This window comes from Mytilus edulis, chromosome 8, assembly GCF_963676685.1.
Source record: "Mytilus edulis chromosome 8, xbMytEdul2.2, whole genome shotgun sequence".
Taxonomy (NCBI): Eukaryota; Metazoa; Mollusca; class Bivalvia; order Mytilida; family Mytilidae; genus Mytilus; species Mytilus edulis.
This window is the reverse complement of record NC_092351.1, coordinates 10,063,687-10,207,865: the sequence shown is the minus strand read 5'-3', so window position 1 is coordinate 10,207,865 and position 144,179 is coordinate 10,063,687. Positions and strand designations below refer to the sequence as shown.

General features: G+C 32.3%; 2 protein-coding genes and 1 long non-coding RNA gene across 4 annotated transcripts; 2 read left to right on the top strand and 1 right to left on the bottom strand.

Moving 5' to 3' along the window:
- The first annotated feature begins 3,118 nt into the window (after window positions 1–3,118).
- Window positions 3,119–15,702, top strand: LOC139484765 (guanylate cyclase soluble subunit beta-1-like). Its single transcript, XM_071268690.1, has 8 exons — window positions 3,119–3,344; window positions 4,675–4,748; window positions 6,659–6,759; window positions 8,527–9,529; window positions 10,030–10,261; window positions 10,498–10,641; window positions 10,931–11,085; window positions 15,434–15,702. Exons 1-8 carry the CDS (start codon window positions 3,342–3,344, stop codon window positions 15,591–15,593), a joined length of 1,872 nt encoding a protein of 623 aa, XP_071124791.1. The 5' UTR covers window positions 3,119–3,341; the 3' UTR covers window positions 15,594–15,702.
- Window positions 15,703–50,291: 34,589 nt separating this feature from the next.
- LOC139484763 (guanylate cyclase soluble subunit alpha-1-like) lies at window positions 50,292–128,081 on the bottom strand. Its single transcript, XM_071268689.1, has 10 exons — window positions 127,214–128,081; window positions 82,519–82,589; window positions 81,151–81,272; window positions 66,204–66,898; window positions 63,715–63,894; window positions 59,911–60,049; window positions 58,795–58,961; window positions 56,069–56,212; window positions 55,506–55,660; window positions 50,292–52,208 (listed from the first exon to the last, which is right to left on the bottom strand). The coding sequence occupies exons 1-10, from the start codon at window positions 127,514–127,516 to the stop codon at window positions 52,010–52,012; spliced, it is 2,175 nt and encodes a 724-aa protein (XP_071124790.1). The 5' UTR covers window positions 127,517–128,081; the 3' UTR covers window positions 50,292–52,009.
- On the top strand, window positions 99,177–101,500 carry LOC139484764 (uncharacterized). Of its 2 annotated transcripts, none has more exons than XR_011655146.1 (3): window positions 99,177–99,249; window positions 100,401–100,469; window positions 101,195–101,500. It is a non-coding gene; the product is annotated as an uncharacterized lncRNA (long non-coding RNA). The 2 variants fall into 2 exon arrangements; XR_011655147.1 differs by lacking the exon at window positions 99,177–99,249 and adding an exon at window positions 99,825–99,920.
- Window positions 128,082–144,179: the final 16,098 nt, after the last annotated feature.

The window sequence follows — 144,179 nt, the reverse complement described above, 5'->3', positions numbered from 1 at the left end:
CCCCACATCCTTCCTTTTGTCTATATTATTATGATATTCTCCTGGAAAGAGCTCTTTTTGAATAAAAGGGAACAACGAACCCATTACCTTACCTTTAAGATAGATCAGTAAACATGGGCATAATTATGGGTGATTATTCAGACTAGTGCACACATTTTACAGTTCAAACAAGGTAATGCCGAGCGTGACATCCCCTCGTGTGTAACATATTGGGGACAAATATAGACACTATATTTGTATATGACACATGCAGAAAATGGTAAATTGAATATGCATATTTGATACATAAACTATTTTTTTTAGAAAACAACCAAAACATTCAGTAACTGGAAATACTTTTAATATTGTCTTTAGAACCAGCAGGTAAAAAAATGAGCAACCAATTTCCTGTGTATTATGCTATTTCAAGGAGAAAAAACAAGTCCATCTGCATGACCTTGAATTTTGGCCGTGAACGTAAAAAATGTAAGATCATTACAAGGAGGAACAATATACCAAATGTGGTTAAAATCTTTTGAAGCATATTTGTTTTAGAGTGTCCACAAGGGTGATATTGCCTTGTATTACAACTGCCACTGTGACCTTGACCTTTGAACTTTAAAGTCAATAGCCTTAAGATATTCTTAACGAGTAACACCATACCAAGTTTTGAGCATTTTGGTTCTAGAGTGTCCATAACAATTTTATCTACACGCAACTTACATGTAGTAGGCGAGGGGATAATAAACTAAGTTTTATAAGAATAAGACAAAAAGATCGATTTCCCGCCATGCATGGCAGACTTGTACAGAAACGATATGTTGTCGAAATTCTGTTCGTATCTTTTAGACATCGTATGGCCATCGTGCCATCATCGTAATCCATCGTGTAGCCTTCGTAATCCATCGTGTAGCCTTCGTGCTCCATCGTGTAGGCTTTGGCTGAGATATGAAGCTAAATACCCGTCTTCGGTTAACCTTCGTATGTCCATCTTTTGCTATCGTATATAATTTCGGCACCATCGTATAGACTTCGTTATTCATCGTACTTGCTTCGGTCACTTTTTGGTATTTTAACGAGATCGGGACCAACTTCGTACGAACTTACAATTTTCGCATTCGGGTGTCCATCGTATATAAAAATCGGGACAGTGTGACGCGGGCATTAAAGAGAGCAACTGGGAACATAACTATATTTTAAATAAGTTGTATGTCTGTCAGAGTAGTAAAAAAATGCTAAATATCAAGACAGATGGTAATCTGAAAAAAAAGAATTCTTTCATTACCTAATACGTTGTACTGAAGGAACTTACATGAGCCGCCAACACTCTGTATTGTACTACATTTGAAAACTAGTAGTGCGCCATAACACTGTGTTATAACAATAACCAACAGCTTAGTAGTGCCTTTATATATAATGCATATATCTCAGTTCGTACTCAAGGTCGCGATTTCCTTGATGGAGGGAAAGCTATTGAATAGAGGGAGTTTAATGGTAAACTATTTTAGCAATCATTTCTGAAGTTAACAGGCACCGTTTTGACTTTGTTGGCCGTTACTGAAAATCTGATACAAAAACGACCACAGATATACATGTACACTCCTTAGTCGAAACTTCCCTATTTAAATGTTTATCATTATAAAGATGAATATGAATCATGATGAAGTATCGCGTAAGTTTAACTGTGTACACTTCCACAAGTCATTTAGGAACAGTTACGGTTCAGCCTTCCAGAGTTCACCGTAGCTTCTGATATTGTTTATTTTCAATCTTTGAAAAGCTTTTAATAAACGTTTTCATTTGGTCATGCCATTGACTTTCCTCTTTCAACTTTATTTGTATTCCAACTTGGTATATGCTTATTACTTTTATAAATACATGTATACATGTACGTAGTAAGGCATACATTATTTGCCGATTCTATTCTAGGCCAATGTTTGCTTTACAGTGAAGAATTGTTCACTGTTGACTAACAATATTTAATGAAGAATCGCTGTTCATCCGGTCACTGTTGACAATAGTGAAGAATTATTAGACTGTTCGTTACGTGTTGTGGGAAACATTTGGTTGTAAAAAAAACATGAGTTTTTATAAAGTAATGTATTATATTTCTGATAACGATAAGAATGTCATTAAATTTAAATAAAACTTTCATAGTTGCTCTCAAACGTAGTTTGACAATCAAAACACGGAAATGGGTAGAAAATTTAGTAAACTTCAATACATGTTCTTCCTTCTTCATTTAAAAAATTTGCGGGGTCGAATTTGATTCACTCTTAAAGATAAATATTTGTGTATCTTCAATTGGTACATGTATGTATGGCAAAAATATGAACTAATAAGACTTCTTGTCAGTTTATACTTAGTTTGTATGACCTACCATGTTCATCTTGGTCGCATTATGTTTCAATTATAAAGAAGACAAAGTAAGGATTAAAGAAATTATAACTGACGTTAAATGATTAAAAAATATTTATTACTTTATTATGGTTACATGCCATTATTCCGACAGCCCATTTGTCCGACAACCATTACTGCAGTTTTCTCCGTAAACACCAAAAATTTTCAATTATTCAATTTTGAATGCAAATATATTTTCGCAGTCTTAGAACTTCTGACTCAGATTAAATGTTCATTTGTGGCCAGTTGTAATTCTTTTTACGCAGCCATTTACTTTCCCTGATTGCTTTTTTGGATTCTAAAATTGTCGCTTATTCTCTGTCAGGTGCGGATCCAGGAATATAAAAAGGGCGGAGGAGGTTGGGGACCAATACGTTAACGTCAGGGGCTCGACTTGTAAAAATACTATGTAATAACCATACATGGACCTCCATAAGGTCCATCGCTCCATGCCCATGGATCCGCCTCGTTGTGTTCTTTTTATTGTCTGAGCTGTTATCTCCAGATGTATGTGTGAAATCTGTGAACAGCTCCCTGACACATAAAAAGCAGCTAAGCCACGCACGGCATTTCAGTTTCTTGTACTATATTTATAAAACCATTCATCCACAAGCGACGAAAGATGTATACAAACCCCTGGTTATCATCCAAAGAGAAATTCTTGTCCGATGTAATTACATTCCGCTTTAAGTTAAGCTTTGTATATATAATTGGTTTTAAATCCCTAGCTTTCATCCCCTCACACCTTAACCAGTGTTTACAATATCGTCAGCGTTTAGTTTACACAGAGATTTTCTACTGCAGAATTTGACCTCCATAGTTAAACAAGAAGTAGTATTTACATTTTATTGGGAGATTTTATATCCCTGAGAGTACTTGTGTATATTTATGGTGAATACCTGTATTATGTTTATAGCCTAGACCAGTGATCGATACACGGCGTGTGATCAAGAAACCAAATCATGGTAAGCTCTCAAATCATTTCTCTGCTATATTTATATAGCTTTTTAAGTTAAGCATTTAAGTTTTATTCTAATTTCTTTACTAATGCATGCAACTCTTTGTTAAGATTATATTAATACGTAATTAGTGATCGTTTTATAGACATCAAATCGTTTATCTAACATCGATATAAAAATGCTGCGGAAAAACATATTAGCCTCGTTCTTCTGTGATAGTGTTTTGTTTTGTATTTATCATGACGGAAAACCAATTAGTTTGTTTGTCTTAATTAAAGATTCGGTTTGTAGTTTTATCAATAGATTTAATATTTTCCTGGTTATTAAAGATCGCGATGTATGACTGTGCAATAATTATGTAGTATAATATTCATATCATATCTGAGTATATAAAATGTAACATGCATTCATATTGTAAAAGATTTTCTAATGTTATTGAACGATATTTCAAAGGTGTTACTTTAAGCAAAGAAAATTTAAACATCAAGCTTTATTAAAGATTTAATTCCATCACTGGGTACATATTAAAATAAATTGAACCCGCATTTAAATTGTTATTGATGTCATCAAAGTCATTTAAATTCTTTAAGAAAGTACTCTGTCACTTTTGTCAATCGAGTCACGGATAAGTTGTAAAAATTTGATTAAATTTAAAAATTAAAAGCCTGTGATTTATTTTATTTGGTCAGATTATTGCTATGAGTATGTGTTATGAGGAGGCTTACAACTTTACATTAAGATCACAGGATTGTATTAAATCATGTCAGAACTAGAAATCAGATGATTATTTAAATCAAAGATGTAAAGTAAAGCTCAATCTAAGTTAAAATGATCGTCAATTTGACTTTATTGAATATTTATAACATTGAAAAATCCCATATAACTAAACTGTTTTACAGAACACAAAAGATCGTATATGTAAATTACTATTCGATTTAAAATTGATTTGAGGACAATGTATACCCCCACATCACATTTTATTCACATCGAATAAATCAGTATTATAACTATTGTATCTAGTTGGCTGCCAAAAGGACAAATATAAAGTACAATACAGAGAGGCAACAGAAGTCCGAGACAGTTGGAGAAGGTCAGAGAGATGCATTAACTATACCAGACGAATCGGGATACAAGCAATACAGCATTGATTTTTTTGGGCAAAATATTCTACAAATGCAAACCGTATTAGCTCCTCTTATTGCGAACTTACTATAAGCGGCCTAGTAGTTGATTATGTATTAAAAGCATCCCGTTCATTGATAACAATAAGAAACTCGCAGTAATGTTAAACTTCATACCTACAGCTATTTATTTTATAATATTTGATTTTTTTCAGTATGGTTTCGTCAATTATGCTTTGGAGTTGTTGGTTCTCCGGAAGTTTGGTGAAGAGGCATGGGAAGCCATCAAGTACGTACACGAATAAAAATCATGAACTAGTCCGGCTTCATTTTGTAAACCTGGAGGGAGTTTTTGAACATTTTCAATTATATGTAATTTTTATTATATTGATTTATGCCTTCAACCCATATGGGTAAAAATGTGCATTCATATATATTCAATGTAATTTTTATTTTAAATTAATTTATTGTTATGACTTGAAGGGTGAATATTCATGTTGAGTGAGAAAATAATCATTTGCAAATTCTTATTGAAAAAAAAAACATAAACTATTGCAATAGAAAATATTAACAAGCTATATATACATATCAATGCAGAAGATATGTCTAGTACAAAGTCATGTATAATGCAGATGATAAAGGAACTGATCAGTGGATGACAGATAGTTTGACATTAACAAAGTTGTATCTAATCTCACATTGAATAATTTGTTTAAAAACTTAATCACATACATAAATCAGTAACATCAACAGCTGTAGCATTCAATTTATAACGATGTTCAATGATAGAAAGACAAATTAGTGTAATTTATTACATTTTTGGTATATTTTTCTTACTGTAAAAATGTGATGCATTTTGCTTTTTCAATGTTTTTGTCCACTCCAATCTGCTTGTTTCAGCAAATGATCAAATTAGTTCGTTTGCTGATTAATGGAAAAGAAATACCAACCGAATAAAACAAATTGTTAAAATTGAAAGATGTACATTTTATGTATGTACATATGTACAATGGTTGTTCATCACCATTACTTATACTTGTTAAATTTATGCAGGAAATCTCTATTTTATATCATTCACGAATGGATAGATTTAATTGATAAAAAGACTCCAAAATTGTAATCATTTTATGCTTGTAAACTAAGCGCATGACATTTAGGAGGGTAAGAGCAAGGAATGGTCTTCTAAGAAGTTAACACAGAGTGTTTTTAAGAGATGAAATATATCATACCACCTCCAGGGTGCGGGATTTTCTTGCTGCATTGAATACCTATTGGTGGCTTTCGGTTGTTAACTGCTCTTTGGTCGGGTTGTTGTCTTTTTGATATATTCCCCATTTCCATTCTTAATTTCATGTATATCATTTCTTACACCGTAAATCGTCAATAAAATAAACATACTTATATTTGTATTTAATATTATGAAGAAATCTCATTCAAACATTTTAAAACATAATTTTTTAGAGTCAATACACATGTCAATATTTAAAAAAAACCGCAGTATGCACCCGAGACAGTAAACACATATTATAAGTATGCGTGGTGGTCAATATTATAGAATGATCCTTTCAATTCTGAAGGAGTAATGACCAATGGCTCCTGAATTTGATTAATTTTTCATTCACGTGGTGAAAGTCCGAGACTGGATAAAAAGGAGTTAAATCTAAATACCAAAGTGTATGCAAATTTTACTTGTTTTTATTAAATTGTGTATTAAACGACATCAATAACCGATATGATTTAATTTGTATCTTAAAGACAATACACAACTTTACTTCGAAAAGAATTTTGATTTAGGATATAAAACAATTATCCTTGATGTTTTTTGGTAAATTAATGCTCGAAATTTTCCCAATCTTTCAAGGTTGCAATTTGAGCCATCCTGATCGACAAAGTTAATCAACAACAATCCGCTCTAAGATTTGCCTTCTCCTTTATTTCAAGCTATATTTCACCAAAGTCACCTGTTTATATTATAATTTTACATCATTCAGCTTTCTAAACGTAATAAATTGTTTAAATTATTCTTCTACTAGTCACACCAAAGTACAAAACTAAACGATACAGTATTTTTTTTAAATGTTTTCTTTTGAATTTTCAAATTGAAAGAAAACTTTTTCCGCGGGACATTTCATTAAACCTCAAGACTAAACCCATGAGCACTAGCTATGTTTATGTCAAATGTTTCTTCTTTGTTTTCAGAAAAGAAGCCGAGTTGGAGATGGAAGGCCATTTCCTCGTCCGTATGGTATATGAGGATTCTTTGTCCTATGATCTGGTTGGAGCAGCTTCTAAAGTGTTAAGTAAGAGGCATTATTTCATTCAATTTCCCAGGGAATTAGATCGACCAATGATCGCACATATCAAAGTAAAAATGTTAGATGAAAAAAAATTAAACTTAATCAACACGACAGGTGTCACAAGTGGAGCAGGATCTGCTTATACTTCTGAAGCACATGAGATCAAAACACCGGATTTTGGTTGGGTTCGTGTTTTTCAGTCTTTAGTTTTGTGTGTTGTGTTCTATTTCATCTACTGTTCTTTGGCTTTTGGTCTTTTCCCCTTTTTTGCCATTGTGTTGTTAGTTTATTTTTGACATAAGAGTTTGAATGATCCTTTGTTTGGTAACTTTCGCATCTCTTTTCCGAAATTCGAGGAGGACAGCAATCTCTTAGATGCCTTGCTTCCAATATGTATTGTAAGGTTTACTATTTTGGAAAATCTTTAGATCATTATGTAAGGCGAAAATCAATAAAAATAATTCCTTCATTTGTTTTATTTGCAAAAATATAGCCTAGCCGAATCTGTTACAACTACATGACAAGTTAGATTAAGTTTGACACGTTAAGACTCCTGGGGATTGTCTCAGATATACCCTTTAATCAGAAAAAGAGATAACCGTTTAACTTTTACTTACAGATAATGATGACTGCTGCACTTTATATTACTTTTCAAAGATCGGAAGTATATTTTTCTTAGTGATATGAATATGATAAATTATCTAGTTAAGATTAAAAGGAGAAAAGTAACGATTTAAGTCAGATTATGTCTTCATGACACGGCGAATCTGGATTTTAACAGCGGGGGTAAAGTGTTCGAATGGTACTCAACAAACTATATAGATAGTGAATGGAATAAAAAGTTTGATAATTGGCAGGATGACACATACTTTCACAAAAGGTCACATAAAAATACTTAACATCTATAAATTCATCAAAGATATCAGGCTTATAAGCATCTAAGCTTTAAATAACTGACTTCAATGAGTAAAATAAGACACTTGTGGTAAATATAAGTTTTCACATAAATTTACCTGCTGTTAAAATTCAAAATAGCAACATTTTCATCAAAAATTTTATTTTCAACAGATTTATAAAACTTTTGAATTATGGGAAAATAATCAAAGGTTCGTGTGTTTGTTTTGTTATGTAAACATTCTCGAAAACAAGAATTTTAGGCGGGAAATCGTTGTTTATCGGTTTCTTCTATAAGATGAATGGAACGCAATTTATGTATGACCAGAAACGTGTTATTTCTTTGATCATGAGTGTACATGTATGTTAGCCTGATGGTCTCAAATACATTTCTTGTTAAACATACGGATAACCTGAAAAACACATTCAAAACATTGTAAAAAAAAACCTGAGTAATCAAGGTAACAAATTTTTTTTGAAATTTTGAAAATATGAGCATCAAAATCCTTCCATTTTTTTGTATAATACGGAGAAACGTTAACATTAAAGTCTGAAATGTTTTTTCAAATTACTATGGCCAACAAATGTTCGATATTTGGTTAATTTTAGTATCATGTATTCAAAATGTCATTGACCATGATTTACTTAAAACTTTAAACACATCTCCATGAATTGACAAGAACTTGGTTCCAATGTTGCAATGTAGATCTTATGTAGGTTTAACATTACAATGTATATAGCGCATTTTTGAATGAACCACTTCTCTTGTAATTATTTTGTGTAAATAAAAGGAGATTTGACAAGTCTCTCAAGAGGTGTATTTTAGAAAAACATGCATAACACGATAGTTACATATATATCTTGATTTTATTGCAGACGTTCCCGCAGGACAAATCCTGGAACTATTTGGCAAAATGTTTTTCGATTTCTGTCAAGAATCAGGATACGATACCATTTTACAAGTTCTTGGAGGAACCACGAAGGATTTCTTGCAAAATCTCGATGCCCTTCACGACCATCTAGCTACGATCTATCCAGGTATGCGAGCTCCGTCATTCCGTTGTACAACACGGGAATCAGATGGAGCAACTGTCCTGCACTACTATTCAGAACGTGACGGTCTAGAACCAATCGTAATTGGAATTGTTAAAGAAGTAGCTTTAAAACTACACAACGGTGAGGTTAATGTAGATATTATTCAGACAAAAGGAGAAGAATGCGACCATGTGCAGTTTGCTATAACAGACAAAAGTACAGACGCTAGATCAAGCGTTTCCGAAATAGAAGGATACGAACAAAATCTATCTATGGACCCAAAAATTAGTCCAGCTACATTCTGTCGAGCGTTTCCATTTCACGTTCTCTTCGATGAAAATATGATCATTCAGCAAGCTGGAACATCTCTGATGAGAGTCATACCAAAACTCAGAATAGGGCACTCTAAAATTGACATGATTTTTGACATGGTTAGACCCCACATGGATTTCTACTTTAATCATTTACTCTCCCATATTAATACTGTTTACGTTTTAAAAACAAAGTCTGCCATTGGTGGTGACTCCAGTGGCTTGTACATAGACCATGATAACGTAGAACAAAACGAACACTCTCACCTTAGACTCAAAGGACAAATGATCCACGTGACTGAATCTAACTGTATGTTATTCTTGTGCTCGCCCAGTGTCGCTAACTTAGATGAATTGTCTCGGCGTAACTTATATCTGAGCGACATTCCACTTCATGATGCTACCCGAGATCTCGTGTTGTTATCTGAGAAGTTTGAAGCAGAATATAAATTGGCGCGAAAACTAGAAATTTTGAACGACCAACTGCAACAAACTCACAGAGAACTTGAGGATGAGAAAGCGAAAACAGATAAGTATGTGAAATATTTTAAATGTTACTGTATTCTTTTCACAAATGTTTGAATGATTTTGGTTTTATTGACTCCATTTTTTTTGAATTTATAAAAGGAAGATGTGGTATGATTTACAATGAGACAACTCTCAACACGTGATCAAAATGACAAAGAAATTAACAGTTATAGGTCACCGTACGGCCTTTGTCAGAGTTAGTTCGGTATGTTTGCTAATACTGAATTGCTAGGAAATGTATATAATTAAGGAACAAAACTAAACAGAAGTGATAGAAAGTAAGTTTACTACCAGAATGTAAGTACAAAAATGTAGTAAAGAAGAACATATTTTAAATGGCGTGCAGCAAAATTGCAATATGGCAGAAAATGATGCATTTAAAGAGAAAACGCACTGTATTTAAAACTCATTTTCGTATATTTGATTTTGATTTTTTTTTGTATTGATATTTAACTTGCTCATGTATGTACAGTAAGCCATGTCATTTTGCATAATCTATTTACAGGTTAATGTATTCCATTCTTCCAGCCTCCGTTGCAAATGAATTACGTCATCAAAGACGAGTTCCTGCAAATAAATTCGAAAGTGTCACAATTCTCTTTAGTGGGATCGTTGGATTCAGCGAATTTTGTCAGAATCACTCGGACGCCCATGGAGCTATGAAAATTGTTAAATATCTTAATGACGTTTATACAAAATTTGATGATTTGTTAAAGAATAATCCAAATGTATACAAGGTAATATATAAATTGTTATTTCTTCTATAAAAGATTTATAATCTACCAATCTTTCGGTATTTTTTTTATAGGATTTCTAATGTCGAAAATTCGTTACTTTCAAATTAGTTAAACAAAAGTTTATACATGGTAAGACATCGGAAAGATATACCCAGTAGAGGCTTCATATTATTAAACTTTATTTTTGCTACCATTTAGCAAAATACATAATTTTATATAATTAATTTCTAATTTAGGTTGAAACTGTTGGTGATAAATATATGGCAGTAAGTGGACTTCCGGAAGCATGTAAAGATCATGCGCGAAGTATAGCGAGACTTGCTTTGGATATGATGGCGATATCTAAACACATTATAGATCCAACTGGTGATAGGGTGATGGTAGGTTAATATTTAAAAATGTAGAAGTAAAGTTTTATTTTTTTCTAAGAAAATATTATGAAAAAATCTACAGAAGTTAAATTGCCGATCAGGGCTAACAATATACCTGCTTTTGATACTTCTAGGTTCCCGTATGTTCTGTATCACCTTAGTCTGAAATTTTTCATTACCATATTAGTAAAACAACTTAGAGATTGTTACTTCTACTTATACATTTCGGAGAGGGAAGGGGTCATCTTTCTAACTGTATAATGTTGGATGTTTGATCATTGTTAACAATTTTCAACAGATAACCATCGGTATTCATTCGGGTGAAGTAATGACTGGAGTTATTGGGAAGCGCATGCCCAGATATTGCTTGTTTGGAAACACTGTAAATATTACCAGCAGGACTGAAACAACGGGAGTCAAAGGACGGATAAACGTTTCAGAGTCGGCTTACAAGTGAGCATAATATTTTATTGTTACAATTTATATGTTTAAAATTCTAAATGTGCGCGTAAGACGGCATTTCATCACTATTTAATGTCTTTTGAAACATCTACCATATTGTTGTAAAATTCCCTTATTATCAAAATGATGTTTGTCTTTGACACATATGAATAAAGAGAGCTCGAGACATTGGGTATACATAAAAACAAATCTATATCAAATGACAGTGTGTTGCTTGTTAATATCAAACCACACACCTTACTTCATACATTGTACATAGGTCTGTTGAATTCTTTCTTAATGGAATATTTCAAACAACAAAGTCATCATCAGGAACAACTTATGTAGATCCAGAACTTTTGTAGAGAAAAACAGAAGCCTTTTAATCTTCCTTTAAACTATAAATCAGCGATTTTCATCCCAAAAGTAGGCTTTCCATCAGATAGGCTCGGATAAAACGTTTTAAAAGACAGCATCATTAAATGTGTGAGGCCATAAAAGTTCAGAGTTAAGAAAATAAGAACCCATCTAAATTCGACATTGACAGACGTAGTTTTTCATGATCTACTATTCAAAAGTTTTGTCTCATTAAACGAGAGAGGTTACTTAATACAATGACACAAACTTATGATACAGTCAAATAAGGAGGTGTGGTATGATTACTATAAATGAGACAACTTTCAACAAGTAACCGCATGACGAAGTTTCTTTATTTGTTTAAATAGTATTTACACTAACTGTCAGTAGCTGCGAGAACTAGAAGATTGCTTCTTTATGTCTTTTGCCATTTTGTTAGTTGTTTATTATAGGATTAAACACATTTTTTCTACAGGTTATTGATGTGTAAACCGGGGCGATTAACTCACAAACTGAATAGAAGTCCGAAGGTCTTTTATGTTAAGTTTGTGAGTAAGAGACCCGGATTACACATCAATAACCTCTAGAAAAAATGTGTTTAATCCTTATAATTCTTCAGCCAAACATACGCTATTATTAATATACATTATTTGTTTGACGGCTACTATATTTACCATCAAAAGCACAATGGCATGTCGTAACTAAGGAGTACGCCACCATCTTGGCTTTCTAAAAACCATAAATGTCCGATAAATGCAACAGAATCTAAAATGAAATAGCACCTACCTCAAAAACTCATTTTAATTAGATATTATCCGAATTTGAAGCGTACATGTAACGAAATAAGCTTTCCCTTGAAAATTTTCATTCATGTGACGTCGTGTTTTGCCATGACGTAAATTCGCCGAATCCTTCATGAAATTTCGCGAAATTTTATTAACATTTTATTTTAATACATTTATGAAGCTTTAGGGCATTTATTTTATTCCTTTTTTTTGTTATATATGCATTAGAATAGAAACAACTGTTATGCAATTATTTTATATTATCAATTTGCTAAAAATCCCAGTAACCTTGCAAGAATGTGTATCGCGCATGAATAGATTACGAAAGTAGTTTTGGAAACATGGTTTATCGAGTTGTAAACCAAGAGAAAAATTCTAATTGACCAATCCAATTCAAGTATTTATAGATATGCAAATGATATAAGAATTATTAAGCTAAATACCAGTCTGATGTCTGATTTTTACAGTTGTTCGATTATTAATTTTTGGCAACACCATTCGATGATGGGGAAGGTTAATTGTTTATGTTTCTTTACTAATCCACGGATCTGTACTCCATTTTCTGCCTGCAACACTCGTTTCTTGTTTGTTGTTTTAGCATAGATCATGCTGTTGGGTCTCTATATATTGTTTAATTTCACATTTTATTATACTGGTCCAATGTCGCTAACTTCAGAGAATGGGATTTGCTTATTGTGACATCATTGTGGTTTAGTTTAGTTTTTAGTAGATGTTTGTGTCATTGGCATTCATACCACATCTGCTGGCATTCATACCACATCTACTGGGATTCATACAACATCTACCGGCATTCATACCACATCTATTGGCATTCATACCACATCTACCGGCATTCCTACCACATCTAACGGCATTCATACCACATCTACTGGCAAACATATCACATCTACTGGCAGTCATACCACATCTACTGACACTCATACTACATCTACTGGCATACATACCACATCTCCTGGCATTCATACCACATCTACTGGCATTCATACCACATCTACTGTCATTCATACCACATCTCCTGGCATTCATACCACATCTACTGGCATACATATCACATCTACTGGCATTAATATCACATCTACTGGCATTCATACCACATCTACTGGCATTAATACCACAACTTCTGGCATTCATATCACATCTACTGGCATTCATACCACATCTACTGGCATACTTACACATCTACTGGCATTTATACCACATCTACTGGCATTCATACCACAACTTCTGGCATTAGTATCACATCTACTGAAATTCATACCACATCTCCTGGCATTCATACCACATCTACTGGCATTCATATCACATCTACTGGCATTCATACCACATCTACTGGCATTCATATCACATCTACTGGCATGCATACCACATCTACTGGCATTCATACCACATCTACTGGCATTCATACCACATCTACTGGCATTCATACAACATCTACTGGCATACATATCACATCTACTGGCATTCATACCACATCTACTGGCATTCATACCACCTCTACTGGCATTCATACCACATCTACTGGCATACATACCACATCTACTGGCATTCATACCACATCTACTGGCATTCATGCCAAATCTACTGGTATTCATACCACATCTACTGGCATAATACCACATCTACTGGCATTCATACCACATCTACTGGCATTAATATCACATCTTCTGGTATTCATACCACATCTACTGGCATTCATATCAAATCTACTTTTATTAACGTTGTCTTCTATGAACTCATCGATACAACACAATGTGTTTGCAAAGAAACAATTGTATTCAAGCATTATGTCAATAAGTTAATTCATTTGTCAAATGTATTATTTAGTTGTAAATGAAACTATTCAATCGTGTCACAGTAGAGCAGATACAAGGGTTAATCAGCAGTAAATAAATTTCCTACAAACCAGACGACCTTTACCATTGCATGTCGTGTGGGATGAACGATCACAGTTTTAATATCAGTTTGATATCAAAGGAATGCAATAACACGGTACAGTTAGCAATTTGTTATAACATGCATCATAACTGCTTCCCTGTCGCTCTGGTAATTTCTCACATCAGGGAACAGGCGATGAAAGTTCCAATATTTTGTGCTATTTAAGCGTTTTTCTATCGATTGCATGCTGTAATGAAAAGGAATATTATACATGATTTACTGTTAACTTCTGTAGTATACAATTATACAGTGGGTAATCGACGGTTTCATAGTAATAAAATTGTATTCAACTATTATGTTGTAATTGTGTGAAACCTTCCTTGATAGAAGAGTTATATGTAAATGAAACTATGTTAAATACATTTGATGGTATCTACCACTCGTTCAGAATTCATAATAGTAATTTCTTTTAAACAGGAAGTCACTTCATTTCCTGTTCAAAACTTTGACCCAAATGAATACAAACGACTATGAGAATCGTTCTTCTTTTTAATGTTTATATAGTTTAGTAATGACCCAGATGAACAAACAACAAACGTCTATACCAACAGTTATAATAAACGCTTTTTCTTTCTTAATGTTAATTTTCCTTTTCAAAATTGTGATGTTTCGGTTAGATTTGTAGATCCCTCTTATAACGTGTATATTCTGAGTTTGTTCTATATGCGCGTATGCAGACTCAATTAAATGTGTTGAATATTGCGCAGCTACCCTTTATACTGTGATTATTAAAACAAGATGTGGAATTATTGTCAAAATGAAAAATGTCGAAATAATGAAGAATTTAGCAACTTTCATCAAGAAAACTAACGGCCTAATTTATGTACAAAATGATATTAAATGAAAAACAAAAATGATATACCGCAACAAACGATCAGTGACAACTACTGAATTTCTGCAGAATGTTGCGAAAAAACAATTTTATGATCACCAAACCCTCCTCTAAACCTTTCAATTGTGTTTATTAGTGATTGATCATTGGCATTGTTGGATATGGTATAAAAATTAAAAACCAAAAGTTGTCAAATTTGATTTCTTAGGTGGTTTCAGTACAAAGACGATTTTTTGATAGAAGAATGATAAACGTTATCATTCGAATAATTCAGTAGTTATATTTCGCTGATCTACAATAACCTTATTACGGATAGGGACTGAATTATTCGGGTTAGCGTACGCTAAGTAAATAGTACAAATGCATTAAAGAAAGGTTAATTTTAATGTACCGAGTACGAAATATACATGACTTTGTTTCTTCTCTGTAGGTTTCTGCAAACTGAAGAATGCTTTGATCCGGAGTTTGATTTGCAGTATAGAGGATCAATTCAAATGAAAGGGAAACCAGAACCAATGAGATGCTACTTCCTGTCGCGGAAACCTATTTTTAGACCAGGGAATCTTGTTAAGAGGGCTACTATTAAGTAGCCGTCGCTGTTTTTACAGTTTTATTTATACATTTATCGTTTAAGTTATTTATTTAGAGATATATTGTTTATTGTTGATGTCAATAAGATAATAAAGTTAGAAACATAAAGTTTTTTATATTGATTTATAATGCATGCTTTCATTTCGGAGCCTTTTTATAGCTGATTATGCGGTATATGGACTTTGCTAAGGCTTTTATAAATTGTTATTTGGATGGAGAGCTATCTCATTGGCACTCATACCACATCTTCCTATATCTATTTGCTAATTGGTGAAGGCCGTACGGTGACCTATAGTTGTTAATTTCTGTGTCATATGTCTTTGGTGAAGAGTTGTCTCATTAACAATAATACTACATATTCTTTTTTATCTTTACGATTGTAGGCTTAAAAAATGCATGTAATTACCGCAAATTGATTGATATAGTTTTGATTTTCTACAAATTTGGTAAACTCGTTATTGAAAAAAAGTATGTTATACTAATAATTTGAATTAAAAAATGAACTATAAAAAGTACAACTGTGACATCGTACAACTGCAAAAAAAGTATATCTTTGCACAGTTAAAATATTGAGAGATATTTCACTCTTATGAAAAGTCGCCATGCAACAACATATATATCACAGAAAAGCGATTGCTCTTTTGGGGAATACAATGTAACTGGTCAGCACATAGCGATTCCAACCCAGTGGTAGGCTAATGATCAAGTAGCATTTAACTTGTTTTAAATCAGGACATCAAGTGAATCCAGATACAAAAAGTCAGTGATAGTTCGTGCTATACATGTACAATGCTACTGTCTAAATTTGTATTAAGTCATTCAAAAACGTTTATAAGAACACGGTTGGATAACTTGGACATCACACCAATTGTAAATTAATCTGATAATTTTCCTTAAACGCCACATTATTCTAGATTATAATGTTTATTATCTAAGAGACACCAGTTGTTAACTGCAGCTTTCATCTCCAAATTCATCATTTGTTTGATAGAATTATACGTATGCAAGGTATAGTTAATCATGCTTTTGTTTAATTTAGCGTCGCTATTGTGAATTTGTTTCTCTTTCTATCGTCTACTTTTGTACAGAACCGCTAAATTGTGCCTTGTCAGCATAGGACATAAGAAAGTAGTGCACATGCTAGACATAGTTCCTACATGTAGCTTTAATGACTTGGTATCACTATAAAAACCTTGTTGAATCATAAAAAATGTATTACATTGAAATAGGAGGGAATATTTTGCCTGTCGCTCGGTTCAGAAGAATCTATTTTAAACTACCGTACATCCCTGAAACAATGCGGTCGTCTATGCGATTCAAGGTAAAACTATGTTAAATTGTTCAGCACATGTCAGAATATTAATTGTATAAAGGAATTCACAATCGCATTCAAACTTAAAACAATATGCATGTACATGTAGCTAATGTATGAATGCTTCACATGACAACATTTAACAGCAATTAGACTATGTGTATAAGTGGTTTTAGTCCTAAAGGGAAATGTGGCATATACTGCATACACTAAATCAACATATACTAATAAACAAAAATATTCAGTTTTACACAATACATCGTTGTATATATAGTATATATTTATCACTTAATTCCACCAAGTCTAAGCGAATAAGTAATAAGTCAGTTCTGTTGTCCCTAAATGAGTAGATACCGTAAAAGATCATTTCATTGAAAGAAATGTTCTGCTTATAAGTAAATCCATTCAAACAATGGTACTTAATTGTAAAGGTCATGTGTTTCTCAGATGCCATCATAATACATGGTTGTTTACAGAACCTCTGTGCTAGAGAAATTCAATTTGTCACAATCCTTCTTTCCCTTTAACTAAATCCCCGAATCACACATAAAACATATCATAGATTGTATTTGAATGTCACCAGCAACATGATGGGCACCAATTGTATAAATGGAACAGATTTCTCTTCCGGGACACCAAATTTCACTTCCGAATTGTACACAAATTCGAGTCGCTTTAACTCTTGTGGACTGTTGTGTGTCAGTTCATTTTGTTTTCTCTTGGTCAAAACTCTCTCTGCTTTCTTCGAGTTATGGTTGTGATACCCAATTGGTATCTTCTTATTCCCCTTTAAATACGTTATCTTATTTTCAAGATAACTTTCAGAACTATATTATTATGATTGATCTATATAAGAATCATAAAGAGTTTAACTTTATCTAGAGAAAATATAAATCTTGCACAAACATGTTCAATTCAATAAGAGATAATTAAAGTTTGTGTTACTACCTGTAAATCATCATACGCTAGCAAAACAACAAAAAGAAGGAAGGTCCAATATTTTTTTTTATGTATTTAAAGCGGTAAATCTGAATAGAGTCCCAACAAAACAGTACAAGTTTATAGATAACCAACATTATCAAGTCATAAAGAATGATTTCCTCGTTTATAACCTATTTAAAACTGATATATTTAGAATACATATTCTATTATCCATGTTCTCACTTTCGGGAACATTTTCGGATAATGTATATCGCATAGAAATTAATGTGTCTGATAAGCTTTTATTTTATTAAGGCAGCTGACGTCTATGTATATAACTATGACTTTTGTAAACCTAATCAAATAAACTGTTGAAATATTCAAATCTGCAGTTATGTTTACTGTAAATAGTTTCATTGCATGTGTGACACAAGGTATGCCGAAGAAAGGAGTTGTTCAGTATATGTAGTAGACGAGACAGCACAGTAGCAATACTAGCAAAACAAAATATACTTTTAAAGAACACCACACGACGTTGACCATAATTATTGTAGTCTAGTTAAAAACAATATCTTCATTTGAATTTCTCGATTGTACAAGTATAGCATACAAGTAAATAATACTACTATTTGATTGGTGTATTGCTGCTTATTTTCGTTCTTACCAACAAGTTTATACTAACCCCATTAAATTTACCTCAAGAAACTATACCAACCACGTTGAGTCAAAAACAAACAATTATATTCCTTGTTCTGACAATATCAATTCGTTTAACAGCATTATTGATTGCCTTTATCGCAGTAGCCATATGTCAGTTTTACGACATTCTAAATAAATTTGATTCAATTTATGTCCTTTTACCCTGTGTCATCTGGTGTAAAAATTGGATTACAGCGGTGGAAACATTTATCGCCAATTTCAAACTATTAGGCTTTAGTGCTTAAACAAGAAGATTTAATCATGCAGTAAACAAGCTAATAGCATTTTGTTGTCACAAAGTAAATTCCTTTACAGTCCGAGTTATTCCGTAGAAAAGATGTTATTATACTTTTAAAAAAATTAACGTTGTCAACTAGAATTGGAATTAATTTTACAGTTTTAATTAACAAACGTTGAATTCAATTATGAAAGATTGTATAACTCCGTTTATTAGTAATAAATTTGATTACTTTTAAACATTTACCTGACCAAAAAATCAAATTCCTCACCAATAAGGCAATAAGAAAGACCCTTTTCAATCAGTCGTCCATCTCTTCGCATATGATCTTAACGGTTGTATTACCTTTGTAAATATACCGCTTTTAAAGGTTTACATTTCTATATCTTATCATTTAATATTGAAGGAGTACAAACGTCCTTCGTTATTTTACATTAAAGTACAATATTACATATGATTCAAAATTTTACTTGTGAAAATGAAAGGGATATTGCAAAAAATATTTAAAACTCTACAGCATCTTCCAGATTATAGGAAAAAGAAACACAGTTCACTCTTGCAGTGCACAAACAACACTCGCTCGAAAACAAAACGAAAGATTTTGTCTAAAAATTGCTTTTCTCATCGATGAATTGTCATGTTATCATTTGCTTATACTATTTCATTTCAAACCATTAAAGCTGAAAATGACGTATTTTTCCAACCAAGACGCAGACATTCATCATGACCGTTTTGCACGCCATGAAGTTTGCTTTAATGAGGAACGTAATGGTGTAAAGCCAATGACAGTCAGTTAGGGTCATCGCACCATGAACAGTTTTAACCAAATTGAAATTAAGTGTTCAGTTTAAGCTGTCAGTTTGTAAGATTATATAATATGGAGAACTTCAATCGATCTAAATACTGTAGACATATGTAGCATCTGGATCAACAACGAAAGGGAAAAAATGATTAATTTGATTCCTATCATCAAACTTAGTCATTAATTTAGAATTTAGCTTTTGAGTTTTCAAACTAAATGATATATGTTCTGTTAATGAGGAGGAAAGATTTATTTGTAAAAAAGAAAATGTGGTATGATTGCCAATGAGACAACTCTCCACAAAAGACCAAAATGACACAGACAATAACAACTATAGGTCACCGTACGGCCTTCAACAATAAGCAAAGCCCATAACACATAGTCAGCTATAAAAGGCCCCGATAACACAATGTAAAACAATTCAAACGAGAAAACTAACGGCCTTATTTATGTAAAAAAAAAATGTACGAAAATCAAATATGTAACACATAAACAAACGACAACCACTGAATTACAGGTTCCTGACTTGGGACAGGCACATACATAAATAATGTGGCGGGGTTAAACATGTTAGCGGGATCCCAACCCTCCCCCTAACCTGGGACAGTGGTATAACAGTACAACATAAGAACGAACTATACAAATCAGTTGAAAAAGGCTTTAAGTCATCAGATGGACAAACATACAAGTGGACGTGGCCCGGTACTTATACATCCCGACACAAAAAGACACAATGAACAGATCTGAGAGTACTCGCAGTTATCTGACAGCTAGTTCAAAGCCATTAACAACTAATAAAAAAATCATGCATCTAAGACTTTAAGTTAGTTTCCTTTGTTTCGTACTTTTATAGTTTATTACCTGCAGTCCTATGTTACTGTGTTTTCGTTATTGGTACATTTCGCTCAGAATATTTTTCCTTCTAACTGCTCTTTAAAAACATTAACAGTGCATATGTAGTTTGCTTTTTAAATGGTTATGCATGTGTATTACGAGTTAGCCACCGTTTCCGGAATCACAATGTCTTTTTGGTTGCAGTACGTTTGAACTAATAGTTTCGTAAAAGCAGATTGTTTTAATCTTTGTAACGAGTCGATCATATGAGACGTTATAATATATCGTATGCTTTTTAAACTCGTTCTGTTTGTTATTATAGCTAATTATCAGCAACATTGTATAAGATTTAACGAGAACGGCTAGTCGTTAATTCTATATAAAATTATGTCGATATTTCCTGCAACGAAAGTAATGACGGCAAAATCTTGCGGAACAAACGGCAGTTTAAGAATTATACAATTCCAAATTGGCTGTTAGACCTGCTGATAATTTTTCGTGGCCGTACAATAGCTACATACATTTTATAACCGAATTAGTACCCCATTTTTTCGATGTACTTTTTATCTTAAGAAATACTACATTATTATTTTAAACTAACTGAAAAAGTAACATGATTTATCTGACGTTCGAAATACACGAGGATCGAATATGTGAGATATACATCACTGAGACAGCATTCTAACGACAGAAAAAGTCGAGAGGTAAACAAGTGGTCTTCATCCATAGACAATTTCTATACAAAAGGTAAAAGTCTGATGCTGCTGAAGTTTAGAAAATGGTCTATGTTAAAGCACATTAATCCTAACATGCATTCATCATTAAAATGAACTAGAACACTTGCAAGGCCTGGTGCCCTCTCCCACTTGCACCTTTAATAATGAACTTTCACGAAGGTGACAATTGAGACCAAATTCAACTAAATAGTTCTTAGACCGTCCACATTTAACCACTTAAGTATAAATGACAGCAGAAATATAAAAGAGTATTTGTTGGATAAAGGCAGAAATGATGCCGTGTAACAGTCCACATACGGACAATTAAAAGTAGTTGAAGAGTTTTTATAAGATGCAGGTGGCATGGCATTTCCCCTACATTGATTATGTTCGGATTCAACGCCTCCCTTTTAAATAGACATTTTCATGTCCATTCTCCCACACATCCAAACGGAAGCTCATGTGCTCTTTCCCTTCCGAACAGGAAAAAGTCTAATTTACCTTATATCGTCACCCCAGTCAACCGTAGACCCTTGGTTCATACCCATGAAAGACTGATGTATAACTTTCACCAATTTACTCTCTAAAATAAATAGTAAATATAAAAATAAGAAGGTGCGGTTTGAATGCTAAAATGAGACAACTCTACATCAGAGACTAAATGACTCAGGAGTTAGCAACTATAAGTCACCGTACGGACTTCACAATGAGCCAGTCTGATACTGCATAGAAGCCTGTAAAAGGCCCGAAATGTCAAAGCTTACGTAATTTAACAAGACTAACGAGATAACTAAAGGTCTGAGTTATGTACAAAAACAATTATTGAAAAAACAAATATGATATATTAATATATATATACATCAACAAACGACAACCACTTAATTGCAGACTTCAGAGTAAGTTTTGAAATATGTTTTATATCCGACTAGACAATTTCACATTTTATCTCGTGCACATCTGTATACATGCAAGATGACCGATATAGACGATTTTAGCGGCGAAATTAGAAAATTGATACAAAAAGTAACAAAAGCCTGTAAGCTTCCGAACTCTTTAAGAGGTTTAAAATATTTAACGTTATCAATGTCATTTTCATACCACGAATGATTGATGCGTAGATTTATGATTGTGTATATTTAACTTCATTTTTCATCAAGCTTTTTATAAGAACTCAAAATGGTCTCGTTACTGATGATTGATATATCCAAATTCTAGTCTGTGTCCGACATTTGTTCAGATATTAGCTTTATTAATGTCTTCATTTGGTCAAAGTAATGGATTCCTGTGTCTCCTACTAGTTTGACAAATGTTTATTGTTAAATTTCCCACGCATGTTGACATGTAAATTGTGTTACAGAATTGACTAATGTATATTTTATAAGTCATCCAACAGCAGTTAGATAGCGAATAGTACATCCATGGAAACAGATAAGATGCACGCGGCCATCCTACAACCAAAATCTGATGTCATTTGTCAAAATGTGTTTTGTCCTTCTGTAGATAGTGTTTCGAGTGTTTTCTTCTTAATCGATTCCAAAATCATTGGTAAACTACTGCCAGCGTTATTTTCTATAACAAAATCCTGTCAGAAAGGTTATTTAGATAGAGACAGTAGTATTTTAGTTGGCCTTTTAAACTTTTTGTGATTCTAGCGTCACTGATGAGTATTTTGCAGACAAAACGCGCGTCTAGTGCAAATCTAAAATTTCAATCCTGGTACCTATGATAAGTTTATTTACTAATTTTCAAATCTTATAATAAGAAGATGTGGCATGAGTGCAATGATACAACTATCTATCCAAGTTACAATGTATAACAGTTAAGAATCATAGGTTAAAGTACGGGCTTCAACACGAAGCCTTTAAATTGGCTCACACCGAATAGCAAGCTATCAAGGGACCCAAAATGACAAGTGCAAAACTAGTAATAAACTAATAAAAAAGGTACAACTAAATGTAAAAAGACAGTACACAGAGAGAATCATATGAACTCCACGGGGATCTTGACCGGGTACGTCTCCTTCTATACACACAGTTCCCGCCATAGACACCGAGTCAAAGTGGTGCAATCTGGAAGGGGGCATGGAAAATTGATAGATTTATAGATTAGACGACTATTATGGTAAGAACTCCAAAAAGTGTGGCTTACCAATTTATGTTTGAGAACCGTAAAACTTGAGGAGTATCGATTACAGTCGTTCTTCCTCATAACACTGGTTGAGCATTTTTGTTTAAGGAGCATCCCCTGCTAATTAAAAGACTTAAAAGTCCTTATAAAATGAGCATGTACGACCGTATACTATCGTAGTAAATAAGTTGTTTATATCGTTATTTTTATTAAAACATTTGTTAAGAACTTGAATCAAATTAAAATAACAAATTGTTATGAAATAAATTCAGCATAATACACATTATTTATTCACTTAAATGTAAGTAGGAGTTTTGCATAATTGATAACGGGATGATTCTAAAACGTATTAATTGTATCTGCACCTAACTATTTTTGTTCGTTCATTTAACCTTGTTCAATAAAATTTACATATTTTTAGGAGAAAAATGCATATTGACACGAACACTAAATAAACATTACGATGCATGTAAATACAGTTTATATTTGCTCAGTTGTAAATGTTTTAATCCTTAAATTTTGCTTAAATGTTTTCTAGTTTTGTGAATTGTCACGTTGTTGTATGTGAGCCTTCATTTGGTGTGATAATGATATTGAAGTATTTAGTTCGTCAATACACAGTAAGCATACATTTCATCGATGTTAATTTGGGGTTTTTTTTCTATATTTTTTAAATACTTTTTATGTTGCTTAAATTTGTATAAAGGGTCAGACAAGTTCTTTTTCAATACAATTAATTGTTATTAAAGTCAACAGAAGCGTTTAACGACAAATAAACAGATATAACTGTCGTAGTTAGAGAGATTGTATTTGCCATGGATAGAACCGAGCTGTATAAATGTAATTTTAAGAGTGCTTTGTAAAGTGCCAGGAAAGATGGGTTATGTTAACAATAAATTATAAGATTCTATCAAGAAACATGGTTATTGGATTTTAGAGAGTTTCACAACAAAAAGTCTATATCAAGCACATGAAATGAATGATATGAATTAACATGAAACTGGGATGGGACACCAACGGAGCATATTGTTTTATTACAATAAGATTTATATGAAGAGTATGGTATGATTGAAAATCTGAAAATCGAAAATCTCGCAACTTATACGACATAACACATTCACATGTCCATATAAAACATAGCGTATAACATAAAACATTCAAATACAAATGCCATTTGTGGTATTGTATACACGTGCTCAATATGAGAAAACTGTCCCGTTTCGTCTTTACACCGGATTATCATTTGGGCGAGGAACACGGTAGATGGACCACTAATATAAGATTCGTTTGCATTTGACGAAAAATATAATTGCATTATTGAATTTAGGTTTAAAATTTAGAAATCCGAAGTGTTATTTCAAAACTCCTAATGTGACGAACAAAAATTCATCATAAAATTGTGTTTCTGTTATTTCCAACATGAAAGCATTTTTCAAAGCGACGTTCTTTGCAGAAAAGACGTCGAAATGTAACGAAAAGGCAATCAGAAACTATTAGTTGACGAAACTTTAATATGACAATGGCTGAACAGAAACAAATGAAAGATACAGCTCACAAGAAAACAACATTTTGAGCAAAATGAAAATGGCAGAGAACAGAAAACAGGAAACACACCAATACACAACTAGGTCATACAAGGGCTACAAAGAAAACCAAAAGATGAGTTATCTGAAACCCCCAATAATTTCTACCTATCTATCACCCACCACTATACATATATGTATAGTGCCATCTTATGAACAAATGGAACATTTTTGACGAATGCACAACAATGAGGTTAGAAAACCTTTAATTGCTTGTAAAGCAAGACTCTTGAAATCTGATTGGTTATTTAAGCAGTTTCAAAAAGCAGCCAATCCCAGCTTAGATATTTACACCAAGGCATTTAAAAGTTTTGCTAGAATAACACACACCAAAAAATGCAAACATTTAAAACAAGTCGCAAAAAGTTTTAAAACCAACATTGCAAAAGAACCCCTCAAAAAGTAATAAAGGCCAACATATGCAAATATATATCTGGTGTACTACCTAGATTACACCAGGGTGACTTTATCTATTTTATTTTATATTTTTAGTTTTTGCACTACTGTTTTCTACCGCCGTGTTGAATAAATCGTTCCGTCTTATTGTACCTTTCCCTTGATTACACAAACATATGGAGGTCAAAACTCTAAATTAGAATCAATAAATATTTCCCTAGATAATAAATTATTATTTTATTTTGATATAAAATATTTTAAAATTTATAGTGTACTAAAATTATAGTGTACTAACATTTCAACACTCTTTGCCTTGAGATATTTCTTAAGATTTACCGAAATAACAACCAGTTTTTGTATAGATAACACAGAGTAATAGCATATGGCATTTCATTAGTGCATTGTTTATTTTTCTAACCAATTACACGGTGTATAATGTTTATAGATAGAAAGAAGATGTAAAATATAGATGCCAGAGCATGATAGATCATTCTTTAAAACGATCATAATATGGATAATGCATGCTAAGAAGCACATATAACAAAAGAAAAAATTAATGTCTCTGCTTTAAATGTTGATTGATTGTATATTTTGATAGTCGATATACCTTGCCAGGGAAAGAGCCTTGGTCGTTTGTTTCTGTATAAATAGAAAATTGCAACGATGCTGTTTTAACACCATGATGCAATTGTTATCTATATTTATTTAAACTTTTTAATTTCATATGTTCTGGTCAAAGCGGTCAGGCTCTGAAATAAGAAATTTCGTAGAGGTTATAAGTTTAAAAAAAATTACAAGCCATTCCAACATTTTTCAGATAAAACTTTCTTCAGATTTTCGAATCTTCATTTACTCTATTCACGACATTTGTTCGTTTGTTAGACAATCAATTTACGTTAGTTTGTTGAGCTAAGTGGTGAAAATCTTGATTTGTATGATTTCGATATCGCTGCTTAGGTAACTATCATTTATGATAAAATCAACATATTTCTGAATAGAGGGGTTATAATGATGTACTCAAGTACAAATGTACAAATTTTTAAATCCGTTCGATAAAATAGGCATCCAGTTTGCTCATAAAACGATCTAAATGACGTCATAAAACAGCGTAAAGTTAACTTTTTTTTAAAGGAAATGATATGACCCCGTGTATACTGCAAACACCAAACTAAACATAAAGTGAGTTGTCAGTTATCAATGTTTATTGTAATTATAAGATTTTTGTATAAACATTCATGTGTAACACCAAGCTTGTTGCAATGTTAGATATTGGTATGAATAAAATACATATGCTTTGCTTGACAAATAACTTGTTATTTGATGACACACATCAAGTCAACGCATGTTTACCTGTTTCTGACGTTTTGTCAAGAACTTTGTTATTAATATTTGAAATTCCCTTAGGTTAACCATGTCTTTTCCTTAATTCTGTATGAATTTTCCAAAATAGTTGATGGAAAAGTACTGAAGTAGAGGTTCCAATTTCCAACATCTTACAAGATTGTGTGAATAATGGGCCAATTTCCTGTCCTTCTTAGTAGGAAACGAACGTTTCCTGTATCTATTGAATTATATATAGATTTCTGAAGGCAGCAATTTAATCTTCGGATGTTTAGTATCGTATAACATTTTTTCGATTCTGCATGAAAATATCATGATCCGCATCTAATCTACGTGGTATTTGAGACTACATACAGATTGGCATATACATTTCAAGTTAGTCATAAATATCGGAGAGCAAAAACAGAACATCATGGTCTATCAAATTCATTCCAAACTTGCAGAAACTCCTTGCGTATTTAAACTTGACATACACATCGTATATTGATCTCCAGGTGGCTTTTGGGGATACTTTCGAGAAGTCCTAGCTATATTAGTTACCCATTTTATTTTATTGAAATAGCTTGTATAAGCCGGCCGTGAAGCCGATTTGAGAAATTCCAGATTTTTTGCCATTTTGCAAATTAGTAGCTGATATTGAAAAACTTTCGTAAACGATAAAAAAAAAAAAAAAAAAAAAAAAAAAATAAGATTGCCACAAAAGCCGTGAATATTGCCTCCATATCTCATTTTAAATACTTTCTCTTTTCAATTTTGTATCTTTTGTCAGATGGGGTTTGTGTGAACGGAAGCCCTATTTATTGTGTCATAGAATGAAATATGACTATGTTAGTTGTGAAAAAATATTCAAACTTTTTTGTATCTTGTGCCAAAAATCTCTTACGTTGTGGATTTTTGGTGAAATATGTTAATTACAAACTCATATGTAATCAAATAAAAACAATAACAAATTTGATCCGTCATAAGAATATTATGAATCAACTCTGATGCTTGAGAAGAAACTAATTATAGACTGTTTTGATATCAACAACTTTTTATTATTTTCATCAGTATATGTCATAATTCTATTGTTTTATCTGTGTCTGACAGTCTGAGTGATACATTTTCTGATAGATAATTTCTGTACTTTAACATAGTAATAAGTTGTAACTTTCTGACAAATTATTGCTTTACATTTACATATGAATGGACTGATATAATGTAATTGCTGTAACTTTTATAAAGCAACAACACACAGACAGTTTTCCATGGGATATATGTGTACAATTATTTTGTTCAAATAAATATGACTGTTCTTGACATTTGCAAAGCAAGTCGTCACTTTCTTATGAAAAAAAGACGCTGGTTGTTCGTCAACAATCAACAACACAAAAACCCTTTGACACCATCCTACAATCTGCAACTATCCATATAAAATGATTTTTAACTTTAGTTTCTGTTATATATCGTAGTTGAGTACGACGTCTATTATTAATGAACAAGTTCACATTTTTGCTAAGGGCCCAGCTGTAGAACGCCTCCAGGTGCGGGATGTACTCGCTGTATTGAAGACCAGTTGATAGCCTTCGGCTGTTTTCCGCTCTTTAGTCGTTTTGATGTTTCTTTTAAACATTCCCCATTTCCATTCTCAATTTTACCATTATGTGTGTAATGTAAAGTTCGAAATCGACAAGTCTGGACCAGGAGTATAGTTATGGATACATTTAACATTTCGATGTGCATATATGCATGTATGTCTTATAAATATTTTTAAATTCGTATGCAAGAATTAAGTCATTGTCAAAGCATTAACTTGTATTTATCTCGATCCATTTGTTGTTAGTTTTATATGCACATCTTTGTCTCATTGAGTTTAGCATTCAATTCGGTTACACAATTCATGACTTATCAATCCTTTGTTTTTGGTTCAGGTACATTTACAATCAATACTTGAACAATTAACCCAAAGCTAACTCTCGCATTCGGTTGAAGACATCGACAGTATAAACTTATGATATAGATTTAAGTTCTACATAAGAAAATGCCTGTACCAAGTCAGGTATATGACAGTTGTTGGCCGTTCGTTTGAAGCATTTGATTAGGGACTTTCCGTTTTGAATTTTTTCGTTGGATTGCTATCTCATATTCCATTTCTCATTTCATTCATTTAGACGGAAGTTATGTAACACATTTAGATTAACATTCCAGAACGACATGCAGCCTTGAAGATGATTGATATAATAATATGTGACTTACATTCTAAAAACAAAACCATAGCCAAAGATTATTACAACAATTGTTGACATACATTCAGTAACAATTATATAACAGCCATTTCTCTTTTATTTTTAGACATTACTTTATGGTATAAATTGTAAAATTGAAAGTAGAATATATAAATGTATGACTCTGTATAGGAATTTTCATGGCAGGAGCAGAACCATGAAGATGAGGTTCACATAGCGTTAACATGCACGAGCGTAACGTAACCCGGATTTGTTTTTTTTTCTCAATCATTTTATGAAATTTGAACAGCGGTATACTACTGTTGCCTTTATTGATTAAGAAACCTATAAAGTTGAAATCATCACGCTTATCATCGACAGTGTATGTAAAGTGCGGATCCTAAAATACCATTTTCACTGTATATGCCATGCATTTCTGATGTAGAATGGTAAATAAACAGAAGAAAAAATTATGATTTTTGAAGAAAACAAGCGTTAGCCTTTCAAAAAGGGATATTCGACTCTTAGCTGATGAAAATGGAAAGTGCTCTCGCTTTGAAGATTAATTCATTTACTAGAATAGCCACGTGCATCAATGAACAAATTTTACCACACACGTGAGAGCCTGTCTCCACTTATGAAAATTTCTGGATCTGCCACTCACTTTCCGATTATGACAATAAACATTAACAAGTAAAACTAACTAATAATCCTGACAATATGTATTGCATGAAATGTTTGCCATTAGAAATGAAAATATAAATATTCAATATCACAAAAGCTTGATAACACGTGCAACCAAATATAAAGCACTATAAAAGGCTAATACTAATATGAAGCTCTCATTTTCAGGTCTCGGGGCAGATTCAGCCATTTTAAAAAGGGGAGGTTCCAACCCAGGACAAAAGGGGGAGGGCTTCCAATTATATGCCCCATTTCAAATTGATTGATCCGCCGAAAAAAGGGGAACTTCCAACCCGGACCCTCCCCCCTGAATCCGCCACTGGAACTTCAAAAAATAATTGTCAAGATTACAAATCACAAAGTGATATATTAAAACATATATGAAGGCAGGTGACAACATGTTGAAGAAAATTATTTGCAATTAACATTTCATTCCAAATCCCATTGCCATAAAAACATCTTTTTCAAGTATTATTACATCTGAAAAGTAGTAATAACAACACTTAACTTGTACAGTCAAAACTAATTGCATTTTCTAAGACAAAAGTCAGATAAGATATCAATCACTTCTATACATGAAGATATAAGATGTAACATTCTCAAATTTGAAAGACCTTCTGTAGAAGTCCATTTTGTCAAGTTGTAATCCTCAAAAGTACATGTATTTTATAATGCTTTTTTTTTATCAAGTTGATTATAGACACAGTATGCATTTTATTATAATATCATTCCCAATTTCCATTCTCAATTATTATTAAGTCTCCTTCCATTATAACTCTGGTCCACCAATAATACAACTAAAATCACAAATTAGTAGAAAAAAGCGCTATGCATTCATATTACTTGGAGTGCAATATTCAAAAAAAAAAAAATAACCTAAAATACTTCTAAACCCTCAATATAATCAGCTAAAATACGGCAAGCTTTTTAGAAAAGCTATTAATTGTTGTTTACTCCAGAAGATTCGACTATTTATAGATAAAGGTTACCTGTGTAAAATCTAATTGCTAAATTAGAGAGGACAAATCCGATACTCTACGGGATTGAAGGACATTTACTTGGTTTGGATTGTCCTAACCAATCAATAAATTTTGATTATTCACGTCTCGTAATATCTTCCAATCAGGTAGCAAGAAAAATTCACGCCCTAACTGTCCATCGTTCAATTCTTTATCTTATCTCGACTGAAGAAAATTGTTCACATGTACTATATTTAGTAATAAATAATACAAGTTATACAAAATATGAGATGGGAACGGGTTTTTAACGCGCTGAGAGCCATTCATACGTGAAATATATACCAAAATAGGTGAATATTTAGGACATTTTACGAACAAATCGTGCAGGTGATTAAAAACTAGCAGGAAAGATGTAGTTGCAAAAAAATATTCATTACAACACAATTATTAATGTTGTATAACTTAGAATAGCTTTTGTTATTCAGTTTGCCCATAGTGTATTGAATTTCACTATGATGCTATCTTTATGCGAGTCATGTTTACTGTTGAATAATGATACTTTACCATATCCAACTATCTCCGTCATCACGTGACTTTTACACTTCTGTTGTATATCATTAATGGCCGATAGATTATCAATGAAAGTGAACGGGGTACATAGATAAAACGGTCATAACATTTTTGTTATAAAGTATATTTTTCCTTCCAACCCCGCATTTTACAGTTTATAAATTTTTACAATTAAATATGTTTTAAGTTTCAGTTCAGAAATATGATTTCGTGCTTCGAAATAAGTTTGAAAATTGAGGTGACATAGCCACACAGCCTCCGTTGACATCTTCGTTAAAACTCGACAAAATTGCAATGGGACCTTTTTGTAAAATCAATTTTCTCAATGAATTTATTGTTACTTATATCCTTCCAACCTCTAAAAAGATCGACAACATATTTATTTAAAGTAAATGGCAAACCATATCAGTTCAGGTATTAAACTTTTTGCTTCGAAATTTGTTTGAAAAGTTCATATTTTGGCAGTCTTCAGCAATATTTTCAAAATGGCGGACACTGTTGAAGGTTCATAACGACACGACATGCCGGTATTCATTTAGTTATAAATCAAAAAGTAATATTTCAAATATTTATCAAAGTGTGTCTTTTTGTACTTAAGAAATTTCTTTTTTCACATGTTCTTCAATATATTTATTAGAAACAGTCTCTCACACTAAAAATAAAGATTTACATGCACCGACCATGCAGTTTAGGAATTCTAGACAGTTCGGCACCCAGACAAATCGGTACCCGGACAAATCGGCACCTACCATAGACAAATCGGCACCCGTGAAAGACAAATCGGCAACCAGACAAATCGGCACCTAGACAAATCGGCACCTTATAAATTATTTATCTTTGATCAGTATATAGTGAACCAAAAAATAAAATTTCCTGGCACTGTTTATGTATGAGGGCATGAACTCAATTTGGTGTTCAGTGTTAATAGACAGCAATTATGTTTGAGTGTTATTTATTTGTCTCCTGCACTATTTATAACATTATTAATTTGTCAATATTGGACATTGTTTCTTCGAAATATGTATCTTATTAAGATGTAGCAGAGTGACACCCATCACATTGCAAAGCTTCTTGTCTAGGGCGCACAACATTTTGGCACTGTATACAACTGTCGTCTGACATTGTGTTAGAAAGAGCATCCTAGAAGTGTTGACCTTTATATACGTTTCTAGGTATATATTATATATTTATCCGATAAGGCCTTAAAAGCCATGTACGAAGTCTTGAAAATAGGAAGGATGTATCAGCTTTCTGTTAAATGTTAGCTTGACCTTTTTGACAAAATGATCAAGCCCATTCTATTGTATGGGTGCGAAGTATGGGGCTTTGGTAATAATGATATCCTGGAAAAGATTCATTTAAAATTTTGTAAAATTCTTTTGAACTTGAAATCCTCAACGCCAAATTATATGGTTTACGGGGAACTAGGTCGTCATCCGATCGAAATAGATATTAAAGTTCGAACAGTACTATTCTGGGCAAATTTGATATCCGGTAAACAAGCAAAGTTTTCCTTCATATTATATCAACTTTCTCGTCATATGAACGATCACCATAATAACCAGATAAAATGGATCCTGTTTATACAAAAAATATTTCAAGATTGTGGTTTCTCATACATATGGGAGTCACAAAATTTTGTTAATAAAGAATGGTTAAAAACTGTTATAAAGCAGAGATTGCTAGATCAATATATTCAGAACTGGAATTCCCTCATTCAAAATTCACCAAAAGGTATAAACTACAAAAATTTTAAGAAAAACTTGGAATTCGAAGAATATTTTAATATTTTGGACTTCAAAGACGCTATTGTTTTTTGTCGATTTACTTTGTCTAATACTATTAAAGCTGCCGATTGAAACAGGAAGATGGCAAAACGTGATCAGAGAAAACCGCTTTTGCAGTCTATGTCACAATCGACAAATAGGTGACGAATATCATTTTATATTTGAATGCAATTTTTTCCATCAAAAACGAAAAGAGTTTTTAACTGCATATTTTACAAAACGGCAAAATACAGTTAAATTCTCTGAACTTATGTCAAGTACAAGAAAACCAGTTCTGAAGAAGCTTTGTTCTTTTATAAAAAAATATAAATACTAGTGTTTGTACTCCTGGCTTGTAACTTTTGTAACCTCTCTCGCTTGTTTTGTACATATTGTAAATATTTATTGTTGTATTTGTTATCTCTGTACCGATGTAATGCATTGACTTTATTAGAATAAAGATATATAGGTATTTACTCATTATGGCTTACACACGCTGTTATGTTTAAGGCTTTTAATATTAAAACAATAAAATATTGTTTTCAAGTATTGTGTTGTCTTAACAGATGTAAGGATCAAACGAGAACACAAGCTGCAAACACAAGCTATACACTTTTGATCTCTATTGAGGAATTGTTAGATTTAAACATAAAATACTGATTGATGCATAACTACAATTAATTATGATTTAATTATGATTCAATTTAATAATGTTTATTCAAACAACAACTATCAACAACATATCTAACAATCAATTATGATTTAATTAGATTATGTTTATTCATACATACTCTTTAAGAGCTTAATTAAATGATGATTATTCTTTTTGTGATGCATATTTTATATACAAATTATAATATCTATGCAACAATTCTTTAATTTTTGATAATAAATTTATTTTTAAAAACAAGGTGCCGGATTGTCTTGGTGCCGATTTGTGCGGATACCGAAATGTCCAAATTGGATGCCGAAATGTCTTCGGACTTGGGTGCCGATTTGTCTGGGTGCCGATATGTCTTGTTACCGCAGTTTAGAACATTGATAGCGTGGGGCGACATGGACATATATATTTTTGAAGATTTGTACGATGAAAATCGTAAAATTGTTAGATGCATGTCTTTTCAATAATTGTCTTACCTTAATGCAGCATATATTTAAACACTATTTCCCTCTGTGAAAGTGGATACATGCTATTTGTTTTGATAAAATTTCGAACTTACATATAACAAAATGGCGACCAAATAATTTCAAACATAGAGGATGTTCGACACTTAGTTTACACATGCAAATAATTCAATAAGATTTAACTGTTTGTATTGCAATTAAATATGACACGTTATTGTAACTCGTATGATAATTAAGGATAAAGCAAGATTGTCGAGATATTAATTAAGTCATCAACGTGATCAAACAAAACAAACATGGCAACGTGACCTAATCACGATGTAAATTTTGACAAGACTTAATATATATATTAGTATTATACGATTGTTTATGAAATCATTTTATGATAATATTTTATATCAACGAAAGGAAACCACGGATGGGTTGAAACAAAGATGGCATGCAATATCTATATATATATATTTTGAAATCATTACTTGGGTACATTTTACATAACCATAATTAAACCAGTCAAATACAGAGTTATCGAACCTAATTATGACTGGAATAGTTGCATATGTTTCATTTTCACTGTAGAGCGATTCATTAGTATTGTATATGCGGTACATTTTCACTGTATGAATTTTATTAATTTTTATGCATTAAATTCCAAATTCAGCCGACTTGCACAAACAATAATTAAAGTAAGAAAAGGATTTGATAGTGCTGACTTTGAGATGAAAAGTTTGATTGAACACTCCAATAAATTCAATAGAATTGATATTTATTTCAAATAAACTACATCGTTGTCATAATATAACAACATGTGGATCATTTCAGAGTTGAAAGTGTTTTTAGATTAATGCAAAATATTTTCAAATGCATGCCAATTTGATAAAATTCATGTTTCTGCAGTAGTCATTATACGCATGTGCAAACAAATTTTATCATTGGATTTCGAGTATGGGTCTATTTACCAATCAGAAGAAGCATGTCATAGAATTTTTTATAATTCATCAGAATCTTTATTTAAAGTGTAGATATATTTATCTAATGCATTGAAACTTCATCACTGAATACGTACATCTCGCATGTCTATCGAAATAGAATGGGATAAAAAGGGATAAAAAACAATACTTTCTAATATTTTTTTATAAGTCACTTCTTGACCAATTTCAATGAGGTTTTGGAGTAAGATTTTTGATTTTGGGTCTGGTTTTAAATTGGCCCACAGGGTCCAAAATAAAATTTGAGGTTCTTTCTTAGGCTGAATCCATACATGATTGTGTTTATTAATTGTTTTTTAATTTTTGGCCCATTTAACAAGTTTGTGGGGTCCAAACTGTCAAGAAATAAATTCTTTTGGATTTCAACAACAGTTGAATATTTGGGGTACTTTGAAATGCTGAATCTTACCGTGTTTTTAAATTTGGGATTTTGATATTTTGGGCCAAGTTATCGAAATGGTCCACATTGAGGCCCAAAGGGTCCGGAATTCAACATGTTTTTGATTTCATCAAAAATGAAGTCTAGCTTGAATGTTGTGTACATACTTACCCCAAACTGTTCAGGGTTCGACCTCTGCGGTAGTATCAAGGGTGCTGTACAACACGTACATCATGTTCCAATGCAACTTTATCAGTATACGTTTTTGACAGATAAAGTTTGCCCTACACAACTTGACTTGCATTTCAAGCTTTAATGACTTTAGATAATTATATGTCACATTGTCGTTTCATTTTATACAGTAAAGAACATGCAAGCAACAATCGAGCTAAAAACTATCTTTCCTTCAAAATATGGATGTTGAGGCATTTGGGGGCTCAACAATAGGGGAGGCAAGTGAAGATGAATCACAGAAAAAAAACTAAAGTTAAGGAGGGGTCTTCATACCAATGCACGTAATGTCCGTTCAAGACAAAATGGGTAGCTAGTTTTCCCAGGCATAAGAAGATCCACACTAAACAAATGTGACCAGTGTGAATTAAAATTTTAAGACTTCTCAATAAGCATAACAACTGATAGCATGGAGAAAGCCTGATTTGTACTCATTGTTCCAAACACTTCAAAATCAGAACTGGGCAGTGGCGGATCCAGAACATTTTGTAAGGCGGGCCCGATGGCTGACCTTAAAGGGGAAAGGGGTGCTCAAGTCATGCTTCAGTGATTCCCTATATAATCAACCAAATTTTTCCAAGGACCCCCTGGATACGCCTATGCTGGCATAGCTTACCATATGAAGAAAGCAAAAGGGACTTTTAATCACATCTGCTATAGTAAAACATTAAAAATGCAACGCTGACCGCAGAGATCGAACCCTGAACAGTTGGGGAAAATTTGGACATAATATTAAAGCTTGATACTATCTGAATTTGGATTGTGATCAAATTTATGACGTTATATAGGTTTCTGACACAAGGTAAATGTGGTCGAAGATCTTAAATCGTATGCGCAATACTGTGCAACTGAAGGTTTCTTCCCGCCCATACAATTTTGTTTTCCTTCTAGGATAAATAACCATCAAACCAAATCCCAGTCTTTCCTTTCTGGTAATGAACCTTGTAGTACAATTTTAGAGAGATCCATACACTTGAACACAAGATATTGTCTGGAAACTGGAAAAATGTTTGTTTTGCCATTTCTTTTGCCCCTAATTTCTGCATGTTTGGGGAAATTATCCCCGAACAAAATCCCAGTCTTCCATTTGTGATAATGCGAAAAATATCCAAAAACGTACATACAAGTAATTATCCGGAAACTACAAACATGATTGTTTCAGTTTGTCCCTTTTTGTTTCTTCAATCCTAAACTGTTAGTACCATAACCCCAAAATGAAACCTAACATTCTACTTGTGGTATTGAACACTGTGGTACAATTTCAGAACAATCAAAATTCTTATCCACAAGTAATTATCCTAAAACTAAAAACATGCTTCTTTTATGCCCCTTTTTCGTAAACGGTTGGAACCATCATCCCCAACATTATCCCAACGTTCTTCGGACGACGCACACGATAACGACATCATAGCAATATACGAATCGAAGAAAAAAAACATTGCGGGGAAACATTTAAGTTTACAGTTCACACATGTCAATACTGTGGGAAAACTTATAAATGGCCAGCCAGTTTCTATAGACATATACAAGTTATAAATAGACTATAAATATTAAAGTAATCAAATAAGTTTTTCATTTGTTGCAAGTCTAATTATTACATTAATCTATTACATTAATCTACAATAAAAATTCATCGCATTTTCGAAAATTCTACATCAGAAATGAATGCCATACAGTGATAATTCATCGCATCTATAGTGAAAATGGATTGCTTTTAATAACTGATATTCTATGTTATGTTGCTTTTATTACACATATTTGAACTTTAATACTGTTATTTTACATTAAAAAGACACATCATAATGAAAATATGTTAAAATTTAGTTTCAAATAAATTATTTTGGTATTTTCAAAACGTAAACAAATAAAGTTTCCCCATGATCCTGTATTCTACAATGAACATACTCGCATACAACAGTGAAAATGAACTGACTGGATTCGCACTTTATATACACTCATACAATTATAGTATAAAGTCGTCGTCCATCTGTTTGAATATCGAGTAAAAATTTCTTCTTGTTTCGGTAATATCCGTAATCGTAAGTTCATTGAGATATAAGAGATGCAAGCACTCAGCTTGAAATGTGAGTTATTGAGCGACAGGACACCGATCCACTTATATATCTATGTTGATGAAATTAAAGAATTTAAAGGTGATTATTCAATGAAGTCAACTTCATATTTAAAAAAGAAGAAAGCAAAAAGAAGAAACGTCCAACCTTTAAAAATCTACAAAAAAGCAAAAACTAACATATTGACATATGGTCATCACTTGCTCGATTTATTTTTAATTATCGTTGATTTTTTGTATCCGTCTACATAAGATACGAGACAATGTCCATCTTCTCGCCGTGATTACAGTTGAAGACAATAGAAATTTTACTCTTAACCAAAACTAATACATAAAGATGGGATCATCAATCACTGTCATATCGTTATCTAGTAAATACAGTCTCCGTCCTGACAATAACGCTGACGTTAACACAATTTGTGGCAATGTTTTATGGAAACACAAACAGTTATGAATTAATCAATGAAGACAATATATGGTGTCTGGGAATAAACAATATTAACACAATCAAAATATTAAAGGTAGAATAAGTTTATCGCAAAACATTCGTGAAGTCAAATATGACGTTTTTAAACTCGCGTTTCTTCCGTTTTACAATTTTGGAATATCGGAAGTAACAAAGGAATGGACAGAGGAAGGACAATCAGTATACTGTCAGTTTTCAATAAACATATAAATTAGTCAGAAAGAAAGAAATAAAAGAAAGAAAGGAAATTAAAGCAAGGTTAGCTTGGATGGACAAATAAAGTTACTGGTTACAGTAACACATTATACAATGGAGTTTGAAGTCATTGTCTTTTAAGATAGGATAGACAAATGCAAATAGACCAACACGAAAACATTTCAAAACTGGAAGTTGAGACACGTAGAAAGTAGATAGGTGAAATAAACATTATGGATGTAGGAACAATTTAAATAAAAGCAGCATAAAAACAATACTAAGTCATTGTGTAAATGTACTACAAGTCTTTTGTATTTGTGTGGATGAAGAGTTATTTTTTATCATGATGCACGAGTGTTGGTTTTTAATTGCTCCTTGTTATTTCTATACGGGATATGACTTTGACTGTTATGGTTATTGCCCCTCCACACATATTTTCGTGCACTACAATTAAGGCTTTGAACCTTTTCCTTTTCTTCTAATATGTAAATGGCCTGTGCCAACAATTTTCTCGTTTATCATACTTATTAACCGTTATTGAAGTGTTTGGAATAGTTCTGATGTAATAGGTTTGCTGACAAGGTCAAATATTGCATTTTAAAATAAAATGAATCGATACAACAAATGAGGGTTTCGAATAGTGTGTTAAATGACGATGACTTAGATTATGATTTGTGTCCTTTTAATTTCTTGTTTGTTTGTTTCTAATGTTTGCATCTATTTTTCTATCCGGATTATTATTATGCTGGCTATATGTAAACTGTTATAAAAGGTGGCTATAAATTTGAATAAGATGAATTATCTTTTACATGCTAAGTAACATTGATTCATCTTTGAGTACGATATAATTCATCAGCGAAAACCTTTTATATCTGTAACGTTGCATACCGTGAATCTTCCATTACGCAAAATGTTTTTGCGCGGGACTAATTTACATGTGACATACAGATTTGTTTCAATCTTGGAACATACTAATAATGTCTTTTCAGATCTTAATGAAACAAGTGGGTGTCTATTAAGTTCTACATTTTCTTAATGACTTTCAATGCACTGTGCTTTATAAGACATTAGCTAACATCCGATTGAGTAAACCATAACACGAAATTTTGACAAGGACCGGAAGTTCGATAAGTAATAGTTGTAGTTCCGAATGTCCATGGCGTTATAGTTCAGTGCCGAATGTCCATGGTGTTATAACTCAGTGTTTTATATCTTCCGTCAATAATTGTAACCTTTCTGATAAATAAAAAGGATGTGTGGTAGGATTGCTAATGTAATCAACTATCCAACAGACACCAAAAGGACGTTGATATAATAATTACGGCCTTCAACAATTAGCAAATTACATACTGTATAGTAAGTTATAAAATGCCCCGGCATGAAAAATTGTGAAACAATCCAAAGAATAAAACGGTCTGATCTACGTCAAATATATATCATCATCTAAATAAATAACCACCCCTGTCTTTTTATCTCTTATACGTCATAATAAATAAGAAAATTAACAATGACCTGTCGATAATATGTTGTATACAACTCTGCTTTACATGGTTTAAATGTCACTGGTGGGTTCAGCTATCTAATTTAATTAATAAAACATTGCTAAATCCTTGCGTGACTAAGGAAGCTTTATAGTTTATGCATGATTTATCAAAGTTACATTATGTATCATTCAATCTAAATTGAAATTAGTTTTAAATTTGTACATTGTGCTTAAATTTGCATGTAAGGAAAATAAAAAACAATTATTTAAAAACTGTGTTTATATTTTTTATCATCTTCTTTTCAAACTATTTGTGATTTAATAAAAGGGGAAAAAGACCAATGGTTTCACTTTGTCTTTAAGTCTTTATTCACAATCTTACTCGATATTGCAAACTAGAAGAATTAAAGCTTTCAAACATGTGTTACCCCTCACATTTTGTATGTGTCTGTCCCACGTCAGGAGCCTTTAGTTCACTGGTAGTTATTGATTCATGTCTATGACATTGTTTTTTCGTAAATTGTTTTTTCGTAAATTGTTTTGTTATAAATAATGTTGTTAGTTTTCAGAATTGAATTATTTTATATTTTTTTTTATATTTGGCCTATGTAGCCGGCGACCATTGCCTATAATTGTTTTTATCCATTTAATTCAAACTGTGATGGATAGTTGTCTTTGGCAATCATACCACATCTTCTTATCTTTATATGGATCGTTTGTGTGTTTGAACGATTTAAATAACTATAGTTTTTGGTTCGTCTGAAGTTCGAACAATAATCAAATTTGTCAAAATTTATTAAACATTTAATAATCAAGTGGAGTAACTAATTATTGCTCCCCTGACATACTGCGGTATTAACGAACGTTCCCGTAATGATCCAAATATGTAATTAGTCTACTGCTAAGAAGAGGTCAGTAGGGGTGTCAGCGGTAATAGTCCCTAGTGAATTGTTGACTTTCATCTCAAACGATGGGATATCAACAGTTAATCTATTCAATTTGGTTATTGATTTTATTAACTGATTTTTGTCTTGATTGGAATACATGAAATTGTCATAATGAACGTCTCATGGGCTACCAAGTTGTTATAAGATTGGAAGTTAACCGCAAAATTTACCACATTGTTATAAATGTTGCTAAATGAAATATCACTTTTCAATATTGTGTGATTATTTTAGATATATTAATAAGTGTCTGTGATTGTTCAAGTTGACGGAGGCGGTTATTGACCACACGTATTGATTGTTGAAAAAAACACTGCTTTAGTACTCTTATTTCCAAAAATGTTTCTCCTTCAAATCCCAACTGAACACTAAACAATCTCTGGAAATCAAACAGAATAACAGCTTCAATTATAGGACATGATTCATCAAGTGGCCATCGACGTCAAATTTAATTCATTACATTTGAAAATATGGAATCCAGCATATTTTTGTATAAATGTATGCACTACATTAGACACATACACAGTTAAAATGAGATATGCATGTCTTTATTGTGATAAAAGGGTAAAATACAATGCTTTGGCGCGTTGACATCTATATTTACTTAGAATCAGGAATGTTGTCAGATGATTGACATTCAAATGTGTACCAAATGTGCCCATTTTATCGCATACTAGTATTTGTTTCTGTACTGTTATGCATCGCATTTTATTTCAAACTAACAGAAATGTTGAACGAAAGCAATTTAGCAGTACACTAGTAAAAGAACTTAAGTCTGAATCGGTCATTGTGATCATAACAGGAACAATAAGTCTCGGTTATTGTATAGAAAGGTATATACTATGAAAATTAGAGCGAGGGGCTTTGCCCCAAGCTCTTATTTTCATAGTATATACCTTTCTATACAATATCCAATTTAGCACATATTTACAACTTGAGTAATCCTGTAATAAGTCTATTGATATGTTTTGGCTGACTGGATGTAGCTCATTTACGTAGTTTTGTAAATCTACTCACTATAATATTATTGTAAAAATGTAAAAATGGGATTTCAAAAGGCCCTTTACTTTAGAATGTAAAGAAGGTAGCTGCTGGTGTAAGTATGTTTATTGATATGAACGAAGCGTTGTTTTACTATACATGTACTTATTTACATGGTAAAATGACAAAATGAATTGACCAAGAGCAGAAAATTCTTAAATTGCAGTGAAAGCTTTACATTCTTGAAAACATTTTTTTGATTTCACATAAAACCGAAAACTAGCTTTTGAATGAGTACAAACAGTTGGATCCCCCTCCCACATCTTTGGTTGAAACACCTTTTAAAAACGGCTGGATCTGCCCCTGGTATGTACCCATAGGTAATCTAGTAGGTAGATAGTTTATATGCATGAAATATTTGTCACTGAACATTAGGCAACCAATTATCGACCAATTTATGACTAAATATATCAAATTGCTTTATTAATAATTTCCCTTCAAAAGATTCATGGTTGACTCTTTTTGTGTACAAAGTAATTGCATGGAAGATAAAGGATTACAAATTTTAGATTGAGTTGTACTTTAATCAAGGTATAAAACACCATTATTATTACTCTTTATTTAAATGAAAGAAACTTTTTTTATTGTCAAAACAAAATTTAGATCAAAAGATTGATTAGTAGGATGTTAAAAATCTGTTTGAAAACTAATTACAAACTATTTAGTTAAGGAACACATCATTTATTTCAAAATAGCCAGTAGCAATTTTTGTTCTAATATCTTGATTACAATACAATGAAATCTTACCCTTGTGGTCATTCATGCGTAGTTACTTAGTACACGGAAAAAGTATGTACTATGGAAATTAGAAGGCAAATTCAAGCAATTTGATTGGACGAGAAGTTGTAAGTATGTGCTAAGTTATTTAGTAATTTTCAGAGTTCAGTTAATTCTCAGTCTTGTTCACTGAGGTAAATTCAGTACTGTTCAGTTTATTTGATCTTAATTAATATAAGTAAAATGTATAAACAGAACTGAATTTACAGAAGTGACTATGTCAGTCGTAAAGAACTGTTCAGATCAAAAATGATGGCACCTGCAGATACTTTTTTTTAAAATAAACCTAACAATGAAAAGCTCTGACTAAATAAAAAAAAAGCCTTTTAAAGCTTTGATATAGATATTTTGAAGGTATAATTTCACTTGCTATTTATTTGACCGATAACACGGCCGACACTCGGCTAACCGAGAGTTTGGTCGGTTAATCTATATTGAGTATGCGGCTATATCGGCGGTTGGTCTGTTAATCGGGTTGGTTATACGTCTGTTAAGAGTAAAACTCACAATTTAATGTTAAACTCTGTTAAATATACAGATTTTTGCCATATAATGAGAACCACATCAAAAAAAGAAAAGTGTCTGACAAAATGATATCTATCATAGAACATTTTCCACCAGTAAAAAAAATGCATAGCCTGCGCAGTTTTAAGTAAAACGAAAAGGCGTCTCGCAAGTATGTGGTTTTTATGCTTGTTCACATAGCAATATTTTGGATAAAAGGCTAAAAAACATTTTTATATATGATTTAAAGGACACAAAAAAGTACTTTGGTTCTAAAAAAATAATTGTCATTGATAAATATTTCATAATTGTTATATAAGTTGAGTAATACCACATTTTAATGAATATTAGGGGAATACAGTCTGTTAATGGGTTGGACAATTTAAATCGTGTCAGTTAAGAGTTATTTAGCCACGACAATAGTCTTACTACCTTTAGTTTATATTTTCACATTGAAAAAAATGAGATGTGCTTGTGACGAAAAAATTACAATACGGTGGAACAGTATCCTTATAGAAAGAGAACTTTTATTTTAATTTTATTTCTTTGCATTTCATTGAAGGGTGTGTCACTTCAATATAGCGTTATATGGACTGATTGGCCGCTCGAATTCGCACGAATTTATTATTTACGCCAAGTTATCAATCAGCCTTATTTTTTTTTGTCTGTTCAAAGTCTGTAACATCTATGAATCTGTCATGTGATGCAATGCAGCTGGTTAAATTCCATGCGTTTTCTTTGAAATATTAAGGCTTTTCTACCTCAGGAATAGATTACCTTATGCCGGCGTCACACATTGGCGTATAGACCGGCGTGCACCAAACGTACAGAGAAAATTGACAAAGTCGGTATACGTTAGTTGCATGCCATAGGAACGCTTAGCAATAGTTCAAAGCGCGTTGCATAAGTTTTTTGTACGTCGATATACAAAGGTAAAATTGAGAAAGGAAATGGGGAATGTTTCGAAGCGACAACAACCCGACCATAGAGCAGGCCAAGGCCACCAATGGGTCTTCAATGTAGAGAGAAACTCCCGCACCCGTAGGCGTCCTTCAGCTGGCCCCTTAAAAGATATGTATACTAGATCACACAAGACTAACAAAGGCCAGAGGCTCCCGACTTGGGACAGGCGCAAAATTGCGGCGGGGATAAACATGTTTATGAGATATCAACCCTCCCCCTATTCCTCTAGCCAATGAAGGACAGTAAATACGCTTGATGAACGCTACAATCACAGGAAATTTGTATGCAGCATAAAAAAACATACAACATACGCCAACATACGTTTCTAGTACGCCCAATACACGCTTAAAGCTCGTTTTGCACACGTTACAAATATGATTGACAGGTTAAATGCATCCAAAATTACTAGCGTATTGGCAGCGTAAATGATTTTGAACACGCCAGTGCTATACGCTGATGTGTGACGCCGGTATTAGTTGTGTTTCCTCAATGTTTTTCAACTTCGTATTTTATTTGGCCTTTTAAACATTTTTTTCGTCACTGATGAGTTTTTCGTAGACGAAACGCGTGTCTGGCGTAAATATAAGGCGTAAATATAAAATTTCAATCCTGGTATCTATGAGGAGTTTATTTCCGGTATGTATTGTCTTTTGAAATTAATATTACTTTGATATTACACTTGTTGAAACCATTTCTATCAATTTTCAGATTCCATTATCTAAACTTATGTTTCATTTTTCATGTGTTGTTTCCATATATTCTAGCCACTAATCTTGAGTCTATCCCTTTATTCAGATAACACCCCATATAGCAATTAAATTATGCTTGTAATGTCATTCATAACTCTTAACAGACCAATTAACAGACCGAGTTTTATACATCCGACCCATTAACAGACCACATTTTTATTAAAAATTGATTTATGTCACCAAAATACAGTTTTTCGTGTAGATTTTTTACATATTGATGTTAATATGGTAAACAAACATAATGCCTGTCTTTTTTCGATGTTCAAAATATTGCATGCAAGTAAACTCAACCAACTTGTCATTTTTATGTACATTTTGTGTGTGTAAAATGTGTATAAATTTACTGATGAGTAACTCCCTTTTTCATTTTATAGATCGTTTATTGAAGCTAGAAAAAAAATAATTACACCACTGGATTCAGTACTCCAAATCGTTTTGTCAGACATGAATAGTTTTTATGATATAAATATAATTAAAAAGATATACAATGAAACATACTGACCTTGCAATGATTTTCTCGATAACACCTGATTAACAGACTTTAGCCAACCCGATTAACAGACCAACCGCCGATATAGCCGCATACTCAATATAGATTAACCGACCAAACTCTCGGTTAGCCGAGTGTCGGCCGTGGATAAGTATACCCGTACTTTATTTTATACTTAAATGGATATCTCACGTGCAGTTCTTTTTGCGCCTTCATAAAAGTTATACTACACATATTTGAATCAATAAACTAATCTTTAGTTTCAAACACGACTAAAACCTTGTCTTTTCGTTTTGTTTTTAGCATCGTATTTTCAACAATATCTCGGTTTTCTATCTGTTGATTGTTTTGCTAAATGAAATCTACTCGGTTCTCCGACTTAGATAGACAAGACACTAGAATGTGAGAAAGCATTATATCTGTCTATGCCTTTTATACATGGTAAATTTGCTACACAGTTTGCTTTTACTGTCAATTTTAATATTAATATGTTGGATATGTTTAAAGTGCAAATTCTTGGTGCTGACTTTATTCTGTTATAACATCTGAATATGAGTCAGTTAGCTACCTGGGAAGTAGAACTGTCCAAATTTTATACAAAGTGATCTCTCTCTTATCATCATTCTTTTATATGTATTAAAGGGTTCGTTTCAATGTAGTTTTCTGACAATTGATGCACATCGTAATATTCCGGCTAGAGTATAAAGATGAACATAAAAATGTTATAAATAGATAATCGAACGGAAATAACTAGGAACTATGATTTCAGAAATACAAGCATTAAGACATGCACTATTGAAAATAGAGATTCAATCATAAAGATATGTACTATTAAAAAAGTACAGTACTTTAGTTGTCGTTACAGTAATCATAGAGGATATTTATCGTTTTGTGGATAATGTTTTCTGTCATTCTTAAATGGTGCATATTATGTACATAGTAACACATGGGAAATTACCTTTTAAAATGTTATCTGGTTGTATCTTTGAAGTCAAATATCACGCAAGTGGCAGTTTCATTTTGCCTTCAAATGATTTGTTACACATTGCTTTAAGAGGTATCCTTATTATGCAATATACCGTATAGCGAGTTAATTTCGCGGGTGTAAAATTTCGCGATATTCATTGAATAAGGTATACGAAATATTTTGGCGTATTCAAATTGTTATCAATACCTTTGAATGTGCACTTTTAAGTTTGCGGAATTTATTTGGCGATTTTGTTATATCCGCAAAAATAACCTGCTATGCGGTAACTCTCATTTAATTCTTTTATTGGTTATTTGTTCACTGGGTTGAGCAGCATTGAAGACCGAAAGGTTTATTAAATACTGCTTAGGTAATCCTTTCCTTGAGTAAAATATCTGTATAATCAGTGTATTTATACTTATGACCATATCAATGATTATTCTTAAGCCTAAATATTAAATAAAAAAAGAGACAAACAACAGCGCTTTAGGTTTGACACAGTCACATACAACAACTTGTGTATTGCTTCAAAGAGATGTATAGCAAACATTTAGATAAAAAATAAACTTATTTAGTTTTATACACGATTAAAATATGATGTTTTCTTTTTCTTTTCTGTAAATTCAGTATCCAAATTCACATAGCTATATAAACCATTTCAACATATCGTGATTTGCAAACTGTTCATAAAGATGCTGACTAAAATTCACTCGGTTCCCTGATATAAAGCGACAACACCATTTTGTGTAAGAAGGCTAGCTATCTGTCAATAGCTGCACATTAGATACATATAGCTTGCTTTGAGAAACATGTAATCATCCCTTTTCCTTTATGTTATGAATTAGTAATTGCTGTTTTATTTGAATTATACACGTACTGTTCATTTTTGTTAAAATTATGTCGAGTTATATTTAATTTCATTTACTGAAAGGTGAAGGTTTTTTCTGCCATACCCGTAACCCAATTTACAAGAGGTTCAAATAACAAAATCAATTATTTTAATCCGCCGTGTGTTGCCGTTCTTCGCCTAACCCAGTAATTGTCTCTAATAATGTTTATTGTGCGTACTATATATATATTAACAACCTGTATGTAACATTGGCGATTACGAACGTATATAATTAATTGAAACGATGTGTGGAGTATGGGAATGCATATTGCTTACGACATTATGTTGACATCTGAAAGCTTGTTTGTGTTGTTTATTTATCTTTACGACACTTATGTTCATTCTGATTATGGTCACTATTTGCAACGTTCTCACTGTCACTTAATGTATTAAGGTGTCGGATAGTTCTAAAGTACGTTTTTAAATACTGGCTTGGCTCTGTTATTCCGTTACATCTGATGTTTTAATTTGGTTCAAAGTTCTTCCGCACTGATCGCCATTCATGTGGACGTGTTTCATGTTCCGGTTGCATTTATTTTTCTAACAATTTAGTCTTCCAACTGGAGTATAAAGTTGGAAATGATACTATAAATCGTTAATAGAACGGAAGAAACTCAAAACTATAATATCAGAGATTCGAACATTTAAACATGCATGTACTATGGAAAAGTACTGTAATTGTTGTCACAGTGATTATAGATGATATTTATTGGTTTTTTACAATACTCTACCATTCTTAAATGAAGCAATTTTGGTACATAGTAACGAATAGGAAATATCGTATAAAATGTTATAATGTATGATCTCTGAATTCAAACAACACGCAAATGTCAGTTTCATTTTGCCTTCCAATAAATTGTTATAATAATGCTTTACGGAATTTCCATATTATGGAATATAACACCTTTTTATATATTATATTGGTAATTTATTTAATGCGTTTAAGATTTCGCAATAATGTATCACGAACTGATTTGAATAAAAAATTACCATTTATTGTAGCCAGTCGTCAGGTATATTTGTTTCATACGGACTTGCCAGTGTCTTATGTTTTTTATCAGTTGTTACACACTTGTAAGGGAATAACAAGATATCTATCAGGCAATATAACAATCTTAAGTCGAAAAAAAACATTCAACGCCATCACTGAAATAAAAACAAAACCGAACGGTCATAAAAACACTCCCTAAAACTAGAGATTGAGCGATTAAACCCCTATCATAAACCTAGGTTTAACTGTTTTAGTGAATTAAGATGCAGGATACATCTATCTACTAAAATACAGAAGAGCAAGGACGTTAACCTTAACAGATGACAGATAAATCTTTTACAATGAGCAACACTGACACTGACATTTCATAATTATTTTATATGTATTGTATATAATAGAAAGAATGCATATGGTTATTGCTAGTTGAAGAAAAATAAAATCAGAATTGTAATATTAAGTCAAAGACACAAAGCTATGAACTCTTTAGTTACGCACTTTCCAATCTATATGGAACATATGGGAGAATCAAAAACCTTCTATAAAAAAGATAACTCAAGACTAAAACAAAATATGACTAAAATGCAATCAGCTACAACTCCTGAAATAAAATTCCACGATGTAAACTGATACGATTTCAAGTAAAACATCGCATGAACGTGGATGCTACGGAAGTGTGATCAGCTCATATAATTTAGTGGCTACCATCATGTTGCTCATGGCAGGGCGAACATCGGTGATCTCACAATCGAGAAGTAGAGGAAGGGATACGATCTGTAGTCATCTGTGACACAGATATTTCATCACGGTCAATTAAAAATGAGAAAGTTAAGAATGTAAGGAAAGTCAGAGAGTTAAAACCATTAGCCATTAAGGACATACGATACAATTTTAATCCCATATTGAAATTTTGCTGACACTTTGCATATATGCTTTTTTTTGCCTGATTAAATCAAATATGGAATTAAACATGTACCTTCGTGTGGTACTTTAAATGAGGTCGAAATTTTATATATTTGCTCAAAATTCGGATTTGTGAATGTATTTTTGTTTTCGACAGAAATACATAACTTTTTTGTTTAAAAAAAAAAAACGTTAACTGTTAAATCTGTTTTATATAAATGTCCTTAAAATTTGCGCATTTTGATTTTTTAAAATGTTCACGAATGTAGAAAGAAAACATCATTTTTTTGTTTGTTTATTTATTAAATTTAAAAACAAATTGCACTACTGACGTTTTCATAAAAATTGGCACTCATAATCTTCTTACGTATTCAAACCGAATAACATTTTAAAAAATAGGGGTCCATGAACTCGTGTTCTAGTTATATAAGTTTGAATGATAAAAATCAGTCGAAAACTGAATCTTTTTCCCCGATTAGTCATAGTTTGACGTCGCGAAAATAACAATTTACGTTAGCAACGTCATTATCTCCCCTGGTACTGTATCGTATGTCTTTGATTGTTTTAGTATTGTTATCGTATTCACACCGTTTATCAAGTTGACAGTTTCACAGTAACACGGGTCAATTTACTTGAGAAGACGTTTCAAGGAGAATTCGACAAATGCAGCAATGTAACGTCGTTTGTAAGGACGCTCGTTTAATTTGGATATAATGGAGATTTCTATATACGTTTCATTATTTTTTTTTCTGTTTGCACAATACCCTGTAGATTAAACTATACTACTTTTTTACTATCATTCGGTATTAAGCTATTTATCCTAACGACACTAATAAATCGGTTTACCCATTCGTTTTGTTTGACTTCATTGGTTTATCTCATCCTCTTTGAATGTATTTATCTAAGAAAACATCCTCTTAAGAAAAAGGTATAGTGTTATTGTGAATACACACCTTTGAACGCAGATGTAACTATTATTTATGGAAACAGTAGAACGGAGTGGTGTGAGGTTTCGTGTTCTATTTATACTCATTTGATTAAAATGTTCTAATACGTTTTATGTTGTTTTTGATATACAAGCTGTGAGTCTGGAGCGTACATGGAAACATTTAGTCAGACAACATGTGTCCTGGCAATGAACTAAGGAGTCCAAAATTACTAACATTCAAACTCATTAGACGAAGAACAATAATCATCGTCAAAGCAAAAGAAAAAGTAAGACATACAACAAAATAAACCACACCATAGACAACTTATGATTCCGGGAGGTAAGCAGACCCTGCTCCACATATGGGACATGTCGTGATGCCCATGCAAGTACAAACATTACATACGTGTTCGATTTAAACAAACAGTATCACATATAAACCTCCAAACTATCATCAAGACAGGTAGAAATAATTTAAGTTTATTTTTATAAATTACAAAAACAACCGTAATAATGGTCAGAAAAGAAAAATATATGTACTTACATTGTACCTAAAAGTTCATGTTACACGATTTATGGGTAATCGATTATTAAATACAAATTCTGGTATACATTAATTTCAGTGTTGCAAACAGAAAATGAACATGTAATAAGGGTTTATAAATATCAACAGGTACCAGGCTTATAATATCATATGCCAGACGCGCGTTTCGTCTCTATAAGACACATTAGTGACGCTCAGATCAAAATCATTATAAAGACAATAGGGGGTTTGACTTTTTCCCTTCTTACAAAGTTTTAGTTTTATAAATTTTGACAGATATTTTAGAAGAAAAATTCAAAAATAAAAATCTAATTCTTTCGTCATAATTTAATTGAACACCTACCATATGATATTGAATCGACATCATAAAGTAAAACAAAAACTCTTAAAAAAACCCGAACCCGATAAAACGAAATTGTGAAAATAGGGTTTTAAGACTGAAACTACTATGACGAATGGCCATTCCTAAATGTAAAAAATTATTTAAATATTTAAACTAAATGCAACAGTAGGTAGTAGGTAATAGTAGTTTAGAGGCAACAGTAGTTTAAAGGTAACAATAGTTAACTATTGTTCAAATCTCATAGATCCATATAGAAGATTCAAATCATGGTTGATATAAAACACAGAGAATATCGAATGGACCACAAAAGGTACAAGACAGGATGCCTACAAAATTTAAACAATTATAAAGTGAAGTAAGTAGGTAGGTTGAGTATTTAAAAAGTAATTTGACAAAATATTCAAAAGTAGTCTATTCTTTACAAAACTGGAATACATAAAATAAAGTTACAATACCGTTACTGAGTGTAAAACGGGATGTACACTAACTTTATATGTATCCCTTTACTCTTTTAATGGATAACGCAGCTTTTTTCAAACTATTTGACAGGCGAGCAAATCATAATTATGTATGGAATTTGTTCACAGTGTATATAAACAATGATTTTTGAAAAGTAGAACCAAACTATATATTGTACAATGTTTATAAATACTAATATATTATATGCTTTAAGAAGTGTCATATATTTAAATCGTATACATATATGATTGTCGACTGTTCTATCACAACTTACAAAATGCAAACACGAATATAAACTAAGTAGCTTAAATAAAGACTACAATTAATATAACATAATTTATAAACTATATTTAAATTTTAATCTATAAACTATAATATCATACTTTAGATAATAAATAATATAAAAATATTGCAAAATATTTATCACACAATTAACTAAATTAGCATAAAAGAAAAGAAAATTCATATTTTCACATTTCATCCCATATACGGATTTTTGGAGTATAAAACGTTTCTGGTATCAACTGTTCGTGGGTATCTTATTTAAACGTTTATTGTTAATGGTTTCAATGTTAATTATAGTTTTTCCCTGCCTTTTGAAGCCAATAACTTGAAGCTACGGCAGGAGTATTTTGATGTTTAATATTGGTTTCATACCTTGTACAATTTCTAACAAACAGTACTTTTGTAAACCATGTTTTTATTAGAAATAAATCATTCATGCTATTTAATCGAATATCACTATACGCATTGTCGGGTCAGCAACAATCATTTATATTCCACGACATTGTATTCTAATTTTTTTATTACCCGTTGACTATTGCATAATTTCTATCTCCTACGTTTTTGTTTCATTGCAAATTGGCAATGTTTTCAACGCAAGTGTGATATGGTCAACATCTTTGTCCTTTGATGCTCCAGGATATGTGTATCCATCGAGGAAGTAACAGATTCCAGGAACATCTTCTGGAAATCCTACAGGTAAGTTTTCTCGTGACCTTGGAGTGAACTTGAACCCATCAACATTTTCTATGTAACTAAAAAAGAGACTTGTCTGTTAGTCGCAATATCGACACAAATACGTTAAACATAACATGTTTAAATGTTAGCAAGGACACCTTTAACAAAATTAAAAAGGCTTATTATCGTTTGCAATATTATACATTTGTCATTTTGGGTGCATTTTGTATCTGACAATGCAGTATGGGTTTTGCTCATTGTTAACGGTCGTACGGTGAACTATTATAGTTGTCATTTTTTATGTCCATTATTCTCTAGTGGAGTGTTGTCTCATAAGTATTCATAACACATCTTCTTATATTTTTCTAATTTATCAATACGGAAGATTATCAAAATATGTAACACACCCAATAATGAAAGAGTGGTCAATGCAAAAACGTCTGTGGTATTTATTCTGTAATAATAAAGTTTTTAACCAGTGGATGTAAAACTGATTTTCGGCTCTCCCTTGGCACCATTTGCGAGTATGGTCTTGAGGAAACGATGATAGTCCGTCGGACGGGGACGATAAATGGCTGGCCCATGTTAAGAGAGAGCCATATCTCTTGCACGTTAAAGACACCCTTGTAGATTTCGAAAAAGAGTAGGCTAATGCCGCTACAAGGCAGCACTCGCACCCGCAAAGTGGAAAGGGATTAATATAAGTTGTAAAACTTGTTTCCCAATCCACTATAAATAAATATGTTTAAACTAATGTAAAACTGATAATTTGCTGCGATTGAACAATTCTTTTGGAATCGAAAGCGTCAAGCGTCAAATAATTAAATAATCCACATGTTGTTTTCAAAATGATTATTTCAGCTTTATATTCTGCCTTTAACAGTTTTGAATGCGTTCTTTCAATCCTGCATAACTTTAAAATTCGAAATATATGCACCATATGCATTCCAAAAATGTCTCTATTTCAGAATTGATATTGCAATATTGATTTGTCTTTATTGTATTTGACATTGCTGAAAAATCGTGAGCATAGAAAGTCCCGAAGTAAAACAGCTCGTCTATCCGATTACAGATATAGTTTAAGAAGTGTTATGTGCCGCTGGTAGTTAATATTATATTAATTAGGAATATTAAATGATGTGTGGCAGTGTGAAAAAAAAGAAAATTGACTAGACAAAGTTTAATTAAAAAATAATAAGATAAAAACTAAACTGTCATGTCTTCATATAGTGTAGCATGAGTATACTAATACACTTTCGTACCTTTATAATTAAAATGTACACAAGTTTATATTTCATTATAGATTGCCAAAAATATTCCGAGTAAAATTGAACCTTTGTTCTATTGTAAATCAAATGTAAAAAAATTACTGTAAATAAGAATTCAAATTAAGTTTAGAATTTAGATTTGAACCGGATTCACAGACAGGATAATGGCTTTCCGTTAATCATTGCGAGATAAGAAGGGATATGATTATAGAAACAGGAAGGAATGTCTTTCCTGGTCTCTGATTAAAACTCTCTTGTTTTCCATATCAATAATAAGTAGAAAACAAATTATGATTCACACAAAAAGAAGGCAAAAGATACCAAGAGAACATTTATATTAACTGAAGAGAAACACAAAATAGTATGACCAAAAAGAAAAAGGACGAAAAGAAAAACAACGTTTACACAGAAAAGTAAAGACTTTCCTTACGAAGTGTTTGTACCCTACGGTTAAACAGATTCTGAATTACTAGTAAAACCCGTCGTGTTGTTTATGACAGGTAAAACCCAATGGTTAAACAATCGGGGATGCCACATTTAGTGGTATATCGGACATGGGTGTGGCGATGCTACTCATATCTTATTGTTGATATGTGACATGGATATTCAATAGCTGTCAACCAAATCATTAGGTACATGAAGTATCCATTCAGATTCAAATACAAAAATGTCAAGAGCAGTTTTAAGACACACACCATTTGACTTTATTTGAAAATGATAAAAGTTTTCATACTTGTGAATCGTTGTTGTATGTTTTAAAGTCCCTAAAATCCATCAATTAAATTGAATGCAGATGCATTATATATAGATGAAAATATTGATTTGACGAGGAATTATACTTTCGTTCCTTGTATTCTTAATCCAAACTATTCATCTTTTCATGAATTTACATTTTTCTTACTGATTTCATAATTTAGGAATTCCGAAGAGATATTTTGCAAGCTTGCAATATTTCAAGAAGAAAAATCATCAGAAATAGTTTATGGTTTGGTTATATTAAAATTGACAAAGGAGTTGTTACAGTCGATCTAAAGCAAATAAATATACCAGACAGATGGTTTATATTATCTGATAATTGTCATTTTCATTCGTCTTTCGAAATGAAATTGATTACGATTAACATCTCTCTTTTTGGTAATTTTTCAGAGATTATCAAAACATTAATTTTACCATATTTCTTTTTGATATTAGCTTTTAGTTGTTTCCTAAAGATGTTGACCATTCAAGATGACGAGATACTAATAAATTTTGATATTGATGAATTTGATTTAAATGAAAAGGGTACTAATACATGCTACAATAATAACTCGTTTGGAACGTTCCTTCACACATTGTACATCAGTTACGATTGCCTATAATTGATAACATTCAAGTTTATTTCAACTTTGGTGGATAGTTGGTGCATTGTCAATCATACCACATCTCCTTATTTATAAATAGTTCCGTTATTGTACGAAACATTACACATGAAAATAACACGTTATAAAATCCAATGCGTCCGAGGCACTTTTCTGAAAACATTCCATGACTTCATTTTGGTCCATATAAATAATTCCTTAAAAAATCGCATTGTTTTTCCAAAACCTTTCATAATGCTTATCTTAAGATTGTTCTTGACTTTGTTGATATTTGTAGTCAAAATCGATTAGTTATAAACATTTAAAGGACAGTAAACAGTGTTAACACCAAAGGTAGTTTTTTTGAAAAACCAAATTTGATTGCAATGACAAATGAATATACACAATGTAGGTCCTTCTGGTGGATCGATTTTTTTCTCAAATTAAAGTTCAGTCATCTCGTAAGGTTAAATCAAGGCAACAGTAGGATACCGTTTTTCAAAATTCATAAATTATTTGAGAGAAAACAAATCCAGGTTACAAACTAACACCAATGGAACCATATCAACTTTGAGAGGAAAGCAATGTAACAACAGAAACACTAAACTGCAACAAAAACAAAAACTGCAACATACATAGAAACGGACTATTTGATAAAAACTGCCATATTCCTTAAATTATTCTAATTAAAATGCAGTATAATAAATTATCTTAGGGAAAACTAGTGTTCTCTTGATGTGTGCAATCTAAAGTACATTACATGAATTACCTGTATGTGGTAGGACTAATATTAATTCTGGTTGCTTCACTTCCAGATTCAAATTTGTTTGCTAGTGTTACATTGTTTCCAAACAAACAATATCTGGGCATGCGCACACCAACAATTCCTGCCAATACCGACCCACTATGTAATCCAATCCGCATCTGTAAAAGATTTAATAATATATAACTTTTTTTCTATTAAGTAGGTTATCAATATTTGATAAATCAAAATATCAGTCCTTAATTAACTGATAAAAAACGTTTCATTGGAATGAAATACAACCCTTAGGTGTTGGGTTGCCTGATATAGTTGTTTCCCAGTTACAGATTTCACTACATTACAGTTAAACACGACAAAAGTAACAGATGATTTATTACTTAACTGTTATGTTACATTTTAATGTTGTGTCGTTGTTCTCCTCTTATATTTAATGCGTTTCCCTTAGTTTCAGTGTGTTACCCGGATTTGTTTTTTTTTCCTATCGATTTATGAGTTTCGAACAGCAGTATACTACTGTTGACTTTATTAATTGAACTTGTTTTAAAAAGTAAATAACGTGACATTCTTACCCTTATCGTATTCCCATCATGTGACTTCTCTTTACCGGCAGTGTCCATCATTCTTATTGCCATCCAGGCTATTTGCTGGGCGTGGAATTTAGAGGGCCGGTGTAGCCCGCCAGCAACACAATAAGCGTCTCCGATTGTTTCTACCTACAACATGAATAAAAGGGGGCACTTAATATTCAGAAACGAAAACGAAAAACATCGTTAAGATGATTATTCTCTAAGCCATGATTAACACTCATTTGAATTTGTTTGGTATATGCAAGGTTTCGGAAACAAGTTCATTTGACAAGGAGGAAGTTCAAAATAAATATATTTTTTACATCGTTATCATGTTATTATATGGTTTGAGTTAAAGATTTGATTTTCATTACTTTATTGAAACTTCTTCAATAAAAAAGTAACAATTTTCAGTTCTTTCATTTAACGTTAGAGATTTTCTTAAAAAGATGTCTTTGCATTCGAAAGATCATTTCAGTTTTAATTTGAGGTATTATTTATTTCTTTGAATAAAATATGATTTCATTTTTTTTTTCAAAACAAATAACCGCAACAACCGCTTATTTTCTCAATAAAAACTTGAGATACATTTTTTTCCTGAGAAGCTTGTGTTTAACTTATAAAATTAATGTTTAGCAAAAGCAAATTATTTATTTGATTGCGAATTTAGTTAAGTTAGAAAATGTCATTGATACTTGATTTGCAGAAAGGCAATTATATCAATTTGTGCTTCCTGTTTCAATTTGGAAAAATTACACCTACTCGAAACTATTTCTAGATATCGGACACTTTGGTGAAAGTTAAAGCAATAATCTTCAATTAGTAATTTAGGAATCTGATTAAGTTTCGGTTTGATGAACGCGCTAATGGTGACTAGTCCTAATTATATATATACGTGTGACTTCTTTGTTAATTGAAATTCACTTTAATACTTACAAATGACAATAATAAAAGTAATTTCAGCTGATATATAGTATCTAGTAATCCCTTATGCTGAAAGAAATAAGTGAACTGTTGTGTTTATCATAGTACCATAGACTCAGTTATCCTTGTCATATGCACATTTTAGTATATCAAAACTTATATCGATCAAAGAATAAATATACAGCATACTATTATTATACTGTATATGTAAAAGAGGGACGAAAGATACTAAAGGGACAGCTTTGCTTGATATTTAAACGAATAGTTGTCGCACATTTGATCATTTACGCTTTCTATATAACAAAAAGAAAGATGAAAAACCATCGAAGATTAAAAAAAAAAGGTTGTATGTGTCAAAGCGACAACAACCCGACAAAAGAGCAGACAACATTTTTATTAATGCATTTTTTTTTAACGTTTTAGATAAACCTCTGTAAAACCTATTATTAATGCAAACGTCAAGTTAAGTTTACACTTCTAAGCCAATTAAAACAATTTCACATCGTCTCATTTCTGAGATCGTCAACTTGGATAGAGCTAATTTTGTATAGAATATTGAGGTTAATGCTTGCGAAGTTAATTCATTTAGGAAAAGATAACAGTAGTCATGTGAAATGGTAATAGGTTTTTATAAAATATTGTATTATTAGATATTCCTAACACCAAAATGTAAACATTTACTGCAATTAACCAGCTTTGTGTTCGTCTAGCTCTAGTATGAACTAGATTGGACAGATATTGTGATAATCAGTCTTAATGGAATGAAGTCATTCTCGTTATTTCTATGGTCAAGTAAATCGGTTGATGATATTGTCATCATTTTTGTTATAATGATGTTATTTCTGCCATAGAAATGCCTGCTGAAGAAATTGCTTAAAATTAGTTCTATTGCATGAGTGACAATAACGAAATAAGATTATATACAATAAAATAATAACAAAAAAATAACAAAAGTAGAAACCATATTAATCATAAAAAAATGGAGTTTCGCTATAAAGCATCAATTCTTTTTCTTGAAATATTTCATCACTAATGGGAGAGCTTCTTTTGACCAGACCAGTTCAAATAAATTATAGGTTCGTGTATAGTGTCTTCTTAAAATACAATCTATTTCATTCAGAAAATGATTATTATAACAGATATTGTGTCTGTCCCTTTAAACATACCAACACTGTTTAAACACACTCACCTTCGCAGCAGAATTTTGACCAATAATTCAATTTTTTAGGTTTTCTTATAACCGTTTGGTGTGCAAGTAAAACATATTGTTCGTTGTTTATGACTTGCATTGCATATTTAGTAATTCTCAGTTTAATGCGGTGCATTTTTGGATTGTTCATGTACAGCTTTTGTCCCTAACCATAATCATTAAAAGTCAAGTTATCATAGTATCCCAAGCAACGGATTTATCAAGGCACAACACCGCAATACAACATACGTATAAAACGTTCTTTGACCATTAAAGCATATAATTATTTTTCAAGAATCTTTCTAGACTTTAAGTCATTTGAATTTTCATAATTGTACTTTTGACCAAAGTAAGCTTTATGTGTATTGTTTTAGACACTTTGACACTGAATTATTTTGCATAACCTGAAACTGAGATATACTGGACAAATGAAATGTGAAGTTACCATGTACACGTCAAGATCTCCACAGAAACATACTGGACAAATGAAATGTGACGTTACCTTGTACACGTCAAGATCTCCACAGAAATATACTGGACAAATGAAATGTGAAGTTACCTTGTACACGTCAAGACCTCCACAGAAATATACTGGACAAATGAAATGTAACGTTACCTTGTAAACGTCAAGATCACCACAGAAATGGTCAAACTGTGTGTATAGAGAATTCAGCATATTGATCACGGTGAGTGGAGTACAGGAAGAACAAATAGCAGTAAAACCAACAATATCACTGAATAACATCGTCACTTCATCGATCTTCATCGGTTCTATCGTTTCGCCTGAAAAATATAAAGTGCTATCAATCAACGGTTATCACTTTATTAAATCGCCACATTATCAATCTTCATCCCTGTGTACTCGCTTAGAATACATTAGTTTTTACAAATCAAACTTAATAATCAGGTCGTTAAAATTTCGATTGTGTCAGATAAGTCAAAGCCGTTCAAGAACAATATTCTTTGATATCGATAAGGTAAATAATCGATAAATTATCATCATAAAGACAAAAAATCATGTTATAATAAACGTTACTGCATAACATAGTCTCCTCGTTATCTTCATTGTTTATCTTGACTTTTAAAAATTAATTAATTATTGCAATAACTCCGACTTCATCATATAGTAACATATCTAGTAATTAACATCAATATATAAAATATTAACTATGAAGGTACATCTGAAAACCATGTAAACTGTATCATTGATCCTTTTTAACATGCGTTCTTTATATCTTTTGCTTTCGGCTCGACAAAATAAATCAGATATTTCAATTCTGGTATCTATGCATTTATTTTAAAAATCACCGATATCATTCATATGTCACAACTCCGTCGATACCAATCTCTATTGTTTCGCCTACAATCATTGCAACTTCATACAAAACCAAACTTATCATTTGAAACTTTCGGTCGTTTAAAACCATTTCGTTAGATTGTTGATACATGTAGCTAGAATGTAATATAAGATATACGTATAAATCAACAGTACTACTAAAGAACATTCAGCAAACCATCGATCTTTGGCTGCTTTAATGTTCCATTAGTAGTAAAAGATACAATTCAGTCAGCTACATTTCGTCTTGGTATCGTTTTATACAATTTATACTCCTGATTTATGAATTTAATCTATGTTTTTCAAACCCAAAATTTGATGATTCCATGCCAACTCCTGTCAAATCAGAACCCTTTTCAAATGCATTTAATTGAATATTGTAAAATAAGTCAATACCTCTCCACAGTCGAGATGCAAGTTTTTCAGGAAATATCATGTGTAAGAGTTCGACGTTTTTCTTTTTCTCAGCCTCTACAGCTTCAGTTCCTTCTATGATGCTTCTCTTCATTTGTTCCATTCTTTTCTTCAATCCATCCTAAATTTACAATTTGAATATACAGCATATAGTCATGGTCAGATTCGTTTTGTTTTGAAATTTTGTGACCAAATCATAGATATTCAATACTCTCAATGACTTGAAGGAATAAAAATGTGTCCTCAAATTGACTATGACCGGAAACAACAGTCAAGTCAGTATCATAGCATCTCTTCTAAAACAAATATCATTTCATACGTTATCTTTTTTGTATTCTTCTCTTTCGTGTTTGCTTATGTGCTTGTCTATATGCCTTTTTATGTTGGTGATTGGCATTATGATACAATATTGACTGTTGTACCCTTATTTTGACATTTTTACCATTATGTCTATCTGCCTTGTTCACACATTGTTCTCAATATAATAGAATTTTTTGCGACTGTCACGCAAGTAAGAGGTTTAGCTAGCTATAAAACCAGGTTTAATTTACCATTTGCTTCATAAGAAAACGCCAGTACCAAGTCAGGAATTTGACAGTTGTTGTCAATTCGTATGATGTTTTTTGAGCTTTTTATTTTGACATGTGACTAGAGACTTTCCGTTTTGAATTTTGCAGAAGAGATCGGTATCTTTATTATTTTACTTTTACTAGAAAATGTCTGCAAACAACTTGCGGTACAATGGGGCTAGTGTTAAAACAAAACAGTTTCTACATTTCGTGTGTAGTATGTCGACTGGGCATGTTCAAGTGTCCAGACACAGATCGATTACTCAAAAATAGACGTTTTCTGTGGGAAAAAAATTGTCCCAAAATCAAATTTATGAAGTACCAAACACTTTATTTCTAAGTTATATCATAAATATTTCCGATTTTGTATGGTTTATGTGGAGGTACGGCTCAATGTGAAGTTGGTATTCCTTTATTAGATAGATTGTGTAATGTCGTTAACAGACTTTTAAACACTCTTTACTCGAGAAATATGTCCCATGTTAACAGAAAGTGCTACAGTTGTTATAAACGATAGCTCTCATCATTTGAGCTAATATGGTACTTTCATTCGATGGAATTGCAATATAAAATACTTGAGAGAAGATCTTTTTTAGCAGATTTCAAAATGATTTTTTATTTTCTTGTTTAAATTTAAGGGCAGTACTGTGAATTATTTATCAGTCGTTTTTTCACAATTTTCAACATATTGTCTAGATAAGAAAGACGGTGTTTGCCTGCATCAGATCGGGCTGCCCGGTCCATGTGTAATATTTTGTTGTTTATTTTAGTTCTGACATCTACGTTTTCGAGAAGTCAGGTTTTATGGTTGACTTCGCCTAATGCACTGTTTATTTATTTATGTGATTCCTGTTATCCATCTTTATGTTTTATAAACAAGAACGGAAATAAAACTAGCGAAAAGCAAGGACTATTGCCAGCTATAAGTAACAAAATCAAATTAAAGAGGATCAGAAATCTGAAGAATGGCCGAGAACAAGTTACAAATATACGAAGGGCTTAGAATGAAAAGTAACAAACAGACAAAACTATGGAAAAGGGATAGACGAAGAGCTAGGAAGGACTTCAATTAGATGGGCGAGGTACGGAGAAGAATGGAAAATATTTACATACTACTTCTTGAAATGGACGAACAGCTGTGGTGTAATGGAAACAAATAGATACTCATTCATATTGAAAAGGGAAACGTCTGGACAGAAAATGACTTAAATAAGCATCTATAGAATATGTTTATCTATAAATTTCGAAGCCATTCCCTAAGATGCATTAATGAAGAGCTGATGAATGTTTTGTCGAAGTAGAAAGGAAAAGAACCATTAGTTATATTATGTATCATCTGCACAAGCCATAAACAATCTAAAGATATTTTTATGGATAATAACATAGTATTAAAGTTTTAATGGTCATATGGCGTGTTCAGAGTTCTTTATACAATAATGTTACATTTCCATTCAGAAATTGGTCGTGAAGGCTTTTATACCACTGTATTCCGATATATTCACAGGGTGCAACATTCTCGTTTAAAGGCAAGAACATATTTCATTTGCTTCAAGTGTCATTTGTTTTATAAATTTGTAAAAGAAATACTATTAGGTGAATGAACTATAGCAGTATGAACAGATTAAATTTTAATCTAAAATTAATTTTCCAATCTACAATATATTTTGTACGTTTTATGCTTATATATGTCTAAGAAATTCATAATTTGACTGAACACTGCAATAATATATTCAAATGACATCAATTTCTGTGTTGTAATCGAAAGAATACAGGAAACGTCAATGAACCAGAAAGGAGTAGGTTCAGTAAGACCTCTTTTTGGCCCCAAAATATAGCGGTTTTACAAAATTGTAAAAATGTATACTTTTAGTTATTTATTGGACAGTAGAATGCTTCTGCTATATAAATATGGATTGTTTTTGACAATACGATGCACATATATCGGATACTAGCATCATTAAGTCATGCTAAATTACTGAAATTTTCACAATGTTAGCATTTTAGTTAAATTTTAGACGGTTTTCGTCTTAAATGAAAGTGGCCGCATTCGTGTTCATTCTTAATATTGAAATGTAAGTTGTATTTGATGATAAGACATAACATATATAAAGGTTGAGGATGAACCCGGATGCGGCCACTTTCATTTTTGACAAAAACCAACTGAAAAGTGACATTTTGGGGCATATTTGATATATTTTTTATATTTAAGCTAGAATCGGAGCGTTTTTAATGAGTAAATCAGTCAAAATATTTTATATATACTTATTGAATCAATTGAAACAGACACTTAAGTGTTTAAAAAGTGTCAAAAATCTTTCGTTAGATGAACTTGAAATTTGAGGCCAAAATCGGCCCTTACCGGACCTACTCCTTTTAAATTCGACGTTATGATATACAATAACATGTGATTTTTAGTCTGTGAAATTAATAACAAAATAACATGTAGACAATTTTTGTATCAATACGTCATGGTGCCAGACCCGTGGTATTCTCCTTACGAATATAACGTTGACGTCCAGCTTAATAAAACCTTTTAGGTTGATAACAGTATGGAATAGTATGATGGAAGACATTTCTCCCTCTAAACTCTACACCTCGAGTTGGTTTACCGTTATGGAATACCTGTTAAAGACGGATATTTTTCAACTGTCGTAACCTCAATCCTCTTCTTTTGGATGTAATATACCGTATAAGACTTATCACCGGGCGTGTACTAACATTAGCAACACGACGGACGCCACATATAGAGCATAATCTTCTACACTTTCCAGGGTTCCTGAGACTAAGCCCGGATTTTACTCAAACCTTAGCGATCTATATTGTGTTTGTATAGTATTGTTGGTCTATTGGTCGGGTTTTTTTTCATGACTGTACGTTTGTTTGGTATTTTTCACTTCTCTTCTGTAACATAATACAAGAGCTCAAAGTGGAAACTAACAACTTCATACTTCCCAATTATCCATATTTAAATAGAGGGCAAATTGAATAGAACATCTCCTTTTATCAACGACGCTAAATGAATGAGACCACGAACAGTTCTGTCCAAATATCTATATTTGAAAAGTGTTTACAAAGAAATTAAATTTTGTGACGTGATCATTTTTTAATACGTCTTATAAGAGAAAGTTTTGATTAGGATTTACACTTCCCGATAGGACCAATGACACCATTCTACTTTAGTATGCTCTCTTATTAAAATGTGTTAATAGTAAGTTACCTGTGCTTTTGTCTGTTCACCGACAAGAATGAGATCCCTCGTGGCATCATGAATTGGAAGATCAGATATATAAAGACCACGTGCTATTAATTCGTCTATTTTCTCAATGCTGGGAGAACCAAGAAATAAGATGCTGTCTGATTCTTGAAGGTATATCATTTGTCCTTTCAATTGCATATGCTGTAATTGGACAATTAAGAGAAAGCTTAGATTAGATGGACATCACACTAATGCCTATATAGCCTCCGGGGAAAAAATCTTTTATGTAAGAATCATTAACTTGGTATTGCTTGAAGGGTCATGGTCGCTTTGATAAAATTAATTATCCTTTAATCCGTTCAAATAGATCGGATACGAAATATTGTTATTTTCATGTATACGTTCGTTTAAGGGTAAACAATCTATGCAATAAACAACAAATGACCAGTTGTCAAACGTTCTGAAATACATGAAATATATCTTAATATTTGACACACATATTAACATGAGTGAAATAAACTGAGACATTCCCAATCTTGACAAAATATATCGAGTCAGTGATAGTCAAGTGCAATATATTTTGGATTCGGAAACTGGAATGAAAAGATGATTAATTGAATGGACCAAATAAAGAGCCTACACTGTCTTGAATATTAGTGTTTACTATAATGATCTGTTATTGGCGAAAACGAAATTCGAAAAATTTGCATTTGCTTTAGTAGTGAATAAACAATCATCCATGGGGGGAAATACTTCATGTGTTCCTTTCAACCAGTCCTCTGTAGTATTGTTAACAAACACATGAATGGTATAAAAATGTGAACTTCGATAAAAGGAAAATTGAAATATCAAAAGTATGTAATTCGTTTAAAATAATGTAGATCGTACATCATGTAAAGCCATAATTGTTACCAAGTCATAGTGGTTCTTTAAAGTTGTCAATCTTTTCTTTCAGGTCTCGGAATCGAAAATATTTTGGATTTGTTCATCAATGAAATGGTTTGATTTTTTTTCTTCAAAATTTGATCCTGACAGATATGTGAAACCCTCTTACTAGTGTGACTTAACTGTAATCAATCATACCGCGTTTTCTGGACCAACAAATTGAGGAGCCAAAAGTGTCAATTTTTGTTAAGTATATATACATGGAAGTTACAAACTCGGATTGGAATTGATGTTAATAACTTGTATCTACAAACATTCTTTGATATAATCAAAAGCAATGTTTTTGCCCCGAGCATTAATTTAGAGACATTGAGTGTCGAAATGCGAATCAGGTGCAGGAAAATTTATCCTTTCATGTTTGTTTTACAACTTATTCATTAAATGACCGACAACTCTAAGAATTACTTTGTTCGTTCAAGTGTGTATTGATTAACGTTGTTGCATTATTACGAGAATATCGGCGTTATTACTATTTTTGACAAGATGCTATAGAAAACCAAAAATCATCACGATTTGCGTTAGCAGATATGATTGCTACATTTGAAGAATAATGACATATAAACTAATTCTACATAGATGGTATATCCCAGACGAATGAAAAGGACAAAAACTGCACGTGTTGACACGATGCACTATATGTGTCTTTACTGTTCGTCAGTACAATCACAAGACATGAATCAACCTTCGTCGCAGTATTTACGAGGGTGAACCGAAAAGTAAGTATCAAATTTCATTGATAAAAATCAATAAAAGACGGAAACACCAGCTGGTTTGGATATTAATATTCCCAATATAAAAGACTTAATAGATGATGTAATAGGATTAAATGTGATGCGGAACGGTTGTAAAGGATACTTGGCTGACATCAGTAATGAAATAGACACATATCATAGGTTATAACAAGGCTTAACATTACTACCAGTTAAATTAGCTTTTTAATTCACTATTCATGGGAATGACGTTAAAGAGATACTTAAATTTAGAAAAACTGGCAATGTTTAAATGTGTTTAACCTCTAAACAAACTCAATAATTGTCATATTTTGAGTCATCTTGCATTTTAAAGAACATGCTGCAATTTTGTTTGATGTACTAGATGAAAACAAATAAACTGTAAAATATATGAAGTATAGAATATATTTTCTAAATTATTTTTTTTATTTTTTTTCATATGTTGTACTATTTCACTACTATCAGAGGTTAAGTGGACGGATTGGCACTAACAGACTTGTTCAATCCCGCCACATTCTGTATGTATTTCCCTTTCCTAAATCATGAGTCTGTAATACGGGGGGTGTCGTTTGTTGCTGTATATCACATTTGTTTTTCATTCATTCTTTTGAACATAAATCAGGCCGTTAGTTTTTGTCTTTTGGATTCTATTACTGTATGTCAGTTAAGGGTTTTTAATTCATAGCTGATGATGAAGTATGGAAATTGCTCATTGTTGAAGGCTGTACGTCGATCTATAGTGTTTAACCTCTATGTCAGTTGGTCTTTGGTGGAGAGTTTTCGAATTGGCAATCATACGACATCTTCTTATTTGTATAATAACTGTCAACCTACCTGTTGTAACTTTGATCCGCATTTACTCTCCAATACAAATGAGAAATTCACCCTTGAGAGAAGTGCTGAGAATGTTATTTGGTCGAGCTTAGGGCGAGTAATGCTAAAGTAGGTTTCAAAGTTCAAACCTTTTGTTTGAATATCAGAGGCTATGACTTTCATGAGAGATTTTCCAAGTTGTACTATTTTTAGATTTCTGTCTACTATCACATGAAAAGGGCAAGCCTCACAAAAAGTGGATATCCCAATTTTTAAATCGGACGGTTTGCTCGAATATGTCGATTGATTAACACATATCGTGCAGTTATTGTTACTGTTGCGTTGTGAAGAATTTATATGAAAGACATGATGAATTCCGGAAGGCGATTCGCTTGGCTGAATAACTATGTCAATCTGCACTTGACATAAAAGTTCAGCGATTTCTTGAACTATTCCTGCATAATAAGATAACAGACGACGCTTGTCAGAGTAAAAATGCATATCAACATTGTCTAACTTATTTTCACATCGAAACGAGGGTGGAGTTTGATTCTTAAACTGTGGGGCTTTACATATTTCCTCATGCAATCCATCTAAGTTACTGAAGAATTCCACCATGTTACTACCCATCATTCCAAGAGCTTTGCCGTATTCTGCCAGACATAACTTTACATACTCCCGACCCAACTGATTTAGACATGTTGATAGGTCCGTTTCTGAAATTGTATGATAAAACCTTAATAATTTACAATTTTGACATGAACTGCTTAATACATACGATTAAGTTTAAGTTAACATTCACAATAGAAAATGCAGCATTGTTTTCATCTAATCCTTCATAGTTTAGTTCATTGTGTTTAAATATGGTTTCGAACATTTCAACTACTGATTCTGTCAATCATTTCAAAAAGAGAAAGACGAGGGTGAGAGAAAGAGCTGGAATAAAAGTCAACAGTCAAACTTCTATATTTATATTAAATATGCTTTACGTCTAAAAGTAAGTACAAGGTCTAAAATAGTTGTTTGTGGGATGAAGCTTAGTTGTGGGTTTTAAATAGTAAAGTTAAAGAGAGTTCTAATGTTTTACGGGAATTCTAATAATGTTTGGCAATGGTTGAAATTATGAAATACTAGTATCAATGTCACAGATGACAATAGATATGTTCCATTGATAGAAGCCGCCATCAAGTCCTACTTATCTTGTTGTTCTACGTATACCAAATGCGACTTATCACTGGATATTAATGTAATTGCACGGGCAATACGATGGGCCAATGTATTTGAGCAAAAACTGCGAGTACATATTATCAAATGTTGTTTATTTAACTTTGTCTTAATTTTCGTTTTTGTGTCGGTCGATTTGTAGTTATCTTTTCCCTTTTCCATGATTTTGTCTATCTTCCAATTGTTTTGTTATTAACAACAGTTCTAATATGGTATGTACTATCAATGACAAAAACTTTTTTGTTGGAGTGATTGTTAAATGTAGTATCTACTACACCTATTATGTTGGCGTGATTGTTAAATGTAGTATCTACTACACCTATTATGTTGGAGTGATTGTTAAATGTAGTATCTACTACACCTATTATGTTGGAGTGATTGTTAAATGTAGTATCTTCTACACCTATTATGTTGGCGTCTTTGTCAGAATAATGTGTATGAATGTTTAAATTTGCTTGTCACTTCTGTTGTTTGTTTGTGAAGTATATGTACATAGCTTTTAGCTACTAGATCCGATTTATTGTTAATTAAAGAACCTTAGTGAGCGCGCTCACATACCCCACGCCCCCACATTGTCATTGGAGAAATGAAATAAGTGTAAGAAAAGAAAATTGTATAAGAAAAAAAAATTGAATCATAATTTTCTGTCAATATGCACATCTACATAGTATCTCCTTATTATCTACAAAGATTCATGAAATTCTGTTGTGTGGTTTCAGAGGAGCTGCGATGACAAACTGTTGCAGAAGTACATTGAAGCAAATAAGTTCAAAGGAGCATAACTCCTAGAAAATTGTTTTTGTAATTGCCTGTCAATATGCACATCTACATAGTATGTCCTTATTATCTACAAAGTTTCATGAAATTCTGTTATATGGTTTCAGAGAAGTTGTGATGACGAACTGTTGCAGTAGTACATTAAAGCAAATAAGTTCAAAGGGGCGTAACTCCTGGAAAAAAAATTGAATCGTAATTTCCTGTCGATATGCACATCAGTATGTCCTTATTATCTACAAAGTTTTATGAAATTCTGTTGTGTAGTTTCAGAGGAGTTGCGATGACAAACTGTTGCAGTAGTACATTAAGGCAAATAAGTTCAAAGGGACACAACTCCTACAAAAATAATTGAATCGTAATTTCATGTCGATATGCACATCTACATATTATGTCCTTATTATCTAAAAAGGTTTTGTGAAATTCTGTTGTGTGGTTTTAGAGGAGTTGCGATGACAAACTGTTGCAGTAGTACATTAAAGTAAATAAGTTCAAAGGGGCGTAACTCCTAGAAAAAAAATGAATCGCAATTTCCCGTCGATATGCACAACTACATAGTATGTCCTTATTATCTGAAAAGGTTTCGTGAAATTCTGTTGTGTGGTTTGAGAGGAGTTGCGATGACAAGAAACAGGACTGACGGACGGACGGGTCAAAAACATTATACCCTCTGCAACCAGTTGCGTGGGGTATAATTAACCTAGTATTATAGATATAAGAAGATAATATGAGTACCAATGAGACAAATCTTCATCCAAGTCTCAATTTATACAATTAAACCATTATAGGTCAAAGTACGGTCTTCACCACGGAGTCTATGCCTGTTTAGGTTGCTCTTCCTGCTTTGTCAATTTAACAGAACTATCAACAATAGTTATACACATGGGAAGTAAAGCTAGTTTTAAAAACAGGTTTAACCTACTATTTTTATTAAAAAATGCCTGTTCCAATTGAGGAATATAACAGTTGTTTCTATTCAATCAGTTAGGACTTCCTCTTCTTGAATTTGCCATAGAGTTCGGTATTTTTGTTAATATTATTTTTGGTATTGGCCTTGGTATAATTTATTCTTATTTGTGTTACTCTAGATTTCTATACAAAGAACGAATGTGATCATTATAACTTACAGAACATGACATTATTATACACCATAGACAATCGTTTGTAATCCGTCTTATCATACAGTAATTACACATTCAAAGTTAGCAATTACTTTCAGAAAAGTCTTCCAAAGCAAGTTAACTTGCTACTGGTTTTCCGTTTTTTAAAAGAGATAATTTTCCAAATTAGGGATATTAAGGAACAATTCACTATAATGGAATATAATTGCGCTCATGTTAGATTCGGTTAAATTAAATATAGGCTACCAAACGGACAACTAAATCTCCTTAGTCAACTCAAATGAACACAACATATCGGTGTGCTATACACAATCTATTTCTGTACATATGTAAGTAACAGATCAAATGTTCACCTAAATCATCTACATACATATATATATATTTTAAACCAGAACATTTCTGTGACGAGTACCCAAGTTGAAATTTAACACACCGAATTAGCTGCCAATGGAACGCTTTTATACACACGAATAATCATAAAGAATTTTATAAAGATGTAATATAAGATTATTCGTGCGAGTAACTTCTGTATCAGGTCATACCGTTGTTCATATTTAATTTGATAAAAAAAATACTATTAAAAAAATATGATGTCTCAGTTGGTATACTTCACAATTGACTTTTCTGCTCTTATCTAACCCGACTATTTTTATAACTTTCTTTTTTCAACCCAACTATAAAGATATTGCAAAATGACACAAGACACTGAGTGGGTTTTAGACTTGATACAGGCATCTAACATTAAAGTTGTTACTGAGTTAAACTTATCATTTAAGAAATCAAAAAAACCAGTTTCAATTTCCATCAGTGGGGTTAAGCATGTTACAAAAAAAACGTATATTTAAAACTAGAAAATAAGATCACATAATACCAAAATAAAGTCCAATGATAAATGACAAAAGCACAAGTACAAACTTCAAACACAAAAATATTTATCAATTCAAACAATGCTTGCAGCTACTTTAAAAACATGTTAAAGGAATCCAAATGTATTAAGCCTGCTGATATGATTGCATCGTGTCCCACATTCTATATACTATATACCGACTATGTTGTTCTTATGGTTGGACCATAACAGCACAATTTTTGTGATACATGTTCCAGCAATGAAAATTTGTGTTATCTATTTGCCTAACATCCATGCTGGGGCTTTTTTTTCGCACCAAATTGACTAAATCTGATAATGCTATACTGAAATGTTCATGAATTACTAGTACTTTTTCTCGTACTACTTTTTTTGTGAAAGTCAGTCGTATAAACAACAATGTTCAGTTTTTCAGATACAAACAGTTTAACAATAACTAATAGTTAAAAGTTGGATTTTAATGTAAGGGAGGAAATGGTTGAAGGCTGCCAGAGAACAATTCAAGACCTTAAACGTCGGGAGGGTTAAAATTATTTTGTCATACATAAGGTTATGTAAAATTGAGAATGGAAATGGGGAATGTACAGACATTTATACAAATATGTATCGGGGTATCTCACGCACAGAGAGGTAACTATAAAACAGAAACTTCCTATGCCTTCCTAATCAGTTAGTTATGTTTTTTCAGCATTCCGTGCCACATCCTCTCTAAACAATACAATGTCGGATGATGATGGACGTACGAGTAGGTGTGGTCATTCCGCGCCATATCCTCTCTAAACAATACAATCTCGGACGATGATGGACGTACAAGTCGGTGTGGTCATTCCGCGCCATATCCTCTCTAAATAATACAATGTCGGACGATGATGGACGTACAAGTATGTGTGGTCATATTCTAAAACCAAGACATGTCCTCGTGGTGTTACAAGAAGTTAAAATCCGTCAAACATACCAGAATATCAGTTAACGATTTCATTGTTGTAAAAGACGGATAAAAATGTATAAATCATAAAAATCCTTATTTCGTTTTCATACTTAAAAGTATTAGAAACACAAATCCAACTCCGAGCATTGCAACACAACCTATTCAAGCAACTATTGCAATTGATTATTTAACTAAATCATAGGGGACTCTGTAAGAAATTAAGACAAAAGTAAATCATTAAGTGTGGTTTGTCAATCAACAATCTACTGTTTCCTTCTACATCGTAATTCTATATGGAAAAGGACAAATTGATTGCATATACAATCTACTACTAATGATTCCTTGATTCTAATTACAGCTAAAATCACACGACCGTCAAATAATCATTCTGTTTGGTTATTAGCCTGATTTTTTAGCATCGCGATTCCAAGATTTCTATTTCGAGTAGAAAACAAATATACAATCAGAACATCGTTAAGCTTTGCTTACAATTAATTTCAATAACCAAGGAAACTTTATTCCTTAATTGCTTGAATTAATGATTTATGTAATTTGAACTTGCTTATGTAAACGTCGTGTATTAAAGGTTCAAAACAAGTTTGCAATCAACAATGCAATTTCACGGGAATAAATTCAGCCGAGTATATTCATCGAGAGTCTGTGGTTTAGTGGTTATAGTTTGTCTATGTATATCTTCGTTTATTGTTTGACTGCTGTATCCATATTTATGACATGTTCACCTATTATGTCTGTTTGTTTTGTTCACACATCGGTGTCAATATAATGGAATTTGATGCGAATTTCATACAAATGAGAGGTTTAGCTAGTTTAAAATCAGGTTTCATCCACCAAAATGTGTGTACCAAGTATTACAGTTGTATACATTAGTTTGATGTGTGTACCAAGTATTACAGTTGTATACATTAGTTTGATGTGTGTACCAAGTATTACAGTTGGTTACATTAGTTTGATGTGTGTATCAAGTATTACAGTTGTATACATTAGTTTGATGTGTGTACCAAGTATTACAGTTGTATACATTAGTTTGATGTGTGTACCAAGTATTACAGTTGTATACATTAGTTTGATGTGTGTACCAAGTATTACAGTTGTATACATTAGTTTGATGTGTGTACCAAGTATTACAGTTGTATACATTAGTTTGATGTGTGTACCAAGTATTACAGTTGTATACATTAGTTTGATGTGTTTGAGCTCTTGCCATTTGATAAGTGACTTTCTTTTTGATTTTTTTTCGGAATTCAGTATTTTTGTGGTTTTACTTTTTCTTGTCTTTATATCACTGTATTATCCTATTTTCCTTTTTTCACATTATCGCTTTTTTGATAGTTTTGCATAATGTGCATTCATATCTAATCTATATTGTATTACTTCCAATGATTTTTATCTGCACTTAAAAAAGTACAACCGTATGACACTCCTATCCATAACTTGTTGAAACATAAGAATGTATTTGATCTACAAGTGTACTATAAGCCAAAATCTATAGTTTCTACTTATAAACAAGTATCTATGATGAGTACAGAAATCCGATAAGAGTATAAAGCATATCAATAGCTTCAAGTAAGAATCAATGCATGTACTGTCATCGCATTTCACGTTTATACCTAATATTGAGTGACAGAATCGTTAAGAGTATTTCTATAAACAGCAGGCACAATCAGATTGTGTTCAAGTGGTACAGTATGTCATTAGTAAACAACTCCAATTTTATCAAAGGTGGGATCGATCAAATTCAATTTGCACTTTTAGACCTCAGATTCACAACAAAAATCACGACTTTACTCTTCAAAATTAGTGGCATATTTGTTCATGTTGAGAGTCTCTCATCAATGTAATTCTCTCAGATTATTTCCAAGACTGTCATTTTTGGGGGCAGTTATCACAAATGAAAACAGTGTACTAGTATACTGTTCAAAGAAGCTCAAATCGTTCGTTTTTATAGCTATGTATATTATTGAAATGTTGACCAATTTACATTTAACGAATTTGCAAACTCTTTTTGCGGAAAGTAAGTTTATGATCGCCTATAACTCTACTGAAATACTCGAGGGTAGATTAAATATAATGTCAAACAACAGTTTGTTATTCGCTGTTGAATCATTAATACAATATATGAATATGTATATATTCAAACATTGCATAACATTGAATACATACAATTGATTTTTATTTCAATGTTATGAATTTATTCTTTATAATTAAATTTATATATAAATTTTTTAACATAATAGTTTCTTAATTAACAGTCTAACAACAGGTCTCTGTCGTATGACCATATGTGTTATTTGCTCTACTTCGGGCTCGATCAGTAGAACATATTACAAATGAACAGCAAATATGTATATGAAGATAGTAAATAATTGAACATACAAGTTATTTTTCAACGATTTTAGTAGATTTTATGTAGAGGAAACGCGCGTCTGGCGTATAAAATTATAATCCTGGTACTTTTGATAACTATTAGTATACTACCAGCTATTCTTATTATTGTGCTCTTTCAGCTTTACAGTTGAAGGTATATAGCTAGTTAAACAGTCCAGGAGCTACTATTGTCACAAGAATTCATTTAATGAAAAACCGGATTATCCTCTCTGCCAAATGCATATTAATAATGTTTGCAGTAACATTCTTGTTGAGTAACTTTATACTTCGTACCGTTAGCAATGCAGAAGTAAAACATCTTTTTATAAGTCAATAGTTCATAACGAATTAGAAGCAATTATATCCCTAAAAGTTGATATCTTATCTAGCTATTTATATATGACGATCTATATATGGATATATAGCACCATTAGACGTTGATTGTTTACTTCAATACATAGAAAGAACATGCGGATGTCACCGCAAATTAAAAAAACAACACTTCAGATTATTTTTCCTGTGAGATGAAATTTCGATTGGAATACCAAAGACTTTATCAATAAGCTCTCATTAGTAGGAAACCCAATTGTCTAACCGTCGTCTAATTTAGACTTTTCGTATTTAAAGTAATTGGTCCTCTCCAAACGAATGCATAAAACATGATTAGAAAACTAATTTCACATAGGCTTGTAAAGTCTGGCGTTTATGTTGGCACACGAAGCCAATCACGATAATAAAAAAGGTATTCGTCTTATAACTATATCTCGTTTTACATCGAGATTCTTCGATAGTTTCACTGAAATGATTATAATGAATGGAAATTGCCTTAAACCAATTGTAAAACTTAGTAATTTAGAAAATCTTACATGAAGTTTTACCTTATGGGAGTCTATAGTGATTAATATTAACTGACAATTTGTCGAAAACAATACGTATGATTCTGATTATAACGCAGACATCGTTGTTAATTCTATTAAATTGTATAGATAAGGCAGCGTTTAAGGGAATATATGATTTCTTCCTTGTTCAAAACATTATGATTGTTGTTTATAGATTCTGTTGTTTTCCTTCATACCAAATAGTTATCAAAGGTACCAGGCTTATATAAGACTCATCAGTGACGCTCAGATAAAAATGTTTGAAAGCCAAAACAAGTACAAATGTATTGACTTGAATATATACATCTGCCAGTAGTAGCATTTTTCTAACACAAATATTATAAAATAAATAATCGCAAAAAAAATTGTTAGGTCAATTTCTTAAAGTTAAGGGGGAAGAAACCAATGGGGTATTTAAAAAGTAAAATCACAAAAATACTGATCTCAAAGGAAAATTCAAAACGCGAAGTCGCTAATTAAATGGCAAAATCAAAAGCTCAAACACATCAAACATATTGATAGCAACAGTCATATTCCTGATTTGGTGCATTATGTAAAAAAAATGGTAGATCAAACTCACCAAAAAAAAACCCTGACAAAACCATGGCAAAAACACTATAATAGACGACAAAACAAAGTCTACATTATACTAAATAAAAAAAAATTAAAATTAAGAACTAAGAATCAAGTATCCCTAACAAACATTCAGGGGTGATCTCATGTGCTCTAGGGATATTGCAGATCCTGCTCTACATGTGATACCAAATGTTTAGATTATAATTTTCCTCCATTAAAACTGTAACAAATAACTTTTCTGATTTGAATTATGTTTTCAATCTTTTTTTCTACAAAGAGCTGTTAGACCAAAAAGATATTTTTTTTCTGACTTCAAATAAAGGCAACAGAAGTATACCACTGTTCGAAATCCATAAATCGATTGAGAAAAAAAACTAGTAACAAAAAATAAATAACATGATATCTTAAAAGTATAAATTACAATGAATTCCTCAAAAAATAAATGCCAAATGTAAGTTACTTAGAATTTTTTTTAATTGCTTTGATTTCCTTAACATACATATATTCAATTTCGTCTGCAAACAAATCGTAAAGCTTTTTGATGCTTATAAAGAATTACTTTTGTTTTAAATTTGGATAAGAACTTAAAGTTTAACAAATTCTATCAACAACACATTACGGAACCATTTTCGCCATTTACAACTTGACTAAAATATTGTTGAAATCTGAAAGTACATACATTAGCTTGTGATACTGTAAATTTTAGTTAAAACTGAAGGATTTGACCAAAAGTTTAGAGGCAATAAGGCCCAAATATCACTACAAATTTAAAAGTTATCACACATTCCTAAATGTGTCCAGAATAAGCTACAACACAAGGTAATCAGAAAATTAACAAAAATTTCACATTGAAATAAGTTATCATGGAAACAAGCCAAAACTAAATTTGCATACTGGGTAAAAAAAATCATGATTTTGTTTGTTTTTCTCAAATTTTTAATAAATTTTAGATTGCAAAATTATAGTATGTGTGCACCAAAGAAACAACTTTGTATTTGGTGAAATAAGGTCAATATTTATTACAAATCTTCTCATAAATTATTTTCTTGTTCTTGGCTGCGCACGATGTTTCAATAATAAAAATAACCATTGAAAGAGCACACATACTGTATCTTTCATCTATTTAACATATTATGAAGTAATTGCGACGTCATCAGATAAAAATCTTTATCGATTTCATTTATATTTCACGACCCTATGCATTTCCAAACATTATGTGCCAATTTGAAATAGTTCTCAAAATTGGTATTTTCTTGGGCCAAAACCAGGCCGTAATGCCCCTACCTCTTTTATATTAATCGTTATTAATTTTCCAGTGTTTAGTATTTCAGGAAGAACCATTGCAACATAACAAAAAGTAAAAGCACAATAATACTGAACCCTGAGGAATATTCAAAACGGAAAGTCCTTAATCAAATGGGTATATCAAAGGCTAAAACACATCAAAAGAATGGATAACAACTGTCATACTCCTGACTTGGTACAGGCATTTTCAAATGTAGAAAATGGTGGACTGAACCTGGTTTTATAGTGCTAAACCTCTCACTTGTATGACAGTCGCATCAATTTCCATTATATATTACAACAATGCTGGAAAAAATAATAGGTAAAATAGTCAAAATATGGGTATAGCAATCATCACTGCGGTCACAAATATAATCATTTCAAACAACCGCATACAGACCATCCCAAAGATCACATTTTCAATTTCATAAATATATGTTTCAAAAACGCCACATTCTAATTGCATCTACCTTAATCAGTGTGTCTATCGGACATGATGTAGCTGTGCATTCATATATTACACAACAAAATATGTGCAACGTCTCAGCACGTGACTTACTATCGAACAGAGAAAACCACATTCTATACCCATTACTAGTATACAAATGGTTCACACAAGAATTAAAGTCAACGTTGAGAGTCGATGTTTTATAAAGAATACCATAATGCTGAGATAAATAATAACCCTTGTTATATATTTATTTATATATAAACTAAAAATATAACTAGAAATCAATTCATTATTTCCATTCTATAAAAATATATTCTTTTATTCTCAAGAGGCGGTTACTAAAAAGTGCACTGGATTATGGACATAAACAATTAGAACAAACTTTAGTTTTAACGGATTGTTTCCCTCAATCTGCGTTCATTTGGCACACCAAAAGGGTTATCTAGATTTATCGTTCATATAAATTTTGTACTGAATGTCTTTGCGAATAACCTGATATTCTTTGTGTTTCTTAAGATGCATTTGAAAACAGCAATAAAATATCACCAGACACTGGTTCAATTGACGTTTATAGTCGATAGAGGGTTGGAGTTTATAAAAGATTTTTACCTTCGTATAGCAGGAAGGTATTGCCTGTAGTCAATTAAAGAAATCATTGTTTTTAAGTTCAAAGGTAATAAACTTCATAAATGTACCACAGATGGAACTGATTCATGTGGATGTATACATACCGGCGACTCCCTTGAGGTTAATTTTTTATTGGAATACTTTTTTGCACGTAATTATTATTCTTAATTACAGTCAAGCTTCCCAATACTGATGGAATGTTCAGAATAATTATTCAACAGCAAAACAAACCCATTTAAAGACAATACTTTATTTCCATGTCGCAGCTAAAACAAAGTAATCTCAAGACATTATCTTCATTAACAACACAGGCAGATTTAATGATGTCACCGATTGTACATTACACGAAGAACAAAGCACCTGCTAACTGTGTTTTAAATTTATAAAATGGTTACCGTCTAATTAACTTGCTGTTAAGGACTGAAATAGTTACTCTGCACTAATGACTCAAAACATACATTCCGTTATGATATTAAGGTTAGTACCAGAATCCTTTAGAATACAACCATTTTGTTTGAATCTCAATAGCTTGCTTAGACCTATGACGTAAGAAGGAACTATATAATGTTTATCCACAATATTTGAACTTACAATTGTACAGCATTGTTTCAATTAAAAGTAATTGGAAAAACAACATGTCAAATACGGACAATTTTTTTAGTTTACATTCGCATTTCTTTCATTTCTTATTTATTTTTGTTATGAATAATGTCGATAGTGATGAAAAAAGGTGAACATTTCATGTGCAGATAATTGTTGTACAAATAATGTAGAAAACTTAAGATGTGGAAATCATTAATACTTGACTGACAGTTGGCTGCTTAAAACCTTAAAGATTTCACAAACAGTCGTAGCCAATAGAAAAATCCCAGAAAAACCTTACCTTTTTCCTTGCATATATGGCTTATTTCTGTAGTATTTGACCAGTATTCTGTCAATCCCCATCGTGACACGCGTTTGTGTAAATTTTACGTTTTTACCAACTATTCTTGCAGGAAGGTATTTAGCGATGAAAATATTGCGTTCGTTGAAATTTGGAAATTTGAGACGCACCTTTTGATGGTCAATATAAAGATAAGTTAACGAACAATGTTACATAAATTTACCAGTTCTTTGTTTATAACAGTGCACTGGGGCTAATAGTCGGGGATAGAATACAAACAGTAGGCCTATTTTGAATTTCCATGCTGATCGGTCAATTGAAAAGCAATGTCGCATCTGTTTTTACGAAATAACTAATGATATTTTTCTTTTGTCATTTTAAAATAACGAGACAACAAGGAAAAACACGAACACACTCCCCCGTCTTAAATATATAAAGAAAAGTTAATAATAAAAATCTTTAAATGACAAAACAGTTAGGGAAACAACAAATGACGACGCAGCTGACGAAACAACGAGATGAACTTTTTCTGAACGTGTCTTCGATAGAAAACAATTAGGTTATAAAACAGACAATTATGTTGAATAAGGGCAAATAGTTTCCCTTGCTGCAACATGCCACATTCATTGTGTATTTTTTCTGAACGTGGTTTTGGTAAAAAGAAAACCTTATAGGTTGATAATACAGATATTTTAAAGAGTGACAAACACTTGTGTTCCCATACACTATGCCACCTTTATATGGTACTCATGAAGTTGTTGCAGTTGCAGTTATTTTCTATGATCGTGACTCTTATCTTAAACAAAGGAATGAATGAGTCACGTCCTCGTTTAGACTGAATCTGTATATATATATATATATATCTATCTCGCATGGCAGTTAAGCAAACTTTTAAGGCTTTACTGTCGAACGATTTTAGTCAAGGTCTTATCATACATAATCCGCTAAAAAGAGTGTTTAACTAACGTGGTTTAACAATAACAAGGGTACAATTAATGCAGCACTGACAACAAATAAAGGCAATGATGTGTATCTGCTGATCAAGAGTCTGCTAACATACAGATTCGGAGAACTTTTGTTACAAAAATTTAATTAAAACTAAATCTAACAATAAGCTGGTGATTTATTTTTATTTTGTATAACTGTTTAGTTTTTTAACTGCAAAGATATTTAAAAAGTACATATATTTTTTGTCCTCGGCTGTGAATGTGTTAAAACAGACAGCATCAATGAAACTAAAACAGGCCATTTGTGTTAAATATTGTTTGATTAACTGATTGTTTGTGTGTTGTTGATCTTCCAGTGGCCAATGTTTGTATTTGAGTTCTACCATTTAACTGGCTAATGATTCAAAAAAACATATTTCGAAGAGTTTCAGATAATCTATAAGTCATGTATGTGTTCATGCAACACACTGTAACATGCAGTGCGAATTCACTTTCACTTAGAATTGTATAGGATCAAATGATTAATATAGGGGTGTCTGTGGTACATTATACCAAACAGAAAAGAAACCCCAAGACTGAAATTACAGAAAAGTTATATTGAATTAGATTACTTTCCGAAATTAAAATCAATAAAATTGAAATTCCTCCTATTTCATTTAAATTTATTTCCTTTGACCTCCATTTATAAAACGTATTGCTATTGAAAAGTAATCCTCGTTAATAAATGATTTTGGTCACAAGCTTATACTTGTAATCTCTGTAATTCGTATTTACATAAGAGATATATGATCACACTACGATAGCTGCATTTTTAACCCTTGGCTTCATTATGCAGAAACCTTCTCTAACAATACAAGTAATAAGTCGCATTCCATACCAATCAATTGGGTTCTACTACATAAAGAGGGTTGAACAACAACCTATAAATTCTACATTTATTAGATTTAATGAAAAGGGTGAATGTTTGTAGGTGGGAATTTTTTAAAACAGATTTGTAACGAATCATCAACACCTGCTAAAAATTAAATAATAAAAGATTTCCAGTCCTGTCACGATTAACTTCGTCCTATATTAATTCAAATAACAACGCTTTCAGATTTTAACCTTCAATAACATCGTGGATCATTGTTGATGCAGCCAGGAAAGTGCATAGCACATAAGGTCATTGACACAAATGTAATGTGCAATAGTCCTTTCTAGAAACAATTTTCACAAAGCCTGATTGTGAGTCTACAATTGAATAATTTGTTCATAGAAAATTCTCGTAACGTTAAGTCAACCAAGGCAGCCAAAATGCCCCGCCTTTTATCCAATTTAAAACATACATGAAGTTTATACATATTTACCACTGGACGTAAATCAAACAACAACATTATGTATTGTTATTTGATTTACGTCCAGTGGTAAATATGTATAAACTTCATGTATGTTCAGGCCAAGAACAAATGCACCATGCATATATTAAGAAGTTTTTCCAGGTACATGTATGGCTCTCCCAAATTGGATAAAAGGCGGGGCATTTTGGCTGCCCTGAAAAATAATGGTACATAGGATCAAGACAAAAGAATACAGAAGTTTCATGACAACTCTCTGTTCCAATAACTAGTAATACGACATTACTTTAACCTCTTCGTCGTGTCTAATCCGGTTTTCAATGTTCGTATTTTCCATAAAAATGCTTGATACAATGTCATCAAGGCTTTACCTTAATTCTTATCGTTTTTGCAAAACTTGTAAGTCCTGGAAGGTCAAATTTGATTTAAATCTATAACTGTATTGTAGAAGTTCGAACATTTTTGTCACGGAAAAATGCTACACGTATGTCAAATTGATAATATATTTAATATCTAGGGACCACTTTAAATTTTTATGGTGGTCGTCGTCTGGGTAATATAAAAAAATAACGCTAAAAGAACCTGATGTTTAACGCACAATTGTAGTGCAGTGTTGTTTCAAGTTGGTTTGATTCTTAAACAGAATATATATATAACCATTTTGCTTTAATTTTAATGATTTCAAACTTACGTAGGAGATTTGAAGCAGCTTGTGCGAGCTTTAAGATGGATTCCTCGTCGACAGGGTTATGTCGTAACTCTGTATCAATAAATGCCGTGCTGAAAGTTACTTCGTCTATGTCACACGCTTGTCTGCAAATGAAATAAAGGAACAAAATTTACAATCGATATCAATTTACTGTTTAAATTTGTTTTAAATATACAGTGAAACCTGTTTAAAAGACCATGTATGGGAGAGCAAAAAAAGTGATCTCTTAAGACAGATGGTCTTTTAATACTAGTTCAATTTATATGAAATGTACTACAGAGGGATCTAAAATTAATGGGTGGTATAACACTGTGTTTTTGCTTAATAATGTGGTCTCTTGAGCAGGTTTGACTGTATTTTCTATTTTATACTTTAATTCAAAGATGTTAGCAATAGATAACATTAAAAAAACATTGTCATCAATACAATCTCCTTTGTTTCTTGAGCTGATATATGGCACATCAAAATGATGTAAAAAATGGTAAGTTCGTGCTTTTTGTGTTTCAAATGAATTTATTCAAAATAGAATTTTGTTCACATGAAATCTTTTTGAAGAACGAAGTAAAACTGTAAAATAATATCATGAGTTATTGTAGAAATAACAAGAATTGCAAACCAATTTATCAGACAGTATGTAAAGATGCGTGTTATAAAACAATAAAAGGGAAATTGAGGGTTATCGGGGACAAGTAGTAATTGCATTTACATTAAACAGAACCCAGAGATGTACCATATACTTATGAAATCGTTTAAATTACTTGTATTTAAACATAATTGATGTAAACTTGTGAGCCGTCTGTTGGCATTTTGAAAGCTTGATTTTGACATGTCTGTGTTGTTCGTAGTAAAATATGATATATTCTTCTACCGTAAAATGAAATAAACGGATATTCATATTACTACTGGTGTGGCAATGAATAGCTGAGAATAGTTTCATCACATGCATAATTACTGTATTTTGTTGTTTTAAAAGCATATACATGTAGTTCTCATCCGGTTAAATGTCCTCATTACTGCTTCTATTGTTTTTATTTACCCCGTTAATAAATTAAGAAATTATTCAAACAAAAATAAGGCTCTAACACTCTAAGACTGATAAATTTTACTATTCTTTTAATGTCACTTCTGGTCATATAGCCCCTAACATGTCTATGTCATTATTGTTCCCGGACTTTTTTTTAAATATTTGGTCCTGAACGTTCTTTGTGAACGTAAGCTCAGAAAAAACAATTCGCACGCTCGAAACTAATAAAGTGTTTCTTCATTCAATACCCATCACATATCTCATATCGTACACATAAATGTACTGTAATATAAAGACTATGTACCTTGAGCTATGTACTACCTTACCTTGCGACATTTAACGCATCTTGACCTTTCCTACATAACAGATTAGAGTATGCCCTATAGATAAAACCAGCCTGAAACATAAAGAGGAAAAATGTTATAATTAGCAGTTTCAATTGTGTCTAAACATAACACATAATTCTGCACATTTTTGTAAATTTTCATCCCTAAATTTCACCTCAAAGATGACCTCCACAAACTCATTATTTAACAGAAAAATAATACCCTAAATCAAAACATAATTCTGTTCCAATCTATAGGCAAGACATAATCTGGTATCAGAGGAATGAACGGTATACTGTAATCTCAAATGACAAAAATTAAGATGTTGAGCCTATTGTTTCTACAATAAATCGCAGTCAAACATGTTCTCCTTTTTTACAATAGTAGTCTCGAGTGGTTGAAATACTTATTACAAATGTGTCAGATGTGGTAAAATTACCAATGGAGATGATTCACCAGCAGGACCGTTGCTGTTCTGTTCGTTTTTGATTAAAAAAAAACAATCACATTACATGTATCTACTAGATTTAACAATTTAATTATACTTTTAATACGTAATATGATGAATTTCTGCTAATGTTCTTAACAGCGTAGTCTATATGTATTCGATACACCCCTGATGGCGTTAGCCTGCGAAAGGTGTATATTATTTACACCATGCTACATGCTAATTTGGTTAATGCTAAATCAGTGATAGCTTTCAATAATTTAGGAATGAGATCTTTTAGCAATTTGACTATTATTTTGTCCTTATTTCATAGTAAATCATGATAAGTGTATGATATACAATAACATGTGATAGCGTAATGGTGTTATTTTTTTTTATATGAATTACAGAAGATATGCATGGTGCAATCTCTATTGTGACAGCAACCCCGATTGGCGCCTGACTACGCTCACTATCAAACATTCTTGCATGCAATGTTATATCTACCATCATTATTTCCACGATAAACAAGACATTATATCAAATTTTCATGGAAATTACAAATTAACACCTGTGTTAGAATAATTTTGTCACGCACAAACATGGAATCACTTCTCAGCAAAAGCCGCGGATGTTGGGCCAATTAAACCATACAAAAGAAGACGCGATTCTCCATGCAGCCGATACTGAAATCATAAGACAATAATATGAGGTTTCATTGAGAAAAAAGTGAAACGAAATCCATTTTTTTAACTACTAGTTAGTTATCTCTATCGACGACAATTTAACTAAAAGTTTGCTTTCAACTATTTCGTCTACATTCGCTCACATAACCTTCTGCTCTAATATATATATATATATATATATATATGTCGTGTACAAGTTGCGATTTTGTATAGGTTATAACATGTACAAAAATATTGTACATGTTAAAACTTGTATTATGCAAAAATACAAGTTATAACATGTACAAAAGTACCTCATACATGTTATAACCTGTACAAAATATTGCTTAAAAATGGTTTTAACTTGTACAAAATTTAAAATAAATCTTAATGAAGTAAAATATACATTTAAATTCACCAATGCATAAAGAACAACAATAAATAGGCCAGAACGTGTCTTTTTCTGTAGAGGACAATGATCACAAAGTTTCAGAAATATATGTGTCATGACTTATGTTGGCAAAATGTGTTTTCGTGTAATTGTATGTTTTATGCAGTCCATCATGGCTTAGATAAGTGTGAAACTATTTACTAAAAGCTTGCATTCCTCAACGACAAATACATTAGATACTTAGTAACTAAAAATTTAAGAACGATTCCTAATAATTTTGGGAAATACTCCTCCCTCTCGTTTTTATTCGTACAGGTTATAACATGTATGAGGTACTTTTGTACATGTTATAACTTGTATTTTTGCATTATACAAGTTATAACATGTACAATATTTTTGTACATGTTATAACCTGTACAAAATCGCAACTTGTACACGACATATATATATATATATTGGTAATAAATAATTGAATGTAAAACGCGGTGAATAATCACAATGTACTGTAATTGCATCTGCTCAAAATCAGAACCCTGGGATCGACAAAAATGGATTGGCTCTTCTTGGTCAGTAGTATTTATGTATTCTAGACATTTGAATTTAGAATCTAATAGTCATGTCTTCAATGCACGTAAGTCTTACAAAGGCACCGACATTCTTATATTGCATTTAATCATTTATCATAAACACAATTTTAAAAGTTTATCTTAACTGGCATTTAATAGTAAACAACTGGTGTCAAAAATCTATCTCTTTCCTGGGGCAAGCCAATACATGGAGCTTTGGTGAAGATATGTAGTGATTAAAACGTGAATCTATACACAATGATGTAAGATCATGTGAGTGAGAAGATTTTCTTTTATCAGGAGCAATGCCGTCTAACTCATGCACAGTGCAGGATCAATGCCGTCAAACTCATGCACAGTTCAGGATCCAAAATAAACGCGTGTATGCAATAGGACCTGTTGTATATGACTAAAGTTTATCCTTTTTATCATCTTAAGCTTCCAGCTACCATTTCTTACAATAAACCTCATCTTTTTCTTTTCTAATATAATATACTATAGGGTAGGGGTATTGGGTAGGTTCGTAAACCGTTGATGTATAATTAGTAACCATGGTTCCCTTTTCTCTAAAATTAGGGCTTCTGATAGTGAAATGCATTAAGGTTATATATCGGACATATCTGTGATATAATGTGCACATAAATTGTCAGTACCATAATGTTCCGTGATAAAAGGAGGAAATTCTTCGTATCTATCTAATCATAAACTTTTAGTAACTGTTTATAAATTTTGATACATGCACTTCAATCTAAATTAACAATTTCCCCATGCAAAGTTAATACTTTCTTACAATAGACCTCATCTTTTTCAAGTCTGATATATAATATACTATAGGGTAGAGATAAGTTTTCGTTACCTATTCCCCATGCAAAGTTAAGACCATTGTGGTTGTGCTTTTGACTGACTGTTTATATATTGTTCCCTCAAATAATAAAATTTTGCATTCCTGATGAAGTTTATTTGAAATCTTTCCTATTATCACGATCACGATTATAGTTATAATAATTTGTGTTCGTATACTTTAACAAGCTCAGACGAAAAAATAAGATTTTAATTTAAAAATGATAAAACTCTGTATTATACGGAAACACATTTTATTACATTTGTATTTGTTTGCATTGTTTGCATTGTTTCAATTTTATGAGTCTCTCACTTAATATTACAAATAATGTCGATCAACTTAACTATAAAGTAAAGGATTTTATAGGTTTTTTACATGCAGAGTAAAATCTATATCAAATACAGATAAATTAATTGTTTTCTCTGGTGTATTGTATCGTGCTTGTTAGGATGGTTATTTTTTAATTTCAATGTCTTCAGATTATGTAGCTTTCGCTTAATTTAGAAAATAGAATTTTCATTTGACTATTTATTTTATCTTTTCGAAATTTCAAACGGCGTTTCTTTTTATGACATGATTGTTGAAAAGAATCGTACTGTTTAAAAAGTATTTTTAACTTTAATATCTAATTACGCAATCAAAGAAACTTCATATTCATGCAACTGTATTTGACTTATCTTCAAATACGTATATGCATCTAGTTCATCATTTAAAACCATATCCATTTGTGTATACCCATAACATTGTAGTGCTCAATATAAAAAAATGACGCATTAAAAAAAAATGTCTTTACTCAAAGACAAGACTGATAATGAAAATTCGTCAAAAAATACATCTTCAAATCTCAATGATGGCTACAGTTTTATTACTACAACCAATACAATAATGTTTATTACTACAACCAATACAATAATGTACGCTACAGTTTTATTACTACAACCAATACAATAATGTACGCTACAGTTTTATTACTACAACCAATACAATAATGTACGCTACAGTTTTATTACTACAACCAATACAATAATGTACGCTACAGTTTTATTACTACAACCAATTCAATAATGTACGCTGCAAGATGTGCAAAAACGTTAACCCTCTAAGACAAACATATGTATATCAAACTTATAGTGAATAATTAACATTGGTCAATTATAACATGTGAAAATATCCATCATATAAACATTTATTTTACTAGTTCTATAAATATTCTTGTTAGAGCCGTAAGACAGTGTTTAATGGTCCCAGATTGCTGGGTATCGTATATGTCGGACTAATTGTTGTTGACGTCTGGTAATCAAAACGGCGCTTAAAACTGATTCATGTAAAATAAATAGAAGGGATCAAAACTATTTTGAGATTTATCTCGTCAATAAACAGTCGGATATTCTCTTGATTTTTCTGTAACAGATGAGGGTAAAAGTTTCTTTGATTTTCTTTCAATAAATGTTAGAACAATATGTTTCATGTACATCAAAGACGTATCTTTCACCTAGTCAGTTTCTATACAGAAACGAGGAAACTGGTAGTGTGTACATTTTCATGATAATGTTGTATATGAAAAGAAAATGGTTTTCAAAAGAACAATATGCAATGCGAATGAGTAAGTGCTGGTGTAAACATCAATGAGTAAGTGCTGGTGTAAACATCAATGAGTAAGTGTTGGTGTAAACATCAATGAGTAAGTGCTGGTGTAAACATCACTGAGTAAGTGCTGGTGTAAACATCAATGAGTAAGTGCTGGTGTAAACATCAATGAGTAAGTACTGGTGTAAACATCAATGAGTAAGTAAGTGCTGGTGTAAACATCTATGAGACAGCAACAAACCGAACAATAACTAAAAAGACATTTGAGGGCAATATACACGTGTTCACGTGTACAAAGCTCTTCCTCGTTTATGTCTTTTAAACTTTTTATTTCTTCCTTTAATGCTGTGTTTATCTATCTGATGTGATCATACCATTAATTTACACTATTTGTACACCTTTATGCGTTTTTAGTTTGAGTATCAATGTAGTAGAATCATGTTTTTTAATCGACTCCAAAGTAATAATATTGCTTTGCTTTTCTTAGCTTTCTCGTTCGATATTTCATTTTATTTGTTTTTGCCTTTTATATGAATTAATGTACTATTAGTGTTTCATAAATCAGGGTAATTTACAATCTAAGAGCACAGCTGAATTACAGGTTCTACCATTGGTCATTATCGGCTGATTGCTCTCTGCTAAAACCAGGTTGAAAATAGTTCAAGCATATTCAGATTCAGACCCGCAATCCCAATAAATCAGTTGATTTAGTCTGGTGCTCTGTTATGGCTTAACTAACCTGGCGAGAATAAGAGATAATTGATTAAGGGAAGAGTCCGAATTATTAGGGTTAAATCAAATGCCTCCGGAAAACTAATATCTGCAGTAGTTGATCAAGTAAAGTAATAAATAGTTGTTTCTCACATTAACTCCAAAAAACGATTTATCGTGTCATATTTACCCGTATTGGCCTTGATTCTACACACCCTCGCATACCATAACAGTTGCTCTTTAAGCACCGGTATTTATAGTGTACAGAAGAAATTTAATATTAAAGCGTCTTTAATGAGACGGTACTATAACGGTTTGTCATACGGGATTGGAGATAACACCCTCCCCTCTATGAAAACACTGATCACAACCTTAGACAAAAGTGAGATATAACTCCAAAGAAAAGTCAAAACAGAAAGTTCCTTATCTAATGGCAAAATCAAAAGACAAGCGCACTTTACATAATAGTACATGTTTATTCCATAAAACAGATATGTTATGTGGAAATGCAATTACATAAAGGTTGACCGAGGGAAATATATATGGCAAATGAAAGAAAAAACATTGTAGGACACATTAAGATAAATCTCCACTCTACATAACAGTTAACACATATTAATAAAAATAAAACTGATTGTTGTCAATTTGGAACCACTTTATTTGATTGTTTGTTTTTCTGTCCCGATCATTGATGTTGTGATGACATGCGGTCAATACTTAACGTAACTAACACGGATCTAAGTCAAGCATGCGGTCAATACTCTACGTAACTAACACGGATCTAAGTCAAGCATGCGGTCAATACTCTACGTAACTAACACGGATCTAAGTCAAGCATCTGGGATTCGTCTGATAATTTTGAAAATGGTTTGTTCCACAAAGAGCATAGGTATTAATCGAAACTTTATAGGCGTTGGACAGAGGCTTTATGTCACCCGGATGTGGATTTAACTTAAGGGTAAGGTACAGATATAAGAGCCTTGATTATTTGGTCACCAAAATTACAAAAAAGAACAAAATATATTAGCAAAAAAAATATGATTTTGTTAATAAATGGATAGAATAATCTTTTGTACTCATATATAAATTTCATTGAAATGGTCTCAACGTTGATCAATGTATGCCGTTCTTTGGGATTCAAGAAGATGGCGGACATATAGTTTTGTGTATCTTATTATACCTTCTGCTGTATAAAATGTGTGGTCCTTGAACTTGTAATTTTACTCTCTCCAAAGAATAAGTAGAATTATACGACATGTACAAGTTTCAAACGATCGTTTCTTCATCTACATCTATATCGTTGAAATGCAAAGGGTCTAAGACCCATCACGCAAGTACTAATTTGGTCATTCAATATGGTGCTCATTAAAAACGTATTTACATGTGAAATTAAAATCAAATGTTTGTTGCGTGACTACTCCGTTAAATAAGATGCGAGGCTGTTCTTGAATGCCTCTGCTTCTTCTATATTTAACAGTCTTATTGGTAGAGTATTCCATGCAGTCTTTGATGGTACGTGGAAAGAAGCTGTATTTGTAGGTGTTTGTTGAAGTTTGAAGGTTTCTAAATTTGCTTCGGTGGTACTGCCGTGTTGTCCTGCCTTGTTGTTCTACATAATCTGGTATATTTATGGCTATCTTTTTATGTAAAGCTTTGTGAAACAAGCAAAGCCTGTTTATTTTCCGTCTTATTTCTAATGATGGTAGTTTTAGCTCCTTCAGTAGACTAGTAACTGACCCCGGTTCTCTGCTGTATTGATGTTTTATGAAACGTGCTGATCTTCTTTGCACCATTTCTATCTGTTTGATGTGGTTTTCTTGATATGGATCCCATGCACTGCTTGCATATTCAACGTTTGGTCTGACAATGGCTTGATATGCTCTTTTCTTAATTTCTTCTGGGAATTTGCCGATGTTTCTCCTCAGAAAGCCTAATGATTTATTTGCCTTTGCCGTGATGTTATTGATGTGTATATCCCATTTCAGATTGTTGGTAAACTGAACTCCTAAATATGGGTTTTGGCTTACATTTTCTAAAACTTGGCCATGCATATGATAGTTATGTAATATAGGTTTTTTCTTGTTGGTAATTCTTAGAACATAACATTTTGAAGCATTAAATTTCATCTGCCATTTAAATGCCCAGTCAATCAATTTATCTAGATCTTTTTGTAGTTGGTTACAGTCATCTTTGCAGTCTATTGCTAGGTACAATAGGCTGTCATCTGCAAAGAGACGCAACTTTGACTTGATGTCATCCCCAATATCATTGATGTACAAAAGAAACATCAATGGACCTAAAACTGTACCTTGGGGTACTCCTGATTTTACAAAGGCATTTGTAGATGTTTCGCCTTCAACTGCTACACACTGCTGTCGTTGTGTGAGCCAGGCCTTTACCCACTCTATTATTTTGCCATTTATTCCATAGTGCTCTAGTTTCCGCAGAAGCCGTATGTGAGGCACTACATCAAATGCTTTGCTGAAATCTAATATTAGCATATCCACTTGCTCTTTTTTATCTAGATGTTTTGCGATATCTTCAATTGTTGTTACTAATTGAGATTCGCATGATCTTTTCTGTCTGAAGCCGTGTTGGTAATCGACTAATATGTCATATTTTTCAAGATGTTGCATAATGTGTTTGAAAATGATGTGTTCCATGATTTTGCATGTAACTGACGTCAATGAAACAGGTCTATAATTTACTGGCAAGCTTTTGTCTCCCTTTTTAAAAAGTGCTGTGATGATAGCTGTAATCCAATCGTTTGGGACAGCCCCTTCATCATATGTTTTCTTGAATAATGTTGTTATGTATGGGGATATATCGTTATTTGAATCAAGCATAAAATGAACAATTCGCGAACAAGAAAGATCTCGTAAACCCGTTTTTCGGGGGAAAATCTCAAACTGCAGATATATGGAGGAATAAGGTTATTCTTTTATTTCACGTTATAAGTCGTCAAACATATCTCCCCACGACAGATCAAATAAGACGAGGTTCTTATCAACATTTAATGACTACTTGCTGTAATTTTCTTATATTTTTATAATTTATGTAATAAGATACAATTGATATCGGTTTATATCAAATTCCAAAAGGAAAGCTATTACAGTGCATTGTTATTGATAATTACAGTTGCTTGCACAGTGTGTTAACCTTTATTGCATAATTATTGTAAATATTAGCAATTCATGCGGTTTTCGTGAATTTTCTTCCTGATAACATAATACACTTATTGAACTAGATTGACTTTATATTGCTGTTGTTCAGTCATTGAGCTGTTATTCTACATTGTACCTAAAACGTATATCAAATCACAGTTTGTAACCAGACTTTAATGTTTCTTATTTATTTTCTGAATTGATATCATGTATACAAATATACTTTGGGAATTGCATGGGATTATCTCTTCCTGTTCTGTTCTTGACATTTGTAATTTATTGTCAACAACTTGGAGCATTTTGTTATACGGTACTTAGGTAGTGTCTGTGGCTTTGTTTTTCTTTATAGTGCCTCTACAGGGTTAAGTATCCTGTCTGAACAGTTTGTGTTGAACCATTAACTTTGTATAATTATCTATTCCATTTTCAATTTTAAACGGAATGCTTGAAAGTTGAAAAAAAAACTATTTTATTTCCGGACGCTACATGTTCATGTCGTGATTTTATCATTGAAGATAGCTTTGAGCTTACAAGGAAGACTTTGAATGTAGCTTAGTGGTTTCAAGGAAGTCTTTGAAGCGAGGGTTTTAGCTGTATACAGTTGAAGTAAAAAAATTAACGAACGCCGTCATGTTTCTCATTATTTTGTTGACAAAATCTTGAATGCTCGTATCAACGAATTTGTTTTTACGTGCAGCAGAATTTGCGTAATTATCCATTTACCCATACTGTTGCTTTAAAGGGTTCGTGTTACTTAATCTTTACGTGCACTTTTATGTGCAGTTTTTGTATGTAAATCTTTAGACTGACCGAGTAAGTGACGCTTTTAAAAAAGATAGTATAAGACATTTGGTAACTAAATCTTTTTAAAGAACTACGAATTATACATTTGATCTTTTTTTCCATTACGAATTCTCTAGGATTTGGTACATGTATATGATGGATTATATTAGATAATTATGACAAGCGTATTCTATGTAATGGCCAATAATTTGTATGGCTTTGATATCTGTAAATTCCCTCACTATGGACATGCTAATCTTGTTCTAAAACACAATGATTCTTTTATTTTTAAAGTATATGCAAATGTTTAGAATTACCCTGTATGGATTTTGCAATGTCACACAAAGTTAGAAGTTAGAATTTTAAACTTTCGGAGATAAAGATCAGCATTGAACCATGGAAAAGTGTAAGAAACAATGTACAACATTTAACAAATATTGGATATAAAAACGTTGGGCATATGTCCTTTGTCTAACAATTTAGATAGGACTTTTGTAATAAAGTAAAAAATTAAAAGAAGATACGAATCTACAGTCATCAGTCGGAGAGACGCCGACAACACTATGATCAAGAGAAAAAGTCATACAAATAAAATCTACAAAACACTAAACGCAACACAGGTTCCTTAAAAATGGTACATTCTAATTTTTGTTAAACAATTGATGATAAATAACCAGAGATATAATCATGATGAAAAATGAGAATTTCGTAGATATAACACTATTTATCTATTGTCAGGGGTGTTTGTTTTAGATCCCAAATGGATAAGAAAAAACTCGGAATAAATCTTAACCAGCTTCAAATAGTTGTCCCTAAGAGACTTCGTTCTAAATGATTGGATGCATGTATAGTACTGCCAATTGCAAAGACTAATGAAATAACCTTTGGGAGATGTTATTTTTTTGTATGTATTTTTGGAGACACGGATTGAAAAGTTCTAAATTGTGTTTTGTTGTCTTTCTGTATTAGTTTTAATTTATGGCTGACATCATTTTTATTTTGGTGAATAGTTGTCTCATTGGCAATCATACAGCATCTCTTTATATGTTAGCTAATTGTCTTCTCATCTTTTTCAAAACCACATCATGTCATTTCCCTTTCAAACCATTGTTAATCTAATGTTAACTAAATGAATAAACTCTTCATAGATATCAAGATTGCATTTTTGTATTTGCGTCAGACACACGTTTCATTTACAAAAGACTCATCAGTGACGCTCCAATCAAAAATAGTAGTAAATGCCAAACAAATTACGAAGTTGAAGGGCTTTAAGGACCAACAATTTCTAAACGTTTTGTCAAATACAGCTGTTTATTTCACACATAAGTATAATCCCCACTTTTACTGTACACAACACCATTTCAATATATGATAATTTGTTATCATTCTGTGTACGTTTGTGTTAAGGATAAACAGATTATAATATATCTGCCTTGTTTGTAGTCGCATCTTTTCATGTTACAGTTGTTGTTACGTCAAGAAAAATGTTCTATAGTCTCCATTTACTACGACAATAAATTGATACAGATCTAATAAGGTTATTTATTCACACTTTTATTACCCATTGTGAAGTCTTATGTCCTTTGATCATGTAGATTTAAGCTTGGTAGATTGCTTTTAGTTTAAGGGTGAACATAAATTTTAAGAGTTTTTCAGTTTTGGATTAAATGGCAATCCAATTAAAAGTCAAGATGTAAGGTTGTATATTTCATTAATGTAGAAATATCAATGTGACATTGCCCTACATACATGGTTACATTGTCTTCATAAATATATAGTTACATCAAGGACACCTAATACCAAAGTCCTTATTGTCCGAGGTTGTGTTAAAAAGTTCAAAGTTTAAAAGGTTACACATTGACGGATCTGATTTGGGTTTATTTTCTTGCGTTTTGATTTTTTTAAATGTTTCCCAGGGGGAAACATAGCATTAAACTTGGTACATTTGTTGACCAAATAAGGCCAGTTGTTTATGTACCTTTGTTTATCAGACAAGGCCACTCTTTTATACTCCTCATATTTATCTAGAATTTCCACTTTCTCCCTCACAAATTTGGCAAAACATGTAGATTTATTTAATTTCAAAGCAGGAACATTTATGTTAAATATTGAATCAAAACAATTTGTAAATATTAGAATTTCTAAAAAGGAAAATAAGACTCAATAAAATATAATAGTACGGTAGTTGAAAATATTAAGTATATATATAAAACATAGATTGAAAGGTTATAACTAATGATCACTAATCTATATAGGCAGGGTAACATACCGGGGAGCCACAACGAGAGAGGTACCAGAAAAATGGGTACATCTTTGAAGATTCTGATCGTAAATTATGTTTTACATATTTAGTTGAAAATTATCAAATGCAACATGTTTGACTTTTGCTACCCTATGGCGAAAGAGTTTTATTTTTTAGCATATGGATATCTTTGCTTGATGTGTATTTTATTTTTGTCGAGTTTAAATGTAGAAAGCTAGATATCCTCTCGAAAAGGATCAATTATAGTAGATTTCCCGGTAATCTCGATTATTGCCGGGAAATCTAAGTTATATTGCTCTATTGTGTACAATTTCCTGCAAATAAATGAATTTGTGGGACAGTTACGTAAAACCGTAGCTGACCAACCCCATGCAATAGATGGATTTATTGATTATACCATTAACACACACTATTCCACTTTTCACACAATTAGTACTAGTGTTCGGTTTAAAATTTGACTGTATTTCCTGTTCGTATGAATATTATACATTCCTATATTATAAAATATATCTAAAAGGAACATTTCCCGTAATACTTAAAATGCACTTTACTTGAATTGTTGATAAAGTTTGTCAGAATGATGCTTTCTTTGAGATAAGGGGTCAATAGTTTCCCCGTTTCCATTCTTAATTTTATATTCACGTTGAGAACAAATGAAAAAAATAATCAAGGAAGTATGTTTTGAAAATAGGGTCGATGATAAAGAAGGAAGGCGGAAATTTTTAAGATAATACAAAAAAAAAATTACATTACTTTAAAGCAGAGATTGTGACTTGAATCTGGTAACTTACGATCTTAGTGAGTAACGGTAATAAGCGATTTAATCGTAAGGATAATGCGGCCCATTTTAAACAAGATGAACAGATTTAATATTCCCATTCTAACTGGACGTGGCCACGTATCTTTACATCCCAAACAATAAACAAGCATACTCAGCATCAGTTTTTCTGTGGAATGTAAAAAGTTTAGTCTCTTGATAATTAATTAGAACAGAGAGAACGTTTCAAAGTTTTGTTTTTTTCTTAGAAGAAATTTTGAAAACAAAATGTTTTTGATGTAGAACACATAATTCTCACTAGAACGGATGTATTTCAGAGGCAGCCAATTTGAAAGATAATGTTTTAGATAATATATAAATAATAATAACAGACAAACACCAATAATTTTATTAATACTATATAATTCCTGTAATTGTCGTTCATTGAACATGCAAATTGTATATATTTTTTAGGTTTTATACAACTCGTCTAAACATCAACCCAACAATGTTAGATCTGTAAATTTGCTTTCGCAAATTTTTTGCTCTTTCCCCGCCGGGATTCGAACCCATGCTATTGAGATATCGTGACAACAATTCGCCTGCACTGTAGCCGTCCCGCTAGACCACATGACCACCTGGGCTTCACAATAACAAAGCTTTCGGTGGCCGTGTGTTACCTTTCCTCGTCAGTCTTAATCTAGCGTCGTACTACAGTACATGGAGATGTTATTGTTACAGATCAGCTGAATTATCTATAGTAAAGGATCCTACAAATTAATGTAAGATACAGTCACAGAAAATAATTATATTTATAAGTACGTCTGAGTCAGTGACAACTCTACAACAGATTTATCCATCGGATCACTAGCAATGATGGTGATACATGGCTGTGTATTTTTAGGTTTTATATATACATTTTTACTTGACCTTATTGCTTATTCGAATTACTGGCTACTTAGAAATGTAGGTTTTATATATACTTGACATTATTACTTATTCTAATTACTGGCTACTTAGAAATGTAGGTCTTACTGCTGATTTGATCAATAAATGCTATTTTTGCCTAACTTGCATGTCTGGTAGAATTCTGCTCATTCATTATTAATATTAATATGAATCTACGTCGCCCACATATTACATAAAGTAATTAGTCGGAGTAAAGTTAATGTAAAGAATCAACAAGATCAAATAACTTTAAAACAAACAAAACCTTAATTATAACAAACGCTTTTCCATCATATATCTACCCTAATTTGTCTTTTATATTTGCATATGGAACTTAAAAACGACTCAAAATAAACACCATTTGACATTAACAGTAAATATATCGATAATATGATAAAACCGAAGACCTGCACATTGGAACCCAATTAAAAGTATGTCTATATATTCACGGCCGACACTCGGCTAACCGAGAGATTGGTCGGTTAATCTATATTGAGTATGCGGCTATATCGGCGGTTGGTCTGTTAATCGGGTTGGCTAAAGTCTGTTAATCATGTGTTATCGAGAAAATCATTGAAAGTGCAGCATGTTTCATTGTATAACTTTCTAAATATATTTTTATCATAAAAGTGTTCATGTCTTACAAAACAATTCAATGTACTGAATTCAGTGGTGTAATTATTATTTTTCTAGCTTCGTTGTACGATCTATAAAATGAAAAGGCGGGTTACTCATCAATAGATTTATACACATTTTACACACATAAAATGTACACAAAATGACACATTGGTTAAATTTACTTGCATTCAATATCTTTAACATCGAAAAAAGAAAGGCATTATGTTTGTTAACCATATTGATATCGTTGTGTGAAAAATTTACACGAAAATCTGTATTTTGGTGACATAAATCAATCTTTATTTAAAACCTGGTCTGTTAATGGGTCGGATGTATAAAACCCGGTCTGTTAATTTGACTGTTAAGAGTTATGAATATATATATATGGTGGTGTTTAACGACCTTGACTGGCTATACAGCCCTCGCACGGTCGGCTCGGTGCCCGAAGACGTTTGGTGAGCTTTAACATATTTTGATGCCGTGGGTCAGGAACAAGTAGTGGAGGTCGCAATATGTAGGCCGCCATCTTGATTTTGGTGAGTTGTTTTTGGTTTGTTGACTATTTTGTTGTTTATTCTTCACTAACGGCTGCTTTCAGGGCCAGTTTGGTCAGCTTGGCAGCCCGCTAGCCTCGGTGATGGAGTACTGGTAGATGATATCGGACGTAGTTCGAAAGATGACAGGAAGCGTTATCAGGACCAAAGCCGTGAGGCAGTGAAATGAAGGTCGTATCACCCAACAGCCTAGGATACAGCCCTCGGACGTTAATCGGCATAACACTCCCCATGATACAATGGTTTTGGAGTGCATGTTAACGCGGGTACGCCATCTACTACGTCTATCTGTACGGCATGGATTGGTTTCTGTCATCTTAAGTAGTAAGTCGTTGATATCTAACTGTAAACCCTCATCGAAGATAGCGGGTAAAGGAGAGCTGGCCCAGCACGTCCGTTCAGCTGTAATGACTGAGACGTGACTGGAGATCGTGAATGATTAATGGAGTTATGAATGGCAATAAAAGTGTAATTTTATTGCTATATGGAGTGTTATCGTATAAAATGAGTAGGCTCAAGACGAGCGGATAAAATATACGAAAACAACACATGAGCAATGAAACATAACATAACATATACGGAAACAACACATGGAATTGAAAATTGATAAAAATGGTTTCAAAAAGTGTAATATTAAAGTAATATTAATTTCATTCAAGAATGATCGCATATATCATGTTGATTCTGTTTAATTGTCATGAATGACACAAATCTGTCATTTACATTGGTAATCGGGTATATAAATCAGAGATAAGTGTCGTAATGTAACTAAACATCAGAATAATGAGTAAGATAAATAAAATGTAGAAAAAATTGACATAACAATTTAAAGAATATAAAAATAAACAATACCCCAAATCCGGACCCTCATGGTATACACGAGAATCTGGATGGAAACGCAGAATATAGAATAATATATAAGGACAGTAGAGAGTGATACATTACTAAAAACGAGAGAAAAATAATACTTGTGTAAGAATACCCACATGAAACACCGATGGCTATTGAAACAGTAACGGATTGTGATGGATTGTACTTATATTGGTAACAAATTCTAGAAGTTTACATGCGGACAACTATCGTGGCAGGTTAATGCCATTTTGCGTTTTAGCGCTTTAGCATTTTCGCCTTACATATTCTATATGGCGAAAACGCGAAATTGCGAAGTTGAAAACGCGAAACCGATTTCTCGTTTTCGACTTCGCGTTTTCGCGTTTTCGACTTCGCGATTTCGCCTTTTCGCGATTTCGCAGGCGCCCTATAGAATATGAAAGGCGAAATCGTGAAAACGCGAAATGGACTTCATCGGCCACCATAGACAACTGTAGTTCTCCTCTGCACTTATGTAGAAAGGAACTAAACGGATTAAAATGAATTGAAACTTAAAATAACCAAATATAGCTGCATTCGCTCCTTTCCGTTTACTTCTTTAGGGTGATTTGTAAACAACATATGATTAAGTAATAGAAGAAAAGAACCAATTGGATGATGCTAGCGAATTAGGGTTTAACGTCCAGTGACAAATATCATGTTGATATGTGAACGAGAACACGTTATATGTGTTGTACCGACTTTCTGTGCTGTGTCTGATGACTTTTAGCACCTGGTGTAAAACAAGAGAAAGTTCTAGTAAATATTGATGTTTATTATTTGAAATCAGTAATCAAAGTGACCGTTGAAAACATAGATTGTTTCCATGCGGGCGTGGTCACATGATCACTGATTTCTTAACTTTCTCCTGTTTTCACCAATCAAAAATTACCTTGTAATTTAGCTCCCTTGACCACAACCTATTTTCACTGGTTGGTCAATAATCCAGTCATGGGTGTCAGGTGTTATAAACAATTTCACACATGAGTAATAGGAAAAGGTTGTTTAACAAAAGCCTTAATTTACATGTAAGGTACATAATCCAAAGTAAATAATTTACCACTTACATGTCTCTTTGTTATCCGTCTTAATTACGTAATCTAAATATTACAGTTGTATGTCATTCTTCTTTATCAAAAATTAACATTCCAAAAATAATGTAACTTATGTAAGGAGAAATTTTAGAAAATAAAATAAAAATTTAAACTTCAAAATACTTTAACTCAAATTGTAAAAATTGAATAATTTTCACTTAAGTTTTGGTCTGTTATATTAAAATTTTGTCTTTGGCAATTCATAATTTTTCTATAACAACTCTTCCTCAACCTCACTAAGCTTTGTCCCAAAGCTTGAATTTGAAACATCATCTGAACTGATAAAATAAGAATAATAATTATATATATATACATGCAAGGATTTGTATAGTGAGAAGGATTGGAATCTCGCGAGCAGTTTGCATTGGCTGTATATAAAAAGCTGCGTATACGAGATTTTGGCGAGATTAACCGTGATGCATCTCGTTTGTCGTTTTATGTCCTCCATTAACAGTTCAATTCGTGTCGCATCAAGATTAAAGTCAGCCTATTGTAAGTATAATATATATATTTGCATAATAATGATACTTTTATGTGTAATATTATGTCAGTTCAGATTAAGAAATCAATTAACATCGTTACAATACGCATTATTTACAGCTAAATTGACTATGCATATTCTCTCCTGGTCATCGCCATAATCCCGCCCAAAAAGGCTGTCCAAACCCCATCTTTGAGTTCAATCTCCTCCTTCAAAATGAGGAATTATGTGAAAAAACTTTAATAATATGAAATAAATGTGTTTGATACGTGAACAGTTCAAATGATATGGTGAAAGGTGCTTTGGTTGTTGCTATTTTGATGAATGTTTCAGGCCGACCTGTCCAAAATGGTTCCTCGTCAGTGCAAAGTAGGATGGGCTTAGATAAAATCAATAAAGTATTTCATTTAGTCGATTTCAGCTATGAAACGTAATTATTTCATTTAATTATAGTTTGTTTGGTGTTCTTTAAAAAAAAAAAGGCATGTAAATTGATAACGTGTGCTATTATCATCGTTTTAAAATACCACTACGGTCACCAGATGCATCCAAATGTCGTCATTATGGGCGGGATCAAATTAACATAAATTAACTTCCTTGATCTCGAATTTTCTGAGAAAACGTGATGGAAATGTTTACATCTATACTTGCTTCTGTGTTAAATTGGATGTTAACAACAAAGGTATTGTATTTCTCAACAGAATTTTGTCTTTTAAAACGGCCTATTGTGCATACATGTATGTTCCCTAGTCTAGAGGTCGGAGAGAAGCACTTGTAAGCAGTCAAATAATTACCCTTTTTCATATTGCCTCTTTTAAAGTGACTTTTTGTGTTTACGATAACTATGGTGAAAATTGAATGTCCGTAAAAGAACTCTGAAATCAGAGACAGCTCCCAGTGGCGAATCCAGCCATTTGAAAAAGGGGGTTCCTAACCCAGGACAAGGGGGAAAAGGGGGGGTTCCAACTATATGTCCCCATTCAAATGCATTGATCGTCCCAAAAAATGGGGGAATCCAACCCCCGGAACCCTCTCCCTGGACCTGGATAAAACTTTCAAGAATTTGATTTTTGCTCTCTCAATACATTGTAATACAAAAATGTACGTATGTATCTTAACCAAATAATAACACAGCCTGAGTAATTTTTTTGTCTTTTTTCAGTTCCAGACATATCATTACTTTTTAACCTGAGATGGCAAACTAGAGGTTTTAAAAAGTCCTGAATAACTGGTGAGCATTTTGTTTTATTTGGCAAGCTCTAAATTGTTTATTTATGGTATTTATGCAAATCAAATTACAGTCGGTATGTTAAAAATATACTGATATGAAAACTGTTCCTATGGTCTTGGCATTAAATGAAAATGCTTGGTTACTGATCTTTTCGACTCCATATTTCAAGTTAAACCTTGCGGCAACTGTTCTTCATGTAACACTGCAAACTATAGTTAGCATTATTTTGATGTGTCGTTAGTTAATGACGCCATATTACGTGTGATGCCACAATGTTTCCTTTAAAACCTCATGCCGATATCTCACTGATAAAAGATTTTCACTGAAATACATGTAAAAAACATTTTTTCTCAAATAGAATTATGTGAAAGAACAAGTTTTGAAAATTTGCACTTCATTGCACTCTAATTATATGATTCAAATGACTTTTACAGTAGTTTCTACAGTATAAAATACAAGGTTTCCACTGGCTAGAATAATTAAGTATTTTGGTGTTTTTTCTCTGTCAAAATGCACTTTTAGGCACCAGAAAATTTTATTGAATGCTTTAACAGGGTCTGTGTGTTGTAATTTAAGGTTACATTCAGATGTTTTGTCCTTCTTTTGACTAGTGAAGGTATACTGGAAGAAATTAATTATGCATACACTTTGTATTCAAAATAAATAAATATAGCGATAAAAGTGTCATTGCCTTATAGTGCTGAAACAACTTTATTTTTTTTCAGAAATGGACAAAAATACACAGATTTATTCAGAATGTCATACCAATGAAGATCACATAAAAATATTTGGAAAAATCAGAACTATGGATTGCAATATGGGACAACAACCCTAATGCGCCTCGAAATGAGGAACTCAAAAGTCATGTGTAAAGAAAAAATCTCTGTGTAGTGATATTGGACATGTTTCTATTTTTAACAAATGACTGAACTTAATTATTTGTGGTGATTAGGAAAGTAGAGGAACATAGAATAAATGTGTAAAAACTATGGAGCTATTGAATGTGTTCAAAGTATTAAATTTTCAAAGAACTTATTGAGTTATTGAGTTATAAAGGGGATATTTTACCACAAGGAGCCGCATCACAAAAGGTTGTTCGGGGTTTGCTAATTTACGGAAAAAGTAATCTCACTTTGTACCCCGAAAATTTAACCACATATGTGAAAATGTCACAGCTTCGAAACGAGCTATCATACATATCCAAGTTTACGATATGGACTGAGCTACAGGAAAAAACGTTACAATTACCCCCTATGTAAAAATAATTAAAGATATTGAGCCATGTCCTAGGTTCAAGTACCACAATTGTTCTTATTTATTATCTTATATTGACAGAATATTGATGGTATGGTTGTCGTGGATACAAATAAATTCATTTTGTCTCATTTGTTGAAGACCTTATATTGTTCCTGTTTAATGTAGGCCGTATGAGATAAGTTTTGTAGTTGGATTGCAGCTAAATTTTCTTTCAGTTACTTTTGGTTGTTGGGTTGCTGTCTTTAATATTGACATGTTTAGACCTCACATCTCCTTTAATGCATGTATAACATATTTTTAAAGGTCAAGTGAAATATTTTAGAGTGACAGTAGTAGTTGTATAGCAGTGTTATGAAAGACAATAAATAAAAAGACATTTACACATTTCACTTTTTTTAAATATTCATGTTCATACAACAGTTACATCAAGATCATGTGGAAACAATTTAAATAATTATATTTCATGTATGAACAGAACAAAACTAAATTTCATAGTGTCAACAGTTTAAAGATTTCTCCTTTAAGGCTTGTCTTAGACTGGATGAGGGTTGAGATTTTGCTTTCTTGGTCAGTTTATTACGTTCTATGCGAGTAACAGCAAAGCCACGGATGGTTAAAAACAAATGAATGATGTCTTCAGTTATAGCTGACACAATATCTGCAGTTTCACCTTGCATAAGAATGTCACAATAATGTTTTACCATAAACCCTTCCATCATAGTTTCTTTTAAAGGATCAATAAGAAGCGTACTAGCACTATATGAAGGTTCAACTGTTTTGCGAATAATTGTCTCTAATTCACGGATTAATAAGAACAGGGAATCTGATGGTTTCTGAAGGCCACCACGGTCTTGTGTCTTGTACCACTTGTCATATTGTTTCACAAAGTTAACACCCGAAGAATTGTCTGTAAATTTATTTATGACGGACAACTTCTTAGTAGAGTACCTGGTGTATCTCTTCTGTAGGGCACGAATGGTGTAACCAGCAATATAATAAAGAATGCTTTGGTCATTTTCTGTTAACTTTTCCTGATTTGATGTAGATTTCTGAACAGCTGTCATTGTCTGAACTTTAAAAATTTCACCAACAATATCTTCATGTACCATCTGTAGGAATAAGTTGGTACAGTTCAATGAATAAGATGGACAATGAGAGTGGAAAGTGTTTGCTAATTCTGGCTTAACTCTACTTATGTGTAAACGGCGAAACATTTGCTCTTTGTCACATGAGGAAGATATGTTGCTTGTAGTTTCAACAAATATCGGTTGAAAATATTTCAACAAAATGTCTTGCACTAATGCTGAATTGGTCACAAATTTGCATATGTCTGTTATGCTGTCATTGATGGTAAATGGATCATTAGCAATGTTGGACAAACTGGACTGCAAAGCTGTAGGGAATATTTCAGCAAATAAACTTTCATTTAAGGCGTCACGGACTGTGCTAGGTAGTTTACTATCTGCATGTGTGCGATGGTCTGATGCTCTCAAATTCTGTCCATGTTGTTTCTGGACATGACCACGGAAGCCTGAAATTGTTTTCAGAGTCTTTTTGCAAACAGGGCAACTGTAGGAAGGTTTAATACATGTATCTGGTACAGGTTCAGACTTTTTCTTTTTGGCAATGTAACATTCTTCATCACTGTCACTGGGTTCTGGATCATACTCAGTATATTCACCTAACAAAAGATCAAGGTCAATATCTTGGTCCCAGGATAAAAAATCTGACATGGTTGTAACATTGAATAATAATTTGAACTGAAAGTTGATAACTAAATATTCCATTTTATAATATATCTAAGCTTGTTCTGATACTGAGATCAAAGACTTCATTTAATTGATCATCTTAATTTTTGTTAAATTAAATGTTATGTTTTGAGATTAAAGGTTGTAATTTATTTAATTATATATATTCTTCACTAATTAATCTAATCACCACAAAAATATATTTCAATTACAAACAGTTCCTTGCATAATTAATAAAAAGAACTATTTAAAAAAACAGAAAGTCAAACAACAAGCTGTGACAATCAAATTATTATTTCATCTACCTCTTTGAGTAAATGATTATTATGATGATAATAATGGACTATCAAAACTGCGGTCACATGAGGGGGAAAACTAAATATTTTTATCTTTTCCCGGCATGAATATCAAATTTACAAACTAAATTAATTTTTAATACGAAAATTGCACAGAAAGACTTTATAAACGCAAACTGTTCCTTTTGATCAAATTAGTTAATTATCACTTTGTAATTTAAGAGAAATAAGAATAATATTTAATATCGGTAAGTCTACACAAAATTAATATCGTAAATAGATCGTAAGATCGTAGCTTACCATGTGTATTTTCATAACGTTGTCAACCAAGCGATAAAACCGGATATTTACAATACAAGCGAGTATCATGGTATAAGTGGCGAGTTTATGACTTCTCACGATACGCGTGAACTAACGAGATACCGCGAGATTCCAATCCTTCTCAATATACAAATCCTTGATACATGTAAAAAGAATAAAAGTATGATAAACATAATGTAAAAGTTCATATAGAGTCAATGTTTATATATCACAATCATGTGAATGTAGTTTTGTGATCTAATGCCCATAAAATACTTAAGTTAAAAAATTAAAAATACATATATGTATGGTCATAATTGCAGATATTCAATAAGACATTTCCAAAATTTCAAAGTATGTATGTTAATACACTTGTAACGGGGAGGCACTGAGGTATTGCTTGTTTGCAAATATGCATTTAATAAGTATTACGGTACCAATTTGCATATGAGGAGGAAGATTAACACTTCACACTAAAATATGTGTGTTTTAAAAATAGTACTGATGCAGTTTTCCAATAATGAAAAATCAAGTAAACCAGGTGCTTTAGTGCAACAGAAAAGTCAAAGTACCAATACATTTTCATATTAATAGACAATATAACAATATAAAATTCAAATATAAAACATGAAAATGAATGATTTCTTATATGCTCACTCCTTGTAAGCGCATGATCTGCAATCTCACGATCTGCAATCTCTATGACATAATGTAATCTAAAAATATGTTTAATATAACTGTGTTCTAAATCCTACAAAAAGAAATAAACTAAATACTAATACACTCCAATAATTAACTCCTCCACTTTGGCTCTCGGTAACATTTCACTGAACACTTAACTTCATCATACATGACTATAATATTGGAATGGATTCTAGTTTCTCAGGACACTCAGTTGCTAAAATAAAAAAAAGTGATGATTAGTCGAATGAGCACGGCCGTACTCTAGCACTACTGACAACAAAACACATATGCATTCTGTTAGGTTTGACTTCACATCATAATTTGCCTATCAAATTTCTGAAATTAGAAAAAAAATGTTAATCAAAGGGTCAAATAATTAAAGAAAGGTCCACTGCGCAGATTCGAAACTGGAGTTCAATCCAGATTATTTGAATGTAAGTGAGTTATTCGCCATCAAAGCTTTATCTGTGTTATTCCAGTGAAATTTTGTACAGTAATTTGTTTTCACCTATGGCCTTGTAAAATATTTTTTCTGTTTTCTCCTCCTTCCTTTTTTTGTTTTCCTCGTAAAGTATTCATGTATCAATCCCTCTCCAATATTCTGTTTTGGTTCCCATGTCGGTTTGGAACCATCTTTCCATTTCACAAGAAAATACTGTATTCCTCTTGTTTTCCTTGTATTTAGTAGTGTCTCAACCTCATGAAACGTATCATCTATGACATTGTTTGGTTCATCTCCATTCTCACTGTTAGTAACTGAATCTGTACTCTCATCGTCTGCAATTTGATCATCTTGATCATTATCTGCAGGTTGGTTATTTTGCGCATCGGGTGGATTATCTGGAACTGGACGTTCTGGAGCTTGTGGCGGATCACGGAAATCAGTGGGATCCACATATTGCCTAAGATTGCTCGCATTGACCATAGATTTATGTTCCTTCTGGTCACTGCAGCGTCTTAATTTATATGTGAAATTCGGCCCACAGTCAGTTATGTAATAAGGACCATTAAATTTATCAACTAATTTTGGTGAACGACCGACAGGGACCACATGTTCTTTAAGTAAAACTTTATCTCTAAGCCTAAATTCAGGAATTTTGGTATTTTTGTCGTATCGTTCTTTCATTTTTGCTTGTTTAAGCTTAATATTTTCAGCCGCCAAATCTTGGGTAATTTTGAGGTTTGAAATTATTTCTTCTAAATGGTGTTTTGCATCTTTTGACAGATTGTCTTTTGGCAAAACAGATGCGTCAAAAGGTAAGTTCATCTCCTTGCCGAACACCATTGAAAAGGGAGAATACTCTGTTGATTGAGTAGATGGAGAATTTCTAAATGCCATTAAAATACCGGGGAGTTTATTTGGCCAATTGTTCTGGTCCTTATCACTATAAGCTCTGACTGCCTGTATAAGTGTACTATTGGTCCTTTCCACTAATCCATTTGTCTGGGGATGGTAGGAACTTGTATGATGCCTTGTAATATTCAACATTTCACACAAAGCATTCACCAAATTCGATACAAAATTTCTACCCAGATCTGTGACTAGACACTTCATTGCACCATAACGACTAATAATTTCACGAAATAAAACCTTTGCAACCTCAGAAGCTTCTTGAGTTTTCATAGGAAAGGCCTCACTCCATTTAGAAAAAGAATCTACTAAAAGTAACACATAAGAATAACCTTCATTAGTTTTACTGAGTTTCAGAAAATCCATATGCCATCTTTCAAAGGTTGTGTCAACTGGCAGAGGATTAAGAGGTGGTTTCTTACCCTTTGTATCTCTTTTAATTCTCTGACAGCGATCACATGATCGAATGTAGTTTTCAATACTTTGGTGCATTTTAGGCCAAAAGTACTTAAGACTCAAAGCATGATAAACACGTTCGATCCCAAGATGTGCACCACCTACGAAACTATCATGATAACTTAAAAGAGCATCCTCTCTAAGAGCTTGAGGGAGACATAATTGTTTAATCCACTTTTCACCATTGTCAACTCTGACTCTCTTCTGAAACCATTTATACAGAACATTATTACAGATAGAGTAATCTTGAGCAGATTTTTGAACTTTTGAACTCTGATCATTGTCTGCAGGAAGAATACCCTGAGTAAGAAATTTGTACATATTTCCAAAATCATGACAATTTTGTTGCAACTTTGCAATAGCAGGAAGGTTTGACAATTCTGGTCTGGCAATAACGGGATCTAATGGAGCAACCATAGTGTAATCATCATAAAAGAATTCCACTTGGATACTCTCAAAAGTCTTATCATTGCCACTAGCTTCTGTTCTAGTATTCACTTCAGATACCTTTACAGCTGCGACTTCATTTTCATCGTCAGGCTGTTCAGGATATGAGCGTCTACTGAGAGCATCAGCTACTTGATTGTTACAACCTTTTCTATACTTAATCTCAAAATTGTAATGCTGCAAGTCCATTGCCCATCTTGTAAGTTTACCTGTATTTGCCTTCTGGTTCATAAGATATGTCAATGCTTTGTGATCAGTATATATAGTGAATTTGCCAGTAGCAAGATAAGTGTTAAATGTTTTTACACCTTGAACTACTGCATAACACTCTTTTTCAGTTGTATTCCAAACCTGTTCAGTTTTGGATAAACTTTTACCACCAAAAGCAATGACACGCTCTTTTCTCTGACTGTCTAATTGACCTAGAACAAAACCAATAGCTGAATTTGAAGCATCACAAGTCAGCATAAAGGGTTTATTCATGTCAGGGTAAGCCAGGACAGGAGGTGTTAATAAAGCTTGTTTTAAATTGTCAAAAGCTACTTGACATTCCCTATTCCATTTTATACTTCTTTCTCTTTCCTTCTTTAACAACCCATTTAAAGGAGTGGCAATCTTAGAATATGAATCAACAAAGCGTCGATAATAATTGCACATTCCCAAAAATGAGCGGACCTGTTTTTGTGTTGTAGGGACAGGAAAAGTACTAATAGCTTTTGTCTTTTCAGGATCCACCTTAATGCCTTCTTTTGAAATGATGTGCCCTAAGTATTTCACCTCTTTTGCTGCAAACACACATTTGCTTGGTTTCAATGTGAGATTTGCATCACGAAGACGAGTGAAAACTTGTTCCAGATGCGAAAGATGCTCTTCAAAACTCCTACTAAATACCAAAATATCATCCACATAAACTAAAACAAATTGCCAATTGAGACCACGTAAAACATTAGACATGAGCTGTTGAAAACTAATAGGAGCATTTTTAAGACCAAAAGGCATTCTGAGAAATTCATAGACACCATTGCGAGTTATAAAAGCTGATTTATGTCTGGTTTCCTCGTCCATCTCGACTTGCCAAAAACCACTGTGAAGGTCGAGACAACTCAGAATTTGAGGCTGCACTTCACCAATCGTGTCAAATACGTTTTCTAGACGGGGAATTGGAAAGGACGAATTTTTCGTTTGAAGGTTCAATTTTCTAAAGTCCACACAAAATCTGTACTGCTGAGGCTGACCCGGTGCAGTTTTCTTTTTCACTAATATAACAGGTGAATGATACTCACTGGTTGATTCTTTAATGATGTTGTTTTTCTTCATTTCTACCAAATGCTTTTCTGTTTCTTTGTGCATATGAGGAGACTGGTTATAGAATCCCATTTTGACTGGCCTGGAATCCCTAAAAGTTTCAATTCTGTGCTTGTACCTATTAGTAAAACCTAATTCAGATAAATTAGTAGCAAAAATATCTCTATATGAAGCTAGAAATGTCTGCATTTTCTGTCTCTGCTCAGAATTCAAATCAGATGTGCTGAAATCAAAATTAATAGGTTCCTTGGCTTCCTTAGTTTGCTGTAAACTAGCAACAGATGGCATGTTATTATCTAAATCATGAATACAATTTGAATCGATGTCTGATACAGAAGCAAGCACTTTTGTTGCGGGAATGTGTATTTTCTGATTTGTAGGATTCATCAATCTTATGACCGCTCTTTTCTTAATAATTTTGACCAAACATTTAGCACTTGTAAGATTGGAATCCGCTAAATTACTTACTGGTTCCAAAAGAACTATTTCTCCTGAATTTCTTTTTGAAATTTTGACACCAACATTCATTTCACAAAATGGAGAAATAGTGACAGGGTAATACGTTCTAGCAAGGCCAGTACTACTAGTCTGTATCATACATACTTTAGGAATATCTGCATTTTCCTTATCTGGTACCTGTAATACACTTTTAGAAAAATCAATATTAATCTTGTTTGCATGTAAAAAATCCCAACCTACTATAAAAGAATGATGTAGCCCATCTATAACATAAACATGATAATTAAAAACAGCACCTTTAAATGAAATTGGTAAATTAACTTTTCCTAGCACTTGTAACCTATGTCCACTTACACCTTTAATTGATGGAATATCTGATTGCAAAAGTTTATCAGAAAGGGCCAACTTGCTATAAAAATCAAAACTACAGCAAGTAATTTCTGCACCAGTATCAATCAATGCATGTGTTTTTCTGCCATTGATATCAATAATTGAAGTATTTTTCTGCATAGGCAATACCAAATTTACCTCTGCAAAAGAATTTCTACCTCTGTGCCTATCCTTTGACAAATGCCTAGGGACAGGCGCGAATCCCTAGCGGTGAAAAGGGGGGTTTTGACCAGATTTTTGTGAACCTCTGCATTTACGACCATAATGCCCTATCTTATGACAATTAAAACACTCTTTATTTCTTGCTGGGCAATTAGTACCACAAAACATACCACAATTTTCACATGAACCATCATCTTGTTGTTGTTGTTGCTGCTGCTGGTGATATGGATTCTGTACTGCTGCTGGCATCGGTTGGCTGTACTGTTGTCCATTATACACTACTGGCTGTTGTTGAATGTACTGTTGTTGCGGTACAAAAGCGTGTTGTTGTTGGTAACCCTGTCCTTGTCGATAGTTTGGTCTTGGTTTGTTGTACCTGGGTTTGTTCTGTTGTTGAGGCTGGTTTGGTTTTGCCATGTTAATCGAGGTATGTAGTCTTCTAATTTCCTCTAATGGTTCCTGCATCTTGGCCTCCAGTATTGCTGCAATTTTATCAGCAGTTATTGACGATGCTGGTACAAGTTGTTCCGATTTCTCTGCATTTTCTGCAATGGCCCTTAATTGTTCCAATGTAACTGGCTTTGGAAAAGTGTTGTGGACTGTTTTCCCTATCTCCCCTCTAAAGCCTTGAATTGCAATGCCTATCTTTATGTTGTCAGGAATGTCCTGTCCTGTGGTTTTTTCTTGTAATCGCGCCATAAACTCATCCACTCTTTCATTTTGGCCTTGTTTTAACTGGAGAATGTTAACATCAAACAGCCCTTGTGATTTTTCAAAGCGTTTGAAAAATTCATCCTTTAATAGCTGTAATGAATTATGCACAGTTTCTGAAAGTGTTGCAAACCATTGTTTTGGAATACCATCTGCCATAAAGAATGGGAAGGAATTACACTGTTGTTGTTCGCACATTTTTTGTATGAGGGTCCATCGTATAAAGTATCCCCACCATTGTGATGCAGATGATTTCCCATCATAATTGTTGAGGTTAATTCCTGAAGGCATGTTCACACTTACTTCTCTAATCACTTGGACTACTGCAGGTGTTGATGATGTTGATGCAGTTGATACTGTTGATGTTGCTGTTGATGCAGTTGATGTTGCTGATGCTGTTGGTGTGGTCAAGGTTGACGTATTTTCTATTAATAGGACAGGACCTGTTGATGTTGAAGCTGTTGACGTTGAAGCTGTTGTCTCTGTTGCTTGTTGATGCACTCTTGCTTCTGGTCTTATAGTATCTTGACTTCGGAGAAGGTAGCTATTCAGTGGTGCTGGCATTTGTATGGTACTGATATTATCTTCTTACTTGTTTGGGACTAGCTTTGGATCTTTCGGTCTCTCCACCAAATGTTGTACCGACTTCTCGTGCTGTGTCTGATGACTTTTAGCACCTGGTGTAAAACAAGAGAAAGTTCTAGTAAATATTGATGTTTATTATTTGAAATCAGTAATCAAAGTGACCGTTGAAAACATAGATTGTTTCCATGCGGGCGTGGTCACATGATCACTGATTTCTTAACTTTCTCCTGTTTTCACCAATCAAAAATTACCTTGTAATTTAGCTCCCTTGACCACAACCTATTTTCACTGGTTGGTCAATAATCCAGTCATGGGTGTCAGGTGTTATAAACAATTTCACACATGAGTAATAGGAAAAGGTTGTTTAACAAAAGCCTTAATTTACATGTAAGGTACATAATCCAAAGTAAATAATTTACCACTTACATGTCTCTTTGTTATCCGTCTTAATTACGTAATCTAAATATTACAGTTGTATGTCATTCTTCTTTATCAAAAATTAACATTCCAAAAATAATGTAACTTATGTAAGGAGAAATTTTAGAAAATAAAATAAAAATTTAAACTTCAAAATACTTTAACTCAAATTGTAAAAATTGAATAATTTTCACTTAAGTTTTGGTCAAAAATTATGAATTGCCAAAGACAAAATTTTAATATAACATATGTATCCTGTGTTGTATTAGAAAGACACTTTCAGTCGGAATGGAGAACGTGCTACTTCGAACAGACACAAAAATTAAGGCTGATTGAAAACGTCATTTAAAAATTCATGCATATTCCAGAGGCCAATCCATATCACGCTAGATTGAAGTGACACACCCTTCAATAAACTGCAAAGAAAGTCAAAATAAAGATGCTCTTTCTAGGATACGGTGGCACCGTATTGTCATTTTTGTTTGCTCAGGAACATCTCATTCTTAAATTTTTCAAGTGGAAAATATAAAGGTAGCAAAATTGTTGTCGTGGCTAAATAACTCTTAACTGACACAATTTCAATTGTCCAACCCATTAACAGACTTTATTCCCATAATTTTGACTAAAACGTGGTATTATTCACGTTATTTTACAATTATGAAATATCTACTAATGTCAATTTATTTTTTAAACCACAGTACTATTTTTTGTCCTTTAAATGATATCTCAATGTGTTTGTTTCGCCTTTTATTAAGAAAATTGCTATGCGTATAAGCATAAATACTACATACTTGCGCGACGCCTTTTAGTTTTACTGAAAACTGCGCAGACTAAGAAATGTTTTTACAAGTGCAAAATGTTCTATGATAGATATCATTTTGTCAGACACTTTTCTTTTTTTTTTTGATTTGGTTCTTATAACATGCCAAAAATCTGTATATTTAATAGAGTTTAACATTAAATTAAGCGTTTTACTCTTAACAGATGTATAACCAACCCGATTAACAGACCAATCGCCCATATAGCCGCATACTCAATATAGATTAACCGACTAATCTCTCGGTTAGCCGAGTGTCGGCCGTGATATTGTCTGTGATTATTTGTTAATGTTCAAAAGAGGGATTGAAACAAAACACTGTGTTTTCCCCACAATTCGTGTTTATCTATATCTTTATGATGACCAAAATATATGTTAAATGTTGAATATTAATCAGATCCTAGCTCACCCAGTCTTAGATCTTTTCTTTTTTAATAGACGCTTGCGAATTTGCCGACTAGATCATGCTCCTGCTTGGGAATAGTTCTTAATTTCTTCAGTCTTGTTTCTTGTTATCTTAGTTTTTAGTTTAGTTTCAACATATTTATTTATAGTGGATTGGGAAACAAGTTTTGCAACTTATATTAATCCCTTTCCACTTTGCGGGTGCAAGTGCTGCTTGTAGCGGCATTAACCTGCTCTTTTTTTCAAATCTACAAGGATGTCTTTAACGTGCAAGATATATAGCTCTCTCTTAACACGGGTCAGCCATTTATCGTCCCCTTCCGACGGACTATCATCATTTCCTCAAGACCATATTCGCAAATGGTGTCAAGGGAGAGATGGAAATTCAGTCCCGGAAATTTTTGTGTTAGTAGTCCGATGCACTAACCACTACACCACGGCTCTCTTGTGATCTAAAATTGTGATGTTCGATGATCATTGTTGCTTTTTGTGAGTATACATTTCCTGTGTTATCTTTTAAAGTCAAACAGTGTTTACAACCACTGGGAGTATGCCACTGTTGCTGAACGTTACTAGTGTTGGACGTTTTATACACGGATGTACATTATCACGTGACTCCTGTTCAGGAGTCAGCACTATTATGTTGAAAAGAAATATCGTTGGTATGTTCATTTTCTGTAAATTTTCTGTAATTTACCGTTGATAGAGTCTGAAATTATTCAAAACCCTTAGGTTTTCTAATCCGAAGAATATATTGCCTATAGGTCGTTTTTGGAACGTTTTTTTTTAATGCGCTGTAATTGCGCATTTGGTTAGGTTTTTAACTGCTTTGAATCAAGCGCCACAGATGAGTCCTATGTAGACGAAAAGTAGTCTGGCTTACTTTTAAAAATATATGCCTTGTAGCTTTGGGTTATTTCTTTTTCATTTACATGAGCGATGGTTTACGAAATTTGGTTTGTCTTGGGGATAGATAAAATTGGATTACCAATCTGATACTGCGTGATGCCTTATTACTTGATATACATGTACATGTAGCTTATCTGCGTATTTTTTAGAAGTAACACAACGGGTGTCCATTATGGAACAGGATCTGCTTACCCTCCCAGTTTGTGGTGGGGTTCGTGTTGTTCAGTCTTTAGTTTTTTATGCTGTGCTATTTGTAATGTTGTTCGTCTGTTGGTGATTTCTTTTTCTTTTTTAGCCATGAAGTTGTCGGTTTATTTTCGACGTTGAGGTTGAAGGTCCCTTTGAGGTTTAATCTTCCTTTGAGGTTGAATCTCTCTTTGAGGTTGAATGTCCCTTTGGTATCTTTAGCCTCTCTTTCATTCTGTTAGATACAGAAATATATAAATGCCTAGATGTTGCGTCTAGTAATATAACAATGCACCTGGTTAGGAGATTACTTGGCTATCTCCCTGAAAGAGAACCACTGGAATAACTCTTTGGTGCGCATATTGGTGACCTATTGTCCGACAAACTTTCGGAATATTTATTAAACATGCAACTTTGTTCCACTGGAATTCTAAAAATCTCAACCTCGCATCCCATTCAGCGGTTAAGTAACTTTTATTAGTAGCGCCTTATGTTTAACTTGTTATCGTTCTGAATATGTAAGAAATATTTGTAATTTGACGTTAAACAAACATTTTAGACAATTTAGATTAGCAAAAGAATGCTTCAAGGTCGTTTTGGATTCCAAATTGCCCTGTAAATCATATTATTTCAATGTACAAATACGATGTATAATGTATGTTCAGGTAAGTTTATTGAATCTTTACAAAGTAGTATCTTTTATTTATTAATATCTGGTCATTTGAGTCCAATTGTCAAATTACATGTATATCTTTCATGAAAACGGATTGGATGTAGTATGACAACTGGCATGGCCAAAAGCTGGTTCTCGGCTGACTACTTCACTTTGTTTTAGTGTAGTGTAATACAAGCGGATTCCGGATTCCACTCAGTTTAGCATTGCCATCCCTGTTCTACACGAGTCAATACGCACATCGCCACATCTCGTCAGGATGGGTGTTAAACACCGATACAGTTTGAAAAGGAGTTAACTCTTGACATGACGATACGCGTTCGAATTTTATTGTCATTCATCCCTGATCTCTAATTTTGATTTGGATCAGATGTTGGTCTGACAGCACGTTAGTCTGATAGCACACAAGCAACAGCTTAACAGCGCATTTTAGTTACAAGCAAAGATAATGTCAATTTGTGTCAATGATCTTTATAATCTCGTATCGAAAGTACAGCTAGCGTATAAATCTAGTTTTAATTCTTGTAATCCTTTGTATTGGAAAATTCAATACTTCAAAAGAAGTAAATTTCCTCACGGAACATTTTATTTCATTTATTTATGACAAATTTGAGAGCACGCGGTAATAATGATAAGCTGTCATTATTAACAATAATACAACTCTATAAATACAAGATCTATATATATACATATTTATGGATATATCTGTTGTAGAGTTGTCACTGACTCAGACGTACTTATAAATATAATTATTTTCTGTGACTGTATATTACATTAATTTGTAGGATCCTTTACTATAGATAATTTAGCTGATCTGTAACAATAACATCTTCATGCCTTATATATCATGTACTGTAGTACGCCGCTAGATTAAAACTGACGAGGAAAGGTAACACACGGCCAGCGAAAGCTCTTTTTTTGAGAGCCCAGGTGGTCGTGTGGTCTAGCGGGACGGCTGCAGTGCAGGCGATTTGGTGTCACGATATCATAGTAGCATGGGTTCAAATCCCGGCAAGGGAAGAACCAAAAATTTGCGAAAGCAAATTTACAGATCTAACATTGTTGGGTTGATGTTTAGACGAGTTGTATATACATTATGTACACAGCCATGTATCACCATCATTGATGGCGATCCGATGGATACATCTGTTGTAGAGTTGTCACTGACTCAGACGTACTTATAAATATAATTATTTTCTGTGACTGTATATTACATTAATCTGTAGGATCCTTTACTATAGATAATTTAGCTGATCTGTAACAATAACATCTTCATGCCTTATATATCATGTACTGTAGTACGCCGCTAGATTAAAACTGACGAGGAAAGGTAACACACGGCCAGCGAAAGCTCTTTTTTTTTGTGAGCCCAGGTGGTCGTGTGGTCTAGCATGACGGCTGCAGTGCAGGCGATTTGTTGTCACGATATCGCAGTAGCATGGGTTCGAATCCCGGCGAGGGAAGAATCAAAAATTTGCGAAAGCAAATTTACAGATCTAACATTGTTGGGTTGATGTTTAGACGAGTTGTATATACATTATGTACACAGCCATGTATCACCATCATTGATGGCGATCCGATGGATAAATCTGTTGTAGAGTTGTCACTGACTCAGACGTATATATATATACATAAAGGACACACAAGTTAAAATCAAAAATTATGAGGGAAGTATACAATTATGGGTAACATGTCCCCTATTCTAGATATAAACTTTATCGTTTGTGCTAGATCAAAAACTAAGAAAAATATCAATAGTATTGTGAAGTTTGTATCACTTGTAATAAATCATTTGAATAACAGTTTTATGAATAAATGTGAAATTCTCTAAAAAAAATTTAAAAAAAATTATGTGAATAAAAAGATAATTTTGGGTTATGTTAATGCAACAGCAACTCCCAATAAAAACAATATTGCTAAAAGTCAGCATTATGACATACCGACATGTCTACCTCTGGGGCCTAATGATCCATGGCACCGAGATGGTAAAGACGTTAAGAACAGTTTTCCATTACTACACATGACGTGTGTCTAAATTGAAACATGAACATAATAAAAAAAATCAAAATAATCATTCTGTATAAATTTCATAACATTTGGTTGAATTCAGCAACGGCCGTTAAAGTGCCACCCCAAAATTAAAACTTGTGTTTTTTTTTGTGGTAAAACATCGTGGTTAAGTTTCATAACATTGGATTGAGACAAGCTAAAGTTAGAGAACGGAAACCAACTTCGGGACGTACGTACAGACGGACATATAGACCGTGACATACAGACGGACAAGGGTAAACTTAATGTCCCCTCCGCTACGAATAAAAAGACTGTATTTTTATGAATACATATACTCGTACAAAATACACTTTGACCGTACTTTGACCTTTAATTGTTTTTTGTTTTTTTTTCACATTGTGACTTGGATGGAGAGTTCAACTTGTCTCACTGGCACTCATACCACATCTTCTTATTTCTACTTATATAAATATTGTATATAACTATACACAAATACCATGAATACAGAAACGACGCATCTTTGCTAACAGCGTAATTATTTGTGTAACAGTTTATATGAAAATCAAAGTACGTAAATAAATCATTAAATCGCATCTGTTTCAATCGTTTTGATCGAACAATTTCTTGATTTATACATTCGTTGTTTTTTGTGAAGTATTGAAATCAGTCTTGGATTGTAATTTATGTTAGTAATAAGGAAGAAATTAGAGCAATTATAATGCTTTCAAGTCTATAAATTTAGGTATTTAATGAACCTTTCAATATTAATGCGATATTTTTTATACATTTACAGGTATTATCAAAATAGATTATCTGAATAATTACCTGAAATGTATATATTTAAAACTTCTATGTAATATAAACTGTCTCGTCTGTATGCGTACTGTTGTAAATGTATCATTCGACTCGAGCATATATTTTTTTCAACTTTTTTCATAAGCATAATTCATATTTCAGTGATATGCATGGTATATATTTCATTTACTGAGAAGTTCAACATATTTCATTGTCATGGTATAAATTGTTTTACATAGTGCGTGTGTTTTGATTTTTTTTTTACATTCAATTTAGTTTGCTATTTTGTATCTCAGTATATTACTGAGGAAGCTCGCAAATATACCGTTGATTTTGTGTTTCAACGTTTAGGGTATACGTCAATGAGACAGCGACAAATAATGGTAAAATTATACTATGAACTTCAAATTTTATGACCACCTGATCGGTCTATAAGCAAAATATAACCTCCAAAGTTTCTTTCAAATATTAATATACTTTAGTTATAAATAAATAGTATATGTCAAAATTGATGTTTTAAACGGACCATTTCATTTGTATTTTTAATTATTGATGTTTTAATGGAAAAATATATGATTTATTGATACTGCAAAATAAGGGGAAGTAATCCATTCTTAACAAATATAATAAATGAAGATTTGTAGTTTTTTCCATGGACATTCTTTCTTTCAGTGAAAAAAAACGTATCAGCAATAAGAATAATAAAATGTCATCTCATCTAATAAGAAACATCTGAAGATATTTATAATGCATTGATATGGATTAATTCTGCACTTTAAAATGTGGTTAACAATCTAACACTGTTCTCCTAACACGTTATCGGTTAATTGTGTGCATTTAGGGCCTTATCAGGGGGGGGGGGGGGGGGGTCGGTCAAAATGCAGGGGGTCAAGTTTTTTTTATGTATGTGGAAAAGGGATGTTCAACTATTTTGTAAATTCAAAGTGGGGGATCAATGTGTTCTGTAAATGAAAATGAGTAGTAGTTTAACTTGATACTTCAAGAGACAAAATGTCAACAAGAACATTACAACAGTCACATGGACATATATTTTGTTATAATCAGCTTAAAAGTTTGAAAGAAATTAAGTATAAATCAAAATGATCATACTGTGTGTTGGGCCTGGAAAAGGGGGGGGGGGCTACTAACGTTGAACGTATTGTTTGCCTTTGAAATTATGTTAATGTTTTTTCGTTGCTTTACTGGAAGGTTTTCATAGCACATGTAAATATTGCATATTTCTTGCCATTTTAAAACATAAAACACCTACATTTAAAACAGTGTCCCATGCATGTAGCAATGATGTCCTGGGCAGCTTTTATAGTCTTTAATGGTGTATTTCTTGTTGAAAAACATTGATAAGCAAAATTGTAATCTTCTAACCGAGTCCCTTTGGTTGTTTTATGATCTTACTGTTTTTGGAAGTCTCTTTTTAAAACATTTTCAAAGCGGTTTGTAATGAGACTTACAGGGCGCCGAATGGGACTCTTGTGGTTTTGTACAAAATTCAATTCTGAGTCATAAAAAAATCATTTTTGTCTTACAAAACTATATGATACAGACTTGTTTTATGAGAACTTCAATTTTGTGATGACAAAATTCATTTTTGTAGACAAAATTCATTTTTGTCATGACAAAAGTCAATTTTGTCAAAAAGTCAATTTTGTCAAAAAGGTATGCAAATATAAACTTATTTGCATACAAAATTGACTTTTGTTACCTGATATGGAAATAAAAACACAAAAGTCAATTGTGTAAGACATGATTCAATTTTGTGAGACAAAATTGACTTTTTTGAGACAAAATTCAATTTTGTCAATTTTGTCTCACAAAAGTAAATTTAGTGACGACAAAATTCAATTTGGTGAAGACAAAATTGACTTTTCATTTTGTCTCACAAAAGTCAATTTTGTGACGACAAAATTCAATTTGGTGAAGACAAAATTGACTTTTCATTTTGTCTCACAAAAGTCAATTTTGTGACGACAAAATTGACTTTTGTGAGACAAAATTCACCTTGGAGAGACAAAATTGACTTTGGTGAGACAAAATTGACTTTTCATTTTGTCTCACAAAAGTCAGTTTTGTGACGACAAAATTCAATTTGGTGAAGACAAAATTGACTTTTCATTAATTTTTGTCTCACAAAAGTCAATTTTGTGACAGCAAAATTGACTTTTGTGAGACAAAATTGACCTTGGTGAGACAAAATTGACTTTGGTGAGACAAAAGTCATTTTGTCTCACAAAAGTCAATTTTGTCTTTTGTCTCACAAAAGTCGATTTTGTATGCAAATTAGTTCACAGAATTCAAACTAAACTAATTTGCATACAAAATTGACTTTTGTCGCCCAATTTTCAATTTAGGTAACAAAAGTAAAGCCCGTGTTACAAAAATGAATTTTGTCATGACAAAAGTAACTTTTGTCCACTGAAAAATAATTTTGTATGACAAAATTTTAAATTTGTAGCATGCTACAAATTTTGTTAAACTTAACTCATTTTTGTTGAACAAAACTCACTTTTGTTCGTACAAACTTGAATTTCGAGTACAAAACCACAAGAATCCCATACGGCGCCCCGTAATACTCGTGCGTTTTGTGATTGGCATAAATGTATGATATTTCTCAAGACAAACACCGTAAGGCCGCATGCATGGTGATATTTTATAACTTTTTTGTTTTGTTTTATTGCAATTTTTTTTTAATCTGACATAAACATACAAACATATCTATACAGGCTAGAGGTATAGCTAGGGGTGAGATCTAAAAAAAAAAAAAAAAAAAAACATGTTTAACCCCGCCGCATTTTTGCGCCTGTCCCAAGTCAGGAGCCTCTGGCTTTTGGAAGCCTTGTATGATTTTAATTTTAGTTTCTTGTGGATAATTCGGAGTTTAGTATGACGTCCATTATCACTGAACTCCGTGGTAACATATTTGTTTATGGGTCAGATGTAGGACACCTCCGGTTGCGGGAGTTTCTCGCTGCATTGAAGATCCATTGGAGGCCTTCGACTGTATTCTTCTCTATGGTCGGGTTTTTGTCTCTTTGACATAAACCCCATTTCTATTCTCAATTTTATAGTGTATAATTGAATTTGTAAATCCCTATTCATTATGAAAATAAAGAAAATATTGCTCCATTACTATAGAACTATATATTTATATATTTTTAATCTAATCTCCGCTGAGGAGGTGGTATTACAAAATGATGTTTTACTCGATGTATTTCTAGAATTGTACAAGTCACTAATGAATTTTACAATAATTCTAATTATAGCATTCTCACCAAACGTATATACATTGCTTCATTAATATTTAAAAAAGAGTGAACTGTTAGAAAATAATATTCTTTAATTGTATAGATTCGATGTCGTTTCTTTTATCACACATCTCTTTATTGATTCAAATGTATCCTAAGGCTTTATATATTAAGATTTACTATATCAAACATCTTCTAACTGTATGAAAATGATAATTGTTGTTGAAATAAATACCTCAAGAAGTCAATATTTACTATAATGTTTGATGTATTTATTATTCTTTAAAGTTTTTATTGATGACATAAAAATAAAGTGTTTGCTTTAAATTAATATTTACATTTTTGTGGTTTGTTAAATTCATAGTTTACGAGATCTATATTTGATTTTTAATTTTCCCCAACCAGGAAAGTAGCTGACACAAATTTTGAACTCTGTCGATCTGCGCAGATTAATATTTATTTTCTTTCAGACCCCAAAACCTTTAAGACAATGTGTTTTACTTTAATAAAAGAAGACACACTTTTGAACAGTGGTACCGGTATACTACTGTTGACTTTATTTAGGCTTGGAACTCATCTCAAACTTTCAGTCTTCACATGTACCTGCTTTTTAGCGTGGGACTAAGGATTTGTTGAGTGAGACACTTTACAAATCCTTGGTGGGACCAATACTCTAAAGGAAATAGTATTGTCATGTTGGCATATAATTTTGTTTAAACAACACTTTACCTTGGAATGGCCACTTCCGGTACAAATGGGCGATCTTGATTAAGCATTGTTAGAATAAGATGTCTTAAGTAAATATAAGGCTTTAGAGCTGACAGATATTTTAATCTACAAAATGATTATGAAACTATGTTACACAAATGATTTAAACATCGGTATGTATGTCTTGCTCCACACCTTTTGTTGGTCCAAGTGTTATATTATTATCTCTGTTCGTAAAATACATATAATTATTCTTTTCCGTACAGAATTATCCGTTGCACATAAAGCATGTTCATTTAAATCTCGCCAAATCTATATAATTATGATTGCAGTTGATAAGGATTTGAAGTTATTAGACAATGATTTATGTACATTCAAATTATTCTCTGAGACACTAATTGGGGGAAAATCAAGGAAACTGAATAACACGATACAGAGGTTTTTGATATAGTTTCATGATAAATCGTCTTTTGATTTCCGTTCGTTTAATAAATCTTTAGATTGCATGTAAGTTAAGATTTGTAACAGACTGGAATTAATAGTTACTGGAGGTAATTATAGTGTAAAATAATCCCCGGAGATTATATATGGAATCTCCCTGCTGAAGATCATCAAAACTAATTAAATTAAATCGCCATCGGGGTTACAAAGTATAATATATTTGTTTGTGTTTATATAAGGACTAGCTGACAATTTTTTTCATATTCTTAGTGCATATAGTTTTTATACATGTACATGTACAAGTGTCGTTTTTCTTTATACAAACTTAACTTTTGAAAACACAGCTACACATTATCATACTTTAGGAATCATTGTGGGAGAATTTGAATACAAAATGGCATCATTCTTATTCAGTTACGTATATACTGTCCAGGGTATCTTAATATTATAAATCGCATCTGATGTATTGTTGTCACAGTGTGGATAGTTGCCACCTTGGCAACCATTTCACATCTCCTTATTTATACTTTTTAAAATCAAACTTTCAAATGTAAGACAAAACAAAGAAGACATGTACCATGTGATCATTCAAAAATAGTTAGTCACAGAAAGGTCAATACGACCAAAAGAATGCCTGCCAGAAAAGATACATCACTTATAAAACTAAAGGTTGAGCAACAGAAACCTTTCATGAAAGTCTGGATGTTTCCATTTCCATAAGTGGTACCCGTCGTGTTGGTTGGTGCAAGTAAACAAGCTGTTATAAGTCGAAACCATGATTATTATACAAACGCTGCTAAAGTAACAGCAGTAAGTTGACTTGATAGATACATTTTTGTACACGAAATGATCGATTTTTACCCCATGTAATTGGTAATCTATTCATTATTTTGTTCATGGATTTTGCTGTGGTAGGATCTAATACCAACAAAACAGAAAAGCATCACACAAGGTCAATATTTAATTTGAAGGCAAATTTTTGACTTGATATATGACTTTTCCAAGAGTTAACCGTACACACTACAGGGATAATAGTTTTCAAAGAATGAAGGAAAGAATAATTGGTCTATATTAGCTGAACTATTTTAGGCGCCATTTACATATTCCATCTTAGTTATATCTAGAAATCTAAATTATGTAATGAAGAATAAAAATAGCAATCGATTGAGACACATATATTAAAAAAAAAGTAATTCTACAATGAAATGAAGCATACCTCTTACTTTCACGTTGTTCTTTTTCGTGTTACTTACTTATTTTATAATGGAAAAGCCTGACTGATGTTAGATCGTTTGATAAATTGTATAATAATCAGTACTTTCCATATGTAGGAACCTTGTACGATAGCCTACCAAGAACTGATCCCATGGGATTATGTATTAACGATTCTTGCATCTATGTACGGAAGTCAGCCTTATTGTTTCTGACTTAAAAAGGTTAAATCTTTAAAATATCAACTTATTAATCTATTGGGTCTTTTTTGTAAGCTGACATTTATCAATTAACAATTAAATAAGTCTACAAGATAAAGGGTCTACAGGGGGAAAGAACGCTTGCACTGTAAAAAAACCGATACGTAATCAACAAACGAAATGATAAACAGCGCTTGCAAACGCGGGTTTACAACGGATACTATGAACAGATGTTAGATGTGGATTTCAAGATTATGAAGCTAAGTCACAAGGGAGGCTTATAGCAAAAACTAAAGAAGCCATAGTTTAGGGAGAGGTCGAAGGGGTTCTGATCCAGAAATTTCGGGCTTGAAAACATGAAATCACGAGGTCCCGAATTTAAAAAAAAAATTTAAATCCCGACATCCCGAATGTCTAAAAAAGAAATCCCGGATCCCGAAAGGTCCGATCCCGAAATCTCGACGTCCCGAAAAAGGCCCCCCCTTCCCATCCCAAACCTAGTTGTAACAGAAAAGCAGGTGCTACATCACCATCTGATTGACCATACCCATCTACAAACCAACTTCTCCCGTTAGAGTTATATTTTGAACCAAATGTATTCTCCTCCAGGCCTAGGCGTACTTACAATCAGTCATCATTGCGACACGGATTTACAATCTAAGACTGTCCACAGCCATCGGTTAACTCTGGCTTGACTGTTCGTATTCTATATTTGGAATGTTTTGCATCAAATTTAAGCATTTTCGTCACTTGTTATCAGGTGTCAAATAATTATAATATAATGATCTTTGGAAAAGGAGAATTGTAGAGATACTTTCTCATTGACGCTTATATTCTACTTTGCAACTCCATCTTGAAAATTTGTTGATCTTTGGCCGACTTTCAACTTTACTAGACTTGCTACAATTCCCTTTCTTGTATTTCTTTCTTACCAATTTTTATGTTTACTGATAACTAGCAGTATATTGACTATACTGATTTCCCTTGGAGAAAGCCTGCCTCCTGCAGATGTCAGTATAATGGTAATCTCCAAGTTATAGCAGCAAAATTGAAAAAAATAAATAAGAAAGGGACATGTAGCAAGTCTACAACTTGACGTAAATAAAAGACATATAATCTTCACGATTAATTGACAAAAGGTGAACTTTTATGTAATTCACCCACCCAGTCTTAACCTATGACAGGTGTATTTTTACACTTTTCACAATTTCATTCAGAACTTGAAACAACTTGGCCAACTTAAATAAACGCTCCACCCTTTTTACTCGTAAAATGTTAATTAAGTAAAACTGCCACTTGTACGTCTCTTTCTTAACCCAGTTGTTTAATTTAACAGGTAGTCATATTTGGTTAACATCTCCTAAACAAACACACATATCCTCCCGTCTTTAACCCGTGGGTTTGATTTGAAACCTTGGTCAACATCAATGTAATCCTAAACCAAAGAAATGGAATAATTATTATGTTATAAACATCTACACTTTTAAGTTGATCCTTATCCGGACGTGGAGGACTGGTTTGAGCAGGGTACAATGTTAATTGATACGAGTCCAACCTCTCCATTCTATCTTGTTAAACAAATGTGCAATATTAAAGTTTTTAAGTTAATATTTTAAAGTGCATACATGTTTTTTATGTGTCGTAAAGGTGAAGGAGACATAAATGTCTTATAGTTAGTGAAGCGCTAGAGTTCACATTATGTATAAAAACCTAATTCCGCAGGTGGACTTTTTTTTGACAAGCAACTTTTGTTTTTAACAATTTAAAAGATAAATAAAGTGGAAGATTTGCATGTTTTTGGAAAACAAAGAAAGACGAAAGAGAATGCGTGAAATAGAAAAGCCCATATTCCTATTTCTTTCTCTTTTTATTTACTATTTATCACATTCAAAATATAGTAAAAGTCTTCCGATTCGGTTATTAGCTGTTGGGTGATTTTGACCGGTGGGGAATCCGTCACTGAAATTAAATCCTATCGCGCTAATGGAGAAAAATATTATATGTGTAGTTAAAAAAATAAAAGTACTATTATTACAAAACATGCTAATCGAAATAAGATTTAAGCATGTTAAGTATGACTGAATCTCAGCTTGAGTAGCGTGCATATAAATACACTGTAAAGATTAGCCATACCATCTCAACTAACTTGTCGCTAGTTCTTCTTAACAGTGGGAAAATACATAGTAATTATGTAAAGAAAGTTTGAGAAAGTACATAAATAGGGTTCTCATAAGTGAAACAAATCCAACAGCTACTATAATGAAATGTACAAAATTATGGTTACATCATTGGTTTGACATAAAGAGATTATTATGATGCAATCGTATTACAAAATTATTTGTAATATTTATATGTTTTTCTTGACATTATACATATATGTACAAGTACACTTATATATTTAGCCTTTCCATTTACTAGTAATCATTGATTTCCAGAATCCTGTTTTGCTGTTTTATACCCTCTTCGTTTATGTAAGCGCATGTAACTTCTATAAAAATCGAAGATATGCCCCTCCTTAATTCCCAAATACTATCATGACTGTAAGGTTTCAAAACTAATTAATATACTGCAAAGACTTCCGTCGAAATAAGAGATAACCAACATGTTGATGCTGTCGTTATTTCCCCTTAATTTCCAGGATCATAATATCATAACAGATATAAAAGCAATGCAATATTTAAAATGTAATTTATTTGAATTGCATCTATATTTTTTTTATTAAGTTGTACACATTAAGTTATATAAATTAAGTGGACATTTTAATTTAACCTATTGTTTTGTCGGACGGTCTTTAATTTAGTTACATGTCTTATATATTCAGGAAAACAAAACGAAAGTACAATCATGTCATTATTGTTGTGTGATGGTTATTTAAGGCTAGATCAAACTTTTTTTCATCCTTTTATTTCTAGCTGAGCATTCTATTTCCTATGATCGCCCTCAATTCTGTTCTGCTACAAAGTATTAAACATCGTCTCAATTAAATAGACGACTTTCCTTGTTATGTAAATTGATCCCAGTTTGTTTTTAATTTTGTCCCAGATTACCATATAAACAGAATTGTTATGTGAAATAGAGATTAAGTGGATGCATGGATGTATAGCGAAAAATCTCATGGAATATTTTGAAATGATTATTTATAAATCTGTCGTAGTTTTATCCTTTTTGGACTCGTGATTATGTTTGCCGTCAGTGATTAACATTTTTCATCTTCAAACTTGTTCGGCACCCGTCTAACATTAATTTTAAGAGGACCCAATACAGAATTACAGTAGCAATTTTTTGAATATCACAACAATGTGTAATAAACTTGATTCCTGTCGAGTAAATCTACTGTTTTATTTTTTGTAAACAACAATGGTTTCTGAAGTTAAGAGCAATATACAGTACAACGGGATACAGATACAATAAAACCCTAATGTACCTCAAATTTAAAATGAATAATAAGTTTAACGGTGTTGTTTATTAAATTTTGAATAAAGGGGGTGAATTTTATTGCATTTCGTCCATGATAACAGTAAACTTTAAGTGTGCTTTAATCCTGCCTTTATGATGGTTACTTTTAAGTTATGTTGGTTTCATTTAATAATTTTGTAACATTAAATATTCGCGCATTGTAAAATCGTTGTATGTCAATACCCTTGTGTCTTGTCAACCATTTAAATTGCTACACAACTCTTTACTTAATGTTTATACTCATGTTTTTATCTAAATTAGAATATTATTCATTACTAAAAGATGCACGAAAAGGTCAAGCGGAACTATTATATATTGAATAATTGTTGGGATGAATAAATAAATGTTGCAAATAAAAATAAAACTCTACAAATAAACGTCCACAAAGTAAACATGTACAAGGTATCATGTCAGTTCACTGTAAAATTATATCAATAATGCTCCAGCAAACTTTACTCTCGTCAATCACGACATTTTAAGCATTTCTCTTTAATTAATATTTACACGCTATCATAAACCTTTTTTCCTTGTAATATGCATAAATCTCGGGGTATTACAAATCACGCGTTAACGATCGAATCAATGTGTTTTCAAAAGGATAAACATACATTTTTGCAATAATTCTCAATCATGCGTATATTACATTATTTTTTTTCTACATTCAACTGTATTTAAAATGACTTTTATGAGGAGTATAAGGTAAAGCAATAAATAAAATATTTCCTTTAAAAAAAACCAATATGACTATTGACTATTATTGACTTCCCCACTATTTACAATTTTGTAAACAACATCCCTTTTCAATCACACAATATCTTTCTTCAGTTTTCTATTGTGCTATATTTGCTAATCAAGGCAAACTGGGGCGATTCCCATGATTTCATCAACAAATCTGACAAAATACACAAATACGACTATAAATTTGTCCAATTTATGCCCTCCGAGGTCATGCAGTGTATTATCTAACACGCACTTATGTACAATAATAATCATTTATTACGAGTTATCTCCCCTTTTAGTTCAAATGGCATAATGATTCAAGTTAAAAAAATAGCATTATACATGATATACCCCTCTTAAATAGAATGTGAAGATTTGACTTACCGAAGGCAATAAGAGTGTCCCTACACTTTCTATCAATCCCACAAGTCCAAGTTTCTTCTCATCTTCTCCGTCAAGTTCATCTGAGGATGCCTGAGAGCACAGGGATAGTCCGCTCTCCTTCCTATTTTTATTTGATGGAGAATTATCCCTTCCAGATAATGTCCCATTAGTTTGAGGTATTTTATCCTTCGTTCTATTGTGTTTGCTACAGTCTTCCGTACCATTACATCCTTTTGAACACGGTGATTGTTTTTTGATCGTATCAATTTCTTTTTTCACCGCAGTTTGAAATGGACAACTCATTTTGATTAGGATTCAACTATTTTTGCTGATCAAAACAATCAATAGCGATCATTTTCGTCCATCAATGATTTCTTGAGATCACAGATAATGTAAATCCGTAATGGTATTTAATGCAGAAATACACCTTCTTGCCTTCAATACACAATGATAATTATAGGTATCTCCTGTGTTTAAACTCTATAAACAATTATCAACTGGTATGGCCAAATGGATTATAAATACCAAGACACGTGTTTCTTCAATATATAAACAAATCACAGGAGCTTTACATCTCTCATTCAGATAATCAGTATTAATATTACTGTCCATCAAAACACTTTTTTTCTCAAATTAGATCGTAATTTTACATTCATAATATCCAAACTTTTTTCTTTACTACTACTTCTAAACGCATTAAATTTTATGGCAAATTTAACATAGAATCGTGGTTTAATATATATTCTCCCGAATTAATGTTTAAAATTCGCCAATATAGCGGTAACTTTTAAATTGTTTATCTGTCATGTAGGTATTTTAGTGGATTTACGTCCGAAGACTTTCTCGGATCATAAATACCACAAACTATAGAATTAAATAGTGTGTAACAATAAATTCCTTACGTTTTGTTGATAGTAATTGCTGTTAACGGACATTGATCGTTGATTTTGATAAACGAGAGTTTACAGCAGCAAACGTAATCTCACCGATGCTAAACAACAAAAGACCATGCAGGTGTCAGCGAACTGAATGCATTTATTGGGTCTTTAGGTCGGATTATGTCTGTATTGTAAATGATTTAGAATTGATTTGAGTTGTAAATCTGAAGTATTTACATGTTATACAGCCCACTATGTCATATAGAACGAACTTTAAAACAAGGTTGTGTCCTTGTTTACAACTGACACAAGTCAACAAATCAGAGATTGTCTTTCCGTTTCGTTTTACGTTTACAAAGACCCAGATGAATATTCACTCTGTGACATTTACTATCTTTAGCATTTATCGATCCCACTTGTGAAATATTTCAGATTATATGTGACTGTTGTTTACAAGATATGCAAAAAATAATCTGATGGCCGAACAAATGTCAGGTAGTTAGAGAGTACTTTTTTTATTATCTGAACATGCTGAAGTAATAAAAAAAGAATTAGAAGATTTAGTATGTTTATCAAAGAGAAAACTCTCCACCAGAGACCTTATAACGGAGTGTTGTCTTTTTTTTTTAGTTCTAAGTCAATAGATTTATATATTTTTATTATCATAACAAAGTTTATTTGTGTAATATATGCAAAAGTGCTGCAAACGATGAAAACTGTATAAACCCATATACCAGGTAGGCATTATCTTATTGTATTATCCCAATACCTAAAGGCAAGATTCAATCGCAATCCCTTCAGGCTTTTAAAAAGGAAACAGTAGCAAAAGGACAATAATAAATCATTGGTTAAATAAAAAAGGAACAACATAAACTTGTGACACCAGGGTGAACCTTAAGTGACCAATAACAACATAAACTTGTGACACCAGGGGCGAACTTAAGTGACCAATAACAACATAAATTTGTGACACCAGGGGGTGAACTTAAGTGACCAATAACAACATAAACTTGTGACAACAGGGGGTGAACTTAAGTGACCAATAACAACATAAACTTGTGACACCAGGGGGTGAACTTAAGTGACCAATAACAGGCAGCTGATTAATATTTCAAGCGGATCCAATTTCAGCTTTAACATTTTATGCGGCGTAAATTTAAACAATAACATTTAATGCACAGCCAATTAAACCCTAACATTTTATGCGCATCTAATTCAAACTATAATTTTTCTCATGCGCACCTAATTAAAACTATAAAATATTACGCGCAGCTATTAAATTTAACCTTTAACATTTTTTTGATCAGCACATTTAATGCACATCTAGTTATAACTATTAGGCTCCATTACAGTTGAAGCTAGCGCAGCTTATTTAAACTTTTACACTTTCAATTGGCACTGAAATAGGAATCACACACTATGAATTACTAGCGCTACTATTCTTACTGTAGCCATCATTTAGCTGCTGGTGGCAAGGTAAACGTATCACAGATTCACTGTGATCATGGATGTAACACTTCTGTCTTTGATAAATCCCAGATTTAATGGCATCGACAACTGTGTATGATCGGAAGTCTTAAGTTTCGTTTTTTTAAACATTTGAATGAAATCAGATAAGTAACATTCTCCGGGTTGATTCAGAGTGTAAACAGATATATCTTCTGATTATATCAGATAAAAAGATATGGACTATATCTACATGTGATGATACGTTATATAACATAAAACACATTATACCTTACCTCAAAGGTTGCTTAAATTGACCCCATCTGAAAAATGAAAAAAACTTTAAAATATACACAAAAAGTTAAAAGAAAATAAGAGAAAACCAGTAACAGATCATGTTGACCGACAAAGCAGTCACTGGAATTTGTAAAAGAGGGACGAAAGATTCCAGAGGGTCAGTCAAAATCATAAATCGAAAATAAACTGACAATGTCATGGCTATTAAGAAAGACTGAAAGCCATGAACATCCGAAAGATAAAGAAACCAACTGAATCGTGAACACATAGGCACCAGTTGATTATCCTCCATGACAAAAAAAAACCTCAATGAACATCAAAAGCATACAAAGAACCCTACTAAATATCATGAAGGACACAAAACTCAATGAAAATCGAAAACTCACAAAAGCACCTAGTGAGTACTTAATATCACGACGGACAAAAAACACTCATAGAACACGACAAATACACAAAGATACCTTTTAAATATCCTTAGGTACACAAACACGCACTGAACATCAGTTAGGACAAATACTCTTAATGATCACTAAACATATTTCAGAACCATTTTCTTCGGTCTTTTGTTATGATTCTGTACAAATAATCTGAACCGTCTTCTACAAAGGTTGCAATAAACCCTTTAGTCTCTATTCGTTACTTCGAACTTTTGCGCTAAATTATTTCACGTGTTTCATTTTACGAGAGGACAAGGAACACTGCACAGATTACCTTAGCTGTATTTGGCAAAACTTTTAGGAATTTTGGTCCTCATTGCTCTTCAACTTCGTACTTTATTTGGCCTTTTAAACTTTTTTGGAATCGAGCGTCAATGGTGAGTCTTTTGTAGACGAAACGCGCGTCTGGCGTATAGTCCTTGTATCTATGATGAGTTTATTTGAAATAGTAAAAACAAGGACGTATATTAGATAGTTATACGTTCTTGGTAAAAATCACTATGAATTAGATATTAAAGTTCCTTTTGCTGAAGTTTGTTTAAGTTGAAATATACTTATGTTTAACAATTAATGCTAAGATCAGCGTTATTGTTACGTCTAATGAATGAATGTGTTATCAATTCTTTTGGGATATAAAAGTCTACATTATTGTAATGCTGATTGAGTTATATTATTTACATGTTTTACGTTTTAACTCACGGTTTAATGTGATTTTGGTTTTTTTGTATTTGCATATCTTATTTACACAAAACTAAAAGAAATTCTTCGAACGTTCTAGATTCAATGGTATCATTTTTAGCTCACCTGGCACGAAGGGCCACGTGAGCTTTTCCCATCACTTTGCGTCCGGCGTCCGTCGTCGTTAACTTTTACAAAAAAATCTTCTCCTCTGAAACTACTGGGCCAAATTAAACTAAACTTGGCCACAATCATCATTGGGGTATCTAGTTTAAAAAATGTGTCCGGTGACCCGGCCAACCAACCAAGATGGCCGCCATGGCTAAAAATAGAAATGCAGTTTTGGGCTTATAACTCAAAAACCAAAGCATTTAGAGCAAATCTGACATTGGGGTAAAATTGTTCATCAGGTCAAGATCTATCTGCCCGGAAATTTTCAGATGAATCGGACAACCCGTTGTTGGGTTGCTACCCCTGAATTGGTAATTTTTAAGGAAATTTTGCTGTTTTTGTTTATTATCTTGAACATTATTATAGATAGAGATGAACTGTAAACAGCAATAATGTTCAGTAAAGTAAGATTTACAAATAAGTCAACATGACCAAAATGGTCAATTGACCCCCTAAGGAGTTATTGTCCTTTATAGTCAATTTTTAACAATTTTCGTAAAATTTGTAAATTTTTACTAACATTTTCCACTGAAACTACTGGGCCAAGTTCATTATAGATAAAGATAATTGTAAGCAGCAAGAATGTTTAGTAAAGTAAGATGTACAAACACATCACCATCACAAAAACACAATTTTGTTATGAATCCATCTGCTTCCTTTGTTTAATATTCACATAGACCAAGGTGAGCGACACAGGCTCTTTAGAGCCTCTAGTTTTTTATACCGATGATTGATTATCCTTTCTCCGTTTCAATGGCGACAGAACTGAAAGTAAAGTTATTTGAAATAAATCTTTATACTGGCAAAAAAAGACGAGATGAAATACGTACAACAGGGGAATTTTAAACGCAAAAATGTAGCATACCTTAAGTTAACACTAACTTTTGAAATAAAAACATGAGTTCTCCGCTGTTCATGTAAAGCTGAAGATTTAGATAATCTGAAAACATGCATATCTATATTGGTCAACTTCTGGTAAAAGTAAGTTTGAAATTATGCATGAGTAACATCAAATCAACATAGGTTACTAGGGTTACTAGTGTCTCTGTGAGCTGCTAAACCAAGGGCACAGATTAAATATGTCTTCCATTAGAGATTAGTTAAACAGACATTTTGACTCACTTGATTAAAAGACCGTTGGACAAAATTGATGGTGATATTTTCCTCTGACGAGTTATTGCACTCTTGTGATTGATAATCTAATCTAAGTTTCAAATGGTAAAGCGAAATTTGAATCAATAACTAATCATAAACATAATTCATAAAGTTTCTTTAATCAAAATAAAAATTATCTGAATAATTTTTTATAAAATATAACAAACAATTCGTCAAGTTGGTTTCTCTAGAAATTAAATTATATAAGTAATCGACTATAAAGAACAAACCGGCAATTACCAAACATTGAAATGCCTGAAGACGTAGGAATAAAAACATAAAATTAATTAACACAATACAGAGGAAGTAAGCACCAGCACAAGTGTAAATTAAAATGCGTCATAAATTATGGTAAGGATCTATATAATGAATGAACATTGAATTTGGTTGTACTATATAGCAGCAAATCCCTAGTAGATTGAATTTGGTTGTACTGTATAGCAACAAATCCATGATAGTACATTGCATTTAGTTGTACTGTATAGCAGCAAATATATAGTACATTTCATTTGGTTGTTCTGTATAGCAGCAAATCCATGATAGTACATTGCATTTGGTTGTAAATATAGCAGCAAATCCATAGTACATTGCATTTGGTTGTAAATATAGCAGCAAATCCATAGTACATTGTATTTTGTTGTACTGTATAGCAGCAAATCCATAGTACATTGCATTTGGTTGTACTGTATAGCAGCAAATCCAGATTACCACTATATCAATAGGTTTCTATTTTGTAAAGAGAAAGTCATAAAGGCCCGTTGATTCATTTTTCTGTTTGTATCAAAAAAATTCTATACACCTACAGGAACATGACACCAGCACACTCGCGTTTCTGTAGCACCTTATTATCAGCGCGTTAATTCCTTTGAGCTGCGATTATGCGAATGGTTATGCAAATAATATCATATATATTGAGCTACATTTTAATATCTGACTCTTATTTTCCATATACAATTTAAAATTTCTTATTTCTTCGTCCTTTACAATAGTTACTATTAATCAACATATATTGTGTCATGAAATCTAAAATCCGCAAATATAAGTAAACAAAAAGAGGATCCATTTTATACAGTTTGTACTTGAAATCTGTTTTTTCTTAATTCTCATGCGTATGAATTTTTCTTTAAATTATTATGAAACACCACAATAGCAATCATAGTTTTCCCGTTTAAATGTCATATGAAGTCGTAGAAATACCGGTATATTATCAACATGACGGGTGCCACATATGGAGAAGGTTTTGCGTACCCACGTGAGCACTTGAGAGCATACCAGCTTTGGTGGGGTTCGTGCTGCTCGGGTTTTATTTCACAAACTGTGTTTTGAATTCTTTTGTTTGTCTTTTTGGTATTTTCCGTTTTTGTCATTGCATTGTGAGTTTAAAATGTCCCTTTGGTACCTTTCGTCTGTCTTTTACTTTGGTCCGGCATACTTAACTAACTACTTGTCAACATTATAAATTACCCATATAGGTATATTATATGCGTATTGATTGTCCTTTTACTTTCAACAAATTCAAATATTGTTCTGGCACATTCACTTCCACCAGGTTCAAGCTAATATAAAAAAAAGAAGATGTGGTATGATTGCCAATGAGACAACTGTCCATAAGAGACCAAAATGACACAGACATTAACAACTATAGGTCACCGTACGGCCTTCAACAATGAGCAAAGCCTATACCACATAGTCAGCTATAAAAGGCCCCGATAAGACAATGTAAAACAATTCAAACGAGAAAACTAACGGCCTTATTTATATAAAAAAAATGAAAGAAAAACAAATATGTTACACATAAACAAACGACAACCACTGAATTACATGCTCCTGACTTGGGACAGACACATACATAAATAATGTGGCGGGGTTAAACATGTTAGCGGGATCCCAACCTTCCCCTAACCTGGGACAGTGGTATAACAGTACAACATAAGAACGAACTATAAAAATCAGTTGAAAAAGGCTTAACTCATCAGATGGACAAAAATACAAGTGGACGTGGCCGGGTACTTTTACATCCCGACACAAAAAGACACAATGAACAGATCTGAGAGTACTAGCAGTTATCTGACAGCTAGTTCAAAGCCACTAACAACTAATAAAAAAATCATGTATCTAAGACTAAACTATCAATCCGTACAATTCCAACATCCAATGGATTTAGTGTAAAGACGTCATAAACAGCCAGAGAAAAACATGACCTTGTGCATACCAAGTTACAGGTAAACCTGCTTCAAACAAAATCATTAACCCAATGTGTATATTAGAATATGATAACAATAAAAAAAACATTTCATATTCATATCGCAATTTCAATAGTAACACAATATAAAAGTGATTAAAAAGTTAATTAAAACAACGTATAATGTTATGGGCATATGGCATGCGAACGGGTTAACTAAATGTATATCATTTGTTCATGGCGAGATTGTATCATTGTTTACTCAACCAACATCATTTATAGAATTGTTTCACTTTTTTCAACCCAGCAAAACAAATACAGTTAGATTGACACCTTTTTTTCAGTAGCTATCAAATTATTAAGAATTGATATCTAAAAATACTATAAAATCAAATTATATTAAGGAAAATGTTGTTTTACTACCATTTGATTTTTTTAATTAAAACAAATCGTTAACACGAACTGGAATTCATATATGACCTATTCGAAATCTGAAAGTGAAATATATTTATACAAAAGGTGTTATATCTAGTATTTTCCCAGGATATTTTCTATTTATCTAAATTTTCCACCTGACGTACTAAGGACTATTAATGTATAACAAACCAGCTTATAGATGTTATTTATTTCCAATTTCTGATGTCTTTTTATGTCTTCATTTATTTGTTGAAGCACAATCATAGAACGCAATCATTTTTGCCATTATAATAAGTGATAGTTATGAAGCTATGGACGCTACGTGGGTATGGAATGAAGTCACGAAGTGATATGTCTGTTGCTATGGACGCCATGTGGGTATGAAATGGAGTCACGAAGTGATATGTCTGTTGCTATGGACGTCATGTGGGTATGAAATGGAGTCACGAAGTGATATGTCTGTTGCTATGGACCCCATATGGGTATGGAATGGAGTAACGAGGGGATATTTCTGTTGCTATGGGCGCCACGTTTGTATGGGTTGGAGTTACGATCATTTCATTTCCATGATTTTTTTCTTGAAAAAGCCTTTTTGCTTTTATGTGTGTACTTATATATTTTGCGCATTTCCAAACACGTAACTAAACTATAAGCACACCAATAAAGCACGGAATTGCTGTTTTTATCGATTTGGGCAAAGTTTGACTATTTATGAAAACCGAAGACAAAGAAGATTATCGTAAATAAACAAACGAAAGAGAAATTTGACTTGATATCAACTAAAAGCACTATATATATGACGAAAGGGGATGAAATGGGTTGCTGTCTCTTGACACATTCTCCGTTTCCATTGTCTATTCAATAACACAAGGAACGTGTGAATCTGGCATGAATATGATTAGAACCCATACATGCTTTATTACAGTATTGTTGTCTTCTTTGTATCCATCTAATATTTGTTCTTTTTTTCGATTAGCATGCTAATGGAGTCTCTAGAAAGCTCGACACTTGACATTGTTTCCTAAAATATCTTTTGGGAAAAATATTACGCATACCTAAGCATTGGTGGTATGATCTTGACATTTTGGAAATTTTACTCATAAAAGTTTGAATATTTGAATTTAATTTGTTTACCAGACAAAAACGACTTAGCTAACTTGTTATAAGGACTTAGTTAAATTGTTATAACGACTTAGCTAAATTGTTGTAACGACTTAGCATATTTATCTTATTATAACAACTTAGCTAACTTGTTTTAACAACTTAGCTAACTCGTTATAACGACTTAGCCAACTCGTTTATACAACTTAGCTAACATGTTATAACGACTAAGCTAATCTAACTCGTTATAACAACTAGCTTACTCGTTATAACGACTTAGCCAACTCGTTTATACAACTTAGCTAAGTCGTTATAACAAGTTAGCTAAGACGCTCAAACAAGTTAGCTAAGTTGTTTAAACGAGTAAGGTAACTAATTTGTTTAAACGAGTAAGGTAACTAATTTGTTTAAACGAGATAGCTAAGTTGTTTAAACGAGAAGGTGAAGTTGTTTAAACGAGTAAGCTAAGTGGTTATAACGAGTCAGCTTAGTTGTTATAACGAGTTAGATTTGCTAAGTCGTTATAACAAGTTAGCTAAGTTGTTTAAACAAGTTAGCTAAGTCGTTTTAACGAGTTAGCTAAGTCGTTTTAACGAGTTAGCTAAGTTGTTTAAACGAGTTAGCTAAGTTGTTTAAACAAGTAAGCTAAGTCGTTTTAACGAGTTAGCTAAATTGTTTAAACGACTTAGCTAACTTGTTTTAACAACTTAGCTAACTCGTTATAACGACTTAGCCAACTCGTTTATACAACTTAGCTAACATGTTATAACGACTAAGCTAATCTAACTCGTTATAACAACTAGCTTACTCGTTATAACGACTTAGCCAACTCGTTTATACAACTTAGCTAAGTCGTTATAACAAGTTAGCTAAGACGCTTAAACAAGTTAGCTAAGTTGTTTAAACGAGTAAGGTAGCTAATTTGTTTAAACGAGATAGCTAAGTTGTTTAAACGAGAAGGTGAAGTTGTTTAAACGAGTAAGCTAAGTGGTTATAACGAGTCAGCTTAGTTGTTATAACGAGTTAGATTTGCTAAGTCGTTATAACAAGTTAGCTAAGTTGTTTAAACAAGTTAGCTAAGTCGTTTTAACGAGTTAGCTAAGTCGTTTTAACGAGTTAGCTAAGTTGTTTAAACGAGTTAGCTAAGTTGTTTAAACAAGTAAGCTAAGTCGTTTTAACGAGTTAGCTAAATTGTTTAAACGAGTTAGCCTAGTTGTTTAAACAAGTAAGCTAAGTCGTTAAACAAGTTAGTTAAGTTGTTATAACAAGATAAATATGCTAAGTCGTTATAACAACTTAGCTAAGTCGTTTAACGACTTAAAAATAAAACTCCAACCTGACACTAATCGGCTTCCGTAGAAATGCATATCTTGAAAAGTACAAATAACATTTTAGAAAATGTTAACATAAAAATAATAAGTAAACAGATTGACACACTTTACTCTTTCATTGAAATACTTCTGTTCAAACAAGAACATGTCATTAATTTATAAATCCAAACTTTACCAAAAAAACGTATTGAAATTGTTACAGAACAAATTTAATGAATATTCGCGTTTAAAGTTCGACAAGCTGAACACGATTTTAATATTTTTAAAATGTCGTTTATATTCATAATATTTCTTACCGGGTTACACGTCTATACAGAGTAGGTGTAATTCGTTTGTAATATGGTTTCATATGTAACGTTCACGAGTCTAGGTTTGAACGAAACAAAACATTTGGCTTTATTCACAAATACTTATTTTCAAAATAAAATTTGATTAAAATATTTATAGGCAAGTTTTACGACAGATATTTTAATAAATTTTGCAATTGCTTGTAATCTAAAGTTAATTTGACTTCACGAGGGACGATAGCTTTCTGGTCAACATTTGAAGACTTACATGTGTGAATTCATAGCTATGCATGTCTTTTAAATTCCCGAAATACCTCTCTTCTTAATTATCTTTTGCATTTACCCCACATAATTGTAACCCCAATCGGGATAACGCCCTCAATGGTGTATCTAATACGAATGTGTTGGAATTTTCTTCAGAAATAACCAAGTACCTTCAAGTTAATGCAAGCCACTAGATCTTGCTTTTCAAAATGTATTTCTTACTAAAATGCCATGTGTTGAGTTGAAAAGTTAACTTGACCATTGTTGTTGTCTATCATGAGGACATTAAATGATACAACTTGACCATTACTGTGATGTGTCATAATATTACGGAATCCAGTAAGAAAATCATTGGCCGTTGAAGGAAATAACATCAAGCAATCTAATTATAAGATACTTACATGAGCGACACGACGGATGCCACAAGTGGAGTAGGATCTGTTTACCCTTCTGGAGCAGCTGATGCACCCCTGTTTAAGGTAGGGTTCGTGTTGCCCAGTCTTAAGTTTTCGGTGTTTTGTTTTGTATTATTGTTGTCTATTCGCCGTTTTCTGTTTTTTCCCATGGTATTGTCAGTTTGTTTGAATATCGTTTTGGTATTTTACAGGATCAAGCTTATTTTATTTTTATTTATATGTATATACTAGTATAAACCTCGAACAAAATCTGCTAGGATAGGCACTGTGATGCAATATTTGTCATGCAAATGAACGTATGCAATGGTAGAAACACCCATCAGAATATATTACCGCAACATATTGTAGTGGAATCAGTGAATGTCATTTCTGTGCAAAAAGTGTTGTTTTTCATAAATAAATAGATAATTACATTACTCATGGGTTTTATTGAAGTTGTGTTGATCAAGTTGATGTATATTTAAGCGTTCAATGTTGCAGGATCTTTAGATAACTCTGTCTTTTAAGACTGTCTGTTGGATATTGTTATTATTAAAATTCTTCTAAATATAAAGTCCCTCCGGTACTATTTTAGTCTGTATGCAAATAAATCAGTCGTAGGTTTTATTGAAACATTTAAATTGCTGTTTGTATTCATGATTTTCGTATATAAGTTTACAAGTCTACAATGAAGAGATTTATAACTTCTTTTAAGGCTTTCTATCTCTTAGCGTCATCATATAGCAAAAGATTAAAATCTGTAGAAGATTCAATTAAATTTTCCAATCACTCGCCCACCAAGAAATCTGAATTTAGTAATAAAATTGATTCGAATTCTTCATTCAATTAACTTTCGGAAGGGTTAAAAATTGTAAGTCTAGTAAAAGTATTTTAATTGGAGAGTAATTTCTTATCTTTAAGATAATATTCAGGTTTATTATTACACGCATCTGATATTCTTAAATATCTCACTGGCTCTGTAAAACATCATATGGACATATCATTCTTGAGCTTTTATTCCGTTCTATTTATAAATGTGAAAACGACCACCAAGGAGCAAGAAAAGAACATTACTCTCAATATTTAACTGTATAATTAGTTTCATTCATATATTTAGGGTCAATAAATATTTATATTATACACAATATAGTTCATTAAATTGTTATATGATTAGCTCTCCGAGGCAGTTTTATGTAAACTTTAACATTATGAAAAGATTTTTAGATTAGTGTAGGTCGTATTATCATACATAAAGTACTTGTGTTTATACAACAATATAAAGACTTGAGATGATAAAGCCTATATTTAACTTTATATGTTGAGTACTTAAAGCATAATTTCAGTTAAGTCACGTAATAAAATAATTTGAGATACAACATTAATTAAAACCGAATTCTAAATTTATGACTAGCGACAAAAAGGAAAAATGACTTATGATCTTTTATATGTCTTTCTAATTGATCTATGTTGATTGGTTGCATTAATAGCACCAACAACAGAAAGACAACTTTGCAGAACAACTCAAAAACTTGTTTGCTTTATTATATTGGATACATACAAAGTGAGTGTGAAATTTATCGTTAACAAACGTTTTAAGCAGTGGGAACCCACCCGAACCAACTGAGAAATGTGGTTCTTAAATTTTTCTCGTTATAAAGATTAGATCCCTTTGAATATCTGTCTAGGTTTTATTTTCCGAAATGTCTTTTTGCGAGATGATTAGAAATGAAAGATAACAAAAGTGTTAAAATGTGCAAAAATATTCCAGTGCTTGTTTATATACTTATACTTCGTAAATGAATATGCCTAAAGACAAGCCTCGACTCTTTACTTTCTTAGAATGGATAAAATTGAGAAAGGGGGAATGTGTCTGATATACATGTAGGCAGGCAAACGTAAAGGACAGATAAATGTCAATATTTTGTTTAAGAAATCAATACCAAAAGATTGGGCAGCAATTTTAAAATCGAAAAATTCTGTAAAAAGCATTGTTAATATAAAAAGAAACCAATTTATATTGGAAGGTTTACCTATAAAATTAGAATCACTACCAAATAAACTTTTATATAAGTCTCTGATAAATTAAAAATTTGAACCAGCTTTTGGACAAAAAAAATGGCTGCGTATATTTAATATAGATGATGTGTTATATCAAAACATTTTAGATAATTTTTTATTCAGATATCTTAAAGAAAATATTAAACTTAAAACTTTAGATGGAAATTGCTACAACATATTCTACCTACAAAGAAATTTTTATGCAGGTGGAAAATTGTAAACAATAGTTCTTGTAATTTTTGTACACATGAAGAGGATTATGATCACTTCTTTATACTGTGTCCGTATTTAATTTTTTTTTAAATAAAATAGATGAAGTTTTAAAGAACAGTAAAATAACTTTTAAGATAAAACTAAGACACTTGGTATTTGGATATAAAACTTCTGACGAAGTATATTTTGACTAACTATTTTTTTCAACGATTTTTTTAGAAACTATTAGAAAATATATGAATAGTCATACTAGGTGATATTATTTAATATATATTTGATGTACAAATGTAATATGTATTTTACAACTAATCACTACCCTGGGTGATTAGTAGATTGTAACAGGGAACATCAGGAGGAGCTTGGACTCTTGAAGGATATTGTAACAAGCCAATATTTGAAATAAATATTTAATTATGTTGTTAAAAAAACAAACAAACAAAAAACTATTATATTAAACATTTCACCCCAGGAATACACAAATGATAACGCTCTAGATGGTCCATGTACAAAACAAGTATGTAACACACATAGAAAACAGTATATACATGCTTCGAATAAATTTTTCTGAAGAGTCCTTGCAGATCGGACAAATTGGCAGATCCATTCGATTTAGCTTATATTTAATCCTTAAGATTTGTAAAATAAAGGAAAAATGGAAACGTGTTTTTTTATTAACCTTTTCTCTCTCTATCACAACATAAGAACTGCATTGTGTAGCTATATTTCTATCTGAGGCCAGTACTCAAATATAACAAAGGGGAAAGTTTATCTCATTGACTATTTCTGATCGTTATTTGATATTGGTTATATGTAATATGGAGGCATATTTACTGGCTAGTTCTAAAATATAACAAAGGGGAAAGTTTATCTCATTGAATATTTCTGATCGTTATTTGATATTGGTTATATGTAATATGGAGGCATATTTACTGGCTAGTTCTAAAATATAACAAAGGGGAAAGTTTATCTCATTGAATATTTCTGATCGTTATTTGATATTGGTTATATATAATATGGAGGCATATTTACTGGCTAGTTCTAAAATATAACAAAGGGGAAAGTTTATCTCATTGAATATTTCTGATCGTTATTTGATATTGGTTATATGTAATATGGAGGCATATTTACTGGCTAGTTCTAAAATATAACAAAGGGGAAAGTTTATCTCATTGAATATTTCTGATCGTTATTTGATATTGGTTATATGTAATATGGAGGCATATTTACTGGCTAGTTCTAAAATATAACAAAGGGGAAAGTTTATCTCATTGAATATTTCTGATCGTTATTTGATATTGGTTATATGTAATATGGAGGCATATTTACTGGCTAGTTCTAAAATATAACAAAGGGGAAAGTTTATCTCATTGAATATTTCTGATCGTTATTTGATATTGGTTATATATAATATGGAGGCATATTTACTGGCTATAGTTCTAAAATATAACAAAGGGGAAAGTTTATCTCACTAAATATTTCTGATCATTATTTGAAATAAGTTATTTATACCCTTTCCTCATATCTAATATGAAGGCATATTTCAAATAAGTTATTTATATCCTTTCCTCATATCTAATATGAAGGCATATTTACTGTTAAGTGATAACTTGAACTGGTCAGAGTTCAATAGAAGTTGATAAACAGATCGTTGTTAAATAAGTTATTAAATTGAGAGTTGTGTACATGTATATTATAAGTACCGTAGAATAGATACTTATGTAGAAATACCGAAGTCATTGTTTGTTTTCTTATCTTTGTGAAATTTGATAAGTTTAAATTCGTCCTTGTATACGTACTTTAAAAGTACGACAAAATTCCCCTGTTTACATTCATTCACTTAAACAAGAGTGTCTGGATGGGGTGTCATTTGTTCCTTATTCCTACTTTTTAGACCAATTTTCTCCATAGTTCTTTATCTATTTTGTCCAATATTCTCAATTCTTTATATTTTGCACTCATTTATTCTCTATTCTACGCAAGCGTATAAGGCACATGGTAAAACTGAAATAGTCATTCATTTTGTTTTCAAAGTTGAAATATTGACATTTCAAATATGAACTCAAATGTTTATTTTTCAAATCTCGAACTTTTAACTTGAAATTCTGACTTTCTAAAATCTTGAAATTTCGTCTTTAGAAAGGTCAAAATTCGATTTTAACTAACAATTTCTACATTATTTAAAAAATGCACCATAAGAGCACATTAAGAAAAGTCAGTCGAAACTTTACAACAAAACAGTGCTTTGCATAAACAAAATAAATTTAAAAAAAAAGAGGCAGAATGTATCAAAGGGAGAATGAATAATTTCAATTATAAAAAAATCCAAAAGTACCATAGCAAAACAAAAAAAAAAAACACCCACAGAAACAACGGTCGACAGAACGCTACATAGAAAAACATAAACTAAGCAACACGAAATCATAAGAACGCTACATAGAAAAACATTTTACTATATAAGCAATACGAAATAATAAAAAAAACGCTCAATTGCTCCGGGAAGTTCAGAAGATCCTACCCCACGTGTGACACGCGTCGTGTTGCTCATGGTAAGTTTAAATTTGATGTCAAATTTGATTCGATATGTCACAATGTTAAGTGAAAAGAACTGGAAAAAAGGAATGCATCCGTTGTCACCTATAACACAGATATTAAATATTGGTTACCTAATGTCTGAATGGCGTTCTTTGGGAATGCATTCAACTTTACCATAAGGAACAATTGGTTAGACAGCTTCTTAGTTAATAGCAATCCTCGTTAAGACAATCATAGAAGGAAACTCTGAAATGTCTCGACTGGGAGGTATAATTATACTATATATTCAGTTGATGCATGCAAGCTGCTACATAAAAATGGAGACTTTACAATAGGAGAGCAAAAACAATTATCAAAATTTAGCTTTAAACCGACACTCTTTGTTAAAAGTTGTCTCATTGGCAATCATATTACATCTCAAATATCATTTATATTAATATAATTTATCTGTAACATCCTTTGTTTTAAGTTCGATGGGATAGATGCGTTCAACACAGTTACCAAACTTCAACACGTATTTATGTAAATGACTTTATCCTTATAGCTGTCCTTTGCAGGCTATTTTGTGGAAATTATTCTTATTCATTTATTTGCCAAAAAGAGGCGGCAGTTGGCTAGAGGACATGGACATGATGAACTTGACGAGTAAAAACAACGAGTTCACTTGGTGTACAGTGATTTTGTTTGAATAACCCAGGTACACTGTTATAAACAGGAATCATTAAAATCTTCAGTTTTAACATAAAATTATATATTCCTCATATGTGTATAAAACAAATTATTAACATATATGTGTTAAAGATATAAAATGATTTAGGCAAATAAACCATAGTACTAAAGCAATTTGATAAACAGGTCCCATGAACACTTTATATAAATATAGGCACTGGATATAATATACTCGTTACGTGCAACATGGTCATACAAAAGTACTGACAATGCAGGATTTGTTTGATATCGGAAGGAATGGTATAACCCCATATATCAGTTGTTGCAAGGTTTCTTTCATTAACTACAGAGAGCATACCAGACACTTCCCTTACATTAGACTTTGAATTCAACCACCCAATTCCGAACGACTTTAGTTACGTATTTACACAACCAGTTAGTAAAACAGATGCTTC

Bases quoted from the DNA above. Each gene is read 5' to 3' on its own strand.
- LOC139484763 (XM_071268689.1), bottom strand. From the start codon at position 127,516: ATGAGTTGTCCATTTCAAACTGCGGTGAAAAAAGAAATTGATACGATC. The intron at 58,962-59,910 runs GTATTGACTTAT...TATATTTTTCAG, and splicing joins TGCATCTCGACTGTGGAGAG to GCGAAACGATAGAACCGATG. The intron at 55,661-56,068 runs GTAAGAATGTCA...AATCTTTTACAG, and splicing joins ATGATGGGAATACGATAAGG to ATGCGGATTGGATTACATAG.
- LOC139484765 (XM_071268690.1), top strand. The intron at 4,749-6,658 runs GTACGTACACGA...CTTTGTTTTCAG, and splicing joins GAGGCATGGGAAGCCATCAA to AAAAGAAGCCGAGTTGGAGA. The intron at 6,760-8,526 runs GTAAGAGGCATT...ATTTTATTGCAG, and splicing joins AGCAGCTTCTAAAGTGTTAA to ACGTTCCCGCAGGACAAATC.